Raw genomic sequence first — 144,179 nt, 5'->3', positions numbered from 1 at the left:
CTCAAATCCCCAAGAACATATTCCTCCTCTCTCCAAACAAAACAAACAAACAAAGAAGAAGTTCAGAAAAAAAAAAAAAAAGATAGTGAAAATAGAAATTAAAGCTGGTGGGGAGGAAAGAGTAACTTTGAGAATTCGTCTTTAAATCTGGGCTAGTTCCTTTAGATTTCAGGGCCTCGGGGCAATGACCATTTCTTATTCCTAATTTAGTTTAAGCACACAGCTCCCTCACAGGTGTCTGTCTCACCAACTTTAAAACTGTGCCCTTAGAATGAACTTCTCCAGGGCTGGAGTAAATAAACATCCCTCTTCCATGAGATCATGTCTCCTTTTCATAAAGTATCTTTGTTCCATGCTCCTGGAATTTCAAAATGTGTGCTTTCTGGGTTTTGCAAATGGGAAGACCCTGGAGAAAGGAAAGAAGTGAGGGGAAAAGGGAGCAGGTGGGCCTGAAGGTAAGAATGCAGCAGAACACAACCCTCAGCCCAGTCCTGTCGCCAGGGCCTTGGCTCAAGAGAAGCACAAACTTCAAGACACAAAGCTGCAATCCCACCCGAGAGGAAGGGCAGTCGGTTAAATTCTCCTCCATCTAAGAAGGCGGTGGTGGCGGTGATGGTGGCAGTTCAGTTGCTAAGTCATGTCTGACTCTTTTACGACCCCATGGCCTGTAGCCCACCAGGCTCCTCTGTCCATGGGGTTCTCCAGGCAAAAATACCACAGTGGGTTGCCATTTCCGTCTCCAGGGGATCTTCCCAGACCCAGGGATTGAACTTGCCTTTTCTGCATCTCCTACGTTGGTGGGTGGATTCTTTACTACTGAGCCACCTGGGAAGCACCCTAAGGAGGTTGAAGAGACAGCAAATCCTGCCTCGGTGGACCTGTTTGTTCCCTTCAGTAAACCTCTTCACTAATCCTCTCCTTCTCAGGTTATCGAAATAAACCCACAGGAGAGACCTCAACACGTATGTCGTCCAGCCACCTACTTTGTTTCTGACTATGCTTTTTTGAACTGTGGTGCTGGAGAAGACTCTTGAGAGTCCCTGGGACTGCAAGGAGATCCAACCAGTCCATCCTAAAGGAGATCAGTCCTGGGTGTTCATCGTAAGGACTGATGCTGAAACTGAAACTCCAGTACTTTGGCCACCTCATGCGAAGAGCTGACTCATTGGAAAAGACCCTGATGCTAGGAACGATTGAGGGCAGGAGGAGAAGGGGATGACAGAGGATGAGATGGTTGGATCACTCTATGGACATGAGTTTGAGCAAGCTCCAGGAGTTGGTGATGGACAGGGAAGTCTGGTGTGCTGCAGTCCGTGGGGTCACAAGGAGTTGGACACAAATGAGCTGAACTGAACTGATGCTGCTCCCAATCCCCTCACTGCCGATCACACTCTGTCCTTGGCTCCTTGCTTTTGTGTCCAGGAACACTCCTCGTGCCGTATCTGGCTCTGTTCCTCCACGTGTGTTTTCAAGACTCAGAAATGCCCATGTTCAAGTCTATTCCACAGACACATCACAGAGGACAGTTATTGACCAGTGGTGCTTCTAGAAATGGACAGCGTGCTGATCGGCAGGTGAACTGAGAAGAACAGAAAAGACACCAATGCTCCCATACAACAAGGGAGTGTCTCTTTTCCCACAGGAATATGAGCTGCTGGAATTACAGCATCCTCATGGATGGCCCATAGGATATGCGAGGCATGTTCAGGGTCAACTCTTTCTCCCCCATCTAGTTTCTAAGCTTCTATGCTTCTTTACAAGCCAGTCCTTCCATTCAACCTGGAGGGTAAAGAGCAACCCACTGTAGTATCCTTGCCTGGAAAATACCATGGACAGAGGAGCCTGGTGGACTACAGCCCATGGGGTCACAAGGAGTTGGACATGACTGAGCACCGCACAACCTTCCATTCAAACTCCCCTCCTAGCCCAAAGGAGAAGTGCTTATGCCAAGTCAGGACACTAAGTACTTTTATCACCGTATCACTACCAGTTAGCAATACAGGAAGCAAGCCCCCTTTCCTCTGGGCCTCAGTGTCTTTACCTAGAAAACGAGGACAGTGGACCAGCTCATCCCTGCGCTCCCTCCAAGCTAATACATGGGTCTCAGACACACATTCTTCTCTTACAACATCAGGGCTAGAGCACCCCACCTCTCCCTCTGAATAAAGTTTAATTTGGTTTCATTTTGCAGGTACCCCAGTGGCCTCCCTGTGTGGGTTTAGTCAGTTCAGTTGCTCAGTCGTGTCCAACTATTTGCGACCCCATGGACTGCATCACACCAGGCTTCCCTGTCGATCACCACCTCCCAGAGTTTATTCAAACTCATGTCATTGAGTCGGTGATGCCATCCAACCATCTCGTCCTCTGTCATTCCCTTCTCTTCCCGCCTTCAATCTTGCCCAGGATCAGGGTCTTTTCAAATGAATCAGCTCTTTGAATGAGGTGGCCAAAGTATTGGAGTTTCAGCTTCAGCCTTAGTCCTTCCAATGAATATTCAGGACTGATTTCCTTTAGGATGGACAGGTTGGATCTCCTTGCAGTGCAAGGGACTCTCAAGAGTCTTCTCCAACACCACAGTTCAAAAGCATTGATTCTTTGGCGCTCAGCTTTCTTTATAGTCCAACTCTCACATCCATACATGACTACTGGAAAAACCATAGCCTTGACTAGACAGACTTTTGATGGCAAAGGTCAACTGTGTGGGTTAGTAATCAGTCAATGTGGAAATCAAGACAGCAGTAAGGAAAAGAGATCATACTTTTCAGGTAACAGATAGTCGGTGGGCATTCCAGAGAAGAGGAGGAGGTTTGCCCTGCTCATCACATGCACGAGTGCTAAGTCGCTTCAGTCATGTCCGACCCTTTGTGACCACATGGACTGTAGCCCACCAAGTTCCTCTGTCCATGGGATTCTCCAGGCAAGAATGCCAGAGTGGGTTGCCATGCCCTTCTCTAGGTGATCTTCCCAACCCAGGGTTGAACTCACTTCTCTTAAGTCTCCTGCATTGGCAGATGGGATTTTTACCACTAGCACCACCTGGGAAGCTGCTCATCACATGTCCAACAGCAATAACCTCCCTTGAACTGTTCACTCCTCTTTACGTATAGGTCATCATCTGAATCAAACCCAGCAAAGTTGGGTGTAGGCTCTCCACTTCCAAGAGAGTGTAGGAAGTAGAAGAGCTGGAGGTAGAAGAGTGGGAATCTGACTTTAAATTTCATGTTCTTTCGACTTTACCATGCCTGTCTGTCTCAGAGCACCAAGGGAAGGGTCATTCCAGAGTGGTTAAGGACATCATAACTTGCAATTACTTTTTTATCCATACTAGTTTAATGTTTTATTGTTTTGGCATCGTATCCTCTTCCTGTTAATGAAACAAAATCAATCTGCTATTATTTTTGGTATAAAACTTTTGTTTCACCAGTTTTCATTGACACATTCCCCCACTCCGTGATGAACACTTAATAAGCAGAATAAAATTCCATTACAAAGTCAATGAAAAAATTAACACCTATGAGTGTTTCCAGACTTTACTAGGTGTTATGCTTCAAGGGGAAAATTGAGTCATGGCATATTTAAGTACATGCAATGATGAATGGGTCTGAGTGTTCTTCTGAAAGCTCTGTGATTCTCCCAGTGCTCTGAAAGGGACTCCCAGTACCCAGACGCTGTCCCCTTTTTCCTGGACCACCCAAGAGTGGCTGTGTGCCATGCCAGCCCACCATCCTGTGGCTTACCATGACAGATCCATTCTGGCTAGCCACTCCTATCAACCTGTCCTTGAGCTTCTTAGACAGCCCATAAATGACACTCACATGATTGCTATTCAGTTGATTTAAAGCAGATATTCTCAGCCTATCCTTCTCACCTTTCTCTCTACAAAGTTTTTGAAAATTAAAAAAAGAATACAGACAAGTACAAAGAAAGTACAAAGAAAGAAAAGTACAAAGAAAAATCTAACAGTGGTCCAATCTCTACCCACCTGGAGATAACCACTGTTAATGGATCATATTAATTCCCTCTCTTTTCTCTGGTTTTTAAGTAAAAATCTACTCTTTTTGATAAAGATGGTACATACGTACTAGAAGAAGTGTAAAGAATGTAAAATAATCACAAAGCCAAAGGTTAATAAAAAAATCCATATCCCACAGGTAGGAATAACTGTTAATATTAATAGCTAAAATGACCATATATGTCTTTCTAAGCATAAGTACAGAAAAAAGGAAAGATAAATAGCAAAAGAGAAACAGGGGAAATGCGTTTATTAAAATGAGCTTATTCTTATATATGTATGCTTTTCATTTAGAAATGTTACTTTCAAATTTACTCTGGTTTTACAAAAAAAGAAACTGCAATGAAACAGAAGGAACTGTTGAACATCAAACAAATGCTTTCTTCTAAAAAAATTTTTTTAAGGTCTCTCAGGTTAAGAAATGAGTTTATTAAAAACATCAGAGAATTGCAGTCTTTTTTAAGGCTGAATATTTCAGTAGAGTTTTCTTCACTCTATTTCCATATTTCTTCCTCTTCTACCCTCCCCTTTCTTGATATTTGCTAGTTATGTTATTTTTACTTTGTCCATGTTTATAACATTTACATTTTGTTCTTTACCTATATTTCCTGTAGTTGTTTAATAAAACACTCTTATATTCTGTATTCTGATTCACATATTAAGTGGCTAACTTTATTTGCATGTATTGACAGTTTTTTTTTCCCAAGAAGTTCCTACAGGTGCTGTTCTTTTTTATTTCAAAATCCCTTTGCACCTGAACGTCATCTTAGGTAAAAGAATCTAAACATTTCCCTATCAGGATTTTAGAGCTCAGGTTCCACTGTCCTCTGCCGTGAAATATTGCTGTGAGGGAACCTGAGACCAACTTGGTGTTCCTTCATCCTTGCAGAGGACTTTCTTTTTCTCTCTAGATTCCTAAAGAATTGCTGATCGCCGAATTTCAGTTTCTTAACTAAAATATGTCTTAGTGTCGAGTTTTATGCTTCTAATTTCCCTAGAACACAGTATAAAGTGTCAGTCACACTCAGCCTTGTCTGACTCTTTCTGGTTCTATGGACTGTAGACTGCCAGGCTCCTCTGTCCGTGGAATTCTCCAGGCAGGAATCCTGGAGTGGGTTGCCATTCCCTTCTCCAGAGGATCCTTCTGACCCAGGGATGTAACTCAGCTCTCCCACATTGCAAGCAGATTCTTTACCGTCTGAGCAGCCAGGGGAGCCCCAGAACCTAGTATATACCCTTTGGATTTGCAGAATCAGTTTTGTCTTCAGTTCAGAAAACAGTGTCTTCATTATTTTCTTATTTCTTTAGGTTTTTGTGGGGGAGATGCAGCTTGAGTATGCCACATTAAACCCAAGCCCTCAAATTTTTCTAGATGTGAAGTCGTAAACAGCACGCCCATGGACACTTGGGGTTGGGGGAAATCTCTGGCGCACTAGCTGTGCTTCCCTCCTTTCCTACTCAAGCATGTAAGAAAAGCAAGGGAGGAAACACCAGCTGGGCAACTACTCTCCAGCAGGGGACTTTCCCAACCCAGGGACGGAACCCGGGTCTCCTGCATTGCAGGCAGCTTCTTTACCGGCTGAGCCGCCAGGGAAGCCCTGTATACGCTATAACCACCACCAAAACATCAGCGAGGACAGTGGAGCACACTGAGAGCCCTTGTGGAGCTTGGAGCCTAGTGGCGCACACAGACATCAATCAAAGAACCACACAAATAACCTGCAACGATTTCAACTTTGTAAAACGGGTGGAATTCTGAGGATGGATTGGTGGCGATGGTGGCATGGTGATATGAATGTACTTAACGCCCCGGAGCTGTACACATAAAAATGGTTAAGATGGAAGATTTTGTTATGTGTACTTTGCCATAATTTTTTTTTAATGAGAGTAAGTATTATGGGAGGGAGAAAAATTGTGCAACGACAGCATAGATGAGGGTAGGTCAGAAGACCCTTCCCTGAGGAAGAAATGACTGAGCTGAAGTCCAGAGGAACAATAGGATGGAAGTTATTATAGGATAACCTTGAAACCACTCCAATTTATAAAAAAGATAAATCATTCACAAATGTGGGTGCTTTATTATTGGCGTGGCAGGATAATGGATTTGAAATATCAACCGATACCTTCCCCCCGTGTTTCCTTTCACCTTTCTACCCTTCGCCTCATGCCTCAGCAGCAACTTTGGCCCATGCTTACTCTGCAGGAAGAAGGAAGGCAGAGAGACGCAGCAAGGGCAAAAGTGAGCAGCCTTTTCGGATTCATTCTAGGGACTTCCCTGGTGGTCCAGTGGTTAAGAATCCACCTGCCATTGCAGGGGACATGGGTTCGATCCCTGGTCCAAGAGCAAAGATCCCACGTGCCCAGAGTAACTAAGCCCATGCCCGCCACTACTGCTGAAACCTGCACACCCTGGAGCCCACGTCCCCAGCAAGAGACACCGCCGGCACGGAAGGCTGTGCCCACAGCTAGACAGAGTCTGCGTGCTGCAGCAAAGACACAGCACAGACTGCAGACGTGAGAAAGAAGAGAAAGAAAACAAGCCTATTAAAAATAAAATAAGAGATTCCTTCTAGATTGGGGTTTTCCACAAGACTAGGGCTTCCCAGGTGGTGTGAGTGGTAAAGAACCCATCTGCCAATGCAGGAGACAAAAGAGACACAAGTTCGATCCCTGGGTTGGGAAGATCCCCTGGAGGAGGGCATGGCAACCCACTCCAGTATTCTTGCCTGGAGAATCCCATGGACAGAGGAGCCTGGTGGGTTACAGTCCATAGCATTGCAAAGAGTCAGACGCAACTGAAGCAACTTAGCATATAGGAATTTAGGTGAACTCCTTGCAGTGAGGTGAACTTCTCACTGCAAGGAGATCAAACCAGTCCATCCTAAAGGAAATCAGTCCTGAATATTCATTGGAAGGACTGATGCTGAAGCTGAAACTCCAATACTTTGGCCACCTGATGCGAAAAGCTGACTCATTTGAAAAGACCCTGATGCTGGGAAAGATTGAAGGCAGGAGGAGAAGGGGACGACAGAGGATGAAATGGTTGGATGGCATCACCAACTCGATGCACCGGGAGTCGGTGATGGACAGGGAAGCCTGGCGTGCTGCAGTCCACAGGGTTGCGAAGAGTCAGACACGACGGAGCAACTGGGCAACGACACAGCTGTGTGCCGTGGCACAAAGGTTTGTAGGCACGGATACAGATGCTCCCTGCTCGGCAACACACTGGCAAAGTCCGGCCTCTGCCGTGGGCACACGCCAGCACCGGGCCGCTCCACCAAGGACACGGACAGCCGTCCCAGTCCCAGGGTGGAGAGCGGGCCGCCCTGCCCTGCGGTTTCAGCACTCTGTGCTTCGTGTCACTGGTTACCCTCATTCAGGAACTTGGTAAGTCTCCTATGTTGCTGACTGACAGTGATGATGTGTTTCTTTTAACCTCCTGCTGAATATTTAACACCTAGATCAGCATCTAGTACATAGTAGGTCCTCAATAAATATCTGTTGAAGAAAAGACTGTCTTACACAGAGTAAAGAACTTGCTTTTTAACACGACTGCCAGGAGGCCTGGGATGAAGAGCAGGACCAGCTTTCCATAAAGCTCTGGATATACCCACAGACTGCCTGATGCTTTTAGATAAACTTGGCCTAATTTTTAAGACTCAAAAAGCCAGCTCTAGCTGAGTCTTAATGGCAAAAATATTCTCAACATCTGGGACATGGAATACTTAATTGATCATTCCTATCGATACCCGGTTGAACAGAAGCCTGGAGGTTAGAACCTGCCACGTTTAAAACACTGTAGGAAGCTGCTTAGGCCTTTAAATGTTGCTTTAAACTCACAATACGAGGATAACACTCTGTCCAACGCTGAGCCATCTGTGTGGGAAGAAAGGCGAGTTCCAAACACTGTGGTTATGCTGCCCTCTCGTGGTGAAAGGCCACACTATCCGAAACGCCTCTGCGGAGAAACTTCCCACGCTGACCACATTCTGTGACTCTCTAAACTCAACAGATGCTCTTTACTTCATCTAATCCTCCTAACAACCCTACTTTCAAGGATGCTACTAAAATTCCCACATTACAGATGAGAAAACTGATTCTGCTGCTGCTGCTAAGTCGCTTCAGTCGTGTCCGACTCTGTGCGACCCCATAGACGGCAGCCCTGGGATTCTCCAGGCAAGAACACTGGAGGGGGTTGCCATTCCCTTCTCCATGCATGAAAGTGAAAAGTGAAGGTGAAGTCGCTCAGCCGCTCCCGACTCTTATCGACCCCATGGTCTGCAGCCCACCGGGCTCCTCCGTGCATGGGATTTTCGAGTCAAGAGTAGTGGGGTGCCAGTGCCTTCTCTGAGAAAACTGAGGCTCAGAGAAGTCAGCACGCCCAAGTTCACATAGGAGAGAGGAAAGGAGACAGCTGGGATTCAGACCCAGGTGTATCTGATTTCAAAATCCATACAGCTCTCTGCTGTATCATACAAATGTCACCGTTCATAGCTGCAACTCCAACTGTGCACAAAGCGGATACAAAATATGTGCTGGGTGGATGAGGAACGCCAGTAGCAGTGTCGCTTTGCAACAACAGCATTATACACACACACACACATATAATGAGCATATACATCATGTGTTGAGTTACCTGTCATGCACACATGTCATTTGAGTATGGTGGCATCAGTGGTCAAGAACCTGCCTGCCAATGCAGGAGACATAAGAGATTCGGGCTTGATCCCCTCCAAGATTCCCTGGAGGAGGGCATGGCAACCCACTCCAGTATTCTTGCCTGGAGAACCCCTTGGACAGAGGAGTCTGGCGGGTTACAATCCATACGGTTGCAAAGAATCAGACACAACTGAAGCTACTTAACGCACACCCAAGCAGAGCAAAAAGTGACTTGCTCTGATTTATTTTTTTACCTCATTATTTAAAGGCATTTAAGCACCCTCTCTTTCAGAGACACACGCATTCATCATTCAGCAAGTGTTCATGAGGAACCTACTATGTGTGGAACACAGTTCAAGCCGCGGTGAAGCTCGGGTGACGTTCCTCAAGCCTCAAGACAGTCTGCTGCCTTCATGCTCCATCTACCAAGCTGGAGCCAAACCACAGTCCTGAGTCTCTTTGCTGTATCTTGTTTCGGAGCACGGACCTTTGTTATTAACATCCTAGATTATCTAAATTACTTAAGAGGCTATAGCATGTAATAGCACTTTAAAAGGAGAAGGGGGGCCTTGTGTGGTGTTTTTTAATTGCATTCATCACAACAGCTCTGGCAAAACTCATGTTTGTAAATCTGAACCTTGGGCAGTTTTTTGTTCACTGTCAAGGGTCTGGCCTCAGAAGTCAGGAGCCCATGGCAAGACTCAGGTTTAAAGCATAAAGACCCAAAACCACCACCTGTTTCCTAACTTAATGAGCCACTCAACAGCCAGACATTCAGGAAGCCTGAGCAAGGAATTGAAAATCTGAGGGAAGGGCTGTTTGGGTATCCATCCAACAGATATTCAACTCAAAAACGAAAATATTTGAGTATATGTTATTGAACCAAGGTTCAGACAGCAAGAAACATAAGTCATTAAATAACTATTTGTAAAACAGCAAGGAGACCGAATAATCACTAAGATCCCTTTCATCTTCAAAATATTCCGATTGAAATTAGAGGAAAATTGCCTTTCTGTTTTCTTTACTCTGAGATCAGAGAATCAATGTTAAACATACTCCACTGTGTTCTGAAATATTAATCTTCTTTTTTTTACCCGAAAATTTACTTTCAATCAATGAAGATCTGTTGAATAACACTATGGTCACTACTGAGCCCAGCTCTGGGCATGGGTTTGACAGGGAAGGAAACTGACATCACTGCTTCACACTCTCCCTTCAGCATCACTCCTATGACCTCCCTGGCTGCGTCCTTCTCTCCTATTTAGGGGGAGGGGGCGCACAGTAGGTAAGCAGCTTTCCAAAGGCTGAAAGGCCTCCAAAGCGTGGCAGAGAGGGAGTGAGGCTGTGGCTTTGGTAGTGAGTTAAAACCTGAAGAGGCTGCTCCCGCCTGAGCAGTGGTCATGAGAAGCGGACAGGCGAGTCCGTCAGTCTCCAGGACTCCGCTGAGCAATTGCAGGACGCGCTGACCTGGAAGGCGTGAGTCACTCAGTCGTGTCCGGCTCTGCGACCGCATGGACCATAGCCTGCCAGGCTCCTCCATCCATGCGATTCTCCAGGCCAGAACACTGGAGCGGGTAGCCCTTCCCTCCTCCAGAGGATCTTTCCAACCCAGGGATCGAACCCAGGTCTCCCACACTGCAGGTAGATTCTTCACCATCTGAGCCACCAGGGAAGCCCTGACCCTCCTCCTCCTCAAATCCAAGATCCCAACACAACCCTTCCTTCCCCCGGTGTCACATGCAAAGGATGCTTCCTGAGAGATGGCTAGGGAAAGAAAATAGCACCAATGTCTGTGTTCTCCTAGCTAGCTGGCCACAGCAGGCAGCCAGAGGCCAGGCTGCAGGGCAGTGAGTGTGCGCTCGGGATTCACTCATCCTCCCAGGGGCCCTCAGGAGTGTGCCTGGGGGTCAGGCGAGGAGGAGACTCCCCCAAGACAAGAGGGTGGGGGGAGTTGAGGGCACCTTCGGAGACCCTGCTGCCCAGCTGGGGCTAGTGGTAAAGAACTCGCCTGCCAACATAGGAGACATAAGAGATGAGGGTTCAGGCCCTGGGTCGGGAAGATCCCCTGGAGGAGGACACGGCAACCCACTCAGGATTGTTGCCTGGAGAATCCCATGGACCCAGGAGCCCTAGCGGGCTCCAGTCCTTAGGGTCACAAAGGGATGAGTTTTTTTTCATTCCCTTTCCTGAGAACAAAGATGATAAAGAGAATAGTGAGCAGGTCTGAACTTTCCTAGTTTTTTTTCACTTTATGTGAGTCAGTCAGTCAGGTCCGACCCTTTGCGACCCCATGGACTGCAGCCCACTAGGCTCCTCTGTCCATGGGATTCTCCAGGCAAGAACACTGGAGTGGGTTGCCGTTTCCTTACTCTGCTCCTAATTCTGTCTGTCTCTAACGAAGTTTGCTTTTCCGCGCCCTAATTCTGCAGGCGCTACACTTCACACCTATTCCCCTTTGACTCTACGTTAAATACATCCTGTATCTGGTGTTCACCCTGACAACACCCTTCCCTTTGTAGTTACATATCAGAAAGAAGGCCACAGGGTCGGCGAACTGCCAGTCTCAATTACTGAGTCAGTGATGCCACCGATGACTGTCTTTGAAACAACGCAAGAGGAAAAAACCAAGATCCTATCATCGGTGTTCCTTATCACCGACTCCTGACTGTGAGCCCTCATCTTATATAAGCCCTAGACGCCTCATGGAAGGGGGCACAGTTCTTGAGGCTTGAGGCTACAGTGTTCCCCTCTCTGCCGGCACAGAATTAAAGCCACCTTTCCATTTCCTGCGGTCTGTCTCCGTATTTTTTCATTCAGCTTCAGTGGGCAGAGAAGGCCAGGACTTTGGCCAGCAACATTACCTGTCTCCCTGCAAAGCTGCACAAGACACCTACTGTTTGCTAGGCTACTACTTGCATTTTTGAAGGCCACATTGTCTCTGCGGTTGGATTTTCGATCTCCTATGGCAGCCCGAGTAAAAATGGAATCCAACATAAAGCTGGATGAATAAATAAGGACTGTGTACAGACTGGCTTACATAAAAAGCCACACCCTGAGCCTTATTTAGGTCATTTTGGTTTGGGTTGCAGAGATGTCCTCCTTTAAGTAAACCCTACTGAGCATTCTCCCACGTGGCTCAGACGGTAAAGCATCTGCCTGCAATGCGGGAGAACCGGGTTCAATCCCTGGGTCGGAAAATCTCCTGGAGAAGGAAATGACAACCCACTCCAGTCTTCTTGCCTGGAAAATCCCATGGACGGAGGAGCTTGGTGGGCTACAGTCCATGTGGTTGCAAAAAGTCGGACATGACTGAGAGACTTTACTTTCACTTTCACTGAGCATTCACTTAAAACTCCACATGACCTTGTATTTGCAGCAGGGTTCCTTCAGTCTCTGCAGGAAGGCAGTTTGGCCTCCAGGCCTAACTGACAAGTTTCTCCACCTTGCTTTAGCAATGCCTTTGTATTCAGCTCCCCTTGGAGCACAAGCTGCTCTGTTTTTGCCACCGGCAGGGACCCTTCATGTGAGTTGCAGGCTTCTGACCATCCTCAATTTCATTAGAGGTAACACTGTTTTTACTGGAGGGATGGAGGTTTATTTGGGAATATCTGGATGCCAGGTGAGACCCTCCTGTCTTCCTACACCCCCTCACTTAATTTACCTTCCACAACTAGGCTCACCTCCTCCCGGTCCCCTCTAGGGCCCAGTCAGGACTGATCCTTACCTGTCCACAGCCTCACTCAAGCATCAATCTGACTGGGCTCACCCACGCTCTGAGAACACATATAGATTCTACTCGGTCTGAATATTCATCCCAAGCTACCCCCCATTTCATTCTGTTCACCTCCTTCTTGTCTCCCAGTTCAAGGCCCCTGGTGACCTCAGACGACCTCACAAAGTGGCTAATACTCTCAAGCCATCTTTTCCAAAGGAGTGAAAACTGGCATCTCTCTCATTTAAGCCAGAGATCCCAGATGTCTGCAGGCTCAGAACTCTGGAATCTGGGTGATTCTCTCACCCCTGGGGCACCCCCTCATTCGATCTAAATATCCACCTCCCTCGTCCCTAGCTCAGCATGCTAGAAGGAAGATCCCAGCTGTTACAGGAGGTCATTAGCGGACGTGACCACTGGGTGGGCCCACCAGCCGGACCGGGATCATCGGGCACTGTCACCCCACCCCTGTATCTTCCGCCCTCCCGTCGCGGTTTTCAAGGATGCAGCCTCAGAGAGAGAAACGGTTTAGAGGCCACCCGGACAGACTGCAGTGCACACCTGTACCTTGTGAAGGCCGCGATATGAACTTTGAAGATTCTGGCAGTCGGGAGCGGAATCTTCCAGTCTGGGGGTCACCCAGCTCAGACCTCGGACGTACGTCTCCATGCGTATTAAACCTGCCACCTACCGGCCTGATGCTGGGAAAGACTGAGGCGAGAGGAGAAGGGGACGACAGAGGATGAGATGGTTGGATGGCATCACTGACTCAATGGATATGAGTTTGGGTAGACTCTGGAGTTGGTGATGGACAGGGAGGCCTGGCGTGCTGCAGTCCATGGGGTCGCAAAGAGTCGAACACGACTGAGCGATTGAACTGAACTGAACTGAACCGATCTAAAGTGTCTGCTTCCGTCTTCCGGCTCTCCTTGTCATTCAGGTACCCAGGCCGGTTATAGATTTCACCCGGAGAACTCGCCAGGTTGCTGAACTAACACCGGGTAACGCGCTTAAAAGAGCCAGTAGTGACCCCGTGCGCGTCTGCGCAGAGCGCTACACACCGCACGTGCCTCCGCTCCGACCCAGTTCAGATGGTGGTGCAGTGACGCTGAAGTCTTCCCGCTTGTGATTCTACTCCCAGCAGACAGCATGGCCTCTTTATCCCCCCATTAAAAGATACTGCGATTAATTATTTTAACCTCTGGAAATGCTTACAGCATCTCCTGGAAAAAGTGGGGAATGGGGCATTGTGAGTACGACTTATACCCTCCCAGGACCCAGGTGAACTTACGAAAACTCAAGCATCTCTCTTTGAACCAGTCATAAACGTCAGCAAAAGTGGAATCGTCGCGACAGTGTCGTCAGTAGCAACGCTGATGTTTTTAGTCATGTCTAACTTAAGTGTTTTATTTCTTAAATGATTCCGAACTCAGAGAAGAAAGCAGGTAGGATTTATTACCTCTCTCAAACCCCCAAAAGGAAAACAAATGGTAAACAGATAATATAAAAATTAAAAATTAATTACACATTGGGATAAGTGACATGGAAAATAACATTGTGTATAACAAATACCCCAGTCTGTCTTCTGTCTCCTTTTTTATGTATGTTGCTGCTAAGTCGATTCAGTCGTGTCCAACTCTTTGTGACTCCATGGACTGTAGCCCACCAGGCTCTTCTGTCCAGGAGGTTTATAATTTTATATTTTTGGCTGTGCTAGATTTTCCTGTAGGTGCAGCAAGCAGGGGCTTCTTATTTCGGTGGCTTCTTTTCTTGCAGAGCACCAGTGTTCGGGCTTGAGTGGGTGCGTTTGCAGGCTCTGGAACACCGGCTCAGTACTTTGAGCACTTGGGCTTAGCAGTTTCAGTTCCTGGGCTTAGAGCTGGGCTTATAGTTGCTCCACATATGTGGGGTCTGCCCAGTTCAGGGATCGAACCCACATCTCCTGCACTGGCAGGCAGATTCTTTACCACTGCGCCCACGAAGCCCTGTGTTTCTCCTTTACTCTCACACTCACAACACTTCTGACAACACACATGCGGAGTTTTGCCCCACACCACACTGTCCTCTGACGTTATCTGACGTCATCTGGGCATTCTACTACTGACCTCAGTCCAGACACAGTCTCCCGGGAGGCGGCACCAGATCCGCAGGGGAAGGGCCCCATCCCCAGATCCGCAGGGGAAGGGCCCCATCCCCCGAGACTGCTTCGCCCTCAACTGCAGGGGCCAGCCAGGTCCCCGCTCCACCCACTCCTCAGGTGTGATTAATTCACTAGTGCAGCCCACAGAACTCAGGAAAGCTGTTTACTTACTGTCTACCAGCTTATTGGGCTCCCCTGGGGGCTCAGCTGGTAAAGAATCCGCCTGCAATGCGGGAGATCTGGGTTCAATCCCTGGGTTGGGAAGGTCCCCTGGAGAAGGGAAAGGCTGCCCACTCCAGTGTTCTGGCCTGGAGAATTCCATGGACTGTATAACTCATGGGGTCGCAAAGAGTCATACACGGCTGAGCGACTTTCACTCACCAGTTTATTATAAAAGGACGTGATAAAAGACACAAGAGGAGGGGGCACGGGGTCGGGTCTTCCCTGCGCTCTCCACGCTCCGCTCCCGCAGCACGGCCCCTGCCTTAGGAGGACAGGGCAGAAAGGCATTTGCCTGCAAGAAAGCTCCCACCAGAACCCAGCCATGCTGCACCCTGGTCTCGGACTTCTAAGCCTCTGCAACTGTGAACAGTAAACTTTTGCTGTTTATAAGTCACTCAATTCATGGTATTTTGCTAAAGCAGTCTGAGGGGGGACTAAGACGGATTCTTTCGACATAAACTATTGTTTCCCAGTAATGACAAGCATCTATTTTTTCCTGATGCACTTCCTATTCTGAGTCACAGTTTGGAAGAGTCTCACAAATTTCAAGATATTCACAGCAGTTGCAAACAGCAATCACAGACATTTTGCAATATTCAATGGTTGATATTACCCTTAAATTTGTGGGAAATAGGTTTATCTATAACATGTATAAAGCTTGATATTGATTCTTTACATTGGCAGCTATATGGACATTGAATGCTGGAAAGGCATCTCATTTTATTTTTATGAAATATTGAATGTGATATAATTGAATTTTAAGAAATATTATATTAAAATGTTATCATTTTTGTTAAAAGTTTATATTCATTCATTATAATTTATACATCACCTTTCATGTAACATAATTTTGAGTCCTTCAAAAGAAAAAATGTTTAATATACATAAATATTAGCTTTTTATCTTCAAATTTATTTGTATGCATATTTTAGATGAAAATGTGGCTAAATTATACATACTTTTGAGTTCTGTTGCCTAATGCTGTAGATCATTGAGATCATGAAAGAAATGAAATATATGAAAATGGAACTCAGCATGTTGCTTAAATATTTTTAAGCTAGGAACCAAAAAAAATGAGCAAATTTCTGTCAAGTATGACTCACATAAAATTCCTGAACAATTTACTATGTATTCTCTAATGAAAATGTAATTGGTATTTTAAAAATGCAAAGTAGCAAATTTTTCTCATCAATTTACAACATGAATAGGTCAGATGAAGTTGCTACAACCTCATGCATGTATGTGTGCTAAGTCACTTCAGTCCTGTCTGGCTCTGTGCGACCCTATGGATTGTAACCCACCAGGCTCCTCTGTCCATGGGATTCTCCAGGCAAGAATACTCCTCCAGGGCCTACAACCTCACATTCTTTACCAAATAAAGATACAACTACACATCACAAAATACAATTCTCACAGAGAAAAAATACAAATGCAATTATAGCACTGAAAAAAGGGATGAATAAAGTACAGTCAATAATATTCAGTAAACATACGTGATTCCAATTGAGCCCCTTACTGTGATGTTCTTTAAAAAAATGACACTCTATCTCTAAAATTGCCAAGCATAATGATGCTTTTTGGCTCAATAAAAGTGAAGTATTTACAGAAAACAATGGAAATGTTCAGGTTTAATACAAATGGTTTCCATTTGGGGTGCTAAAATAAATAAAAATATAATGCAGATAAACATAATGAAGTGAATGAACATTCTCAAGGACTGAAAATTCAAGATGAGCCCATGAATCTCATAAGTAATAAAGTGAGGAAAGAAAACATACAACTTTTAAAAGTTATTATTACTCAGTTCACTCATGCTGCAGAAGCATCAAAATTCATATCAAAGAAATGTGTATTCATTACATGTATCACTGAACTACAAGGAAAGGAAAACAAGTCAACATTTATGTATTTCACTGGGTTTTACTGCGGCTGTGAAAATAAGTTTAGACTTTACTGAAAAACTGAGAAAATAGCTTCCAGTTTTAGGGACTGACTTAAGAGACTGATGAAAAAAAACAAGTGGAAAGACTTGCCCAATCTCACCTACATAGCTGGCAAACAAGAAGATGAGTCAGCCAAAATGTTTACCAAAAGTCCAGAAGCGTCTCTGCTGTGTGGAACACAGTTGGAACTTACTGCTGGGAGAAGTGGGCTTGTCTGAACCAACAGGAATGCTGCTCTTTGGGACAGCTCCAGAGATGGAAGGTAGTGTTTTCTGGACCTGCCCAAAGACGGACTACCATGATGGAACATGAAATTTGACCCTAAACCAAAATTTAACACGTAGTGAGGTGTGGAATATATTCTCTTTAAAGTAACTAGATGCCACTTAGACAAGACTAAGATATACTAGGAGATTTCAGTAAAACAATATTCCCAAATTAAAAGTGAATAATCATCAAAATTAAAATTAATTTTGAATGTGTGCTATCTTTATTCATTTGAAGGAATACAAATGATCCATTGCTTATTTTTAAAAAAGAAACAAAACAGATCTACTATAATATTCCACTTCCAAAGCTATTAAACTATGTATTTTTAATTTCAGAGATTTTTTTTCCCCAAATTGAAAGAAACTGATGTAAAATACACAATGAAGTGAGATTCTAATAAACTATAAAGAATTTAGAAAAAGAAGATGAAAATATTTTCATGACTATATATAAACATTTTCAAAACAAATGTTAGAAAGCCTATCTTCTGAAAAATCATAGATCAGGGTATTTTGTTAATTGAACAGAGATTTTTTTAACTAATTGAATATCTAACCACTACTTTTAAGTACTATTTATAATACCTCCGCATTGAGAAATTTGAAAGAAGATCCATGAATGGACCTAGTTGTTACTCTAAGGAAAAATTTAAATTATGAAATAAAATAACAATTTTGTCATGAATTAAAATATGTAATATTTTCTATAATAGATGCAATTTACCACATGCAACCCTATCACAATATTTGAACATTTCTATAATATTTGTGGTATATTTCTGAATTTAAGTAGTGCTTTAAGAACTTTATTGGCAATTCAAATTGCTATAGCCCCAGCAAACTGGTTTCCCCAATTTGGAATAAAAAACTATCTAAAACCTTCAATGCCTTAAGAAGATTACCTAATTTGGCACTCCTTCTTAACAAAGCAGAAATTTTGTGAAAAATCTTAATTAAACAACCCAGGTGGAGATATTGCTGAATCCAAGGCAGGAAAAATTAAAATTTTGGAATAAATGTGTAACTTGTAAATTACCTATGTCTTTATGACTCACCTAAACATGACCATCAACAGAACACCGGGGTATGTGTGATAATAATTCAATTCAGCTGCCTTTGATATTCACCAACTTGCAGTTATTGACGTCTCTAGCTTTGCACACGTTTTTGTGAAGGAGTATTTCTTTTGGCAGGAGGATAGAATATAATCCAACAGCTGGTTTGCTTAATTTATAATTTTTACTTCATTGGAAACACAGTCTGCAAGCCTCCACTTCGACTCACCCCGATCCCTGAAATGCCTGGACAGGCCTGGCAGGCTTGTCCACTGGTGCCTGTCAAACGAGGATCACGAGTGTGACATGGGCTTAGCATTACCAGTGAAGGCTTCCTTCCTCCTTACACCCAGCCCAAGGCAAACGCACCATCTTCTGTTTGCAAGAAAAGAGCCTTCAGGAGCCTGGGTAGCTCTGTCGGTAAAGCGTCAGACTTTTAATCTGAGGGTCCAGGGTTCATGTCCCTGTCCAGGCGGGAGGTTTAAGCATCCTCTTGTGCTTAGAGGATACCAAGCTTTTGGGCTTCCGTTGTGGCTCAGCTGCTAAAGAAGTCCACCTGCAATGCGGCGGTGGGGTGGGGGCCCTAGGTTTGATCCCAGGGTTGGGAAGATCCCCTGGAGAAGGGAACAGCTACCCACTCCAGTATTCTGGCCTGGAGAATTCCATGGACTGTAGAGTCAGACACGACTGAGCAACTTTCACTTTCCCTAGTCATCCATGAGAATGGGTCCAAATATTGTTTTGTAATGTTCCAAACCAGTCCATCCTAAAGGAAATCACCCTGAATATTCATTGGAAGGACTGATGCTGAAGATGAAGCTCCTATACTTAGGCGCCTGACGCGAAGAGCCAACTCATCAGATGTTGAAGGCAGGAGGAGAAGGGGACGACAGAGGATGAGATGGCTGGATGGCATCACCGACTCAATGGACATGAGTTTGAACAAACTCCAGGGAATAGTGAAGGGCAGGGAAGCCTGGTGTACTGCAGTCTATGGGGTCGCAAAGAGTGGGACAGAACTGAGCAACTGAACAACAGTGTTCCTTGCACCAGAAATAATAAATTGCTTATGGAAAACCCTGTTAAACAATCACTGCTGGAGACTCAGGCTCTTTTCTTTGAGACTCAAAAGTGACAGAAAGGCTCCTTCCTCAGAGTACAGTATAGAAGGGAAAAAATGAGCAAACTTTCAGTGGAGCGACTGGACAAACACGACCTCAGTCAGATGATCAAGGTCAAGCTGAATCACAGTGATAAGTCATATCGATTGAGCTGATGTGAGTGCCCTTCACCTCTGTGATCTTTCTCACAAAGCCCAATCTAATCATAAGAAAAACATTAGACGAGTCCTAATTTAGGGAGATTCTACAAAATACCCTGCCTGTATCTCTCAAAAAAATAAAATAATATCTCAAAAAATCTCAATATCAAATTATCGAGACATTACCTCAATAATATCTCCATCTCAAAAAATAAAATAAGTAACAAACAAACAAAAACAAAAAAAAGCAAGGAAGATGTAAGAAATTCTCACAGGGAAGAGGAGCCAAGTAAGATAAGGTTAAATTCAATATGGTGTCCTGGGGCTCCTGGACCAGAAGGGCATTAGGTAATAACTATGGAAAACTGAAAGAAGTGTGTGCTGTGCTAAGTTGCTTCAGTCGTGTCCAACTCTTTGTGACCCCCCTGGACTGTAGCCTGCCAGGCTCCTCTGTCCCTGGGATTTTCCAGGCAAGAATACTGGAGTGGGTGGCCATTTCCTTCTCCAGGGGATCTTCCCAACCCAGGGATTGGACCCACATCTCTCACACCTCCTGCATTGACAGACAGTTCTTTGCCACTAACACCACCTGAGAAGCCTTATGAATTTCAGCTGATAATAATGTATCCATGCTGGTTCTTTCACTGTGACAAGGGTACCTGCTTAAGGTAAGAACACATTCACATTAGGGGAAACCAGGTGTGCAAAAATGGGAACTCTGTATTACCTTTGCAAGTTTTCTATAAATCTGAAACTATTCTAAGATTAAAAGTTAAGTTTTAAAAAATGTAACAAAATGTGTCTGAAGGACAAAATGACCTCAAATGAAGCCTCCTACCCTGCAAGGGATGGGCTTCCCTGCTAGCTTAGATGGTAAAGAACCTGTCTGAAATGCAGAAGATGTTTCGATCCCTGGGTCGGGAAGATCCCCTGGAGAAGGAAATGGCAACTCATTCCAGTGTTCTTACCTGGAGAATCCCACGGACCGAGGAGCTTGGCAGGCTACAGTCCATGGGGTCACAGAGTCAGACACGACTGAGCACACAACAGCCCACAAAGAGAACACAAGAAGACACCCCTGAGAGGGAGAAGGATGGGCTTGGGACAGAGTTATCTGGGGCTCAGATAGGCCTAGAAGATGCCTAGTCTGGGCAGAGCAGGCCATCGATTGTGAAACCATCCTGCTCGGACATCCTGATGCCATGGACATGCTGTCTAAGAAACAGTCATGTGTATGTCACCAAGATCAGCAGCCCCTCGGAACCTGAGATCATTTTCCCTCTGAGCAGCCTCTGACCTTACAGCCACTGAGGGAAGGAACATTCTCTCTCCTACACTGTCAGTCAGTTCAATCGCTCAGTCGTGTCCGACTCTTTTCAACTCCACGGGCTGCAGCACGCCAGGCTTCCCTGTCCATCACCAACTCCCAGAACTTGCTCAAAGTCATGTCCATCGAGTCAGTGATGTCATCCAACCATCTCATCCTCTGTTGCCCCCTACTCCTCCCACCTTCAATCTTTCCCAGCATCAGGGTCTTTTCCAATGAGTCAGCTCTTTCGCATCAGGTGGTCAAAGTATTGGAGTTTCAGCTTCAGCATTAATCCTTCCAGTGAATATTCAAGACTGATTTCCTTTAGGATGGACAGGTTGGATCTCCTTGCAGTTCAAGGAGAGTGTTCTCCAACACCACCGTGCAAAAGCATCAATTCTTCAGCGCTCAACTTTCTTTATAGTCCAACTCTAACATTCATACATGACTACTGGAAAAGCCATACTTTGACTATGTTTGACAACCAGACCTTTGTTGGCAAAGTAATGTCTCTGCTTTTTAATATGCTGTCTTGGTTGGTTATAGCTTTTCTTCCAAGGAGTAAGCATCTTTTAATTTCATGGCTGCAGTCACCATCTGCAGTGATGATGGAGCCCCCGAAAATAAAGTCTATCACTGTTTCCATTGTTTCCCCATCTATTTGCCATGAAGTGATGGGATCGATGCCATGATCTTAGTTTTTGAATGTTGAGTTTTAAGCCAAATTTTCACTCTCCTCTTTCACCTTCTCCAAGAGGCTCTTTAGTTCTTCTTGGCTTTCTGCCATAAGGGTAGTGTCATCTGCATATCTGGTAATACACGACAGCCTGAAAAATGAGGGGAATATAACCACTCTACTATATATGTTTTTTGAGCGTCTTTGGAGAAAAGAACTGTGGGTGCAAAAGGGCACCCAGGTAGCAAAGTCAGCCTCAACGGAGAATGTGGGTGAGGAAGACGATCTACAAATTGGGAGTTAAGTGGGCATTAATAGTAGGTAATGTTCTGTCCAATTCGGGTGGTTTTGAGAATAGACACTGAGGGTGATTTTAATTGTTTTAATAATTTGAAAAAAGGAGCCAGCATATCAGCAGTGATTTGTATGTAGGGTCAAGCCCAATTAAGATGACCCAAAAATTGCTGCAGTTGTACACAAGAAAATCTGGCAGGCAAAGTGAGTCGAGGAATAACAGGAGTGGCAGCATCTTCAAGGACTTTCTGTCCCGAGTATAAATCTGGATAATTTCTTTGACTTTTCTCTATTCTCTGTGGCTATGTGAAGGCCATAAGAAAGTGACATTTTTTGTAATGCTATAAGGTGAACTTCAGAGAGAGATCTGCCTGCCAACAAAATATCATCCATATAATGACAAACTACAAGATCAGGAAATCAGGAATGAAAAGGATATAAAGCTTGAGCAACAAAATGTGGACATAAGGTGGAACTGCTAAGCATGCCCTGAGGGAGAACTTTCCAGTGATAGTAGGACTTTTAGTAGGTCTTTAGTAGGTTGAATATTTAGTAGGTTGAGACTTTTAGCAGGTTGAATATTATGTAATATTGGTAAAGTAAATGCAAATGTTTTCGATCCTTCTCTGACAAAGGGCTGGTAAAGAAACAATCTTTTAAGTCTATTCTCATAAATTGACAATCTAAAAGAATCAAGTTAGGCTTAGGTAATCCACATTGAAGGGGCCCCATAGGTTATATTACTTTATTAATGTCTCTTAAGTTTTACAATAGCCTCTATTCACCAGATTTCTTCTTTATAACAAAAATGGGAGTGTTCCAGGCAGAAGTAGTCTCTTCCATATGTCCTAATTGTAATTTCATTAATAAGGACCTCTGCAGGTTGTAATTGCTCTAATGTTAATGGCCATTGATCAGTCCATATGGGCATTTCCATCAGCCATTTTAAAGGTACTGCTGTCCTTTCTCCTGCAGCGGCCCCTATGAAAAAGGCATAATAATCTTTGTATTTAATTGCTGTAATAAACCTCTCCCCAGTACCACAAAAGGAATGTTTAAAATATAACATTGTAAAAAAATAAAATAAAATAAATTATAAGGTTATATACAGGTGATTACTTCAGAGGGTTTATTCCTGGCTGCACATGAGAGCCATAAGTCATTCCATCAAGATAGGGTGTTGCCCCCAACACCCCAGAGGGGCTCTGCATGTTCCCAAGGCCAGGCATCAGGCCACCAAGAAGGAGGGAAAACTGTGACATCAGCGCCCATATCCAATAGACCATTGATTAGTTGCCCATTAATTGATTGACAAGTTAAGTACTTGCTTATCTGATTTTACAGGTATGCTAGCAGCAACAACAGTAGAACCAAAACCAGGATCACCCCGATAATTATCCAGTTTGTTTATAGAAACATAACAGAGTAAAACCAGTTGGGATATAGATAATCCTGAAATTTATTTTGGGGGGTAAATATGTCCATACTTGAATCTTTATAATATCAGTAAAACCCAAATCTATAACCCCCAGGATAACAAAAGTGCCCTTTTTTTTCCTGCATGAGAACAAGGTAATAAAAGTCCCACCATATCTTTTGGTAGAGGTCCCCTTAACTGGGTAGGAATCAAATATACTCCCCCAGGCAATTGAGTGTTGACTTCCTCACCATTTATAAGATCTATTCCTGTACTTCCATGGGTAGCATGATGGATTGAGAGACGGAGAATTGACCGGGGCAGAGCTGTTTATCAGATAAGTCTGAATTCTTTGATTATTCTTGTGTGGGAGCCTCCTTTGGTCCGGGGCTGGAGATGTGCCCTTCTTGTTGATTCCCTGATTCTGACTTGGCGATCGGCATTGATTAGCCCAATGATCTCCTTTCCCACATGTGGGACATTTTGTCTTGGGCCTATCAGCTCTCTTATTCCAACATTCCCAGAGTAAATGTCCAATTTTCCCACAGTTAAAACAAGTTTTGCCAGGAGGTTTTAAAGCGGTTGTCAATTATATAGCCCAATGAGTTTCAGAACCTACTGTCTGGCACGCTTGGATCATAGTGGCCAGAGTAGTATCAGGATTAGTGTAGATACCCTTTGAAACCCCCCGGTAGTCTTTATTAGTGTTCTCAAAGGCCAATCATTTAAGCAAGATCTCAGCAGCCTCAGGATTTTCTATTTGTCTTTGAATTGCAATTTGCGAGCGATTTACAAAAGCATAAGAAGATTCATTATTCTCCTGTCTAACACCAGAAAAGGATAGAGTAGCACTCCTTCCATCCGGCATCCTTCTCCAAGCTTTAACAGCTATTTCAGCAGCCTGTTGGATGGCCACCTGTGGATGGGCCAGTTCTTGTTGAAGGTTGGCCAATGGCCCAATCCCCATTAACATATTATGGTCCACATTAATGCCAGCAATCAGATTGTTCATGGCGGCAGTGGCGGCTAAATCAGATTATTCTTGTTGCCATACCGTATCTTGCAAAGGTGTCACCACCATTTGTATCAACTGTTTCCAATCCCAAGGTGTCATCTCATATCTTCCTGCAACTTCCTCCAAAACGCCAGTAGTCAAAGAGCTACTCAACCCATTATCATTTATACTCCTTTTTAACTCTTTTAAAACTGTATAAGGAAGATGTTCAAAAATGGGCTTCTGACCTGGGCCGTGTAGTATTGGACAAACTGCTAATGGAGATAGATCCCCCTGATTGAGAGCTTCTTGCATCATCCAATCATGGGGTTGTCCTGGGAGGCATCTCCATTAGCTCGGGAGAGGGATCATTAGAGACAATGGGAGCAACAGAAAGAGGGGGTTGATACTCTGGAGGAGGGATACTAGGGACACCAAAGTGAGAAATGGCGTCCCGACAGAGATACCATGCATGAAGAACTGCAACTGGTGCATGAGTCTCCTCATGTAACTTTTGCCCAATTTGTTCCCAATCCTTGATACTCAAGGAACCCATTTCAGGGTACCAAGGACAATGGGAATCGATCTCCTTCAATAGCTGGGCAAGAATCTTGTGACTTACTTCATGCCCTGCCTTGCATAATAAAAATTGCAACTCAAGCCTATGTGCATCTTGTTTTTCAGAAAGGGCATTTCCCATAATGTAGACTCACCGGGATCCTACCATAGTGGATGGGTGATGCCTCGGGAGCCTGTTCCAGGTGGATGAGCCGATCAGGTCCCCATTCAGGCACCAGTTGTCAGGGATGAGGAGTGGTGTCGCAGCAAAGAAAAACACCAAGATGATGTAGCAAAGTGGCCACCTATTCACCAGGCAGAATAGGCGTGCTGGTGGAGGCTTGCCATGTCCTTTTATTGATCACTGCGCATGCGTACAATGCTTATTGCTCATGCAGTAAAATGCCACACATACAGAGTATCTGTGTTGCATCTGTCTAAAATCCCTCTGCGGTTACATTAGTACAGACTATTCTTGCCAAGTTTTATCTAATAGCCTAATGTTCTTGATTATAACATCCCCTTGTCATTTCTTAGGAGACAGACAATGAGTCAGCTCTGGAAGAGTGCCTCAACAGACTGCTTCAGGATGTGTCCTGATGTGACTCTGTGCCTGAGTCCTTTATATCCAAACTAATATTTTTCCATCAGCAGAGGCAAATAGCCCCTACCACTTTCTCGAACCTTCCTTAATGCCCCTAAACATCAGGGTCTTTTCCAATGATTCAGCTCTTCACACCAGGTGGCCTAAGTATTCCAGTGAATATTCAGGGTTGATTTCCTTTTAGGATTGACTGGTTTGATCTCCTTGCAGTCCAAGGGACTCTCAAGGGTCTTCTCCAGCACCACAATTCAAAAGCACCAATTCTTCAGTGCTCAGCCTTCTTCCCTTGTAGCTCAGTTGGTAAAGAATCTGCCTACAGTGCAGGAGACCTGGGTTCGATTCCTGGGTCAGGAAGATCCCCTGGGAGAAGGAAATGGCAATGCACTCCAATATTCTTGCCTGGAGAAACCCCATGGACAGAGGAGCCTGGCAGATTACAGTCCATGGCATCGCAAGAGTCAGACATGACTTAGCAACTAAACCACCACCACCACAGCCTTCTTTATGGTCCAACTCTCACATCCATACATGACTACTGGAAAAACCACAGCTTTGACTATACAGACCTTTGTTGGCAAAGTGATATCTCTGCTTTTTAACATGCTATCTAGGTTTGTCATAGCTTTCCATCCAAGGAGCAAGTGTCTTAAATTTCATGGCTGCAGTCAACATCTACAGTGATTTTGGAGCCCAAGAAAATAAAACCTGTCACTGCTTTCACATTTTTCCCCTTCTATTTGCCATAAAGTGATGGGACCAGATGCCATGATCTTACTTTTTTGAATGTTGAGTTTTAAGCCAGCTTTTTCACTCTCCTCTTTCACCTTCATCAAAAGACTGTAATTCCTCTTGCTTTCTGCCATTAGAGTGGTGTCATCTGCATATCTGAAGTTGTTGATATTCACCCAGCAACCTTGATTCCAGCTTGTAATTCATCCAGCCCAGCATTTCTCCATGATGTACTCTGCATAGAAGTTAAATAAGCAGAGTGACAACATACAGCCTTGTCATACTTCTTTCCCAGTTTGGAACCAGTCCGTTGTTCCATGTCCAGTTCTAACTGTTGCTTCTTGACCTGCATACAGGTTTCTCAGGAGACAGGTAAGGAGGTCTGGTATTCTCATCTCTTTAAGAATTTTCCACAGTTTGTTGTAATTCATGCGGTCAAAAGCTTTAGCATAGTCAAACGAAGCAAGAGATGTGTCTCTGAAATTCTGTTGCTTTATCTAGCTCCAGTGTATAGTTGGCAATCTGATCCCTGGTTCCTCTGCCTTTTCTAAATCCAGCTTGTATACCTGGAATATCTCGGTTCTTGTCTTGCTAAAGCCTAGCTTGAAGGATTTTGAACATAACCTTGCTAACACATGAAATGAATGAAATTGTATAGTTTGAACTTTCTTTGGCTTTGCCCTTCTTTGAGATTGGAATGAAAACTGACCCTTTCCAGTCCTGTGGCCACTGTGGAATTTTCTAAATTTGCTGACATATTGAGTACAGCACTTTAACAGCATCATCTTTTAGGATTTTAAATAGCTCAACTGGAATTCCATCACCTCCACTAACTTTGTTTCTGCTCCCTAAGGCCCACTTGACTTCACACTCCAGGATGTCTAGCTCTAGGTAAGTGACCACATCATCATATATTATGGGTTATTAAGACTTTTTTTGTGTGTAGTTCTGTGTATTCTTGCTACCTCTTAATCTCTTCTGCTTGTATTAGGTCCTTGCCATTTCTTTCCTTTATTGTGCCCATCCTCACATGAAATGTTCCTTGATAGCTCCAATTTTCAAGAGATCTCTAGTCTTTCCCATTCTATTGTTTTCCTCTGTTTCTGTGCATTATTCACTTAAGAAGGCTTTTTTTTTTATTTTAATAACATTTTATTTAGCCAATATATTTCAAATAATCATTCAACATGTAATTAATATTTTAAAATATTGAAATATCTTTCATTCTTCTTGTCATATGAAGTCTTTGAAATCTGTTGTATATTTTACGTTTACATTTTTACAGCACATCTCAATGCAGACACTAAATTTTCATCACAAATCCTTGATTTGTAGTTAGGTTTCATAAAATTTACAATTGAGAAGCTACGTTTATACACCCAAATTGTTTGGGACATATTTTAAAGTTTTCTACTAACCAAATTAAGTGCAAAAATATCATATCCCTTTCAAATATTCACATTTTAAAAACTTGCTCATCCAAAAAAGGCTTTCTTATCTCTCCTTGCTATTCTCTAGGACTCTGCATTGTTGAGTATATCGTTCCCTTTCTCCCTTGTCTTTCATATCTCTTCTTTTCTCAGCTGTTTGTAAATCCTCCTCAGACAACAGCATAATAATTCAGTATGTTTACAGATTATATTCCATTAAAAGTTATTATGAGATAATGGCTATAACTCTCTATGCTTTACAATGCATCTTTGTTGCTTATCCATTTTATACATAGTAGTTTGTATCTCTTAATCCCACATCCCTTCCTGTCCCTCCTTGTTCTCTCCCCTCTGGTATATTCTAGTTTGTTTTCTACATCTGTGTGTCTGTTTCTGCTTTGCATATACATTTATTTCACATATACATTTATTTGCATATACATTTATTGATGAAAGTGAAAGAGGAGAGTGAAAAGTTGGCTTAAAGCTCAACATTCAGAAAACAAAGATCATGGCATCCGGCCCCATCACTTCATGGCAAATAGAAGAAGAAACAGTACAAACAGTGGCAGGCTTTATTTTCATGGGGTCCAAAATCACTGCAGATGGTGACTGCAGCCACGAAATAAAAAGACGCTTACTCCTTGGAAGAAAAGTTATGACAACCTAGACAGCATGTTAAAAAGCAGAGACATTACTTTGGCAACAAAGGTCCTTCTAGTCAAGGCTATGGTTTTTCCAGTGGTCATGTATGGATGTGAGAGTTGGACTATAAAGAAAGCTGAGCACCAAAGAATTGATGCTTTTGAACTGTGGTGTTGGAGAAGACTCTTGAGAGTCCCTTGGACTGCAAGGAGATCCAACGAGTCCATCCTGAAGGAGATAAGTCCTGGGTGTTCATTGGAAGGACTGATGCTGAAGCTGAAGCTCCAATACTTTGGCCACCTGATGCAAACAGCTGACTCATCTGAAAACACCCTGATGCTGAGAAAGATTGAAGGCAGGAAGAGAAGGCGATGACAGAGGATGAGATGGTTGGATGGCATCACCGATTCAATGAATATGAGTTTGAGTAAACTCCAGGAGTTGGTGATGGACAGGGAGGCCTGGCGTGCTGCAGTCCAGGGGATTACAAAGAGTCGGACAGGACTGAGTGACTGAACTGAACTGATACATTTATTTGTATTATTTTTTGGATTTTACCCCACACATAAGTGATATCCTACAGTGTTTGTCTTTCTCTGTCCAACTTATCTCACAAAGCATGTTATTTTCTACCTCTGTCCATGTTGGCAGAATTTCATTCTTGTTTATGGGTGACCATAAATTATATATATATACATATATCTCACATCCAGGGAAGACTTTCTGCAGGCAGGGAGTGGACAGAGCTTCATGTGGGAAGGCAATCTTCATGAGAGGTCCAAGCACCCACCACCTGCAGAGTGTACTTTCTCCAGGTATTCCATGGCCTTGTGTGCAGCTGCATCCCACATAGCAAGACCTGTGTTGCTCAATGTGCCAAAATCTACAACCAGTGAGGAAAACAAGTTGGTGTTAAAGCAATATGCAGAGGGAGGCAGGAGGGGGGATCGGGATGGGGAACACATGTAAATCCATGGCTGATTCATGTCAATGTATGGCAAAAACCACTACAATAGTGTAATTAGCCTCCAACTAATAAAAATAAATGGAAAAAAATAAATAAATAAAGCAATATGCATCCTATGGCCCAGTGCAGTGGCCATGGAGGTGAGAGGTGCACTATGCCGAACCCCCTTCAAAAGGACCTGTGACAAGGGCACCCTTGGTCCGCTGTGAATTCATACAGAGACTGTGCTTTTCCCGGGGCTGCCCTGATGGCTCAGTGGTGAAAGAACCCCTCTGCTAATGTGGGATATGCAGGTTCAATCCCTGGTTTGGGAAGATCCCGTGGAGAAGGCATCGGCCACCCACTCTAGTATTCTTGCCTGGGAAATCCCATGGACAGAGGGGCCTAGCAGGCTACTGTCAATGGGATCACAAGGAGGTGGACATGACTGAGCAACTAAAGAACAACAACAACATGTCTTTCCCAGCTTGGCTTCAGCCAATGGCTGAACATGCAGGAGACTTGAGTCAGACACTCTGCCCAACGAGGAACCTATTAGCCTTTGCTCTGGGCACCCCATCAGCTGATACTTTCTCAGACCGCAGCTCAAGGAAGGGTTTTTAAAGGCAACATTTTGGGTAAGGGTTGCATCTTATGGACTATCTTCTGATTGGGTGGTGGTAGTGTTTTGGGAGGCTGCAGTCTGGGGTCTACATGCTTGTGGTCCACGTGTCATCAACATCCTCCACCTGAATCAGTTCAGTTCAGTCACTCAGCTGTGTCCAGCTCTTTGCGACCCCATGGACTGCAGCACACCATGTGCATGAATGGCAGCATGAATGGGGGCCTCTTCGTTTCTGCAGAACAACTCAAGAATACGGGTCAGACTGTTGTGTGTCTTCCTTGAGGAGGAAGTAGGGCTCAGTTCTGTCGCTGAGCTACTGTTTAAGAATTCACTACTTTTCTTGCTTAATTGCTTTTCCTTTGTTTCTGCATCTCGTCACTTCCCTAATTAGTTACTGCTTGAGTCTGATCTTTAGAACTCAGAGAAGACGCAGGAGGCTAAAGCCTTTTTCTACAAACAAGAAACAGAGGACACAGAGGGGCTTTTGTACTTGGGAGGGCCTTGAACGTTCCCACTCGACTTTGTTTACGTATATTGGACGTGTTGGTTACAGAGATTTGACCTGTTGTGAGAACTGATTAAATAGTCTCCATCTTTGCAGCTGATGTTAGAACTTGAAGCCCACAGGGCAGGAGGGGAAGGTGATATAAGCTGGAATAGAAGGACCCTGTGGAGACCATATAAATGAACTACAGCCCATAGGACAGACCAAACTCGAGTCAGTTCTTGTGGCCTTTGACCGTGATTGTTATGTGCTGAACTGTTGTCTCCCCAAACTCATGTGTTGAACTCCTAACTCCCAGGTGGTGATTACTTTTATGTACTGACTGGACCACCAGGTGCCCAGACTAACCTTTATTTCTGGGTGTCTTAGTAAGAGTGTTTCTGCACAGGATTAGCATTCGGGTGGATGGAGTCAGCAAAGCAGGTGGCTCTCCTCAACCTGCGTGAGCATCACCCAGTGTGCTGGGGCCAAAATAAAGCAAAAAGAAGAGGAAAGGAGGATTTATTCCCTTCCCCTCCTGCATGGGGTGCGACATCAGTCTTCTTCCTTGCACTGAGATTCACACCCTCAGCTCCCCAAGTTCTCAGACCTTCAGATTCCAACTGGGACCATACCACTGACTCTCTGGGTCTCCAGCTCGCAGATGGAAGATATTGAAACATCTTAGCCTTTATAAAAGACGCTTACTCCTTGGAAGGAAAGTTATGACCAACCTAGATAGCATATTAAAAAGCAGAGACATTACTCTGTCAACAAAGGTCCGTCTAGTCAAGGCTATCTATGGTTTCTCCAATAGTCATGTATGGATGTGAGAGTTGGACTATAAAGAAAGCTGAGCGCAGAAGAATTGATGCTTTTGAACTGTGGTGTTGGAGAAGACTCTTGAGAGTCCCTTGGACTGCCAGGAGATCCAAGCAGTCCATCCTAAAGGAACTCAGTCCTGGCTATTCATTGGAAGGACTGTTGTTGATTGGAAGGATTGAAGCTCCAATACTTTGGTCACCTTATGCGAAGAGCTGACTCATTTGAAAAGACCCTGGTGTTGGGAAAGATTGAAGGCAGGAGGAGAAGGGGACGACAGAGGATGAGATGGTTGGATGGCATCACCATCATGTTAGATGGACATGAGTTTGGGTAAACTCCGGGAGCTGGTGATGGACAGGAAGGCCTGGCATGCTGTGGTTCTTGGGGTTGCAAAGAGTCAGACATGACCGAGTGACTGAACTGACTGACTGAGCCTTTATAATTGCAGGAGTCAATTTGTTGTGATAGATAAACAGATCAACACATTTTGTTCTTGTCGTTGTTGCTGCTGCTCAATCTCTAAGTCATGTCCAACTGTTTGTAACCCCATAAACCATAGCATGCCAGGCTTCCCTGTCCTTCACCATCTCCTAGAGTTTGCTCAAATTCGTATCTGTTGAGTCGGTGATGCTATCTAACCATCTCAACCTCTGTTCCCCTCTTCTACCCTCAGTCTTTCACAGCATCAGGGTCTTTTCCAATGAGTTGACTCTTTGTATCAGGTGGCCAAAGCACTGGAGCTTCAGCTTTATCATCAGTCCTTCCAATAAATATTTAGGGTTGATTTCCTTTAAGATGGACTGGTTTGATCTCCTTGCTGTCCAGGAGACTCCTCTCATACCACAAGACAGATCACATAAATATGTATCATAAATATAAATAGGATAATAGATAAGTAGATAGGTGAGTAGGTAAGTAGGTAGAGCAGATAAGTATGTATTATAAATATAAATAGGATGATAGGTAGGTAGAGAGATAATAAATAGCCTATCAGCTCTGTTTTTCAATAGAACCCTAACAAACACCAGTATCACAGAATGTGACTCTACTTAGAGATAGGATCTTTAAAGAGTTAAATAAGTTAATACTTAACTTAGGTGAGCCCTAATCCAATACACCTGGTGTCCTCATAAGAAGAAGAAATTAGAACACAAGCGCACCCAGAGGGATGAGAAGGTGAACACGTGGAGAGAAGATGCCATTTACAGGCCTCAGAAGAAACCAACCCTGCTAACACCTCGATCTCAGACCTCTGACCGCTGGAACTGGGAGAAATTATATCTGTTGTTTGAGACACCCAGCCTGTGGTACTTCATTATGGCAGCCCTGGGTTTCTGCGTACTAAGTCGTTTCAGTGGTGCCCAACTCTGTGCGACCCTATGGACCGCAGCCTGCCAGGCTCCTCAGTCCATGGGATGCTCCAGGCAAGAACACTGGAGTGGGTTGCCATGCCCTCCTCCAGGGGATCTTTCCCAACCCAGGGCTGGAGTCTCTTAACGGCTCCTTCACTGGCAGGTGGGTTCTTTGCCCCTAGCGCCACCTGGGTAGCCCCATGGCGGCCCCTAGCAGACTAATACAAATGACTCTGGAATCCTTCAGAAGCCAGAACCCTTCTCCAGGGGGCTTCACGCCCCCAGAGGTGAAGATGCTGAAGGTGGATTCAAGGCAGTAGACCAGCAGCAGGTCCAGCCGCTGGTTCACACCGACAGGGTGAGTCAGCTGATCTGTGTGTGGACTGCAAAGCCAGTGAGAGCTGCTGTTTCCCTTCTGCCCCCCACGTCTCCCACATAAATTCTTGGACCCACGCTAACCAGAAACCCACAGGAAAAGGAATTCTGGGGCAGGCGGTTCTGCCTAGGCAAGCTGGCGTGCTACCAAGCCGACATAATCACCCAACACAAAACTTACCCCTTCTACCATTTCCACTGGGCTTTCCAGGTCGCTAGTGGTAAAGAACCTGCCTGCCAATATAGGAGACAGAAAAGACGCAGGTTTGATCCCTGGGTCTGGAAGATCCCACGGAGGAGGGCATGGCAACCCACCCCAGTGTTCTTGCCTGGAGAATCCCATGGACAGAGGAGCCTGGCGGGCTGTAGCCCATGGGGTCTCAGAGTCGGACACGGCTGAAGCAACTTAGCACACACACGCGGATATATACTTGGCTGTCATAGCTGGAGGGTGGGGCCATTATTAGCATCTAGTGGTTAGAGGTCAGCGATGCTCCTAAACGTTCTTCGATACCTGGAGCCCCTGCGACAAAGAAGTATCCAGCCCCCAAATGCCAGTCAAACCAAGGTTGAGAAACCCTGCATTACAGCAAGTCCTGAGCACCGAGAAGCCGAAACCTCAGGAGACGCCATGATGACTGAGCTGAGGAGACGGGCGCGGGGGTCGCGCCCGGCAGCCATCATCGCGTCTGCTTCTCGCTTTTCGAAACTCCCTCTGTTCCTCGCCCCCTCCTCCCACAGTCCCGGGAACTCCGGATTCCTCCCCTCCCACCTGAGAGCAGCTGTGAACTTGATATCACTGAACATCCGGGAACTCAGGATTTCACCTTACCCCTCAAGGAACTATCAAAACCTTTTTCCTGACCTAATGGCGGAAGTCCCGCCCAGGCCGGGTGAAACTTCCGGCTCCAACGGCTTGGGGCTTGTGCTGACCGAGCGGAGCCAGCAGCGCCAGGATGGTGCTGCTGGAGAGTGAACAGTTCCTGACGGAGCTGACTAGGCTCTTCCAGAAGTGCCGGTTGTCGGGCAGCGTGTTCATCACCCTGAAGAAGTATGATGGCCGAACTAAACCCATTCCAAGGAAGGGTACTGTGGAGGGCTTTGAGCCCTCAGACAACAAATGTCTGTTAAGAGCTACTGATGGGAAAAAGAAGATCAGCACTGTGGTGAGCTCCAAAGAAGTGAATAAGTTTCAGATGGCTTATTCAAACCTATTGCGAGCTAACATGGATGGGCTGAAGAAGAGGGACAAAAAGAGCAAGAGTAAGAAGAGCAAAGCAGCACAGTGAAGGGCACCAGCTTTCCCGCTTTCACCAACTAACCACTGAATTGCTATTTTTCCTTTGGTTTTTATTTTTGGCCACAAAGCTGAGTTTCTGACTCCCTTTAATGACTGTTTTCATGTGAGATTAGGGTCATTTTTGGATGAAGGGCTGCAGTGTTTACAGGGTAGTTACAAGAAGCCAGTTTATCTTAGATCTGGCTAAGTGGTTTGTGTTGGACAGTTGTATATTCCTGGATAATAGTTTACAGACTCTCTAGCCATCTGTGAAGAGCAGTGTATTATTTAACCTGTATTTATCAGCACTGACCAACTTTGATCCTTTTTCCTGCCCCATAAAAAGTTTCTGGCCACAGCTCCTCGTTCTGGAATGATGTGATATGAATAGGCTTGAGGCCCTGTCTTGTGGTTTACTGGAACTGAAATCTGACAATTTTATTAAAAGTTGCGTTATTTCAAAAAAAAAAAAAAAAAAAACCTTTTTCCTGAGCAATGTGACTTCTAAATCTGGCAATTTCAGTTGATTTGCTTTTTCTTTTTTGCTTATCTATATTTTCCAACCCCTGCCACCACTGGAAAGACATTCTTAATGAAAGAAAACAGTAGGTCGGAGGGGGGCAGGGGTGTTGGTGTGGAATAGATAACATTTTCGAATTCTTATAAAATAAAACCAAATGAATGAAGTGTCAAATTTAGTTGTATATACTTTATGACTCTATATTTAGTTGTATATACTATATGACTCTATGTTTATAGAGCTTCCCTGGCGGCTTGGACGGTAAAGAATCTACCTGCAATGCCGTGGAGACCCAGATTCGATCCCTGGGTCAGGAAGATCCCCTGGAGAAGGGAATGGCAATGCACGCCAGTATTTTTGCCTGGAAAATCCCACGGACGGAGGAGCCTAGCAGGCTACGGTCCATAGGGTTGCGAAGAGTCGGACATGACTGAGCGACTAACACTTTCCACTTTCCACATTCCACACACTATATGACTCTATGTTTAAATTGAAAAATAAAACCCTAGTGGGCACAAGTGACAGCAGTAAGTACAAATGACTAGAAAGAAGCGCATCAGTAAGGTGTTTGGTTTAGGAACTCAAACAGGAAGTGACTTTGTTTTTCTCTGTGGCCGCTTTACCTTGTTTTTAAAAACTAACACTGTGTACCTACCCTGGCCTGGAGTGTGGAAGCAAGACCTTTGGTAAGGATGGATGTCAGTGCCATAGTTAGGTTACATGATATAGCAAAAGGGAAGGGGTTTTTACCAATATGAGATAAAAACTAACACTGTGTACCTACCCTGGCCTGGAGTGTGGAAGCAAGACCTTTGGTAAGGATGGATGTCAGTGCCATAGTTAGGTTACATGATATAGCAAAAGGGAAGGGGTTTTTACCAATATGAGACCTCTAACCTGTTGACGCTGAGTTCATCAAAAGGCAGGTTACCCTGTGAGGGCCTGACCTAGTCCAGTGAGCCCTTTGAGACTCTTCTGCCAGCTTTGAAAAAGCAGTGAGTTTGTTGCCTTACTCATCTTCTCATTCATCTTCGAAGATATGAATTCTACCAACACCCATGTGCACTCAGAGAAGGAAACCAGGTCTGAGACCCCCGAGACCCCTCAGCTGCAACCTTGCAAGACCCTAACCAAAAGACTCATCTAAACTGTTCCAGAACTCCTCCTGATCCATGGAAACAATGAGATGATAAATGTGTTTTAAGCTGCTAAATTTGTTATAATTTCTTTACCAGCAATAGAAAAGTGATACACCAGTCAATGAAAAAAATTTTTAATAAATAAACTTTAAACTGGAAATCAAGAGATCAAGGTTTACATCACCATCATTAACTTGCTATATGATCTTAAAGTCACTTCTTAAGGCATGAGGTTTTAAAAATGCATAATATGAGGGATAAAGCTTGAAAATTCTATGATTGTAAATCTTGCCACAACAGACTCCCAGTTACTGTACTTTCTTCCCTATCTTGCTTATAATGGAGTCTTGTAGTCCTAAAGATAAGTAGTCCATTAGCTAGGTTGTCAAAATCTTTTCATAATGAAGAGATTCTCTTTATAACAGTATTTATTCTGCAAGAAATGGCACTTGCCTCATTACAACCCAATTATAATTTTAGAATAAAATATGTAGCAAAATGCTTAAGATCAGATACATGCAAACTAAAATAGCACAAAGGAATATTTTATGAAAAGGGAGAAGTCCAACACGAGATGGATTAAACTGGATGTATGCTTCTTAGACTTTAGAATTTGTCTTTACAAAGGAAGATTATCAGAAAATAAGGGCAAGTAATGCAGCTAGATGAGAGATACAGGAAGTACAGGAGAGTCCAAGCAGTATTATTGCATCTGAGGCAGCATGTAATGCTATGGACTGAGTTGTGTGCACCCGCCATCCAAATTCATGTGTCGAAGCCCTAAACCTCCAACGTGATGGTGTTTGGAGATGGAGACTTCTGGAGGTGATTAGGGTTAGATGAGAACATGAGGGTGGGGTCCTGTGGTATGATTAGTGCCCTTCTAAAAAGAGACATCAGAATTGGAAGGCATGCTCACTCACTTTCCATGCCTTATGAGGACACAACAAAAAGGCATCTGTCTGCAAGAAAGCTCTCACCAGAACCCAGCAACACTGGCACCCTAATCTCGGACTTCCAGCGTTCAGAACTGTGAGAAGTAAATTCTGTTCTTTAAGCCACCCATGTGTGCATGCTAAGTCATATCAGTCATGTCCAACTCTTAGCCCACCAGGCTCCTCTGTCCATAGGATTCTCCAGGCAACAATACTGAAGTGGGTTGCCATACCCTCCTCCAGAGGATCTTCCCGACCCAACAGTTGAACCCTAGGCCCTTATGTCTCCTGCATTGGCAGGTGGATTCTTTACCACTAGTGCCCCCAGGGAAGTCTCTTAAATCACACAGTCTATATTATTTTGTTACAGCAGCCCAAGCTGCCCTAATCCAAATATATTAGGGGAAAAAATATAAGATCAGAGATGTAGAGGGCAGGAGAGATAAAAGATGTTTGGTGGTCACACAGGGGAATTTGAGCTCATTGCCCATGATTACAGGAAACCCTCATAGCTTCTTATTTTTTAAATTATTTATTTATTTCTGGCCATGCTGTGTCTTCGTTGCTGTGTGGACTTCTCTCTAGTTGCAGTGCACAGGCTTCTCAGTGTGGTAGCTTCTCTTGTTGCAGAGTACAGGCTCTAGGGCATGTGGGCTTCAGTACTTGGAGCCCATGGGCTCAGTAGTTTCCACTCCCGGGTTCTAGAACACAGACTCAGTAATTGTGGCACATGGGCTTAGTTGCTCTGTGGCATGTAGGATCTTCCCGGATAAGGGATTGAATCCATGTGTCCTGCATTGTCAGGAAGATTCTTTACTGAACCATCAGGGAAGTCCCCCCTTATAACTTCTCAAGCAAGAGAGTTTGAGGAAAATGCGTCTGATGAGTGATGGTCCTGTCAGCTAGTTTATGTAGCATGAAGTAATGAGGGTTATGACTAGGACAGTGGCCATGGAAATAGAAAAGGGAGCAAAATTTTCAAGAAACATTAGGGGACAAGACTTGCCAGAACTTGGAGATGAATTTAATTGCTATTAAGCAATGAACTCATCTCTTAAGCCTGACAAGTGAGAGAGTCTGATAAGGAAAATGGTGGAGGCGCAGCCAGTTAGCATGCAGGAGTGGACATAGGAATCTGGCCCTCTTTCCTGGAGGCCCCTTTCCTGCCTGCTCCCCAACTAAACTCCCAAGGTGTTCTGGAGAATCCATGAATAACTGAAAATTGTGTCAGGTACCTTTAGTGAGACTAAAAAGCAGAGACATTACTTTGCCAACAAATGGCCATCTAATCAAGGCTATGATTTTTCCAGTGGTCATGTATGGATGTGAGAGTTGAACTATAAAGAAAGCTAAGCACTGAATAATTGATGCCTTTGAGCTGTGGTGTTGGAGAAGACTCTTAAGAGTCCCTTGGACTGCAAGGAGATCCAACCAGTCCATCCTAAAGGAGATCAGTCCTGGGTGTTCACTGGAAGGATTGATGTTGAAGCTGAAGCTCCAATACTTTGGCCACCTAACGTGAAGAACTGACTCATTGGAAAAGACCCTGATGCTGGAAAAGATTGAAGGTGGGAGGAGAAGGCGACGACAGAGGATGAGATGATTCGACAGCATCACCAACTCAATGGACATAAGTTTGAGTAAACTCCGGGAGTTAGTGATGGACAGGGAGGCCTGGCATGCTGCAGTCCATGGGGTTGCAAAGAGTTGGACACGACTGAGTGACTGGACTGAGCTGAGTTGAGACTGCTCTAGGACAAAACACTCAGGTCACGCTCTTTCTTAGTTGTCAACTAATCAGTGCCTCTGTTTTTATTTATTTTTGAAGATTTTTTGATGCAGGCCATTTTTAAAGTCTTTACTGAATTTATTACCATATTGCTTCTGTTTTATTTTTTAGCCCCAAGGGCATGTGGGATCTTGGCTCCCTGGCCAGAGTTTGAATCCCCACCCCATGCATTGCAAGGTGAAATCTTAACCACTGGACCGCCAGGGAAGTCCCAAGGGCTTTTAAAAAATTGCTAAAGTTGCTTACTGTTTCCAGATGGTCTCCAATTTTCTCCTCCCCTCTTTTTATTATTCCTTGACTTGGCACAAACATCCATCCCTCATATATGTGTGTGTACTCCTTTTGTGCCTCTCATTGTTTAGTTGTTAAGTTGTGCCAGCTCTTTGCGACCCTATGGACTGTAGCCCGCCAGGCTCCTCTGCCCATGGGATTTTCCAGGCAAGAATACTGGAGTGGGTCGCCACTTCCTTCTTCAGGGGATCTTCCTGATCCAGGAACTGAACCCACATTTCCTGCATTGGAAAGCAGATTCTTTACCACTGAGCTACGAGGGAAGCCCCCTTGCATGTATATTTGTGTACAAAATTTAGAAAGTCTCTAAGTGATTCTGTGATATGGGGAGGATGCCTTCTTCCTGTTTGTGCTTGGTCTCTCAAGTCAGGAGCCAGGCTGAAATCCTGGTGCCCACACTCAGCTTGGGGAAGTTACTAACGGTTTCTATGCCTCAGTTTCTCTATCTAGAAAATAGGGAAAACTGAAGTACCTCCCTCACGTTACCATTAGCATCAAGTGTAAATGACAACCAAGTATCTAAAGTGCTACCACAGTGGGAGTTCACCGCAAACCTTAGTTACTTTTGTAACTTAGTTACTCCAATATGATTGGACACTCAGCAAATCTAGGATCCCTCCAGATGGCCAGTAAGAGTGGAATAAGTAGACGTAATAAGCACCCTTTGAAAATGAATAGATAACCTATTTTGCAATGTCTTTTGAGTCTAAAAGTATTTCAAAATAAAAAGTTTTTTTAAAAAACATGAACAAGAACAGCCTGATAAGTCTTCCACGTGACCTTTGCCCCTCTACTCTAATTATCTTTCGTACCAAAGCGAAAATTCAAACTGCCCAATCACCATTGGTCAGTCATGAATTTGTGATGGATGACAAGTCCAGCAATAATGGAGTTTTCCTTTTTGGTCTTCTCTGGACAGAATCTTTTTTTAATTGCTTTTAGTATTCGTGACAGGTCTGAGAAGCAAGGCAATAATGATTTAATGATTCTGAGTTCGTAGATTAAGGAACTGAGCTTCAGAGGTGTTGCGTAACTTGACAAAGGTTCCCTGGCTGAGCTAGCAGGTGACCCAATCCAGAATAGAATCCAGGTCTGTTCTACAACATGGCTATTTTTTTTTTTTTTTTTTTTGGTAGCACGTGAGACTGCTCTTTAAGAGCTATATTTTTAAATAAATTTTAAAATGAGGATTATATTAGTCTCTTATTGTGGCTATGGACTTTCTGGTAGCTCAGCTGGTAAGGAATCCACCTGCCATGCAAGGAGACCCCAGTTCCATTTCTGGGTCAGGAAGATCTGCTGGAGAAAGGGAATGGCTGCCCACTCCAGTATTCATGGGCTTCCCTGGTGGCTCAGATGGTAAAGAATCTGCCCACAATGCGAGAGACGGGGTTAAATCCCTAGGTTGGAAAGATCCCCTGGAGAAGGGAATGACAGCCCACTCCAGTACTCTTGCCTGGAGAAGTCCATGGACATAGGAGGCTGGTGAGCTATAGTCCATGAGGTTGCAAAGAGCTGGACATGACTGGGTGACTTTCACTTTCACTTTTTAACAAACTACCAAAAATTTAGTGGTTTGGGACACAGATTTATACTCAGAGTTCTGGATGTCAGAAGTCCAAAACTAGACCTCCTAAGGCTGAAATCAAGAAACTAGCATGGCTGTGTTCCTTCTGGAGGTTCTAAGGGCAAACCCATGCCTTGCCTTTTCCAGCTTTTAGAGGCTGTCTGCCTCCCTTGATGCACGACTCCCTTTCAGCAGTGGCATCACTCCAACCCCTGCCTCCATCATCACATCTTCTCCTTCTGACATGGAGCCTCCTGCCTCCCTCCGGTAAGAATGATTGTGATTTAAGACCATCTGGATAATCCAGGAGAATCTTCCCATCTCCAGACCCTTAACTTAGTCACATCAGCAAAGTCCTACACCTTATAAGGTGACATAGTCATAGGTTTGGGGATTAGGACATGAACACCTTCTGGGAGAGTTCCTTATTTTGTCTGCCCCAATGTATCATTTGCATACAGTAAAATGCATGGATCTGTGAATTCCAACAAATCTATCTACTCATGTGAACTACGCACTAATTAGACTATTGAAGGTGCCATTATCCAAAATTTCCATCTTGCCTCTTGCCAGTGGCCCTACCCACCCTCACACCAAGCAGCTGCTATTCTGAGTGTCCTCACTCTAATTAGTTCCACCTGTTCTTGAGCGCCACATGAATAAAATCATGAAAGATGTACTCTCTTTTCTGTCTGGTTTCTTTTACTCAGCATAAGGTTCTTGTGATTTATCCATGATGTATACAAACCAGTTAGTCGTTTCCCCTTTTTTTTTTTTTTTTGATAAGTAGTATTCCATTGACTAAATATACTACTGCTTGTTTATCCATTCACCAGAAGGTGGATATTTTGAAAGTGTACATTTTGATGTATAAGAACTACTATCAAACAATTTTCTTCAGCAGTTGAAAGCCTTTGCAGTCCCACCAGTTGTATCCACTTTAAAACCTATCTACAACACTTCCACTACATATGAACATTCGAGTTGCAAACTTTCAAAGATATGAACACATGTTCTCATGTCCAATCATGTTAAGTTAGTTCACGTGTCTGGCGTTCATTGACATATTCATGCATCCTCTATGAGCACTTATGCTTTTGTGTACTTTACTGTATAATACTGTATAGTGTACAATAGTATAGTATCTTTCTTTCAAGCCCAGGATGTCTAGAAGCACAAAAGCAGTGGTGATGTAGCTGGTCCTGCTAAGGATCACCAATCAATAACAATGGAAACAAAGGTGAAAATCATTGAGAGAGTGCGGCAAGGTGCACAAAAACTCCTCGCAGCATGAGGAGCTTACTAATGAAGACCTGGTGTGATTAGAGGGCCAGAGAAAGAACAAAGAGAGACAAGAGAAAGGAGAAGCAACTGAAGAACTGCAGAGATTCACGATGCAGGAAACGGCAGGCAGGTGTCTTTATTTGAAGAGGCACCGGGAGTTTTTGAACCACAGGACCTGAGTATAGGTCAGTGCATGAAGTTTGCAGCAGCTCTTCAGAATGCAGTCCACTACTATGTGTCATCTATGTCGAGAAAAGAAGAGTTAGTTCCCTGGTATCACTGGATCATTCTTTTCAAGAGTACAGTACTACAAATACTTTCTTCTATTTTCTCTATGGCTCAGTTCTGGATGTCAGACGGTCATTTCCTCAGAAGTTTTAATATATAGAAAGATAAATACAGAAATGGGTACAGATGTGTGTGGCTATGCATATGTGTATTATGGGTGTGTGTGTGCATTCACATGCTTATATACATACACAGACACACAGACACTCACTTCCCAACTTGGTCCACTCAGAGATTTTAGAAGCATTAAAACCACAGTAGCCATGGGTATTTCTGGAAAGAAAACACCATTCTCCACTGAAAGAAAGCAGGCTTCTTTGGAGAAATGTGTGATTCCAGTGCTGGGTTAGGAAAAGCAAAAAAAAAAAAAATGATGGGAACATGTCAAAAAGATGCAGGAGTCAGTTTGAAGGAGTACACACTGGTCAAATCTGAGGCGATCTGAACATCAAAATAATAATGATAATGAAGATTATAAGCTATTGAATAAAGAGATGGGAATACCAGACCACCTGACCTGCCTCTTGAGAAACCTATATGCAGGTCAGGAAGCAACAGTTAGAACTGGACATGAATCAACAGACTGGTTCCAAATCGGGAAAGGAGTACATCAAGGCTGTATATTGTCACCCTGCTTATTTAACTTATATGCAGACTACATCATGAGAAACACTGGGCTGGAGGAAGTACAAGCTGGAATCAAGATTGCCAGGAGAAATATCAATAACCTCAGATATGCAGATAACACCCAACCTTATGGCAGAAAGTGAAGAAGAACTAAAGAGCCTCTTGATGAAAGTGAAAGAGGAGAATGAAAAAGTTGGCTTAAAGCTTAACATTCAGAAAACTAAGATCATGGCATCCGGTCCTATCACTTCATGGCAAATAGACAGGGAAACAGTGGAAACAGTGGCTGACTTTATTTTGGGGGGCTCCAAAATCACTTCAGATGGTGACTGCAGCCATGAAATTAAAAGACACTTACTCCTTGGAAGGAAAGTTATGACCAACCTAGATACCATATTAAAAAGCAGAGACATTACTTTGCCAACAGAGGTCCGTCTAGTCAAGGCTATGATTTTTCCAGTGGTCATGTATGGATGTGAGAGCTGAACTGTGAAGAAAGCTGAGCACTGAAAAATTGATGCTTTTGAACTGTGGTGTTGGAGAAAACTCTTGAGAGTCCCTTGGACTGCAAGGAGATCCAACCAGTCCATCCTAAAGGAGATCAGTCCTGTGTGTTCATTGGAAGGACTGATTCTGAACCTGAAGCTCTAATACTTTAGCCACCTGATGTGAAGAACTGGCTCATTGGAAAAGACCCTGATGCTGGGAAGGATTGAAGGCAGGAGGAGAAGGGGACAACAGAGGTTGAGATGGTTGGATGGCATCACCGACTCAATGGACATGAGTTTGGGTAAACTCTAGGAATTGGTAATGGACAGGGAGCCTGGCGTGCTGTAGTCCATGAGGTAGCAAAGAGTTGGACATGACTGAGTGACTGAACTGAACTGAACTGAAAGAATACATGGGTCTGCACCAACGTAAATTAATTAAGTGAATAAATAAATTAAAAGATAATGCTCTACCGACGCTAGAAAGCTAATAATAAATTCAGCAAGAATGATGGACTTAGAAAATAACCATTTGTCAATCACCATAGTAATTATTGGTTCAGGCAAGAAACATGAATACACCTGGTAAAGCTAGTAGGTGAATGTTTGAGGACTACTGAGATAATTACACAGTCTCAAAGTACCTTCTACAAGATACATACTAATTACAAATGAAAAATATACTGGATGCATCTCTCCTTAACCAGTTAATCAAAATTATTATTGCCAGGATTTGGACTAACCAACAGCATTTGGCTCCTGACATGAGGCACTGAGAAGAATTCAGCATCACCTCTGAGGTGTTCTTACCAAATGTGTGTAACCTGAGTCTAATCATGGCACAAATTGAAATTAGGGCACATTCTAGGAAATAACTTATTTAAGCACTTTAAAAATGTCAATATAGTGAGGTTCAGGAAAACACAGACACAGACAAACCGGGACAATCTGAATAACGTTGGAAGATTAGACGACAGTATTTGAATCAGTGGTAAATTCCTAACTTTGATAACAGTTCTGTGATTATTTGCTATTGTTGTTTAGTAATTATGTGGTGTTCAACACTTTTGTGACCCCCATGGATTGTAGCCCGCCACGGTCATCTTTCCATGGGATTTCCAAGTCTTTGTTTTCAGAAAATACACACTAATACATGTAGGGATAAAGAGGCATCGTGTCTGCAATTTATTCTCAGTTGTTTTAATTATATACATGTGTGCTTGTGTATATACATGTTTACTCTGAATATATGAATATATATTTGATTTCTTAACATATATTTAATTCACTAATTTGTATTTAATTTATTGATATTTATTTAGTTAATTGTTTTATTACTGTTAAATTTATTGATATTAATATTTGGTGATTATTATTTTAACATATGTAACACATCTATTTAGTATTTTGTCAATGCACCCCTTTGAGTTAGATTTATACGAAGTCACCCCAGCATAGGTGGGGGCCTATTCAAGTATAGGAGATGATCAAAATTCCTAATTTACTTCAAAAGGGCTTGCATTTACAGTATTACTTCAATATTTTGAAAATACTTATTTGACTATTCTTCTCTTGATAATGGCTATTTTACTCTTATCCATCTCAATTCCTAACCAGTGTAAGAACTCCGTCTGAATCAAACTTTTGAATATAATTGTTTTAATTGGTTACTTGAGCATATGCGTGGTGCGTGCTTATTCACTCAGTCATGTCTGACTCTTACGACCCCATAGACTGTAGCCCGCCAGGCTCCTCTGTCCATGGGATTCTCCAGGCAAGAATACTGGAGTGGGTGGCCATTTCCTTCTCCAGCGGATCTTCCTGATCCAGGAATCGAACCCATGTCTCCTGCATTGCAGGCAGACGCTTCACCGACTGAGCTACAAGGGAAACCGCCACTTTAGCATATGGCCAAATGATGAACAAAGAGGTTTGTGTAATCAGTTTGGTCAATGCAGCGCAGCATAGGGAAAAGCATGATGCCATTATTCAAACCACACTTCAAGACAGTCAGCCTCTGAGTATTAAAAAGTAGTGTTCTGATTACCCCTTAATATTGACGGCGAATCCCTAAGCCATCCGGCCCCACCTCTTCTCTGACCTCCCGTTCACTTGCAAGTCCCTCTGCACCACTGGCCTCCTTGCTGTTCTTAGGGCACAACAGGTGGGTTTTCCCCTGGAACCTTTGTTTCTTCTTATTCCTGAAGGTTCTTTACTCACATCTTTATGGCTTAATACGCTCATCTTTGTTCAAATATGTCTATTACAGGGAAACCTCCTGACCTCCCTTCTTTAAATTTAAGTGGTCCCAACCCTCCCCTCAGAATCCTAATTCCTTCTGTTGCTCTATGTTTTTTCTCTAGAGCACTTATCATCTTCTAATATAGTATAATTTATTCTTTTTTTCTCCTCCTACTAGACTATAAACTCCGTGACTTTTGTGTGTTGTGTGGATTGCTGAATCCCAAGCATCAAGGGCCTCCCAGGAGGGGCTGAGAAGGATAAACAAAGAGCAGCCCCCGACATTCAGAAGCCACCCTTGGCAGGCACACCTATTGTTCTCCTATGGACATAAACAGTGTCACGGAATACCACCTGCAGACAGGTTACTCTGACACCAAGATACAGTGGTTTCATAATTTTACCCAAGCACAGACAAAAACAAGTTCCCTGTGCCACTCACAAAACACTAAATACGTCCTCTCTTGGCCCAAATGAGTAACTGCTGCTTCTTCACCGATGACAGCTTTATCCTCCTTCTAGTCTCCTCTCCCTTAAGATGAGGCTTATCAATTGATTTCTGCCAAATTATACCAAATTTCTACCAAATTATAGAAGTCAGGGGTACTTCTAATAGCATCCAGTAAGCATCGAGAGTAAACCTGGCTTCCCTGGATTCTCCCACAAATCACCCAGCTAAAGCCCAAATCCTGTAATAGTTTTCATTTAAATCCCCCATCCTGAGATACCCTATGGTGTGTGTGTTCTTCCTCATTGCAGTAAGTACTAAACCTAGTATGTTCAATGACTGGTGTCTTCCTTTGATTGATCTTTGTCCGCAGGGCATTGACTGCCACCCAAATATTTGTTGAACCGATGAAGGAAGAAAGGAAAGATTATCCTATGAACATAATGTTCCTAACCCAACATTCACAAATGAAACACACTGCCGTCTACAGAGAAGCTAAGTATTCTGAATCTAATAGGAGCTCCCATTGGTTTATCTCCATTTTCTAAGATTCACTTAATCAAATTCTTGTTGAAATTTAATTATAATCCAGCCTTTCTCCAGAAAGAAGTGAAAAGAAAGTGAAGTCACTCAGTTGTGTCTGACTCTTTGCAGCCCCATGGACTGTAGCCTACCAGGCTCCTCCGTCCGTGGGATTTTCCAGGCAAGAGTACTGGAGTGGGTTGCCATTTCCTTCTCCAGGGGATCTTCCCATCCCAGGGTTGGAAACGGGGTTTCCTTCATTGTATGCAGATGCTTTACCGTCTGAGCTACCAGGGAAGTTAAAGTTATGAAAAAGCCAGGTCAAATGATGCCTGTCTGTTTATTCAAGGTATAAAGGTATCCTGACTTTTCCTTTATCTGTTGTAAGTCAATACTGCTCAGAAAGAATACACACCTCCAAAGTAAATGTCAGTTCTGGATGAAGCTTGGTAAACAGCCTTACACTCACACACCCAACCCCATTCATTCTGTTGCTACACACTTAGGCAGTATACACTTCTTAGGTAGTTTGGTAGTATACACACTTAGAAGCATACACTTCTCTGCAATCTGGGATCTACACTTGACTTCTACGATACAGTTATAATCACAGAAAGTGACTGAAACATTTCAAGCTTGTTTGTTTTGATTACTAATTATTGACTTGCCATATACAATCTGGAATTCCAGGTGATACAATGGGATATAAAACCATTATCCACTTACTCAAGGAGCTCAGAATGTACAGAAAGAGATGCCAGGTTCTACCTTACAATACGATGCAAGGACCTATATTTTCATTTATCGATGAAAAACAAATACAAAAATAATGATTTTGATTCCCCTCATCTACCTGAAAGAAAGTACCTTCTTCTCCAAGCCCTGAAGGGAAAACCTACAATTCCTCATCTCTCCCTAATTCTGCACTGGTGGATCCGATAATTCAAGCACTGGCAGCCTTCACACATTTTTGCCAACTCAAATAGATCTCTAAAAATAACATGGGCAAGGATACTTGACTAGAGAGGCTGATCACCACTCTGTTCTCAAGAAAAGGCTCTGAGGGCTATCTCGCCATCCTTAAGCGAAGAGCAAGCTGAATTCACGTGCTCAACACATTCCGGAGGTTCTGAATAGTTGTGGATTGTTTGATTCATTTCAATAGAATAAGGTCACATCAATTACAATGGAATAACAAGCCACTTATTGTCTACCTCCTCTGGGTCCTATGCTGTGTCGTAATGCAGAGCAAAAAGGTGTTCTGTAACTTGGAAATCTGTAACAATGACCTAGAACACTGACATGAGCAAGTAGAACAGGGTACAGACAGCTGAGCAAATAGTAAAGCAGTCTATGAATTAATAAATAATGCTAACATTTGTGCAAATTGACTGAGTACACAACTTAACTGGGAATGTTGGCAGGAAACCTTGAGGAGTGTATGCTCAATCTGGATAAAGCCATGGAAAATTTACAACCTTTTCACTAATTAATCATCATGCAAGGTAGCAGGCTGACAAAATAAACCTGGCTTTCCCACACCATAATTTAGACCTGCTCAGGAGGCTTGGAATTTCCCCAGGGAGTTAAGGTCTCAGAACATGTCAGTAACTCATTGCTGACCTAAGACAATAGCTTTAGCAGCTCTAAACCCTTTTCAAATTAAGGTAATAAAGCTAACTTTATCAGTCTTAATAAAAACTAATTTTAACTTGTTTTGCTCCTTTGCCTCAAAGAATCAGTAAGAAATAACGTGTGTAGGCAATTCTATAATGAAGAAATCACTCCTCCTCACCCCATATCTCTTTTGAACTTCACAATAGACCTAGTGACCTGGTGAAGAGGGAATGATCAACGTATCTGTTTTTCAGATGAGGCGAATAGGAGTGAAGTAAATTTCCTGTGTAATAGGGGCACAAGGGCTCCTTAATATTTCCTGTAAGATAAAATTATGGTAGATATTTTAAGATTAATCTATGGTACACAACATGTGCTTTGAAAATATTGTTAGAACACTTTATTGGTAAGGTGTATCTATTAATCAGGGCTCCCCAGGAGGCACTCGCGGTAAAGAATCCACTTGCCAATGCAGGAGACTTGGGTTCAATCCCTGGGTCTGGAAGTTCCCCTGGAGTAGGAGGAAATGGCACCCCATTCCAATATTCTTGCCTGGAAAATTCCACGGGCAGAGGAGCCTGGCAGGCTATAGTCCATGGGGTCACAAAGAGCTGAACACAATGCAAAACTGAGCACACACATCATTAATCAACGAATAATCATCTAAGGCCAGTAGATGACAAGTTCAACGCTATATACCTATATACTTAATTGTATAATTGTCTTTGTTCTCAGCAAACTGCCACCAATTTAAAAGGCAAGTTTGTGACTGTTCTGCAGACACTTAGAGAAATAAGGATTAATGAAGACTGGCCTGAAAGGAGAAGGCTCAGCTAAGATGAAATGCCAGTGAAACTGGGAAGATGCCAGGGTTGTGGCTAAGAAGCAGCAGCAGAGCAGTGGGCAGATGGCAAAGGAGCCCAAGAGAAAACAAGAGAGTGTTAATGCAGAAATCAAGAAAATAGTAAAAGAGAAGTTGGCAATTTGTCGTTGCAGTGCCTAGCACAGGGCCTTCAATGTAAGAAGCACTCAGTAAAGAAAAAAAGATGAAAAAAGATGCAGTTAGATCTTAACCAAGCAGTGAGCTTTCCTCAATCTTATCAATCAGATAATCACTGCTTCTCTTGTGGAAGGCAGAAGTTTCTTTCCCAATAATCCCCCCAAGAAAGTAGAACTGTCTGTGCAAGTTCCTATTTTGGCAGTAGAAGTTTTAATTTTTTTTTTATTCTATGACAAAGCCAGCCATTGGAAAATTTTGAAAAAACAGATGAAAGCAGTGTTTAAGGAAAATTAATCTGGCCGTGGTATGTAGTTTAGGTTAGAGGAAAGAGAATGGTGTTGGTGAACATGGCTAGAACTCAGGTGCATCAGGCAAGTAGAGAAAATGAGGGCCAGCAGGGACGTTTTCAGTGAGAAAGGGGGAAATGGCCACGTAATATACTAGATTTTACTCTATAATTTAAAATCAGAGGAACCCTAAGGAAGCACTGTTAGTGACAAAAATAGAGATGAATGGTGGTAAGGCAGTATTAGAAAAGAGAACTCTTTTTCATGGGACAGTATTTGTCCTTCATCCTCTCCAGTGTGAATGTTGAACAACATTTTTTTTATCCTTTTCCTGGAAAAGAGAAGATGGAACACAAATGGTATCAAGATTCATGTCCAGTGTGAACTCTTCCAAAATCCTGAACTCAGAATGTCTAAGTTCCAGACCTAAAAGCTGACTGCGGGTGAATGCTAAGGAAAACAGAATGACACAATTTGATGAAGGAGCAGGAACATTAAGCCTCTGCCCTGCTACCTTGTGAGAGCATACTGGAGTTGGTACTTAACACACAAGACTATTTCCACTTCTGCAATGTAATCACTGTCACCTTTATCTCCAAATATGTCAACCTAGACACCTGAACCTAGTCAACCTAAGACCTAGGTAGTCAATGAAGAGAACAATGTAACTGACAAAAGGAGAGGGATGAGCACAAATGTGTGAAAGGGTTTTTCAAAGACTGTTGACCCCCTTTTCCAGATTATTATTATCTGGTGACCCTTGTAAAAATAAGTAGCATTGACATGATCTGTTAGTTGGTTCAGTTGCTCAGTTGTGTCTGACTCTTTGCGACTGCATGGACTGCAGCACGCCAGGCTTCCCTGTCCATCAATAACTCCTGGAGCTTGCTCAAACTCATGTCCATCGACTCGGTGATATCATCCAACCATCTCATCCTTGGCCATCCCCTTCTCCTCCTGCCCTCAATCTTTCCCAGCATCAGGGTCTTTTCCAATAAGTCTATTCTTCCCATCAGGTGGCCAAAGGATTGGAGTTTCAGCTTCAGCATCAGTCCTTCCAATGAATATTCAGGGTTGATTTTCTCTAGGATTGACTGGTTTGATCTCCTTGCAGTCCAAGGGACTCTCAAGAGTCTTCTCCAACACCACAGTTCAAAAGCATCAATTCTTTGGTGCTCAGCTGCCTTTACAGTCCAACTCTCACATCCATACATGACTACTGGAAAAGCCATAGCTTTGACTAGATCAACCTTTGTCAGCAAAGTAGTGTCTCTGCTTTTTAATATGCTTTCTAGGTTGGTCATAGCTTTTCTTCCAAGGATCAAACATCTTTTAATTTCATGGCTGCAGTCACCATCTGCAGTGATTTTGAAGCCCAAGAAAATAGTCTGTCACTGTTTCTTTCCATTGTTTCTCCATCTGTTTGCCATGAAGTGATGGGACCAGATGCCATGATCTTTGTTTTCTGAACGCTGAGTTTTAAGCCAGTTTTTTCACTCTCCTCTTTCACTTTCATCAAGAGGCTCTTCAGTTCTTCTTCGCTTTCTGCCATAAGAGTGGTGTCATCTGCATATCTGAGGTTATTGATATTTCTCCTGGCAATCTTGATTCCAGCTTGTGCTTCATCCAGCCCAGCGTTTTACATGATGTACGCTGCATGTAAGTTAAATAAGCAGGGTGACAACATACAGCTTTGATGTACTCCTTTCCCAATTTGGAACCAGTCTGTTGTTCCATGTCCAGTTCCAACTGTTGCTTCTATACCTACATACAGATTTCTCAGGATGCAGGTAAGGTAGTCTGGTATTCCCATCTCTTGAAGAATTTTCCAGTTTGTTGTGATCTACAGAGTCAAAGGGTTTGGCATGATCAATAAAGCAGAAGTTGATGTTTTTTCTGGTACCTGGTAGGATTTATTTCCTTTCGTTTTTTTAGGGGCGAGGAGGCCGGTTAGTGAGTGCCAATCCGGTATCCCTATACCAGGTACTGTTTCATTTAAGTTAAAAAGAAACACCTCGCTCAGTCTAGCCCTTGTATTTTTTCCTCAGTGCTGTTATCACTATGCTCAATCCAAACTCTAAATAAAACTAAGAGTAAAAAGAGCTTAACACACTACAAACTCTTAACCTTATAATGTGTGTGCACTCGGTCGCTCAGTCCCGGGGACTCTTTGAGAGCCCCTCAAACTGTTGCCTGCCAGGCACCTCTGTCCATGGAATTTTCCAGGTAAGAATACTGAAGTGGGGTGCCATTTCCTCCTCTAGGGGTGCTTCTGCGACCCAGGGATCGAACCCAGGTCTCCTGCATTGGCAGGAGGATTCTTTACCACTAGCACCACCTGAGAGGCCCCTTCTTGATATTTACTAGGCGCCAAAAACAAAAAACAAAAAATCCCTCCGGGTTCATGGCCTTGAAAGGGCGTCTGGTTCAGGTATTAGCTAAATTCTCTTAACTTCTACAGAACCGGCGCTTTTAGATATTGCCCCGCGACGGACTACGTTTCCCAGGAGCCCATACCAGAGCGAGAGGCCCATGAAGTGCGTTGTGGGAATTGTAGTCTCTTAGGTGACTACCCTCGTCCAATTCCGGACTCTCGCTCCGATTCCGGGATGGTTAAACCAAGGAGCTCACCAATTAGTTGGGGCCATGTCGCTGAGGCCGTGGTCCAACCGAGAAAGCCGGTGTGAGAACTGCGCGTGGCGATTGGTCGAATCCTTGACCTCAGGGGCGGGGCAATGAGGTGGGCGGGGAGGGCCGCGACGATTGGGCGAGGCGTACGCGGCGGCGGACGCGTATTGGCTGCCCGCTGGGGCAGGGAGGTCTGGGAAGGGGTGGAGGAAGAAGACCAGAGCAGGAAGCGCAGCGGCGAGGCGGAGGTGGCGGCGCGGCGGCAGAGGAGGCTGAGCTGGTGGTGGCCAGGCGGAAGAGACAGCTCCGGGGGGTGGCAGCGGCCCTTGGGAGCAGGATGCGGGTCCGGGTCGGGCTGACGCTACTGCTCTGGGCAGTGCTGCTGGGCTCGGCCTTGGCGTCCTCGGGTCAGTATCCGCCCCCCTCGGACTGGAGGCCGGGAGCCACCGCCCCCCGTTCCGGCCTCCTTCCCGGGGCAGGGCCGTGGGGGCTCCAGCCTCGCCCTGGCTTGTCACTCACGGTCTTCTCTTGGGTTTGGGATGCCCGGGGCCAGCCAGAGTGGCTGTTGAGGAGAGCTTGCGAGGGGAGGGAGAGAGGGTGCCCCCCGACCCACTGCCCACGCCTCTCCTCACTTGACAAACTTGCACGACTCCTTAGGAAGGAGAACTGATTCGATGGGCATGAACCCCGACGGCTTAGAGACCCACGACTGCCACGGAGATACTGTGCTCCGTCGTTTTGGAAACTTCGCACAGCCTGAGCTTGTCCCCTGGGCAGAGCCGGGTCCATCAAAAAAGCAGGATGTTGACAGTGGTTGGTTGGGTTTGCATGGCACCTCAGGTGATCCTGTCTCTTTGTTTATTTTTAAAAAAAGCGAACGAAGGCTTTTGATGTGATCATGCCTATTCTGGTACCCCTTTTAGAGAAATAATTCCTGAGAAAGTGGTATTTTTGTGTTGGTTTTTTTTTTTTTTTAACTGTGTCACAGGGTTTCTGAGCTGTCCCATGTTTGTTGACGGTCATTTTTTAAGAAAAGAAAAAACTTGGTGTTTTTTTTTTCATTAGTGTAAAATGGATAGTCTCTAGATTTTTTTTTTTTACATAAATAGATTCATGTGCCTTTGAATTGTTTTCCCAATTAGCTGATTTATACCCTGGCTGTGGAAATTATCATTTCCCTTCTTTAATAGCTTAATCTGCCAACATCTGAAAATGTCAGTTTTGAGAGTGTTGGTAAAGAAGCACTTAGTGTTTCTAAGTGTTGGTAAAGAAAGAATTAGTACAGTAAAGCCTTTGAATTTTAATTGGTTTCAGTTAACAAAACAGCTGTTCTGTGGCTTTAAATTTTTTTGGAACAAGGCAGGGTATAAATGTCAACGCTTTTTTTTTTTCCCCGACAGAAAATTTCCCAGATGGTTATTTGAATCCTCAAATTATCTGTCCTAGTTGTAAGTCAGTGCTGTAACGTCATTCTGCTTCTAAAATAAGAGATCTAAACCTAAAATTCGATCCATAATGTGGTGTAAGACACCATTTCAAAAGCAACAAGCATATGCCAGTTACTTTACTGCCAACATCATGCTTTAAAGTCTGCTCCTGCCTCCCCTCTTCTTGTTGATTTGTGTTCATGACCAAATCTTTAAAACTGTGCAACTCCTGAAGCACTGCTAGTAGTTATCAGACCAAAGGAAGTTTGTAATCAGTGCTATAGAGTCCCTGTGGTCCAGGAACCACCTGCATCATAATTCATCTTACGTGTTTGTTAAAAATGCAGTTTTAGGTCTTGAACGGGTTAGGGCATCTGTTGTTTAACAAGCTCCACAACTGATTCTTCACACTAAAGTGTAAGAACTACTAAAGAACACAATTGATATCACTCCAAATTCAGTTTGCAGAATTTAAAGAAAAAGCATATAAACATTTTCCTGCATTTTCTTTTGACCAGATTTCACATATCCAAAGTGTCATGTCAGTGGAGATGATGATTGAAGAAGTCTTTTCATCAATGTTGGGATTCCCAGTAGATTATAATAGAAGACTATTGTTAATAAATTGTTACATCTTTGGGTTGTGTTGATATAAGCAAAAGACTAGGTTCACAAAACGTCTGCTCTGATTTCCATCATGGTTAAACTGCCGAAACATTTCTATGGTAGAGGCTAAAGCCTTGCTTAACCCATACTAGAACAATGTAGATGTGCATGCTGACATGAAGAGCAGATGATAGCACACTTAAGAGATAGTTTTATAAATGGAGTACATGGACTTTCAGTTGGCCTTTTTAGTCATTAAATTGCTTGTTTATGAAGTGTCGGCCTCATTTTTAGCTTAAAAGGTTTTGCTCCTATTTAAAAATCAGGTTTTGGTTCACAATTTAGTGTTGACTTAAAATGTTTGACTGTTAGTAGCTACCCGGGGCGAGTCACATTTTTTGCCAGGTAGAATTTGATCAGCCAGCTAAAGGAATCTTGGTTCTGTCGTTGTTAGTAGCCATTATCTAATAACTTACCTTGAAGCCATGTAAAAATTTTGTACTTTTTTAAGAAACATTTTCTTTTCCTTCGGAATAAATAAATTTAAAGGAGGAGATTTAAAAGATATTTCTCCTTCGCTTTCTCCCGGTTATAATGAAACATGCTTTAACTTCTCACATGTTTTCGTGTTTTTGACAGGAAGTGGCTTACTAGTTAAAATGATTTACTGTTCATTTCTGTTTTTTGTTTGTTTGTTTTTTTAATGCCAAATAATATTATGGAGTCTTGTGAATTTGGTCCACCGCTAGGTATTTCAGGTAATAGTTACGCCATATATTTCAGATTGCAAAATATGTTTCCTTTCACTCTTCTTTTGTTCCTTAAAACTTTATTGAGAGTCAGCAGGGCAGGTGATATTCTTCCCTTTGACACTTGAGGATAAGAAGGCTGAGCAAGCTTGCCATATTGAACCACGTGTGTAACATTGACATGCCATGACGCCAGGTTTTGAGCCTAGTTGTCCAGGCCTTGGATTTGGAGTAGTTAAGAATCAGCAGTATCCTAGGATCTGCACAGATTTCAGTGGCAAATCCAAAAACAGGATGTCTGGTCTCTTTTCACTGAACTTTCCAGACTTTCTGTGTTTAAAAGTGTATCCGTCTCTGTTTAATCTACTTGACAAGTTAGAAGATGAATTTGTAGTGACCACTTTCCCTTGAAAGATGATCCTTGATATTTTGCAGTTTTGTTAACTAATATAAAACTGAAAATTGGTCTTTTTCAAAGCAAGGGGTATGATTATCAGAGTAATGTAAACCATGATATTTGGATACAGTACTGTTTAGTGAGAAGTCCTTAACTCTTCACTGTATCCTTTTTTGCATTTTTCTTCTTGCTTGATATATGTAATCTGATAGAAGCACTACTGTATTCTTTTTATTTATACATAACTTCAGTACTTTTCATCCTTACCTGACTGCCTATCATAAGTTTCTAGGTTATGAGAAACTTATTTATAAAGTATTATGTGAATGGACATATCAGTTTGAAAAAGAAAATAGCTGATGCTTTCAGATTACCATCTGGAGTAGGCTTTCCCAGTTTAGTAAGTGAGAATTTTTTTAATTTGCCAGTAACCTGAATATATATTCCTGGTTTGTTAAAAGAGAAAAGAAGGAGAAGCATGATGCAATTCGTATGAAATAACCCTGATGTCACAAGTTCCCATGTCTCTGGCAGCTCAAAAACATATCCTGCTACTTTGATGCCTAACAGCTTGTAGTGTCTCAAATGTACATTTTTTATAATTTATTTATAGGCATCTATATTATTTACCTATTAGCTACATATGTGACCTGTTGTGGCAGGGTACTCAGCTGGGTGGTTAATGATTTAAGAGTTCTGACTAATAGCAAGTTTCAGAATTTGGGTGTATACCCTATACATTTCACATTTAATGTCTGCCCTTGATATATTAACTAGTTAATGTTTATGACTAATTAGATACATTCACATATACAATGTAGTTGTGTAGTAGAGGTGAATTTTTTTCCTTTATGCAAAGATTTGCTGAGAATGGACTTTGGACCATATGTTAGAACTTGGGCTTTGGGTAATACTTGTGAAGAAGTGAGCCTGAAGAGTGACTGTTTATTAATTGACATCACTGCCTATAAACCTAAATGTTACAGGCCCTCTGGAACTGATATATGTTGTACTCTTCTTTTCCCCGCCCACCAGAAAAAAATATTTGGAAGGTAATCTAAAAGTAGTGAATGTGAAAATAATGTGAAAAATGTGAATAATGTAAAAATGAAAAAAATGTGAAAATATCATTTAAGTTTTCTTTGAATTCATAGCACTTTTATATGTGGCAGAACCTCACCAGTAGACCGATTTCTGAAATATTCAAAGGAAACAAAACCTGAAATAGAGTTGAGTATTTGGTACATAATGAGTTGGTTATACTTCTTAAAGTTTAGTTCAGTGCTTTGCTAACACAAAACATGTTTTTGCTGTACTTTGAAGAGTTACAAGTTACCAATAATATTTAGGTTATAATCATGTGAAGTAAAGGTAAATGGCAACCATAACACCACATTTTCTAGTAAAAATCACATAGTTTATAGCATTTTTGCCTATGGTTAATTTCTCACATAACTTAAGGAGCTGGCAATACTGAAGCGAGTAAGAAGGAAATTTAAAGATCATCTGACACTTGTTTTTTTAACTGGAATACAAAGATCAAATATTTGCAAATGGCCAGTTGGGTTGCTGAATGTGTTTATATAAAGCAGTAAAAAGAATAACAAGCAGCTAGAATAGAAGTAACAACAGAGAAATCCAGAGAGAATAACAGAAGTAATCTTAATGTAATCTGACAAAGCCAAAACAGCTAATATAAATTTGGAAGAAAGATACAAGTAGTGATTGGATTTATTGGTAATGTAATACAGGCTATTGATTTCCTAATAAGTAGATCTCATGTGAATGGATACATGGTAGTGTGATGTTCTGAGTCCACCTATCTGGGTATATCTTCAGTGAAGTCAAACACAGATCCTAACTATCTTTGGCAACTCTGCTAATCCTTCTTAATGTCCATCTTTAGTAGCCTTACTATAAGCTACAGTAACTCCAGATTCTGAGCAGAGGAAAAGAAGGAGTGGAATCCCAAACCACACAATGAGGACTCTATTTTCTACATTTAGTAACTCATTCTCAGTACTGGACTAACTGTATACAGAAGAACTGGATGGTATCTGAAGAAATATCTGCTTTTGTTAGTGATGTTCTTGGTCTTCCTGTCTAACAGATGAAGCTGCTGTCCTTCTTGGATAAAGAGGAAGAAATACCCCCAACACCCCTTTTTCCTTTCACTTAGTTTTTTCTGAACAGTTGCTGCATACAACAAATTTTTAGATAATTCTAGATTATCTAGTATCTGATTATTATTTATTATACTTATCAACTGCTTTCACTTAATAATACCTGTGATTGCCAAACAAGAAAGACAACTAAATTGTCTTAAAATTTCTTTACAGATGAAGAAGGCAACCAGGATGAATCCATAGATTCCAAGGTGTGTACTCAGATTTGCACTGTTTGATGCCCAATTTAAAAGCATGAATTATGTATCTTAGAAAGGATATGAAATCTGCATCTTTTGAGCAACAGGATTGGATTTCAAAAAGAAAAAGATAGCTAGCATCAGTACTGATTCTTCTGGGGGCCGGAGGGCGGTGGAACAGAAATCACTGACCTGTTGGAATGTTCAGTCACTCAGTCACATTCGACTCTTTGTGACCCCATGAATGGTAGTTTGCCAGGCTCATCTGTCCATGGAATATTCTGGCCAGAATACTGGAGGGGGTTGTCATTTCCTCCTACAGAGGATCTTCCCGACCCTGGGATCAAACCCGCATCTCCTGCGGCTTCTGCATCGGCAGGTGGATTCTTTACCACTGAGCCACATGGGGAGCCCCTAGAGAATATTAAATATTTCTATTAAGAGTGTTGGTTACCAGGTTCATTTCAACTTAAATGTGTGTGCGTCTGTACGTTGAAGAGCCTTAAGGCAGTTACATTTTACTGCCTAATGAGAGATTGATTTTATTCTTTTTTTTAGTTTTTTAACCTCTGTCATTGTTTCCACTTACATAAGTTCTTTAAAAACAAAATCTATTAATGCACTTAAATTGATTGGTTGAATGAATGAAGTTGATTATTGCCTATTCAAAGAGACCAATCACTTGTGATCCCTGATCTCTAGTCGTAGTAGAGGGCTGTCATACAGGGAAGTATGAGATATACTGGGAGCAAGGAGAGGAAGACCATAACCAAGACTTGGGGGATTTAAGGAAGGCTTCTTGGGGGGAAGTAACATCCAAGTTGAAATCCGTACAGTCAGGTTTAGGCAGGTGATGAGGGCCCGTGATAGGCAGATAGCAGAGTCTGTAGAGGCAAACAAGCAGGACACGTTCAAGGAGCTGTGTCTGAATTAGTGACAGTAATGGTCAGATTAGATTGCAGGGAGTCTTACTACTATTGGTAACTAAAGATACTTCGTATTCTCAGGCTTCTGTGCCGTCAGATGAGTCGGTAGAGAACCACAGCCCAGCAGGCAGAGTAATCGCTGGTCAGATATTCCTTGATTCAGAAGAATCTGAATTGGAATCATCTCCTCAAGAAGAGGAAGACAACCTCAGAAGCCAAGAAGGGGAAAGCATCGCAGAAGAAATCAGCTTTCTAGAATCTCCAAACCCAGAAAACAAGGACTATGAAGAGCCGACGAAAGTACGGACACCAGGTAGTCTGGAGGTTTTGTTTGCTTTCCTCTGATGTAGCAAGGAGGCAGCTGAAATTTTAAAGCCAGCGTAGAGGGTACAGAAGTCCTGTTGTACTGATTGTTCATCACATATAATGTGTAGAGTATAATTTTACAGAGTGTGTTGCATGAGCTGAATTCGATCGTCAGTATTGCTGTTGTGTTATGCTGATGTTCAGGAGTCCGGTATGTGATAATGCATCAGAGTGGCGCACAGAATAGGAGCTCAGGCAGGGAGGGCTGTCTCAAGTGCGGCTTTGGTTACTTTCAGAACTGTTAGGATTTTCACTGCAGTAATCTTTTCAGTCATCCTGGGTAATTTGATTTAGGTGTTTATCCCTCTCCAGTTGAAGCCTACATAAAGACTTTAATCCAATTCTAATTTTCACTTTCTTGACACTGTAATTTTTAAATTTACGACTTCCTTTTTCTCACAATACAGTGTGCTAAATACCTATTCTTCTAAAAATTAGTTATTAATGTGTCTTTGCTGCCCTGTCCCACCACCCTTCTGTCATTTATCATTTTAAAGATCACCACCATTCCCACTTACTATTAGTAGGCAGTCTCCAGAACTGATCCAGATTTGACCTTTTAAAAACATAATTTATTGCAAATATTCAAAAAGAGAAACCGCTGTTTAAAAATTAAAAGTACCTTAATCCCGTCAATTAGAAGTAACAGCTGTTAACATAATGGAGACTCTTTCAGGCTTTTTTCCAGATGTTTGGTTTTAAAAAGACTAAATTAGTTCAGAATGTATATACTGTTTTACAGCCTGCATTTGCACATAACAGTTAATCTTGAACATTTCCCCTTATTATTTAATATTCTTTTACAATTTGATGGTTAATGCCTATAAATATTTTTTCATGTAAATGTACAATAACAGTATTTTTTTAATGTATCTTTGGATGTTGCCTTAGAGTTAGTTGTTAAAAGTAAACCTTGAAAGTAAAATATAAAATTTTAAGACATTTTTGTCATATTGCTAAGTTGTTCTGCAGAAAAATAAGTCTCTTTATTTCCTTTGAAACCAATCCTTTTCCTGTCCCTCAGTCAGATGTGTATTACCATTTTTAAGTTTTTGCCAAATATTCATTTTCATGCCTTTCTTTTTTATCCGGGAGACTTCCAAACAAGTACAGAAGTAGAGAGCGTAATGACCCCGGTGTGCCCACCGTCGCCCGGCTTCAGCAGCCACCGGTGCTCTTGTACTTGCTTCATCTTTGCTACTCCATACGCACTTACTCTTTTTTCCTCCTGGAGTATTAAGCAAATTCCACGTTGTTTTACCTGTGTACACATCTCTAAAAGTAAGATTTTTTTTTTTTTTCAATGAAACAAAAAATGCAGGTATTAAAACACTCACAAGATTAGCTATTGTTCCTATTCCTATCACCCAATACCCAGATTCTGTTCTGTTTTCCCAGTTGTTTCCAGTGTCTTCTTGGAATTGGTTTCTTTCAGTCAGTATCCACACTGAGATCTTAGGTTTCTCTTATTCTGTAACAATTCTCCCTCCCTGTTTTCAAGTGCTATTTTATTTGTTAAAGAAAGAATGTCCTTTGCGCTACAGGATTTCCCACATTCTAGATCTAGTGGGTCATATTCTTGTAATGTAATTGAACTTGTTCCACTATCTGCTGTCTAGTCTGTGAACTAGAAGTTCAGTCCAAAGGCTTGGGTAGATTTTGTCTTTTTTTGGTTTGATTTAATGTATGTTTATATTATGAAATGACTACCACAAATTTAGTTAACATCCATTACCACACAGTTACAATTCTTTTTCTTGTGAAGAAAACTTCCAAGATCTACTCTCAGCAACTTACAGATATACAATATTGTTAACTATACTCAATGTGTTGTATATTATGTCCTTGAAATCAGTTTTTTATTATTTTTTATCTAGAATCTTTTTTATTTTTTAAATTATTAAAGTATGTTTACATATTTACAGGAGACTTAGAAAATACAGAACAAAGTTACATATAGTTCCATGATTTTTTCAGTGGATAAATTGAGATTTTTTTAGTTGAAATTTTGATATAAAACTCAAAAAATGCCAATAAATATACAGAAAAGCAGAAGGATATTGTAGACCTGAAAAGCGCCATGAACCAATTCAACATAATTAAGATTTTTATAATTTCACACAACAGTAGGATACAAATTCTATTCAAGTTCCTGTATACTATAAAGTAGGAGATGCTGGAACATATCCAGGGACATAAAACACAGTGCAAAAATTTCATGGTCTAAAGGTATTGCAATCATATAGAGTCTGTTCTCTTGTCACTGTGAAACTTTTTTAATTGATAATATTCATAGACAGTGTTGTATACTTCCCATTGCATTACCTAGGAGGTATGTAGTATTTGTCTCACTTCTAGGGATTGGTCAGTAGGGTTGCATGTTGTCAGCCTGATCCAACCATTGGAAAGTTCCTCACTGACCTTTCGACCAGAAGTTTTAAGAACCATTTCATTCTTTGTATGGATCCATCTTTTCCAGTGGGAGTTGCTAAATACGACTTTCTAACTTATTCCTTCTGCATTTGTTATCTGGGATTCTTTCATAAAGAAGAACTCTTCTCATCAACTATTTGGTTACCCAGAAATACAGTCCATATAGTAGGATAAAATGCTTGATTCTTTCCCCTGAAATATTTTCAAATAATGATTTGGTACCCTAGCAACCTGCAAAAGAGACCTGTGAATATGTTTTCATTTCTGTTTGTTTTGCTTTGCTTTTGAGCATCATTAGAAATCCATGGATTTTATATATCTGTGCGTTACTCTTTTGTAATCATTCTTTTTTATTGTTTACATTTTTCCATTTTTGGCTATTGAGAGTCCCTTTAAGTTTATTCCTTTGTGCTTTTTGACTAATTGTAGGTAACTTTTAAACTTTTTTTTTTTCTTTTTAGGCGGGACAAGATGTCCCAAATTCATCTTATATGTTTCCTGACCTAAAAATGAATCTCAGCCCTCCTTTTAATGGGAAATTGTATTTATTTTGGAGAGCATAATCTAGACACCAAGGATATGCATTGCAGCTGCGTTATCATTACTAATAGACTTTTTTTGGTCAATGAGTTAGGAAATAAAACATTCATATTTATTTTTTTCCAGTTCAGATTGAATATTACAGGTGAGATAACAAAGGGTCAGACTGACAAATTGATTTCACAAGAATCCAAGATCCTACCTAAAGTCCAACTTGACTAATGTGTTCAAAGATCTAACTGTCACAAGACACAGGTCACAGGTCTGAGGCCGCCAGAGCCGCTCCCGGGTCCTGTCTTGCCGCATTTAAGATGTGCCCTGGCTGACTTTAACACACGATTTTAACTTACGACAGCTTTGACCGATGCATGTGGAGTGTCAGCACCACAATAGGGAGCTATTTCAGTTATCAAAAGTCTTCAGGGTATTCCCTGATAACTGCATGACTTGCGTGGTGTTTTCTCGGAAGTCATGCCTGGGAAATACTGACATCCTGGGCCTCTGCACAGTGAGCAGCCTGCATAAACCAGCTCCAGCCAGCTAAAGCAGTGTACAGGTAGGGACTCCCCTGGTGCTAACCGGAAGGCCTCTTGGCGTGTTTCTTAGATGGTTTGATCCCACCCCTCTGTCTCTCTGTTTCTCGGACAGTGAAAGGAGAGAATGGATTTCAGGGCTGCCGCTAGTCCTTTCTACCCGTCAGGATCTTTGCTTCTTTGTTTTTATGTTGGGGTCTCTTTGCCCTGGTGCTGGTACCTAACAACATGGATGTTACCTTACTTCAGTCAGACAAACAAACAAAGGATATATCATTTCAAAATAACAATGGCAACCATACCACTAACAGTAAGGTCGCTGAATGTAGCTTTAAGATTTCGTTGAGGTTCTTTTTGTTCTTAGTGTATATTTTACTAGTGATTTGTAGCATGATGTGTTTTAAAAATCACTTCAGCAATGCTGTGTGTGGTCATAGCAGGAACTTTTTAAACATTTAGATTGTTCAGTTTTTCAGTAATTGTTTTTTTCTTTTCATTCGTTTTCATGTGTTCTCAGTACGTGAGAGGACCTACGTATGTACGTGAAACATGCGTTGTGTCTGCATGACTTGGTGTGTGCGGTCACAGTTTCTTTAGAACTGGATTATATGACAGCTAACTTCTAGACTTGCTTCCTCTGTCAGCCTCTCGTCCATGTCTCTGCCATACTGATCTTCCTAAAACCCAAATGTGATCCTGTCACTTCCCTGTCTACAACTCCCATTAGCTCCCACTCATCTGTGAAATGAAGTCCTTGCTCCCCAGGGTGACTGACATAGCCTCTCTGTGCGCATGGCTGCCACCTTCTCTGGCTTCATCTCCAGAACCTTCCCCTCCATGTGCCTTTTTCCAAGGAGACTAAGCCCATAATCCTTCTTCAGAGGCTTGTGCCTCTGGGCCTTTGTACAGGCTCGCCCCACTGCTTGGGATACCTTGCTCACCTCCTCACCCAGATCCACGTGTCACATTTCTGCTCATCTTGAAAGCCAAACTTGGGCTTCTCTTTTCCGAAGCAGTTCCTGATGTAGCTAAGAGTCTCTTGTGTGAAAGGACTTCCCATCCAGTGCCCCCGTTTGCACCCTTTCCCCCGGAGGCCAGTTATCTAACAGCAGCCAGACTGGCCCTCCTTCCTGTCCACAAGCCACCAGTGGCTTCCCGCCACGTTGAGAATGAAATCCAAACAAGGCTTTAAATGATCGAGCCCCTCCTGTCTGACCTCATCTCTGTCACTCATGTGATTCCGTCACACTCACCTTCTGCTGCGTGTTGAACCTTTCATACTTAATTCTCAGCTGTCAGGAATCCCTAAGACTACACCCCTGGGCTCTATTATTCTCTGGAGAGACTCAACAGGGCTCAGCATCTAGTCATATCTTCAGCTGTGATTTATTACAGAAAAAGAATACAGAGCAAAATCAGCAAAGGGAACGGTGCACAGAGTGAGTCTGGGGAAGCCAGACACAAGTTGCAGGGGTCCTCCCCCAGGGGAGTCCCACGGGACCTGGTTAATTTCCCTAGCAAGAAGTTGTGACCACATGGAAGCCCGTTAGAGGCCCAGGACCCAGAGTTTCCATAGGGTCTGGTCACATAAGTGCTCCGTGCCTTGCACACAGCCAGAAGGAAAGCAGGTGTTCAGCATAAGCCATGCTGTTTATTCAGCTGGGGTGAGTCACTGGTAACTGTTAGGGTGGTGGGAACCCTTCCATGATCTTAAGTTCTCAGACACGAGCCAAGGGCCAGCCTGTTAAACAGGCCTTTTCAAGGACAGAACTTCAGGCCTGCTGCACTCATTCTTCTCTGTGTCCCCGCAGACCCCCTTGGTCACTGGCCAGGTTGTCTGTACAGCAAAATTATTATCAGTATGACCCAGACAGCACGGATGAGGAGACCCCCCCCTGCAGTATTGATTTCAGCTGTGTTCTTTAACATGTCTTAGCCAACTGAGAAATCCCATTCGTCATAAAGGTCTGCCTTGGAAAGGCAGGTTAGCATCCTCCTCAAGTTTCTATATCAGCCTTTTTTACCTGACTCTAGGCATCAGTTTCCTGGTGGCCCAGTGGTTAAGAATCCACCTGCCAATGTAGGAGACACGAGTTTGATCCCTGGGAAAGATTCTGTCGAGAAGGAAATGGCAACCAGGAATTGCCAGTATTCTTGCCTGGAAAATCCCATGGACAGAGAAGCCTGGCAGGCCACAGTCCATGGGATCGCAAAAGAGTTAGACATAACTGGGCAACTCAGCACCACCCCCAGCATGAATTCAGGCCCAGTACAAGTCTGGCCAGTAAGTTGAAGCTGGCTCGAAAGCCTTCTAGGGCTGAGGCAGTGTCGTGATAGGGTGCACATACAGAAGTCCAGTACCAGAAGGAATTGCCAGGCAGTCCCAGGCATTCCCAAAAATCAGTTTATGATCGCTGGGCACCCAGAGCAAGACGTTAATTAGCAGTATGATGGACAGGGAGGCTTGGCGTGCTGCGGTCCAAGGGTTGGGAACAGTCGGATACGACTGAGCAACTGAACTAACTAATGATGCAGCTGCCCACCACAGGTATCTTGTCCTAGGGTTCCTGATCCAACCCAAGTCATTCAAGGTCAGTGCTTGGTTTCCGAGGGACTGCCAGTCAGTCCCCTAGAGTTTTGTTGTCTGTGAAGACAGTTGGTCCACCTCACGAGTGTGGTCGACATCTGGAGGTCTTCTGCGTGGAAAGTACAGCGCCTGGGTCAGCCCCTCTGCCGCTCAGCAGCGCTGCCAGGTGTAATCGTAGGCTCTGAGTCTGAATTCACAGTGCTCTCAACAAGCTTGCAGAGGGCCCAGGGGGTGTTCCTTCACGAAGAGGAAGACACTTCCAAAACAGCTTCGAAAAACAAGGATCATAACCACCCCCCACCTTGTGCCTCTCCAGGTGCAGGGACTCTGCTCACTTTCCTTGGTGGTTACAAAATCTGTGCTTCCATTCAGCAGTCATCATTTTATGTTTTCCGGTCATCCCCTGCTATCATCCTGACCTTCCCTCTGGAGGGGCTGAGGGAAAGAGGTGGCACAACATCTTCATAGGAAAACCCCTTTAAGGACTTCCCTGGGGGTCCAGTGGTTAAGACACCACCCTTCCATCACAGGGGACTTGGGTTCGATCCCTGGTCCGGGAAGATCCTACATGCCACACGGCATTACCAAAAAAAAACAAAAACAAAAAAATTCCTTTATACAGCCAAACCAGAAAATACCATATGCACGGATTGGTCAGGACCAAACTCCTGAATTTCCGAAAAAAATAAAAAAATAATGGTTTTATATGACCCCCCACCCCTTTCACCCTGTGAACATCACTTCCCCAGTGACCAGCCTAGAAAAGACTGGTCCCTTTCTGAGGACAGCTGCATTGGCTGATCAGATTGCACTAAGGCGTGTGCCGCAGCCGGAAAGAGTGAGGGAGGCAAAGTCAGGCATGAGTCTGTCATCTCGAACGGCCCAGGGAGTTGACCTCTGCTAGACATGCTCCGGAGGGGGTCGGAGTTGACTCAGCCAGTCCGAGTGATCAGAGGTCACCGTTGGTGTAATGTCCCTTTTCCCCAGTTGCAGCTTGCAGCTCTAGCCACAAGTTAAGAATGTAAGTCAGGCTCTGTATCGGAACCATACAAGCTCTATCTGCATTTTGATTTTGGACGGTCCCATCAAAGATCAAGTCCTTTCCTGTGGGCTTTTGTAGCGGACCCAGACAGTCCAGCCGAGCAGCCGTGATGCGCCACAGAGAGGCGGCCTGATGCTCAGAGGTCAGAGGGCCTGAGCTCTTTACAAGCCAGCCACGCCAGCTTTCAATTCAGCTCCTGGCTCCCACTGAGGCTGGAAGCTTATACCAGATGTGTGGGGCCTTAGCTTAGAATCAAGTCCAGGCAGTTAGGATCTGTGAATTCAGGAGTTTTAAAAAAAGGCAGAGGCTTTTCTTCGGCAGCAAAACCTAGATGCTGTAGACCACAGAGGTTTTGGTTTTGTCCCTCTTAAGTCCAAATCGACCCCACTCACAGATACAGACATCAGCCTTCAAGGGACAGACCTCCACTCTCACCAGCTCCCATCAGCCAACTGAAACCTGCTTTTCAGAACTCCTAAAGCACATCTCCATCTGTAGAGCACCTTTCTTTCCTTTTTGTCTCCCTTTTCCCAGAGGCTCCAATAAGCAAAAACCCTTGTCTCCCATAGCAGAACTCATCAGTTACGGAAGCTGTTTCAGTTTCCAACATGCAGAGTTTCAATTCCAACCTGCCAACTGGCGGCAGAAAGCAAGGAAGTTGTGTCCCACTAACACATTTCTTCTTTGCAGCTTGCCTTGATCAGGATGACTCCTCTGGCATGTATGCAGTTACAAGCATTTAACATTTTATATCCATTTTTACCATACATCCAGATGTCATGGCCGCAAATCTAAAGTTACCAAAAAAGTTTCTGTTCCCCCTCCCCCATTGCAAATTTATGTAAACTCCTAGCAGTAAATTCAGCGTCTGCAGTGTGACATCACCTGAGAAACCGCCATCCCTGGGGTCCCTGGGGCCACCTCCCTCCGCTCGCTCCCACCCCCCACGCCCACCCCCACCTTTTCGCCCTAGTTTGTCTGAAGTGCAGTTCTAGCCCTGGGATCTGATTTCAACCCTGCCCCTCTCCTCTCCTCTTGGAGAAGAGAGCAATGCAAACTTTTAACATTTTGGCCTCCATTTTAACATATGCACCTCTGGGATTTAGGGGGGTCCTTTCTCCTCCCTTGGAGGAGAGAGCAGACCCCAAAGACATGACTTTAGCTGGCCTGGCTGGAAGCAGGTGGTGGGACCCAGCGAACCCGCTCTCCCAGAGTTGGATCTCTCGTTTCCAAATTGCACAGGTAGCTTTTTCCTCTCAGAACAGATGACAGATCAGCTTTTGCTGCATACCACGGAGAATTCCATCATTACCTGGGTGCCAGAGATACCGTCATACCCGGCCCCTTACCCTTCTTTTCCCAAAATTTCACCCTCGTTCAGTGAGTCAGGTTTGATTTAGGGAACCACAGTTCTTTTTTTTTTTTTTTTTTTTACTTTTTTTTAATTGGAGCATAGCCAGTTAACAACATTGCCATAGTTTCAGGTGCATAGCAAAGCGATTCAGCTGTCCAGATACGTGTATCCATTCTCCTCTAAACTAAAGAACCCCGTCTGATGCCAGCCGATACTGGGGTCCCCAGGACCATCCCTGGCTCCCATGATTTGCTGGGAAGACTCAGCATGTAGTTATACTCACAGCTATGATTTATTGTAGCAGAAGGGTGCAAGGAAAATCAGCGTGGGGCAAGGTGGGGCGAGGTCCAGAGGAAACAAAGGTCCTCTCCCAGCAGAGTCACATGACGTGAAGTGAAAGTTGCTCAGTCGTGTCCGACTCTTTGTGACCCCATGGACTATACAGTCCGTGGAATTCTCTAGGCCAGGATACTGGAGTGGGTAGCCTTTCCCTCCTCCAGGAGATCTTCCCAACCCAGTGATCATACCCAGGTCTCCCGCATTGCAGGCGGATTCTTTACCAGCTGAGCCACCGAGGAAGGTCGCACTGATTCCCCTCGCACAGGTGACACTTGTGTGCAGTGTCATCTGCCAGGGAAACTCAGTAGCGACCAGTGCCTGGAGTTTTTAGTGGAGACTAATCATGTAATCACCCTCTGCCTGGCATCCACCGAAATTACAGATTCCCAGAAGGAACACAGATGTTGCGCATCAACCACATTGTTTGTACAAGCAGTTTAGGCCCAGTGAGTCACTGGGTTGGCAGGGAACCCCCCCTCCCCATCTTAAGTTCCCAGATGCCATCCAAGGGCCAGCCTCTCAAAGGATAACAGCCATTGTTGTGTTATCTGTTTTCTGCGTATCATCTCAGTAATAAACATTTGCTGAAAATGAATGAATAAGAGGCCACTAAGAGGGAAAATGATTTACACTGTGGTATTCCCATTACCAAAGACTCACAGTCATTTTAAAAGGGACGTGTTTTATTCACAAATAACAGAAAATCCAACAAGCCCTGCAGGAGCAGAAGTTTGTTTGACTCACATGATCAGAACTACATAGAGGAGGTGGTTCAGGACTCATGCCATCAAGGACTCCAGCTCCTTTCTCTCCAGTTCAGTAAATTGGCTTCATTGTCATCTCTGTCCCAAGTGATCACATGGTAGTGGTTGGACCTCCAGGTCCCAGGTCCTTAGGAAGACGTGGTGCCTGCGTCAGAGGAGCGGGAGCCCCTTCAGAAGTCGCTAGAGGAAGTGTCAGAACTTATCACTTGACCTGTCCATCCATCCCTCTACAGAAGTGAGTTGTTTAGTCACTAAGTTGCATCTGACTCTTTGCAACCCCAAGGACTGGCACGCCAGGCCTCCCTGTCCATCACCAACTCCTGGAACTTGTTCAAACTCATGTCCATTGAGTTGGTGATGCCATCCAACCATCTCATCCTCTGTGGCCCGTTTCTCCTCTTGCCCTCAGTCTTTCTCAGCATCAAGATCTTTTCCAATGAGTCAGCTCTTCGAACAGGTGGCCAGAGTATTAGAACTTCAGCTGCAGCATCAGTCTTTCCAATGAATATTCAGGGTTGATTTCCTTTAGGATGGACTGGTTGGATCTCCTTGCTGTCCAAGGGACTCTCAAGAGTCTTGTCCAACACCACAGTTCAAAAGCATCAGTTCTTCAGCACTCAGCCTTCTTTATGGTCTACACATCCGTACATGATTATTGGAAAAACCATAGTGGTGAGGAAGGGGTTAAGAATTATTAGCCAGTTTGCACTGGCTGCCACTGGAGGGAGTGTCAGTGGTAAGTGAAGATGCCACATTGTAAATAATTCACCTAGTATGATCCTGTGTTGATCAGGGTTCTTCAGAGAAGTAGAACTGAAGGCCATCTGCTGGCAGAATTCCTTCTTGCTCTTCTTCTGTTAGGTCTTTAACTGATTGAACAAGGCCCACCCACATTGTGGAGGGTAATCTGCTTTACTCAGATAAATCCACTGATTTACGTGCCAGACTCATCCAAAAACACCATTGTAGAAACCCAGCATGGAGTTTGACCAAACATCTGAAACTCTGTGGCCCAGCCAAGTTTATACACAGAATTAACGCATTGGAGGCAGATTGTTTAACCATCTGTGCCACCAGGGCAGCACCATTAACTATCACAGTCCCTTGTGTGAAAGAAAGCCATTTCCCTCCAACATGTTCACACTTGAGAAATGAACCTCTTTTCTAGTAACAGTTATTACCTTTGGAGAAAAAGATAGTTTTCAGTGGTATCTGAAGTGTGATTTTTCTTTTACGTTTATATACTTTCTCATTGCTTGGATCATCTTTTTTTGCAATAAACACGCTATCCTAATAGTCAAAAAAAAGAAGAAAAAATAAATAGCCAGCATCTTTCTTTGTTTTGAACGGCACAGAGTCTGAACTTAACTAAATATACTTAAAATTGGGTTCTGGAATAAGAAAGTTGATTGAGTAATAGGATCTCATTTTTGCTTCATTGTCACATGCAAGAGGGTGGCAAGGAGTAAACAAACCTTAACTTAGTACTCAGACTAAACAGACTATGTATAGATGGTTAAGGAAACAGGTTGTGACCCTCAACAGGTCTGACTTTAAAGATTTCTTTTGTCATCGTTTCTTTGTTCGATTGTCCAGCAAATTATTTGTGGAAGGAAACTCCTCTGTGAGACCATGCTGTGAAATAGCACCCCACCAGCACGTTTGAAACTCGGAGAACCTTTACAGTCATTATTTAGTGAAACTCACTGTTCTTTTCTTTCTTTTTTTTTGGCCGCGTCACATCTAAGTTGCCCCACGGCTTAGTTCCCCGACCAGGGATTGAACCCACGTACCCTGCACTGGACGGTGGATTCGTAACCCTTGGACCACCAGGGAAGCCCCTCGCTGTTCTTCAGTAGCAGTTTTCCTGAGCAGGTTTCACTCTGCATGCTTTTTGACAGTTCCTGTCACCTCAGTGTCTTGAAGTTTGTCCCTTTCTTCCGGGCACATGGAGCAGTGCTTACTTGCTTTTTCTTTTTTTAAATGATTATTTTCACAGAGAGAATTGAGCTTGAATGAACTCTGACTTAATGTTCTGTTCATTCTCCATTTGACTACATTTCATTTTTCTTCTGAAAAATCATCTTAATCCTTAAAGCAATGCCTTCCTTAGTATAGCGTGTGTATCTGTCTGTCCTCCCTTCATTAACATGTAATTTCTCAACTGTAGTTAGCAATTCTCAACCTTGGATTAAAGCAGTCTTCTTGTAGAAACTAACATAAAGTTCTTTTCCTTAGAAGATTAAGATACCATATTTCTCAGTCAGCAGTAAATATGCAGCCTGGACCATTTGCTTTATCTCAAGTGGGCTTGCTTTAAATCATCTGGACTTGTGTTTTGTTTGTACTACTTTTAATAGCGTGAAAGTGAAAGTCGCTCAGTCATGTCCGACTCTTTGCGACCCCTGGCCTGTACAGTCCATGGGATTCTCTAGGCCAGAATACTGGAGTGGGTAGCCTTTCCCTTCTCCAGGGGATCTTCCCAACCCAGGGGTCAAACCCAGGTCTCCCACATTGCAGGCAGATTCTTTACCAGCTGAGCCACAAGGCAAGCCCAAAAATACTGGAGTGGGTAGCCTATCCCTTCTCCAGTGGCTCTTCCCGACCCAGAATTGAACCAGGTCTCCTACATTGCAGGCAGATTCTTTACCAACTGAGCTATCAGGGAAGCCCACTTTAATAGCGTAAATGCTCTAAAAATGAGGAAATTTGCAGAGCCAGAACAGTTGCCTTTATTTGTGTGAATCAAGAAGTGATGTTTTTGTTTTGAATTTTAAAATAAAAATGAAAAGATATAAGTATTCCAGGGTATTTCACTCAAGACCAATAGCAACATTCTAGCCACATTTGTTGTTTTCTCTTGTCAACCAAGGAAAAACATGCAACCTACAAATTGCAAATAATACTTTATTCAGGGGCCTTGCTGAGGGCTACAGCATGGGAGAATCCTCTCAGGTGGCTCTGAGAAAGTGCTCCAAAGGGGGAAGGACAGAGCCAAGATATTTAGGAGTTTTTGTTGTTGGGGGGGGTGGGCGGGGAATGCAGGTATCAGTCATCAAAAAATTACTGCTAATCACAAAAGTTGGACATCTCAAGCTAAATAATGATTTTAGTGCTTTTCTGTGTTTGATAAGATGCAGGAGTTTGGGCTCCTTGAGATTATCCCTGAGATGCGCGGTATCTGATAGGCCCAGTGTCCTGTTTTTCTCCACCCTGAATTCCCTCGGGGTGTACTGTTGGGGGTGGGACAGCTGCAGTGGCCAGGGATCTCTGGGCAGACAGAGGTCTTTGTTCACTGAATGGCAGTCAGAGTCTCTGTCCACACGCTTGAATTCTTTGCACCAACATTCAAACACACTGCAATATCTGAACGTTAGAGAATCCGAAACCTGACCCCCATTGCTGCTCCAGCAGCCGCCTCACTTCTCCCCTCCACTTCATAGCAGTCTTGCTTGGAAAAGGGGTCTCTGTTCACTGACTTCAGTTCGTCTCTTTCCATTCTGCAGTCTAGTAGAGTGAGGCCCTGGTCCCCCTCCAGACCATTAAATCCACGCCCCTCCAGGCACATCCTGATGGCTGCAGACCTGGGCGGTCTTTGGTCCTTATCTTCCTGGCCGCTCAAGTGTTTTTTTTTTTTTTTCCTTTCTCTGAGGACGCTTTCTTCACTTGGCTGCGGTTCCTTGGAAGCTGTTGAAATAGAAGGTTGCCCCAGGGACTCAGCTTTCATCCTGTGCTCTGTCTCCACTAGTCTCTGGTGACCTTTGAATCCATCCGTGTGGATGCCATGTGTCTCTGTAACAGCTGCACTGTAGTTGATTTAACCAACCCTCTCTTCCTTCCCTCTGAGTTCTTCTGGGGTTTATGTTTTTGAAATAATGATGATGTGCATACACTCCTTGGACATACCTCTCTGTATCCTTGTGAGAACGTTTCTATAAGTAAATATTCCACAATTGAAAAAATCTGATCTAAAGGTGTATGGAACTTTTCACTCCTAGCAGATGTCACTAAACGTCCCTCTACACCCCTGCCAGCAGTATGAAATTTACGTTCCTGCCATTCCCTGTATTCTGGCCAGCACTGAATGGGTACATGTTCAGGCAGGGTGGGTTTTTTTAGGGGGAAAAAACCTTTCTAGCTTTTCTACATGATTTTAATTGACTTTGCGAGAGCAAATTTCTACCAGTTTAAATATAAAGTGTTCTGTTCCTCATTGTAAGTTCTCAAATACCGTAAGCTTGATATCTTACTCCCACAGTCTAAATAAATTGTGATGCTATGTCATTTTTGCATGAAGATTCAGAATTGACTCAATGGCACATTTTTCCCTTTTGAGTGTCAGATTTGATTGCTAGCTATCATTAACTCAGATTGCGTAATCAGTCAGCCTCCATATGCCAGAACAGTGATTGCCATTGTTTTTAAAACTGGTACTGTTTTCATGGCTGTTATTAAAATAATAGCTTCGAAATTCTTACAGAATTTCTCCGTGGAAAGAAAATTAACTGAAATTAACCCCATTGTGAGGAATATCAACCTGAGATAATTGACTTGAAACTAGCAAGCTCCAGTCAGTAAGTTTTGGAAAACTTTAAAACAAATTTTAAAGGTAATAGCAGTTTCCCTGTGGTGACTTTGCTTGGAGAAGATAACTGAGAAATACGAATTTTCTTTCTATTAACTTATAGTCACATTACATGACCAGTGTATAATTTGACCGAGATATTTCGGTTTAACTAAACCGATGAAGCAGGTGTTCCTGGGTGTTCTTCCAGCTTAAGTTAATGCTGATTCAGTAGTGGATTAAAATCTTGTATTGCCAAAAACCTTTGGATTCTCTTTAGTTTCTTTTCTGGTGTATCATTCCATCACATGGAAGAGAATTCTTTCATATATTTGAGCCTCTTAAAAAGTACAGGTTTTGGCAAGCTAGAATGCTTATGACAAGCTATTTGCCTTTAAAACATAAATTTCAGTTTTCATAGGAAAAAATCAAATATTCGTTAAACCACTGGGTGTTATTTAGTTTGAAATTCAAGTTTGCAAACTGCAATTACAAATAGCGTCTTTCTAAAGCAGATTTGACCCCACTGGCAGTGCACGGGAGAACCTTTTCAGATTCTATAGTCATAGTGACCCCTCTGAGGCTGTTGATAAAGGATGCTTTGCTTATAGGTTGCATTAAAGATCATTTCTTAAAAAGTGGACAGATCAAAGAAGAAGTTACTGCTCCTGGTCAGTAACTACCAGGATGGTGAGTGATTTTTATCTGGTATAAACGATTAGAAATTCATTTGCCTTTCATAACTTACTGAAACTGATTTTCAGATTAGCCTGAGGATGTATTCTTCTTTACACTGGAAAGAAGGAGCATACATTTTCTAGCCTTTCAGAGCAGACATGCCAGTAAAAATAATAGACGCGCCATTTCTTAGACTCGTCACCTTAAGTGGCAGTCACCACGAGGAGTCCCTTACTTATACGGTGTCAGTTCGTCTTTGTGAGTAACTCTGTGTGGCAAGGACTGCTATCCCTGTTTGAAGATTAGGAAGTTGTCTGCAAATACTTTTATGAATAAGGAGAGAGATTAAATGACTTACTCAAAGTGCACAGCTAATAATCAGTAGGGTTTGAATCGGGTGTTCTGACTCCAGAACCTATACTGTCACTTACTAAGCTCCGCTGCTAAAATAAATTCTCCATGTAAAAGCAACCAGTGGATGCTAACATGTATGTACCCATACTTATCAAGTGTGGTTGGAGCCCAGGCTCCGGCCTAGCCCTTTGGTATGCTCTTAGACTTCTCACTTGTCATTCTTATGCACACTCTCACATTCAAATATATCTGTGAACTGGAGGCCTTTTTTTTTGCAGGGCTGCAGCCGAGAAGATGTCTGAGATACCTTCGCTTGTTTTGTTCAGCTGCCTTGAATGTAGCGGGAGCAGAGCTTACTTAGCCTCTCTCCTGATCATTTCATCCCTGCCCAGTCCCCTGCTCCTCCTCTAGTGTGCTCTCCTGGCAGGGACAGCCCTGTGCTCTTGCTGCAGCCTTGGAGCCTGGCCGTACCCTGGGCCTCTCTCCGCTCTCATCTGTGCATCCAGTCAGTAAGAAGGACCATCTCTGTTTCCTTAGCATCGCTCGAGTGCATCCGCTGTTTCCATTCCATTGTCCTCTTGAGGCTGTCATCACCCCTCAACTAGACCATTGTCACAGCCTTTAAACTGGTCGCTTGGCCTCCAGCCTGGCTTTCCATTTTCCACTCTCGAAAGCGTAAGGACGAGCATGTCACTCCTTCGTTAAACTCTTGAGTTTCCGTTGTCCTCAGGATGAAATCTGAATTCCTTAGTAAGGTTTGTCAGGACCTCACTAGTCTGGCTTCTTGGTGCTCCTCTGGCTTTTTCTCTTGTCCCCTGTGACACTCACTCTGCATGTTCTGAGACGATGAACTTGATTTTCTCTCATGCACCGTGCTCTCTCTCGTTTGAGTCTTACCACACGCTTTCCCCCTGGCCTGCACTACTTCTCCCCACCCCATCCTGGAGCATTTCGTCCACCACCTCCTCCTGGACATCCTCAAGGTTCAGTGTAAACTTCAGTTCCTGACGGGGAGGCTTTCCCCTCCGAAACATTGGTCGTACGTTCATTTAATGTCTCCTTCTTGGTAAGACTGCAGGTTCTCCGTAGTGGAGACCTCTGCTCCACTGAGTTTCCAGCCCCTGGCATAATTCCCAGTGCCTGGGAGACACATGGAAAGAACTTAGAGAACAAATTAGAGATACAGTTTCTCCCTTAACAAGCTCAGAGTCTAGTGGGAGCCAGGGTCTAGTGAAGAAAGAAGCTTGGAGCCGATGATCAGTCCTCTAATCAAACGCTGTGGGATCACAGAGGAGCATGTGAGTGATTAACTTCGCCTGGGGGAGCAGTTTCGCTGTGAAACTTTACATTATAGAAGAAATGACCGACAGCATTCAGATAGGGGAAAAGACGAGGAGAGTTGTGCCGAGCAGTGGAATTGATTCAGTTGCATTTGCTTTATTTTTTGCTCACTAGTTGAGCAGCTGCTCTCAGTAGACTTTTGACCTTCTAAGGTTATCTCAAGACTGTCAGAATTCTAACCTAGATGTAGAGCAAGGTAGCTAGCTAGCCACGCTCACTAAGTTGACTGACCTTCTCGTCGTCCCCGAGCAGAATCAGCGCTGGCTCTTTTATGTTCCCCATTACAGATCACGCGTCTGTGTCTCTGGGTTCTCGTAGCCGAAATCGACAGTGTTAAGTCCCCAAATAGCAGAGGTGCTGCCCGTGTTCCCATCTTTTCCTTGCCTTTCCAGCTCTGACCGCCATTGAAGGCACAGCGCACGGGGAGCCTTGCCACTTCCCTTTCCTCTTCCTGGATAAGGAATACGACGCGTGCACCTCGGACGGGAGGGAAGACGGCAGACTGTGGTGTGCCACCACCTACGACTACAAGGCGGACGAAAAGTGGGGCTTCTGTGAGAGTGAGTGTCGTTCGGCAGGAGGCAGGTCCGCATTGGGTGACGCCTCGGCCAGCAGTTCGGAGGCCTTTTTGCTGCCGTCTGTTTTCTCCCTCGCCGAGAAGCAGTCAGCACTGATGCTCTGACTGTCCCTCAAAGCCTGGACGTCAGCGCACGACGCGGGCGTGCCCCCACTTCCAGGCTGTCACCCGGGCCTATCACACTCGTGCCTTATGTCGGGGTGGTTTTCCAGGGTGTGCATGGGTGGTTCTGAAGACTCCCAGGCAGACTACTAAATTAATTAACATGAAACATGTTTTTGGCAACAAAGGAAACAGAACATTACAGTAAAGGTTAACTAATAGTGGTTAAAAGAAAAATAGAGAATACTTTTTCTAAATACTTGAGTGAAATACCCTGTGCTGTGTTAACATTTGACAAGTACAGTGTATTTAACTGTCCTAAGTGTTCATGTCAGTCAGTACAAAGGGGCTGACTTCTAAAGGCAAGCTGTATTTTCAGGAAAAACTTGCTGAAAATAAAGAGCAATGGAAAACCTTAAATATATCTTGGTTGATACCAAATGACATTTTCAGAATAGTGGCTCTGGTAGAATATTTAGGCTCTCCTAGAATATGAAGTCTTATATGTGGTCCATCTTTGGAGGACCAACTGATTAAATGCTCCAGTTTAATACATCAGATTTTTATTATATTGTAAAAACAGCTCACTTCTGTTTCTATAAATATTTGTCCTAATGAAATATTCATATGTCTGTCATTTGATGAGTTACAGATTTCTGTTAAAATGCTATATTACAGTAGCAAAATAACTTTTGCAAAATTTACGATAATTCTGTTATTTTCAGGGTTGTATTAATGTTTATGTATAGGAAAAAATAGACAACTTGAACATTGAATTGGGATCTATAGTTAATAAAAATCAAATTTTTTTATTAAGTTTTTAGCATAATTTGTCAAATACTTTTTCCTTGTAAAAATATACAGCATTTCAGGTGAGGCTGAAGTGTTCTTTGACAATAATAATATTTTTCTGTTTTTCCTGTCCTGGTTTTAGCTGACCTTGGCATATATAATCATAAACTCCTAGTGAAATTTTAGTTAAATTTACTAAAAAGTTAGAATTACTAGCAGAAAAGCAGACTTGAGAGTGCCTTCTCTGAAAGAAAGTGATTTCAACGAGTTTTGTTTCCCTGTCTTTTGTCAGATAAAGGCCATACTTAAAACCATGTATCTTTAGAGTCAGATTTTGAAATGGTGAAGAATCATGAATTGTGCTTCCATGCCTTCTCAGGAAAAAGAATACGTTCTGATGTCTGACAAGTAATTGGTGCAGAATTATCCTTGTAAATGCAACTGACATTTTGTTTTCAGCTGAAGAAGAGGCTGCAAAAAGACGGCAAATGCAGGAAGCAGAAGTGATGTACCAGACCGGGATGAAAATCCTCAACGGCAGCAACAGGAAAAGCCAGAGGAGAGAGTAGGTTGCATGGCCCACTCCATCCTTGCTCTGAGCCCGCCCTTGCCAAGATGGTGGCTGAGTGCTTTTTAAGTGGAACGTACTGCCAGAGATAAAAAGATTTCCTAAGTTGTATTACAGGAAAACTTAATCTGGACATTAATATAATGTCCATATTAATAACTTAATATTAATATTAAGTTATTAATATGGACATTAGGAACATTACTTTTATCAGATTTTAGCTTGTTGGGATAAACATGTTATAAGTACCAGTCCTAAGAATGAACAGTGAACAAATGGCAGTATGTGATTAAGTTGTAGTCATTTCTCAGTGCCAGGAACACATACTATTCAGAATTCAAAGTGACATAAAACAGACAAAAGGAATTGTTGTCAGGTGTTTTCTGGGTTTTTTTGTTTTTGCTTTGTAATTTTCTTACAGACAAAGTCTAGAATTTAGAAATGAAGGAACATAAAACAAGTGATTGTCCTCTAACATTTTATGTCCCCTTAATTTCAGCTGACTTTTGCTATAGTCTGTGCAAAGATTTTAAAGACAGTTGTAGTGGTCATCATTGGATTTTTTTTTACTGGAGACCATATTATTAGTGTTCTGACATTACAAATCAAGTTAACTTTCTTAATAGAACTTTTTAGGATTACTGTTAGTGTAATTAGAATTCCAAGACACTCTAACAACAGAACTGGTATTCTACGTAAAAACGAAAGTAGCCAGAATGTTTTATAAGTAACCCTGCTTTAGTAAAAATATCAAAAGGGTTCTGTACAGTAAGGAAATTAAGTTACATTTTAGTAGATCTTGAAAACAAATTTTAATGGTAATTCCAAACGTCGCTAATTTGTTTTTTCTTTACTTGCATTTAAAGAGCTTATCGGTATCTTCAGAAGGCAGCAAGCATGAACCACACCAAGGCCCTGGAGAGAGTGTCCTATGCTCTTTTGTTCGGTGATTACCTGACACAGAATATCCAGGCAGCGAAAGAGATGTTTGAGAAGCTGACCGAGGAAGGTTCCCCCAAGGGACAGACTGTGAGTGTCCTTCCTGCGGAGCGCTCTCTGCGCCCAGTGCTGCTGCTTTCCTTTAACAGCCTGGTGCTCTTGTTGCTCTGACTTCCTTTAACAAGTAAGACTGTAAATATTAATTTCGTGGCAGATTATTGTACTGGTCTTCTTGGACAGTCTTTTTTCTTCATTTGAGATCATTTAGTCATTTAGGCATTTTTGCATTTGCATCTTGCCAAAATTATATTTGCACCAGCTCTGTGGAGACAGACGCGCCTGTGGTCAGGAACCTTACGGGCCTTGCCCTGAGTACCTCTGCACCCAGCTGTTTATCTGTATGCTTTATACTGTCTTCATTTTGTTTATGTGTTTTCGTGTAAAAATAAGCAGTTTTATTCATCTTGTTTTTGGTTTCTGAATCTTTTGTCCTACTTATAAAGGTATTTTGCACACTTTAAAAAAAATGCCTTCAGTAATAAAGATTTAGCAATGGCGTGGGAATTGCTTAAAGATAAAATTTCTGGTCACAGAGGAAGTCTGTTTTCAGGTTATATAAATAACAGGCATCATGACCATTGTTTTCTACAGGACTGGTAACCAGTCTGCAACTCTTAGATATCTGTCTTGGTTTTGGTTTATAAACAGGTTATGTCTTAATTGCTCCCCTTTGTTTTCAAGGCGTTTTCCCCCTTCTAATGAGTTTAGGTAAAATTTATGCATACATTCTTTTTTTTTTTCCATTTATTTTAATGGGAGACTAATTACTTTACAATGTTGTGGTGGTTTTTGCCATACACTGACATGAATCAGCCATGGGTGTACATGTGTCCCCCATCCTGAAGCCCCTTCCCACCTCCCTCCCCATCCATCCCTCAGGATCATCCCAGTGCACTGGCCCTGAGCGCCCTGTCTCATGCGTCGAACCTGGACTGGCGGTCTGTTTCACGTATGATAATACACACACACATACCTTCTTTATCTTCAGGCACATTCCATTCCGAGAAATGACTTTGCTTTTAAGGCCTCCTTCCTCTTTAATATTAGAACCTTACAATGCCACAGTGCTGTTTGACACTGCACAGCACTCCCTCCACTGTCATTACCGCTCGCTGGTGAAGCGAAGCGCCGGAATCACAGTGGCTTCACGCAACAAGGGGTATTTCTTGCTTGTGCCAGGTCCCGTCAGTGCTCCTGCCCGAGCCACTCTTCAGATGGTGGCTCGGGATCTGGGCTGCTTCCATCACGGATCTGTCCACCATCCAGAATACGGGACTTCCAAGCCGTCGTGTAGGGAGAAGCGGGGACTGGAGGAGTCCGGGATGTTTTTAGGGGCCAGGCCTTAAACTGGCCTGCGTCCTTTCTGGTCACATCCGAGGCAGTGGCCCTCCCTAACTTCAAGGGAGACTGGGCAACACAGAAAAGCTTATGGATTTGGATGAGAATAGCACCAGCCTTTACAATTTTAGCTTACGCTTTCACGTCATCAAGGGTGGTCCTCAGAGAGCAGAGGGTAGAACCTTATCAGTGCATTGTTTGCTTGATTGGTTTTTTTGTTTTGTTTTCTTTTTAAGAAGTTGTATATGCACTAGCAAGGGGAGGTGACCTTTTTCCCTTCGCCCCTTCAGTTTAGCCCCTTGCTGCCTCTTTTTGTTCCTAGGATAGTTGTTTAGTAATCCTTTACCCATTATGGGGCTTCCCTTGTGGCTCAGCTGGTAAAGAACCCACCTGCAGTGCGGGAGACCTGGGTTTGATCCCTGGGTTGGGAAGATCCCCTGGAGAAGGGAACGGCTTCCCACTCCAGTATTCTGGCCTGAATCCCATGGACTGTACAGTCCATGGCGTCACAAAGAGTCAGACATGACTGAACAACTTTCACTCACCCATTATCATTGTGTACCAGCCTCTACATAGCTAATATATTGAAAGAAAATGTTGTTTCTTAAATTTAGGATGGCGCTGGGTCTTCATTGCCACACGCAGGCTTTCTCTAGTTCCATCGAGCTCGGGCTTCTCATTGCAGTGGCCCCTCTTGTTTGGAGCACAGGCTCTAAGCTCTTGGACTTAGTTGCTCTATGGCATGTGGAATCTTCCCAGACCAGGGACGGAACCCATGTTTCCTGCTTTGGCAGGCGGGCTCTTATCCACTGTATCACCAGGGAAGTTCAATAGATACTATTTTGATGTAATGATATAGGAGGCATTTTGTTTTCATAGTAACTGTTCCCCAAGAATCAAGTAAAAGTCATATTTAAGTGTGTTCAGCTTTTGGTTTTCTTAAAGTGTCTTTTGATCTTCAAGCTAAATTTTTTTACTTGTTTAAACTTATATTTCACTGTGTAATTTGTAAAACCTTGAATGCATTTCTGAGGCTTTTTAATTCCACGATTGTGCATATTTGCAGGTTTCACATTTTTTAGCATTTCAGGACCCTTACATCTTCTCATGGTTCATAGAACTGTGTCTGCCTTAGGTAAACTTACACTCATGACTTTTATCATTTTGTTTCAGGCTCTTGGCTTTCTCTATGCTTCTGGACTTGGTGTTAATTCAAGTCAGGCAAAGGTAACACTGTTAAAACTTTATTGTGTAATGCAGGGTGGACTGGGTGACTCTGTGACTGTGTTCAGTTAAGCATCTTTCCTTCTTTCACAGGCCCTTGTTTATTACACTTTCGGAGCTCTTGGGGGCAACCTAATAGCCCACATGGTTTTGGTAAGTAAGATTTAAATGGAAGGTAATAAAATTGCTAACAATTGTAATAATATTCATAATTGCAAGTGGCCACCACTTCTCTTGCTTTCATGATTACAGTCTACTTATATTTATTAAGACCCAATAGTCAATTGAATGTCCTTCAAATTTTTGTTAGTGGATACAGCAGTTGAATCTGCATGTGGAAAATTGGTAGAGTCCACGATTTTTCATTAAAATTATTAGTTTGGCTGATTGCCCTTAAAATAAGAATCTGATAAATGACTCTTTTCCCAATTTTCTCTTAAGTTGGAATTATTTGTCAGAATTATTTTTAGATTGGATTATGACAGATTTTATGTTTAAATTGATGATTGACTAACTATATAAAGAGCCAGTATCCTATAAAGTTTACTACATAGTATCTCTTACGTGTTACCTGACAGCATTGATCATTTAAATGGCTTAGTGGTAAAATATAGCATCTTACCTCCATGTTCTTTTCTGCTGAGGTGTTTAATCTGCCTTTTACTTTATAAATTGACTTTAAGAGAATCGTGTGACCTCTGGCCCATATTGGTGGTGGTGGTGGTATAGTCACTAACTCGTGTCCAACTCTTGCAACCCCATGGACAGTAGGCTGCCAGGCTCCTCTGCCCATGGGAGTCTCCGGGCAAGAATACGGGATTGGGTTGCCATTTCCTTCTCCAGGGGACCTTCCCAACCAAGGAATCGAACCCAGGTCTGCTGCCTTGTGGGCAGGTTTTTTGCCAGCTGAGCTATGAGGGAAGCCCCTGGCCCATATTGCTGTGTTCCACATGAAGGCATTAAATTCTTGCAGAAATAAAGAGAGTAGACTGAGCGGAGGTAAGACCAAAAGTGGAGAAACCTCCGAAGTCTGGAGGGGCCACAGGCCTGGTCTCTGATAGGACTGTGAGACTTCAAAGAAGGGAGATCTGGAGGGGCCACAGGCCTGGTCTCTGACAGGACTGTGAGACTTCAAAGAAGGGAGATCTGGAGGGGCCACAGGCCTGCTCGCTGACAGGACTGTGAGACTTCACAAAGAAGGGAGATCTGGAGGGGCCACAGGCCTGCTCGCTGACAGGACTGTGAGACTTCAAAGAAGGTAGATCTAGTTTTCTGGCCAGTGAGCAGATCCTGGATGATTTTCCTTCTGTGTATTCTAAAACACTGAATACTTGGCGTTGGGCTTCTCATACAGTAAGATCTAATGCCAGCCCACAACAAGCATTTACTCTCAAGAGGGAGGCGTGAGTAGGGAGACCATTACAGTACAGCACGAGCACATGAAGGCATCACTGACAGGCTCCCAGCCCACACTGGCAGGGGAAGGAGAGGGAGTTAAGGAGATCCTTCTGAAGAAAGAAGCAGCTGTTGGTGGAGAAGGGAATGCCAGGTAGGTCATCACCAGGACAGGGAGACAGGGATCGTGTAAAGGGCCGGACGTCACGCCAGGGAGCTTGGACTTGGTCCTGTTACAGAGGTAAACCATTTTCCAGTACGTGAAAAATGAGAGTGTCACTCTAACTTTCTGAAACATTCCTCACTAACTTTGAAGTTTTTTCATTTGTTCGTCTCATGTCCAAGAAAGTTTATTGCTCCCACAGTCATTGAAACATTGTTTTTAGATGAGTTTTCAGAAAACATGAAGTATTTTTGACAGAAATATCATTTTAAAGCTGTTTACCAATCTTCTTAAATAGGGGCTACAGACTAAGAACATTAAGTATTATTACACTTGTTATTGTACACTTCTGCCCTGAGGACTGTTAAAGTTGGTGAAGTTATGTGAGTCTGACTCCAGAGAGCTCTGTTCTCTTCTCTTCTTCATAATTAGCAGTCTTCCCCCTTATTCTGAAGTCATTTATTCCTGGTACTGCTCTGCCCGTCTCTAGTAGTTTCTTGTCTTCCCTAGATTGCTAGTTGGTTGCTTCTTTAAAAGTTAATAGTTTTCGGATCCGCCATCTGTGGTGGAGCCGCCACCAAGGTGCAGATTTTTGTGAAGACCCTGATGGAGAAGGCCATCACTCTCGAGGTCGAGCCCTCGGATACAATAGAAAATGTAAAGGCCAAGATCCAGGATAAGGAGAGAATTCCTCCTGGCCAACAAAGACTGATCTTTGCTGGCAGGCAACTGGAAGATGGACATACTTTGTCTGAGTACAACATTCAGAAGGAGTCCATTCTTCATCTAGTGTTGAGACTTCGTGGTGGTGCTAAGAAAAGAAGAAGTCTTACACCACTCCCAAGAAGAACAAGCATAAAGAGAAAGAAGGTTAAATTGGCTGTTCTGAAATACTATAAGGTGGATGAGAATGGCAAAATCAGTTGCCTTCGCCAGGAGTGTCCCTCAGATGAATGTGGTGCTGGAGTTTTTATGGCCAGTCACTTTGACAGACATTATTGTGGCAAATGTTATTTGACCTATTGTTTCAACAAACCAGAAGACAAGTAATTGTATATTGGTTAATAAAGATATGAGCTAACAAAAAAAAACAAAGTTACTAATGCTTTGGAAGATTAATCGATTTTTGTTAAAATTGTGTCTAAGATTGAAATCTCGTCTAAAAGCAAGAGCCTCGGTAATTTTCTCGTGTAGGTAAACGGGCACACACTGCATACAGAAAGTTGATGGCATCTATTTTGATTGCTCTCAGAACTTTAGTGTCTATTTCCCAGGTCTAAGCTGTAGTCTGATTGTTAAAAGTTGCTGAATAAGTTACCTCAGAATGTGACACTCAGGATAAATGAGGTGGCCGTGTGTTTGTATCAGATGACAGTACAGTTTCCCTTTGCATAGGGTTAGCTTTATCTGTTCCTGCTAGAATGCCACTGAAGCATGTGGAAGTTCCCTCTTCTCACTGAGGTTGCATTTATTACAGGGTTACCGATACTGGGCTGGCATCGGAGTCCTCCAGAGCTGTGAATCCGCACTGACTCATTATCGTCTTGTGGCCAATCATGGTACCTGCTTTTTTTGCCTTTGACGTTACCCCCAAAAAAAAAAAAATTAATTTTAAATTTATTGTACTGCTTGAAATACTGTGACTGGCTCTCAAGTGGAATCATCTTTACACTAGTTGTTTAGGAAGTACTTTTTAAAAATTTGCTTTGGATTGCACTTCTTAGTATTGTGTGGGAAAGAAACTGAATTTAGCTTAGATGACTTTCACACTGCGTAGACCACAACAGAAAAACTTCCTTTAACGCAGCGTCTGTTGGTATCTGGCAGCTGGAATGGTACTTCTCACTGTGGGACCACCCCTCTGACTTTCCGCCCCGTGTTGCTTCGTCCCTGTTTCAGTTGCTAGTGATATCTCGCTGACGGGAGGCTCAGTGGTGCAGAGAATAAGGCTGCCTGATGAGGTTGAAAATCCCGGAATGAACAGCGGAATGCTTGAGGAAGATTTGATTCAGTATTACCAGTTCTTAGCTGAAAAAGGGGATGTCCAAGCCCAGGTATGTGTTTAAAGGTCTCCTGCAAGGCACACTGCCTTGTGTAGTACAGCCTCTGGGGGCAGGCAGTTGGAGCTATAACATGTTCACTGAGCTATTATTAGCTATAAATTAGTCCCATTTACTCTCCAAACCTTCCATTTGGATTCTTCTGGGTTGTGACCCAGGCATCGATGGTGCCTTAAAAGCTGGCCAGGTGGCTCCAGTGTGCGCCACAGTTGGATTGGAGCAACATTACAGTGATGACGAAGGCTCTTATTGGAGTCACCGAGATAAGAACTGTTGCTTCCTCTAAACAGAAAGTCTCAGGAACACTTTTCATTTCAGATGCTCTTCAGAGCTATTTACCATTCGTTTCCTTTGCTTATCTTAGACTATAATTTTCTCAAGGTCAGGGAGCGAAGTAGGCCTGTTTAATGTAAACTGTATGACATACATCAAAGTATCATGTGTAATTTGTTGTTTCATGGGTTGTTTTGATGATATTAAAAAAGAGAACTTCACCATCCATCTTTTTTAAGTTGACAGTTCCTTCTGATTTATAAACATGTAGGGATGAGCAGTAGATACTTTTCCAATTAATTTTAAGACTAATAGAAGCTAACACTGTAGATTAGTTTGGTTTGTTTTTGAAACTTAAGTAAAAAAGAAATAGTCATATGGCATATTTTTGTTATCAACTTCTTTTGTTCAGTATTGTTTCTGAAATCAATCCTTGTGTTTTCACATAGCTGTAGTTCATTGATTTGCATTGCTGTGTAGTATTTTGTTGTATGAAACTATCACAATTTATCCATTTTATTCTTCCCAGATTTGGGCTATTAAAATAATGCTATGTGCGTTTTCTTGTACATTTCTAATGCAAATATTGTCTCAAATTTTCATAGCTTTATAGAACTTAGTATCTGATAGAAATACATTCTCCCACTATCATATTTTCATTATATTTAGCTCTGATTTTCATCATTTTTTTGACTCTTGTGTAATTTAGAAATGAATTGCTTAATTTCCATGTCCAGTCAGCCCTCTGTATACTGCAGGTTTTGCATCCACAGATTCAATTAACCATGGATCAAAAATATTCAAAAAAACTTTTTTTCCCCAGAAAGTTCCAAAAAGCAAACTTGAATTTGTTACACATCGGCAACTATTTACATAGTATTCACAACTATTTACATAGCGTTTACATTAAATTTTATAAGTAATCTGGAAATGATTTAACATGTACAGGAGGTTGTGTGTAGGCTGTACACATTTTATACAAGGGGCTTGAGCATCTGAGAATGTTGGTATCTGTGTCGGGGAGGGGTCCTGGAACCAATTCCCTATGGATACCCAGGGATGACTGTACATGGGAATTTTCTACTTACCTTTTTTATTGTTGGAGTCTCTCTTAATCCACTGTAGTCAGAATATGCTCTTTGCTGTTAGTTGCTTGCGATTTCTCGAGACTTGCTTTATGCCCCCATCCCTTGGTCAGTTTGGGCAAATATTCCGTATGCTAAAGAGAATGAATTTCTGCAGTCATTGGGTGTAGTGTTCTGTATGTGTCAGTTGAATCAGGTTTCTTCATTCTTTATTCAAATCTTTTGAATCCCTACTGGATTTGTCTGCTTTTTCTGTCGAGTGCTGAGATGACATGATTGAAATTTTTCACTCTGGATTTCTTTCTTTTAGTTCTATTTCACTTTATATTTTAAGCCATGATGAGTTGCATACAGACTTAATACTTATCTTTCTTTTGAACTAACTTTTGTATCATGAAATGTCCTCTTTTAATCTCCAGAAATATTTTTTGCTTTCAATTCCCTGGAGAAGGGAAAGGCTCCCCACTCCAGTATTCTGGCCTGGAGAATTCCATGGACTGTATAGTCCATGGGGTCGCAAAGAGTCAGACATGACTGAGCGACTTTTAACTCACTAACTTGCTTAATACTGGCGTAGCTGCCCTACTTTCTTTTGGTTAGTATTTACATAGCTGCCCTGCTTTCTTTTGGTTAGTATTTACATGGAATATCTTTTCTGTCTTGTATTTTCAATCTTCTAATGTTTAAGGTATGTTTATTACAAGTATCATATGACTAGTTTTGTTCATTTTTAAAAGTCTATTCTGACAGTCTTTTAATTAGAGTAATTAATGACATATTTGGATTTTAATTTTCTATCTTTCTTGCTTTTATTTTGCTTTTCTCTGTTCCCTTTTCTCTCCTTTCTTACCTTCTTTTGGTTGGAGGTTGTCTGTATTTTAACCCTATGTATTTTTGAACTCCATAAGATAATTGTTCTTTTATACAGTCCATCCAGTATAGCATTCCTCACAGATTTACCTTTCTGTTGTTCTTTATTTCTTATCTCATCTCCAAGCTTCCTAGGATAATCTTCCCACTTCCGGAAGAACACCCTGTAATTAAAAGGATTTGAACTTTTCTTTAGTTTGTGTGGAAATGCCTTTTCTCACCTCTTTCAGAAGGATGTTTTGCAACTAAAAGCAGATGTTTTTAATTTTTTTAAAAATGCAGTTAGAGTAGTATCCCATAAGAAAAATGTTTACTTTTCTGCGTTATGGACAGAACCCTTTTTGTGACCAAATGTTTCTTGTTGGGCTAATTTAATTACAGGCCAGATGCAGGTGCTGCCATTTACAAAACCTTGCCTCCATTTTGTTCATTTTCAGGTTGGCCTGGGACAGCTGCACCTGCACGGAGGCCGTGGAGTAGAACAAAACCACCAGGTACCCTTCCTGATCTTCAGGCTTCGCTTTCATACTGTGGCGAGCTGTGCCACTCCAAGTGTGTTTCTTGCAAAGTCAGTGACAAGAGCAAGCTTTGTAATTGAGTCACCATCACAAATGAGCTTTCAAGGTCTAACCCCTGAGGAACCTGAAGAACAAAAATGTGGTCATACTTTGCAGTGATGGGAAAGGTTTTATTAATTCCAAAACTAGTTGTCAGTGCTGCCAAAAATGCATAAGACAGTGTCTTGGTTTTCTATAGGTATGTGATAGACATATGTCTGAAAACTCCTATTGGAAAGTGTTTCCTAGAACTGAGGAGACCTCAGTGTTGAGTTTTTGAGAAATTAGGTGTGTGCAGCTGTAGCAGTCACATCCATTTCCAGTCCCTAGTGTTTATCTGTTTTTTATCTGCTTTTTGTCCTGTGTATTGCTCATCTCTTCCCTTCTTTCCTCAGTACACCTGTCATTTGTGTGAATAATCTCCTGCCTGCATTTCCTAAACAGTAACTTGTATGGGTTACTGCAGATGTAAACTGTGCATCTGATGGTGCAGTTCCCTTGCTTTAATTTCTTTTGAGTGGTCTGTGATTTCCAGTAGCTTGAAAGCCACAACCTTCAGCGTGACCTCCAAGGCCTTGGACCACGCTGTTTCCCTTGCCAGCCCCTTGCTTTCTGAGTCATAGGCACAGGGACCTTTACTCAGGTCTTTGAAAATACTAAGAAGCTCCTATCTCGGAACTTCTGGAAGGCCAGTCCCTCTGTCTAGAGTGAATATTACTATCCCACCTGACAGTTCATACTCATCCTCCAGAAGTCAGGTCCAGTGTCTCTTCCCCTAACACGTGTCCCCTGATCCCTACCCCGCTGCAGGAATAGGTTGTGTACCACAGTTAGGAGTTCTGAAAATCTGTATTCCCTGTGGCCTTTGTCATTGTAAATTAGTCAAGTATGTAATATAATTGTTTCTCCTGCTAGAATGAGAGGTTCAAAACAGCATGGGCTGTGTCTGCCTTCTTTGCCACCTCATTGCCTGCGCCTGGCAATGCTTAGCATGTAGTAAGTTCTCAGTAAGTGTCTGACTAATGAAACTCTGTTTTTCTGCCATACCAGTTAAATGTTCTAATTAAGGTTATTTTATACATCATATTGCATCAACTCTTAAGAATTAGATCATAACAAATGCGTTTATCACTGAAACAATACCAGATATTGATGCTTTTTAAAAATTACTATGCAGACAGCATTTTGACAACTCTAGGTGCCTCTTGGATGTTAAAATTTCATGTCATTGTGCCCATGAACCCAGCAAATGAACTGGTTAGTAAAAATGTCAGGTGAGAGAACAGAAATCTGGTTAAGAGTTTTCTGCTTACTTTTATACAAGTTTCGGGATGTTCCTGGTGGTGTATGCTACCTACCTGGGAAGCAGTTACACAGGGATAAGTTTTCATAGAAGAGAAGGCATTCTCAATACATAATTGCGTGAACTCAGCCAGCATTGAGTAGTACCACTGTCCCATTCACCACAAGGCATTCAGGATACAGCGCTGGACCTTGCCTTTAGTTCTTACATTTTCAGAGCCTCAAATTTAACATTAGTTATTTTTTTAAACGGTCACACCAACAAACAGCAGAAGCATTAGTTATTTTTTTAAACGGTCCCACCAACAAACGTGTAGTAAATTGTGATTATTGTTACAAAGGAGACTTAGAGTGTCCAATGATAGGTTCCTTACTGGAAAGTAGCACTTGTCTCTGAAGAAATGTGGTTGACATTTAAGTTAAACCTTGGAGGTAAGGTCATCCCAGGCCAAAAAGAACAGATGTGTCTAGGTCCTCAGGCAGGAAGGAACATGGCTGGTGTACCCGGAGTGCAGTGAGCAAAAGGTGAAACAGTGCTGAGATAAAGGGTCTGATCTGTTGCTTACAGCGCTTCAAGGAACTGGAAGGTCCAGCCTGTTGAAACTTAAGAGCAGTTGCTTTGGGTGACCCCAACAATGAAAGCAGAAAGATCAGGGAGGGGCGCTTTGCAGAAGTTCTGCCAAGAAAGAATGCCACTTTGATGGAGCCGTGGGGAGGGAGGGGGTCGGTGCGCTCCAGGCCTGCTCGGCGGTGCAGGAACCAGGACCCAGGGCTGGATTGACTGCTAGACTGCTGGGCGCCTGCGCAACCAGCAGATGTTGCGTTGCCATTTACTTCAACTTCTATGCTTCACTGTAACAAGATTTTTTTAATGTTTCTGAAGTAATTATTTTGGTTAAAAGCCAAGGGCAGATTCTGTTAATAACTAATAATTTTCATAAATACCTTCCCACAGAGAGCATTTGACTACTTCAATTTAGCAGCGAATGCTGGCAATTCCCATGCCATGGCCTTCTTGGGAAAGGTACTGTACATCCAGTAAACATTTTCTTTGCTAGCAAGAGGTGTTCACCTATTAAGCACATACGGTATTTGTCTACAATTTAACAAAAATAAGCTGGAAATAAGATTTCCAGTACAAGCATATTATATCTTAAGTGCTGCTCTGAGACATTTTCTTAGGTAACTTAGAGGGAACATAGCATTTGCTCATCAGTATGTTAATTCTCCACTGAAGCTAATTGTCACTGTCTGCGGACCTACTTTTGGTGTATGATATGCAATAATAAGGGATTTATTCTTTATGTTGTGCAGTTTTTTGCTAAGTCTGTCATAATTGCCTGTTTACTTCCATGTTGATTTGAGACAATTAGGGTGTGTTGAAATTTATCTGCAGACCTTATTTAATGTCTTAAATATGATAGCCATCACCCACTTCTCAGTGCAGTTCTTTTCTCAACCAAGGAAACATTTAAGTCTAGAGACTAATGAACAGATTCCGTACGTCACGGAATGTTCTCACCACTTCCTTTTTCATTATTTTGAAAACCAACACAGTGTAAACCAATGAGTATTTTCACCCTTAGCCAAGTCCTGGGGTTAGGAGGCTCAGGTAGAATATATCTCAAAGGTTTTTACAAAGAGAAAGATCTCATCAGTATTTGCCACACGATCACAACTGGTCATTTGGGGCCTGAGAACTTTACATTTACACTTTTCTAACTGCTGCAGTGTAGAAATTGGTATCGCCCATCTATTTTTGTTAGCATTTAAGAACTGTTTCTTTTCGGCCCTCTCGATTCTTGCTCTGAATTTCTGATTTTCCCTATCTCAAAGAAAGGTTTCCTTTCCTTATCTCCCTGATACACACATGGATAAAAACAGTACTACCGGTCATTCAGTCTTCTTTCTCTTGGCCCTTTTATCAGTTCCCATACCCGGTACTCTATAATAATTCAGTGCTTGAAACCTTTTAAAATAACTTTTGAGTTACCTCTTTTCCTGAACTTAAGACTCTCCTTGCATCTTATCATGGGGAAAGCAGTGGACATTGTCCTCAGCTCTCCTTTTCCTCGTGTAATCACTTATTCCAAGCCACTGATTGACCATTTGACTGCCCTCAGTCAGCGCAAGAGGAAAGATTTGTCTTGGGCTTTAAGATCACTTCTCCTGAGATTGATCAGTGAACTGATTTTATATAGTCATGTTTATAGATAAGTCGTAAATTTGGTGTGACCAAGAATATATTAAAAATACCTACATTTAAGATTTTGCTTTTAATTCTAAAATACCCTGTGGGAAACTATAACACTTTGTTGAAAGAGTTCATGAAATCATGAGATGAGATAGGGGAAAAATGTAATTGCTAAGAAGGTTACAGCTCATATTGAAACTGGAGTCTGTTTTCCAGATGTATTCAGAGGGAAGCGATATTGTACCTCAGAGTAACGAGACAGCTCTTCACTACTTTAAAAAGGCTGCTGACATGGTAAGAATTCTCGACTCAGTGTATTGAAATGTGAGCCATATTTCTATTATTTTAAGAGATAAGTTTTTAAAGGAATTAATCATAATCAACTTATTCCATAAATTATTCGAAGTGCTTATGTTAATATGATTCATTTGGATGAACGGATTAGGAAGAAACCTCAATAAAAAGCTATATACATAGATATGTGTGTGTGTGTGTGCGCGTGTATTAGGGACTAGATCATTGAACATTAAGTCTGTTTCAATTTCACTGAGAAGTTTCCTGGCCAGGGAAATAATGATTTTAGTAGTAGAATTGGGAGTTATATAATTTACCCTGTTTGTATTGCAACTTGAGGTTTAAAGCTTCACTGACTAGTTTTGATCATTGTAACACACAAGTTAGGCTTTCTTTGGCCCCGAGAAAGCTGCCTCTTGAGTATTTAAGACACTCTGACGCCAGTGTGTGCACTTACCTCTGTCAGCTAGCACATGCTACTGACCGGGGCCGTTCTTACTAGTTGGACTAGTACAACTAGTACGTGTTGTCCCAGACAACAGTTGAGCTTTTCCTGAAGCGGCACTGTGACACTTTTTTTAAAGATGCTTCTGTCCTTCTGATTTTAGGTGGATACTAGATTTTTCTCTGTAAGGTCTCAAATCAGTGATTGTCTTTGTTCCACAACAGTCCAGCAACCTTAAGCACACCCTCACCACTGATCTCAATGTGTTGATTCTGCCCTGTGGCAGCATCTTCTTTGTCGGGGTTGGAGGTTACCAGTGGAAAACCACCCCCCAAAAAACAAAAGTGACCTACTTTTAATTTTGGAAAGATTAAATATATCAGTCATGTTTCATATCACAGATTTGTGAGCCAGATATTCATAGGTAAGTCACCAAAATTTAATTCTAAGTGAATTTACTCTTTACTGTTTTTCAGCAAATATTGAATGTTAGGTCTCCAAAACTCAGTATCCTGTTTAGTCTGATGGGAAGGAGGAAATTCTGTTTTGAATTGAAAAACATACTAAGACATGTTTTGAATATGCTTATAAATTATTTCTTTTGCAGTCACTTTTTCTTGCCTATTTTTTTTTAATGAATCCTTTAATTTTGGTCTGGTTGGCAGGGCAACCCTGTTGGACAGAGTGGGCTTGGAATGGCTTACCTCTACGGGAGAGGAGTTCAAGTTGTAAGTTTTCAGTCCTAACGTTCTGACTTCAACAAGCAAGCAGCTAGTGACATAGGGAAGTGTTCCTTAACTATCCCCCAGTCAGCCCAGGTGAGGCCATTTGGTTTGTAACCAGAGCTCAACCTGGAACATTCTCTCTCAGTTGGGTTCCCCACCACCCCTCAACCTGTCCTACCACAGCAGCTATCTTCTAGGTGTGGCTGTGTCTCTGACACCTTCTCAGAGCGTGAAACTGTTTCTCACGTTTTCATCTCTGCTCTTCACCTCTCTTACTCGCCCATCTGTCTCAAGCTCCAGTATCTCCGGGCCGCTTCGTCACTCAGGCCTAAGAAAATTCTCAGGTCCTGTCGTGTGGAGTGAGGAGAGCTCTCTGTGCCACCCCTTTCCCGTCTAGCTGCCACCTCTCTCCTTTCCAGCCCTTTCCTGCAGCCCAGGTTTCTCCAGAGAAGGAAGTCTGTGAGCGGCTGCGTCCATTCCTCAGCTCTCAGCAGTCAGGCTTCCACCTCCTGTCGCTGCTCTGCACAGCCCAGCAGTGACCTCCGCGTCAGCCCGCACGGCGCTGGTTCTGCCTCCCCCAGACTCTCTCCTCCTCGGGGCCGTCCGGGTTTTCCAGGGCCACTGCGCCTTGTTCCTCTGTGCTTCTTGCTCACGCTGGAGGCCCCTGGATCCTCACCACTGTCCCCACCTCTGTCCGATCTCCCCAAGCCGTGTATTCTTTTAATTTGGGCCCAAACTAAGAGCTCGGTAGAGAATTCTAGCCTGTAGGCATTCCCTAGCACGAAAGACAGGGATGTGGTCTCATTTTGAGTCCATCTAGTCATGTTAGGATAGTAAAATCCTGTAGTGACCTTTGTTTTCAGTTTTCTCTGGGGATATGTGTGATATTTGACATCTGATAATGATGTTTGATAAGCTGTTCAGGGATGGAACTAATAAGAGAATGCTTTTTCTTATTTAATGTTTAAAAATTGAGGTTTAAAAGGATTTGTTGATTAATAGAAAAGCTGTGACTGTTTCTTAGTTTTTGGTCTGCTGTTTTAGTAGTGTTGTTCATGCTTCCTGAGTGCAGACATACAAGTTGTTTCACAAAATAATGTTTTTGTTTTTCTTCACGGTCTTAAATGTTAATCCACCATGACTTAAAAAATATTACCATCTGTGTATTATTAAAAAGAAGGTCTCTTAACGACTTCAGGAATACTGTGTGCTTTGTGAATTCTTTTTATGAATGAATCTCCTGACTTCGGAATATGTCAGTCTTTCAAGCCTTCTCATCATGTGATGATGTGAATTCTTTTTCTCCAGAATTATGATTTGGCACTGAAGTATTTCCAGAAAGCTGCTGAACAAGGCTGGGTGGACGGGCAACTGCAGCTTGGCTCCATGTACTATAGTAAGGAACGATGGGTGCTCCAAGTCTAAGCTTCCTGTTTTCCTCTAGGTGTCACTGTGATATGGAAATGAGAGCTGTTGAGTTTCTATCTGATTAATGTCCTCCCAGGTCAATAATCTGTGCACATCTTGTATTGCCCTGGAGAATATATTAATCTGTGTTAATGTGCAAATCTGTATTAATAAGAGTCACATCTTTCTGAAGTAAGAATTCTGAGCTCCATTTAGTTTCATTCCTGGATGAGGCCTCTCTGATGCGTCAGCTGAATCACACTTCCACTGTCCCTGCCCCGTACAGACGGCATCGGAGTCAAGAGGGATTACAAGCAAGCCTTGAAGTATTTCAACCTGGCGTCCCAGGGAGGCCACATCTTGGCCTTCTACAACCTGGCTCAGATGCACGCCAGCGGCACCGGCGTGATGCGCTCATGTCACACTGCCGTGGAGGTGAGGGTTCTTCTGCGCTTGCCTGGGAGGAGAGGCTGCTGTTTTCTTTCTGGCTCTCTTGGTGTGGCGTCTTCTAGAGGAGAAACAGACTCAGCTGACTAGCCCTGAGACACTGAGGGAAGGCTCTGAGGATCTCTGTGTCACTGTCGCACTCACTGATTCGGTCTGTCTGTCCCTCCTGGCGTCAGCCTTTACAAGAGCGGATGTTATTGTGTGCAGTCTCTCTGGCGCCTAGGACAGTATCTGAGACGTAGCATCAAAAAGTGTATGTTAAATGAATATTGCAGGGGGAATGCTCATATCTCCTAGCTGGGACCTTTCCTCTTCAGCTTTCTCATGATTGGCACTTCAGAGGGATGGTGTTAAACGCTTAGCACAGTTTTAAGGGCTTCCCAGGTGGCACAGTGGTAAAGAATCCACCTGCCAGTGCAAGAGACGTGGGTCCAATCCCTGGGTTGGGAAGATCTCCTGGAGAAGGAAATGGCAACCCACTCCAGTGTTCTTGGCCTGGGAAATCCCATGGACAGAGGAGCCTGGCAGGTTACAGTCCACAGGGTCGCAAAGAGGTGGACAGGACTGAGCATGAATACACACAGTTTATAAACCTCTGTGCTTCAGTTTCCTTCCTTGTAATATGGAGCTGTTCCTGGGACTTAACCTAGTGAGAGAGTGGCCCCTCACAGGAGGAGTGAGTGAGTTACTGTTCTGAAGCCTAAGTGAAAGCTTCAAATTAGTATCCCAGTTTTATATATATATATATATATTTTTTTTTTTAATAAAGCTGCCAGAGATTGAGAGAACAAGCTTAACAATGGCTTGTAGCCAACGTGCAAAAAATGATTTTCTGACACACCTCTGTTTTGTCCTGTCCACACAGTTGTTTAAGAATGTGTGTGAACGGGGCCGGTGGTCTGAGCGGCTCATGACCGCTTACAACAGCTACAAAGACGGAGACTACAACGCTGCTGTGATCCAGTACCTCCTGCTGGCCGAGCAGGGCTATGAAGTGGCGCAGAGTAACGCAGCCTTCATCCTCGACCAGAGTAAGGCCCACTCCCATCCTGCCTGGGGGTTGGAACACAAGGTGCACGTCAGGTTCAGTTCAGTGCACTTCAGTTGCTCAGTCGTGTCCAACTCTTTGCAACCCCACGAACTGCAGCACACCAGGCCTCCCTGTCCATCACCAACCCCTGGAGTTTACTCAAACCCACGTCCATTGAGTCGGCAATACCATCCAACCATCTCATCCTCTGTCGTTCCCTTCTCCTCCCGCCTTCAATCTTTCCCAGCATCAGGGGCTTTTCAAATGAGTCAATTCTTTTCATCAGGTGGCCAAAGTATTGGAGTTTCAGTTTCAGCATCAATCATTCCAATGAATATTCAGGACTGATTTCCTTTAGGATGGACTGGTTGGATCTCCTTGCAGTCCAAGGGACTCTCAAGAGTCTTCTTTAGCACCACAGTTCAGAGGCATCAATTTAAGACATCAGGTTAACTTGTTTAAAAAGAAAAGCCACAAATGTATTTTTTTATTGAAGTGAACAGCCCACATGCTCAAGTTATTTTACCTCAGATCTCTAAGCCATCAAAGTGAGTTTTATGGAGTTGACACTAGAAATAGATCCGACATTGATCATAAAATTAACTGCTTTCAGTTAAATACATTTTTCAAACTACAGCAAATACAAAAACATTGTTTTTCCAGTTGCATATAGATTCCTAGTGGTTCAGTGCGAAATGTCAGACTGCATAAAGCACAAGCTGGAATCAAGATTGCAGGGAGAGATATCAGTAACCTCAGATACACAGAAGACACCACCCTTGTGGCAGAAAGCGAAGAAGAACTAAAGAGCCTCCTGATGAAAGTGAAAGAGGAGAGTGAAAAAACTGGCCCAACATTCAGAAAACTTTAAGATCGTGGCATCTGGTCCCATCACTTCATGGCAAATAGATGGGGAAACAATGGAAACCATGACAGACTTTATTTTGGGGGGCTCTAAAATCACTGCAGATGGTGACTACAGTCATGAAATTAAAAGAAGCTTGTTCTTTGAGAGAAAAGCTATGACCAACCTAGATTAAAAAGCAGAGAAAGTACTTTGCTGACAAAGGTCCATCTAATCAAAGCTATGGTTTTTCCAGTAGTCATGTTGGATGTGAGAGTTGGACTATAAAAAAAACTGAGCGCCAAAGAATTTATGCTTTTGAACTGTGGTGTTGGAGAAGACTCTCGAGAGTCCCTTGGACTGCAAGGAGATCCAACCAGTCCATCCTAAAGGAGGTCAGTCCTGAGTGTTCACTGGAAGGACTGATGTTGAAGCTGAAACTCCAGTACTTTGGCCACCTGATTGAATGAGCAGAGTCATTAGAAAAGACCCTGATGCTGGGAAGGGTTGAAGGGAGGAGGAGAAGGGGACGACAGAGGATGAGATGGTTGGATGGCATCACCGAGTCAATGGGCATGAGTTTGAGTAAACTCCGGGAATTGGTGATGGACAGAGAGGCCTGGCGTTTTGCAGTCCATGGGGGTCACAGAGTCACACACAACTGAGTGACTGAACTGAGTGGTTCAGTAATTAGTCTCATTATCAGCTCTGTGGTTAAAACATGCCTCGGGAAGCAGTGTTGTCCTGAATGCAGTGATTCCTTTGAACTCAGTATTTTATTCCCATACTTGTTATTTCAACAGTTTTTTCATTTAATATTTTATATCCCGTTTCTCATTTAAATTATGCTGCATGTATCCACCCTGGTTTGCAGATGCAGCCTAAAACTCTAGTGCCTTTCCTTAAATGCCTGGTTTGTGTTTCATTTTCCTTCTAGGAGAAGCGACCATCGTAGGTGAGAATGAAACGTATCCCAGAGCGTTGCTTCACTGGAACCGGGCGGCCTCACAAGGTGAGCGGTTGGTTAGTTCTAGGATGAGAGTTTAACCTTGGGGCCTTTCTTTCTTGTATCTTTGTTTTTATCTTCCATAAGGATTAGATCATATCATTCATGACTTTTAACAGAGATACTGTTGCTTACCTTGTTTGCCTGATTTGTATTCATTCTTAGAATGAGTTCTAATCCAGGCTTTTTTAATTGAACTGCAGGGTCTTTGTAATGGACATTTATATCATTCTATGCTTTACTCTGATTTTTAGTTTGAGGCTAGTGTGTTGTGTAAAATGACAATTGAATAAAATGTGTAATAGAATATAGGTGTAAAATGTGAGATTTCAGCCTTTCCCCACTCTTTTTTGTTTGACTATTTCTTTCTCATGCATGCTACTCCCAACGTTATCTGCCCATCTATTCTTCTATACAGCGCTCCAGTTAAACTATTTAAAATGTTAAATGATACTATAGAATACAGTGATCATTTGAAAAGTATTGTTAGTGAAATATAAATTACACCCACTTTGTTTTGCCTCTCCCTGACTGTTGCAAAAGCCTTCTTCAGAAGTGCAACATTTCTGATTTAAATTTTTTACTGAATTTGTAGCTTGGCTGAAGAAATTGCTATAAAGTTCGTGTGTTTATAAGATGGACTTCCCAGGTGGCACTAGTGATAAAGAACCCACCTGCCAATGCAGCAGACTCGAGTTCTATCCTTGAGTTGGAAAGATCCCCTGGAGTAGGAAATGGCAACCTACTAATATTGGCAACCAATAACTCCAGTGTTCTTGGCTGGAAAACCCCATGGACAGAGGAGGCTGGCGGCTTATAGTCCATGGGGCCACAAAGAGTCAGACATGACTGAGCACGCACATGCACACTGTGTGTTACAAATTAACATTCTATTTTATGGAAGCATGTTAGCAGGAGGAGAAATAAGAATTTCATCTGTTTTAAACACAGCTTCTGATTGCCAGTTTTACGTTTAACCGCTGTTTCAGGCTATACTGTGGCTAGAATCAAGCTTGGAGACTACCACTTCTACGGCTTCGGCACGGACGTGGATTACGAGACGGCGTTTATTCACTACCGTCTAGCGTCTGAGCAGCAGCACAGTGCGCAGGCCATGTTTAACCTGGGCTACATGCATGAGAGGGGACTGGGCATTAAACAGGTGGGCGTGACTGCAGATGCGTGCGTGCTGGCGTTTTGATTTGGGGGACAGCGTTTTCATTTTTACAGGAAATAGGCTTGCTCTGGAGTGTGCTCACACTTTAGGTGCTAAGTTAGAAGCCAGTCTTGGAGTATTTCCAAAGACTGCCCTCACCTCTCTCATCCTCAGGCATACATACGTAATGGTAGCTACACTGTTGTATTTGGGATATGAAGCCAAAGACAGATTCATGCAAGTGGAAAACAGTGCTGCCTCTGTTGCTAACTCCTGTTGGAGAAAGTATCCATCAATAGCCAGACTCTGTCATTTCTGAATTATTTTGAAATGAATTAAAATGTTTGCTACTGATGAACTTATTCTCACCTTCCTACTGAGGTCTAACATTCTTTAGACCTGTGGTCATTCAAGTTTCTTCCTGTGTTAAAATAACTGAAAAACATATCCTCTTACACATTTTTAATTTGACATTTAAAGTTTCTCCTAAGTTTCAAGGAGTCTAAGTTCTAGCTATTTTAAACACTAACATTTTTATAAATGGAATGACTAAACTACTTTAAATCCCCAAATAATTTGATACATTCATTATTAGCTTTTTTTAAAAAAGCACAGCAGTTATTAATAAAAATTGTATCTTTTGCTTTTCTCCCTGACTTTATATTTTAGTCCATTATTCCTAAAAATTATATACCATATACTGATCACTCTGTCATGCTTACCTGAAACAAAAAGTATGTAAATTTGAATTTGAATTTTATTTCCTGTGATTCTAGGCTGTGTTAAGAAAAATTATTGAGATATTATTAGTCATAGTTAGTCAATTATGAATACACTGTTGATCTCATCAAACTCATTATTTTATTAAATTTTACTTTCTCTAATATTTAGAATGCATATTTGAGATGAAAAGAGCATTTGAAAAAATAATTCTAAGTATTATGGGATAAATTTAACATTTTGTTTTTCATTTTATAAATACATGAGTGGAACCTCATTCACATAAGTAAGTGTATGGGAATGCGAAGAATTCTACAGCAAGGTCATTGGTTCTTTAAATGGCTTTAGAGTTCTGTGCTGTCGTGGTCAGTGTGGGCTCCGTAACAATACCGCAGAGCAGTGGCTTAAGCAGCAGACGTTTATTTCCCCCATTTCTGGAGGCCAGGAAGTTGAAGATCAGGGTGTCTGCAGGTTTGGTGTCTGGTGCAGGCGCTCTCCTCTCTGTGGCCTCTCATGAGGAAAGAGTGAGAGAGAAGCAGCAAGCTCGTTGAGGATTCTGATGAGGACATTTATTCCCTTCATGAGTCCCCCCTCATCCAGTCCCAGTAACCTCTCAAGCCCTCGCCTCTTCATACCAGGGCATGGGGCTTCACAGACAAGCATTTAGTCTGTGACATATGCCACAAATCAGATTAATCTGTCATCGAAGTTATTTCTAATGATCTGTCACTGGATAAGTCGGTTAGGTCCCCCCTTCATTCTGTTGAAAAACAAATTGGAAACTAGAGACTTCCAGAAGGAAGTGTTCCCTGGTCACTGGACTCTTCCTTCCTCAGTTTCTGGGAGTCACTTCTGAAAGGCTTTCCCCGGGCTGATCAAGGAGCTGATGATACTCCTTACTCACTCAGTCTCCTGGAGACCTTTTGTGCTTAAAAGAAGGTGGTTCATTTCATTTTGTTAATGCACTGCTTTTTTGTCAAAGTGCTTATTTTATTGATTGAGTATTTTATGTTAATTCCAATGTGTAATTTTTGATACATTTGTGTGAACATTAGATGTTGAATATAGTTTTATCAAGAATCTGGAGCTTCAGGCTGTGCACTCAGTTCATGGACAGTCTGCTGAGTAGCACAGCTGTTGAAGCTTCCTTGCCTTGTCAAACCAGTTGGCCTAATCCAACTATTTCTATCAGAAGGCCTGACTTTGTTAACTTAAATAAAATTAATGGGTTGGATGCCTGAAAAGATCACACGTAAGTTGTGGTTTTTATACATTGAGTAATAATTTGCAAAGACAATCAGAATTAAAGTGGTAAAACTTTTAATTTTAAAAAAATCCTGTTTGTATAATAGGCTATACAATAAGAAAATTAATCAGTGCTTTTTGCATAATAATTTAATTTGTAATGTTATACAAATTTAACCTGTAATGTTTTACAGAGCTTATACAAATTCTTACGAGTAAAGACTGATGAAATGCATGGTATTCCTTTGATTGGGTGGGGGGAACTGCTGGGATCCATTTTTTTTTAATTAATTTATTTTTTATGGAAGGATACTTGCTTTACAGAATTTTGTTGTTTTCCGTCAAACCTCAACATGAATCAGCCATAGGTGCACATATGTCCCCTCCCTCTTGAACCTCCCTCCCATCTCCCTTCCCATCCCCACCCTGGGTTGGTACAGAGCCCCTGTTTGAGCTTCCTGAGGCATACAACAGCTTCCTACTGGCTGTCTGTTTTACACATGGTAATATAAGTTTCTGTGTTACTCTTTCCATACATCTCACCCTCTCCTCCCCTCTCCCCATAAGCCCATAAGTCTGTTCTCTATGTCTCTTTCTCCATTGCTGCCCTGCAAATAAATTTTTCAGTATCATCTTTCTAGATTCTGTATATATGCATTAGTATACAATATTTATTTTTCTCTTTCTGACATACTTGACTCTGTATAATAGGCTGTAGGCACATCCACCTCATTAGAACTGACTCAAATGCATTCCTTTTTATGGCTGAGTAATATTCCATTGTGTATATGTACCACAACCTCTTTATCCATTCATCTGTCGATGGACATCTAGGTTGCTTTCATGTTCTAGCTATTGTAAATAGTGCTGCAGTGAACATTGGGGTACATGTGTCTTTTTCAGTTTTGGTTTCCTCAGCCTAGGAGTGGGTTTGCTGAGTCATGTGGTGGTTTTATTCCTAACTTTTTTAAGGAATTTCATTAGTGTTTTTTTTTTTTCCATTTATTTTTATTAGTTGGAGGCTAATTACTTTACATCATTACAGTAGTTTTTGTCATACATTGAAATGAATTAGCCATGGATTTACATGTATTCCCCATCCCGGTCCCCCCTCCCACCTCCCTCTTCACCCGATCCCTCTGGGTCTTCCCAGTGCACCAGGCCCGAGCACTTGTCTCAGGCACCCAACCTGGGCTGGTGATCTGTTTCACCCTAGATAATATACATGTTTCAATGCTGTTCTCTTGAAACATCCCACCCTCGCCTTCTCCCAGAGTTCACAAGTCTGTTCTATACATCTGAGTCTCTTTTTCTGTTTTGCATATAGGGTTAGTTTTAATAAGACATTATGATCACCTTTTCCTGTTTGTTTTCTGTTCTTTAAATAAACCACATATTCATACTCTAAAAACTAATCAATCTAGCATCTAATATAGATAGAAAAATTTAAGTATTAAACAAGATGAGGATTGGTTATAATTGGAATAAATAATTCAGGAGTTGATTGATAAGATTTAATTTCTCTTATCAACTATCATCTGCACAGAGTCCGTGGATCACATAAAGTTTGATATATGATCTTGAAAGATATGACAGTGCAGATAAAATGTGTTACTTTTTTAAAAATCAAAGCCACTCACCATACTGTCAGTTTTGTTTGAAGGTTCTCTTCTGTTTAACTGATGACCCACCTAGGGACAAGTACACAGAAGAGCTGGAAGTAGCCACTTCTATTTAAATGTGCAGGAAAAGTCAGTCTCAGTGTTTAGCCTTTCTTTACCATGTCTCATGGAATTCTTACCTACGAATTTAGTATTCTCTGACAATACTCAGGGCATGAGAGAAGTGAGGTTGTTAAATGAGATTTTTGCAGCTTACAGCATTCCATTCTACCATTTATCTGAAGGCAGAGCACCCTCATCTGGGCCAAAGTTAGTAATAATTTGTTTCCCCCTTTACAGAAATAATCTAAGACTGGGAAACAGAGGATTGAGAAACCCCTAATACCCCTTAGAAAACTTTTGGGTATGTCTACCCCAGTATAAAGATCTCTGCTCCAGACAGAAACCAGAAATTCCTAATGCTGACTGGTTTGTAAGTAGGAAAAAATTAGCTTGAGACCTACAGGTCACCCTGGAAGTCTCCGGGTTAACAGTGTTATGCACAGACATTATATATAACTGTGTCCAAGGTCAGGGACATACAGGTTACCTTTTGAATTTTTTCCATTAAATTCTTCAAAAGTAAGTGGTTAGATAATTAAAAGAAATTTTACCTAATTAAAGCTTGAGTTCTTACTTTCAGTAAGGGAAATTTTAAAATGAAACTTGAAAGGTAAAATAAACTCTCCGAACATGTAAATAGTAATTATTTTTACTTTAACAAGAACTGAAGCTTGGCTTATCACCTCTGTTGTAGGACATTCACCTTGCAAAGCGTTTTTACGACATGGCGGCCGAAGCCAGCCCAGATGCACAAGTGCCGGTCTTCCTCGCACTCTGCAAGTTGGGCGTGGTCTATTTCTTGCAGTACATACGGGAGACAAATGTAAGTGGTCCACGGCTCTTCTCAGTAAAGTACGCGTGATGTAACCTCAACCCGCAGGTTTGGTTTTGCCCAGATGGGGGAGAGGAGAAAGGACGTGTAAGTGACTGGTCTTTTCCCCTCTTCCTGGATAAAGGGTCCTCACCAGGTGAGGGACGAGGGTGCCGCAGAGCGCCTACAGTTCCCAGGTGGCGTCTGACAGTGAGCGGGAAAGGGCTAAAGGGCGTCCCAGGTGGTGCAGCGGAGAAGAACCCGCCTGCCAATGCAGGAGACGCAAGAGACACGGGTTCGAACCCTGGGACGGGAAGATCCCTTGGAATAGGAAGTGGCAACCCGCACCGGTATTCTTGCCTGGGACATTCCAGGGACAGAGGAGCCTGGTGGGCTACAGTCCACGGGGTCGCAAAGAGTCGGACACGACTGAACGACAGTGCATGCATGTATGCCCATTGCTAGCACATTTGTCACTGGTGCAGATGTTTTCTGGTTAGGGTAAGCTGAGACTAACCCATGACAACTTGAAATAGTAATTAGCTAAATTCAGTAAATATTTTAATCAGATGACTGCCTTGCAGTGACTCAGACCAACCACTTAAAGAGAGACTCTAAGACATGGGAAGAAGTGGAACCTGAGAGCCTGCCCAGACTGCTGTGCTTCAGATGCTTCTGCTAGTGAAACATGTTAAAAACACCACCGAAAGTGTTTTCTAAAAATACCTAGAATTCTTTCAGTGTGCTCAGTGGTGGAACCTTGCTAGGAGGTGGATGAGTTACCCATTCTCTTCACAGCTCCCAGCTCGGTTTCCAGCACAGTGCTCTTGGGTTCCCCAGTTGTCTGTTTTGTTTACAGTACCTGTCATTCCTCATAACAGATTCACTGGTGCAGCATTTAACTCTGAGTCTTAAAAGGTATGCAGAAAGAAGGTCTATTTCACTTTAATTCACTCCAGGCCAGAAAGGGATGATGTCAACCTTTTGTTAGCATCTTTCAGGACAAATTGACACACCCTTTCACTGTTAGATTCCAAAAGGGGTTTACTCGGTGTTAACATATGTAGATTGAGTCCTTGCTGCTTCAGCATCCAGAAGACGAAATTGGACAACTTCTCCGTTTTCCAACCTTAGTCGACACACCAAGGTTCTCCACCTATAGGGCTCCTGAGGGCTGAAGGTGCTGGCATCTGTCCTCTCCGCTGCTTAGACACTCGTAATGTCAATTTATGACCGTTTGGTAGCATGAGCCAGGGTATGCTGTACGCTCTGCCATCAGTAACTCAGAGGATCTTCGTTCCTTTCACTGAAAAGCTAGCAGTGTGGCCACTGGCTCTTACTTTCTCAGGACTATTTCAACTAAACTATTGATTACATGTGTATTACATTATTATCCATATTTGCCTAATTATCAGTATTGAGCACAGTCTAGGATTTGGTCATGTAGTATGCCGTAATAAGTTCTGTTTTACCCGGGGGTATAGGAGAACAATAAGATGCCCCATAATCTTACCACCTGGATATTCTCCCACCTCCCCTGCGAAAGGAGTAAAAAGTACTGATGGTGAGAAAGTTAAACAGTACAGAAAACCAAAGTCTCCTATTGTAGGTCCTACCCCAGGAAACTATTAGTTTCTATACCTACAAATGTATATTACGGGGACCTTTTAAATGTAGTTTTATTCAAACAAAGGATTATGCCCCATATTTCCTTTCTTGTTGGTCCAGGGTAAGTAGTAGTCAGAAAATACCAGGAATAACTTAAGTGACATTAAAATATGATAGCATAATTTTAAAGTTCAATTTCAGCAGCCAATTATAGTTAAATCCTAACTAAAAAGCATTATTTGTGCAGGTATTAAACATACGAATCCCTAACACCTTCAGTTACAATACATGAGAGACCGTAGTAAAATAGCCCTGCCGTCATTAGAAGAAAGCTTTTTATTAGCAAGTGAGTCATTGCTGGAAACAGGCTATAGTTGTGCCCAGACACTGCTTCCCCAGCACCGTCCTCCATTGTCCCCAGTGTGTGTTTCAGATATTTCCTGTGAAAAATGATTGGAAATTAGCTCATTAAGTTACTGATGGGAAGAAGTCCTGTAAGATACTTTGTTGTTGTTTAGTCACTCAATCCTGTCTGACTTTCTGCAGTTCCATACACTGTAGCCCGCCAGGCTCCTCTGTCCATGGAATTCTCCAGGCAGGAATGCTGGAGTGGGTTGCCATTTTCTTCTCCAGGGGATCTTGCTGCCCCAGAGATCAAACCCAAGTACTTTTCATTTTTTCAGTTGAACTGATTGTTTTGTTTTGTCTAGTTCTTAATTTTATTAGATTGGTTACTTTGTTAAAGTCTGGTGGGCTTTAATTTTTAGTTTTTTTCTTACTGAAGTGCAGTTAATGTACAATACTATAGAGTTACAGGTATACAAAATAGTGATTCATAATTTTTATAGATTGCACTCCATGTATGGTTATTATAAATTACCGGCTGTATTCTCCATGTTGTAGCTTATGTTACACGTAACAATTTGTGTCTCTTAATCCCGTGCCTTTATATGGCCCCTCCCACTTCCCTCTCCTCTTTGGTAACCACTAGTTTGTTCTCTGATCTGTGAGTCCGCTTCTTTTTTGTTATATTCACTAGTTTGTAAATTTTTTAGACACCACGTATCAGTGATATCATACAGTATTTGTCTTTGTGTCTGACTTGTTTCACTTAGCATAAAGCCCTCCAAGCCCATCCATGTTGCTACAGATGGCAAAATTTCATTCTTTTTATGGCTAAGTAATAATATTCCATTGTGTATATGCACCATATCTTCATTCACCAACTGATGGACACTTAGGTTGCTTCCATATCTTGGCAATAATGAATTATGCTACTGTGAACATTGGAGTGCATATATCTTTCAGAATTAAGTGTTTTTGTTTTTTTCAGATAAATAACCAAGAGTGGAACTGCCGGGTCATATGGTAGTTTTTTTAGTAAAATCTTTTTTCTAAAAAAGACATTGCAAAATATTACTGAAACCAGTTGTTTCAATAAATTCTGTATTTATCTCTTAATTTGTGAGTTAACTTTCCTGGCTTTATGTTTAAGTGATCATAATGATTTTTATATTATTCTCACTAAGATTCGAGACATATTCACCCAACTTGATATGGACCAGCTCTTGGGACCTGAGTGGGACCTTTACCTCATGACCATCATCGCGTTGCTCTTGGGAACAGTAATCGCTTACAGGCAGCGGCAGCACCAGGACATGCCTGTCCCCAGGCCTCCGGGGCCACGGCCGGCCCCGCCACAGCAGGAGGGGCCCCCAGAGCAACCGCCGCCGCAGTAACCCGCCGCGTCCCCCCAACGGGTGACGGACAAGGAAAGGGTTTGCTGAGAGCGCTTTCATTCGATGTAGGACTTTGGATCAGCGGTCGCCACCTCCTGGAAGAGGCACAAGGAAGCGTTGAATTCCTTAAGCTGCTTGGAATCTGATGCCTTTATTTTCAGGGATAAGTAACTCTTACCTAAACTAAGCTGAATGTCCGTTTCAGTGCTGTACGGAATAACAACTCTCAGTGGCTTCCCCCGCCCCCTTTTCTTACCCCGGAAACATTTGCGAGACACTCACAGTGGTCATGTCCACTGTGTCCAGCTGTCTTTTTTGGGTCCCTTCGGTCACTCTTACAATGTGCATAAGTTCTGTCGACCGTCCTGAAGGTCTTATGCGTTGACACTAAAACTGATCAATGTAAAAAGGAAAACACAGTTGCAAATCTAACCTTAACATGTTTGAAAGTCTGAAAATAGAACTTGCCTTTTAAGTTAAAAAAAAAAAAGTCCTCAAAGTGTTTCAGAACTCTGATAACCAAGGAACTTTTATCAGTCCACATGCAAATATACATATTCAACATATTTGTTCCTTTAAAAGGGAAGGTTGAGCGGTTTATGATGATCAGTAATTGATTGTCATACGTTATCCCGTACTTCTCTGCTTCAAAGACTGAAAGGCGTTGTTAAAGAGTTGTATGTGAACTTCATTTCCTTGGAGTGGAGTATATAGAAAACTTTGTGAACTGACTCCTTGAGCTAACACCTGGACTTGCCCCACCTACTCAGTGTGACCTGCTTGTTTGTTACAAGTAGGCAGAGCCTTTACCTGGAGCCAGAGGCTGGACTGAATGGGAGAATTAGAAAGCAGTATTGAAGGAGTCTGGGCGGGGGTACCAGGATCACAGACACACTTTCCCAAAAGTTAACGCATTTGTTCCCAGGATTCAATTTATTAATACTTTGCATTTCTTACTGCAAAAGAACAGACCACCCTCCTGAATTCTTTAAATGTGAAATAACCTTGCCAGGCTATGGCAGACATAAACTACCATTACAATACTAAAACTCTATAGAGAGTCGGAGATGCATTAAAATCAGTGGTTGAAGAAAGCTACTAAAGCCTCTTTGTTCAGATAGATTTTTTTTCCTGCAGCTTGACGTAACAGGAGAAAATCAACCACTTGCGTAGCTCCCGTGGTTACCACCCTCCACGGTTAACATTAGGGAAAGCAAGGCTGTTACCCTTCAGAACTGTCTGCTTCAGGAGTATGGAGAACAGCCGCCACAGAGCCAACAGCAAACACCGGAACATCGCATGTCACACAAATGAGAAGCTTCAGCCACACCCATGCTCCTTTTCATGGTGGGATGGCAGCATTCGCCATCCTGTGTCCAGTCTGAGACCCGCTTTAGCGCCTGAGCAGGCTTTCTGCACTTGCTGGCCTCCATCTGTTTCTGTTCATCTTTCCGTAACCCCTCATCTGCCAGGAAACTTGAAGAGTTCCTTACCTGTAGAGTTGTAAAACTTTGGTTTTTGAAGTGGGGGTTGTATTTAGAACTAGGTCTAACCAGTCCGTAAGGAAGCTGAGGGCTCTAAATGTGAAATTGTGTGCTTTTGTGTGTGTGGTGTGTGTAGAGTATTACGAGAAACCTGGTGAGCGAACTTTCCTCCTGGATAGTTGCTTCTAAACCTGAAGAAGTGGTCACAGCAAGACCCACATGTGTAAATGCAGATCTGAAAGGTAGGACATTTTACCCTCAGAAGTGTAATGTCGCTTTGCGCAGCTCATGTAAATACTAAGACTTCTGTTCGCTCTCTTTCGTGAGAGATCTGTGTGCATTTGGTACAGGATATTCATGTCTTCACCCCTGCCTCTTCTCCCCACCCTTCAAAATAAGTAGGATCCGTGGTAGCAGCCACTCTTCGTTTCAAAGGAACTGTTTTATTTAAACGTTTAACAACTAAACTTCCATGTTTTTCTGTCATCCACCTAATTTCTCCTTTAGCAGTATTCTTATCTATCTTTTCTTCCCTCTGTTAGTACTTCGAAAAAGACTGTTCTTCAGCAGTGGTCTCTACCCCAGAGGCAGACAGGAAAGGATGGTCTTGTTCTCCAGAGACTGTTCTTCAACAGTGGTCTCTACCCCAGAGGCAGACAGGAAAGGATGGTCTTGTTCTCCAGGCGACAACAGCCTTCCTCTTGGCATTCCTCTTGCTCCTGTCCTTTCTATTCATCTTCCAAATCCATCTTTTTCTGCTGGCCTTTGTCCACCTCCTGTTTCACCCTGGCTCATTTGCTACTGGCAGTTTGAATGGTAAACCTAAAATAGCTTAGTTCCTGTGACTTCATTCAAAGACCTGTCTCTAAATCCTTGGCTCCCTTCCTCGGTCTGTACAAGGGACCTGATACCTAAACAAATAGGAACTGGGTTTCTCCTAAAATAATGCTCAATACTTAACCTAATCAAATGGCATCCATTTGAATACAATGACAGTAACTCAAGCTAGTTAATGTCAGTGACATTAAACTAACTCCAGGATTCAGGAGTTTTAATGATAGAATTTAGAGTTAGCAGGTAGAGTGTGGCCTCATCTCTCCACAGTAGCCCAGCTCTCCCCGTCCCTGAGAGAGGCTGTCTCCCTGCCTTCTGAGGCAGTGACAGAAGGACTTTACTCAGCTTCCGTTCTCTTGTGCGTTTGGTCTGTTGGTTATTTAGTCTGGAGACTCTTTAGCTTTTTGTTTTCTGCTACATTGGTGTTTGGGATTTACTGTTGGGTTTTTTTTTTTTTTTTCTTCTTTCTTTTTGTTCTTGGAGCTTTTGTTTCTGTTTTCTGGGTAAGGCCTACCTTGTTTTTAGTTCCTGTTCAATGGCACAGAAAAATAGAAGGTTTCTTTTTCTTCCATAATGATTTAGCACTTAAAGGAGATTAACTTGTGGATCATTAATCCTAATACTCTTGAGGATGTGTTCCCCTTCTGCATATGCAGTTAATTTGTGAGAGTTTTACTGCTAAGCTATTACATCTCTGTATCACTGGGAAGTTTTAGAAACTTCTGCCCATGACCTGCCCATGATCTGTTGCTTTATTTAATTAAGGAGCTGCCATTGCCTCCAGGAAACTCAAGAATTTTGTATGAGCTTTTTTTTTCTTTCTGCTCCTTTCTTTGCTCCTCATGTTCTTCAAACCAGTGTTTTGGAAGTATGCATGCAAGCCTATAAATGAAGACCACAGGCCTTCATGTATGTAGCATGTGTATTATAGTGTCTAGCTACATCTGCAAACACCTTATTCAGAGGTTTGGACTAACATTTCACATGCACATTTCAAAACAAAAGTGCTTCAACTGTTAAACAGCTCCCTTACTTAACAAGAAGAGCAGCATGGGCTACATTTGCCCTGATAACAGCTACTGTTTGGTTTAAAAGTGAATTTAATTATATGTTACACAATATTATGACTACCACTGTGCAAGAAATAAAGCAAAAAGAACTTCTGTTTTCATGAAGTGTATTTTCATCAGTCATTGGTCTCAGATATAAGTGAAAATACAAACTTTCTGAATACCGTACTGTCTGAGGCACTACCTGACTTTTAAATGTGTAGTAAAAAGAAGCTAAATTTCTCCTTCCACTTGGTATTTCAAGAAGATTGAAAATATTCCACGGAAAAATGATTTGCACAAGTAAAAATCCGATGTGTGCATGAGAAGGATGTCTTGGTTATGTGTAGAGTCATCTCACAGCACCAGTTTTCCTGTTTGGAATGATAAGATGACACTATTCTCTTTGATTTAAAAAAGAAAAATTATAACATTTGATACGATCAAGGTGTAACCACTATTGATATTTAGGAGATGCTTTAAAAGACCATAAACTGTCATTGGAAAGAACACCATGGTAGACTTTTTGTAAATTTATTTTGTATTTAATTAAATTCAGTATAAAGGCTGGTGAAGTGTAATATAATTGTGTAAACAAATCCTGTTAATAGAGAGATGTACAGATTCGTTTTGTACTGTATCTTGAAACTTGTGAAATAAAGATTCCACCTCTGGTTATCCTGTATGCTAATCATGTTCCATGGCCAGGCACCACTCCACACAGACCTTTTTAAAAATCTGTATGATTCAGTTTTTTTAATGAACCTTTTGGATTTTCAGAAGCTTCTGGAAAAGCATTCATTAGGGGCACTTTGAAGCCATCTTAAATTTACTTTTAACTATTGAAATTCAGATTTCTGTTGAGTATTATCCTCCAGAGTACAGAGAATATGAACTTGCTAAGAAGTGTTGCCATGTTTAAATCTCTGAGATCTTGGACCTGAGTTGGCCTGTGATGTATAGTATGCATGATTCACTTTAATCATGATTTTAGTAAAACTTAGCTAAAGTGTGTTTAGTGAAAATGAAGTCTGTCAGTCGTGTCCGACCCTTTGCAACCCCGTGGACTGTAGCCCACCAGGCTCCTCCATCCATGGGATTCTCCAGGCAAGAGTACTGGAGTGGGTTGCCATTTCCTTCTCCAAGGGATCTTCCCGACCCAGGAATCAAACCCAGGTCTCCCGCATTGCAGGCAGACGCTTTAACCTCTGAGCCACCGGGGAAGCCAGAGTGTGTTCAGGCGTTGCCTTTTCTCCGAAGATTTTTACAGAGCTGCAGCCATACAACGATGAAATGTACATAGGATAAGGACGATCTCAGTAGAGGGGAAACAGAGGAGAAAACGGTATTAAATCAGGAGTGAACGTGTACAGAGATGCACGTTAGAGCTGACTACAGATACAGCCCTAACGTCCTAGCAGCCAACTCAGACTGAGCTCAAGTGTTCCGCTTAGAAGCAGCAGATCCTTTTAAAAAGTCTGGATGATGCAGATTGTGGCAAGTGAGAAGTTGCACCTCAGATTTTACTTCTGGGAAGACAGCTAGCCACCCAAGAAGACCTTGACTAACCTTGACTGAAATTCAGGTTGTAAGGAAGTTATACATCAGCTGTAATGTCAGTGGTGTGTTCATTCAGCCTGACGGGTGTGATGCCTGTTTACCAGTTAACCCCTTTCTGACAAGTTGTTAAATCAGTCCTGGGGCTTCACTGGATGCAACTTGGTGAGAAACAGCCTCTCCCTTTTATTTGTATGACACTAATTTTGATTGGCCACACTATCCCTGAAATTTGCTTATACTCTGTCATGACATATACATTAATATATGCAAGTAAGAAATTAGAAATACTTTCTATAGTAGAAACTATAACTATATGGGGGGGAAGGGATTTTTTCACTTTTTGAATGTTTTGCAAATCACTTACAGAGTCAAGTAAAAAATAAAATGAGCTTTAGATTTTACCAGTTCAAAAAGAGAGGTGCTTCTATGTCACGGGTCTTGTATATTTCTTTCAACGTCATTTCCACCACTGCCTAGAAAGCCATCAGGCTGAACAGCCTTATGGGATCCTGAAAATTCTGCCAACTTTCTAATTGATTGTTAGGATTACATTTTGAGCGAAACTCTGGTTTTTCTAGTGGCCAAATGTTTTCCATCTGGATTAATTTCTTTTAAATAGGACCTAATGCTAATGCTGAATTATGTGTTAAATCCCACTTATAAAAGACCCACATGATTTTTTTTCTCATGTAAGTTGAGTAGTATGTGGTCAGTTAATTGACCCAAGAACATTCATCTAGATATTTTCAGGTTTTGCTCAATCCAGTTTCCTTTTGCCTTCTCTCTACCACCTAATACAACTCTCTTATTTAGCCTCTCAGCATTGAAAAGAATTTCTCCTAAGCCTTACACATATCAGATATGAGATTTAAGTATCCTAAACAAGGATTCTGACTTTGAAAAATAAAGTGGTCATTGAGTTTTACGTGAATCAGGATTTAAATGGGAACAACAGAAACCTCCATTCCCGGAAACAGATTTATTTCAAGATGTGAAAGCACACCTGTTGGTTTCAGAGCTTGTGCATCTGGGTTTCCCCATTCTTCACCCATGCCTTCCTTGCCTATATGTCTTTTTTCTCCCTTAAGAAAATTTGATTAGTTGAAATTTTTGTTGTTGTTGTTCTAAATGCAATTTTTTTGAAACAAATAGAAACTAATGCTGATCCTGCAAGGGAGGGGGAGGTAGCAAAGGGAGCCCATCCAGTTGGTCTTCTCTCTCTTGGGTCCTAGTACAGAATTTACTTGAATGTTTCTCAGCCTCCGTATTTGTTGTTTTCTTTTGCACACCATTTAGACAGTATTCTTTGGTAGCATCATGCACGCTGCGTGGAAGTTTACTGCCAGGACAGGTGAGAAGAGCACACTGTGTTCCCTACAGTCCCTAATTTGACTCCAGATGAAGTAAATGCTGTAAATTGAGGTGTCCACACCCGAGCTGTGAACAACAGCCTCTTCTTATTTCAAGGGCAAGGAAAAAGGTACTTCAAGAAGACTTAAGTATGCTCATTGGTATTTATATTTCATCACTCATTTATAAGACTTAAAAGTAATCAAAACCGCATAAGTAATTTTTTTTTTTTGTCCTCAAGTTCACTAAGCCAAAGAAGGAATCTCGTAGGTCTCGCCCAGCACAGTAGAGTAATTTTAGGAACAGGTTAATACTGCTTAATCTGAGAGCAGTGAAATAGAAGAAAGGCCTACAAACTGGGATGAAAGTCTACCGTTAGCCACAGAAAATCTGCACTGCACCTGTTAGACCTGTGTCACCAGTGAAAGGGGCGTTTTAATCACGAGTCACTATCCAGTGGCTGAATCACGATGATACATGGGACAGACACTTAGGGAGGGACCCCCATTCAACCTTCGTGGCCTGTGGCTGGGTTCTCCCATTGACCCTCCTGAGTTGCCTGAGCCTTCCGTAGAAGATTGGTGGTCAGTGCAGCCCCCACTAAATGGCCCTGATAGGCAAGGGAGAAAGGAAGGACCCCACAGCAAGGGAGAGGAGAGACCCGCCCTGGGCTGTGGCCCTCACCGGGAGTGGGTGGCCTTGGGCGGACCACTCACTATATGGTGAGGCTGGTGGCCCTGGGTGTTCATTCAGGTCTTGCCAGCCCTTGGAGGTCTTCAATGCCAAAAGCAATTGAAGAGAAATGTTTCAAGAACCAACCAGCCTGAGAAAAACCTCACAGCTGGCATTCAGTTTGGGGTTCTGGAGAACAGGTCACCATGAAGTCCATCTAGATCTAGGTGTGCACCTTGTTCTAATATCAGATGCCGTAAATTATCAAACCTGGGTTTGCACAAACTGCCATTTTCTCTGTGGAACCTTATGTCCCTTTGAGACTGAAAGCTTCAGCAAGTGAATGCTGTCTTCCCATGAAGAGACTCTAGAAGGAGAGCAGAGCGTTCCAAGGGTCAGGAGGGCGGATTATGCTGCCTTGAGTCTTTCAGTCTTCTGTTATGGGCTTTATGCCTTGAGGGGCTTCTTTCTTTATATAAGATCTCAATTAATTCTGGAACAATGTTTTGCAGGATCTGTTTTACTCTTGATGGAATGGGCAAATTTTGCTCGTATCAGTTGGAGATTTTGCCCACAAGGAATGGGGTAGCTGATTTAATGGGCACAAATGATCGGCGTTTTGAGACTCAGTCTAGTAAGGTCAAAGACGGAGCAAATGAACAATGTCGAAGGGTCATTTAATTCCCTGGTTGGCTGATTATTTTTGTATATAATTGTATGTATTTATTTATTTATGTTTATGGCTATGTTGGGTCTTCATTGCTGCACAGGCTTTTCCCTGGATGTAGCATGCATGCTTACTAAGTCATTTCAGTTGTGTCTGACTTTTTGTGACCCATGGACTGTAGCCCACCAGGCTCCTCTGTCCATGGGATTCTCCAGACAAGAATACTGGGGTGGGTTGCCACACCCTCCTCCAGGGGATCTTCCCCACCCAGGAATCAAACTCGCGTCTCCTGCACTGCGGGAGCCATCGGGAAAGCCCAACATATACATTACCACGTGTGAAACAGAGAAAAATAGATAGCCAAGGGGAGTTTGATGTATGACACAGGGAGCCTGTCAGAAGCTGGTGCTCTGTGACCACCTAGCCAGGTAGGATGAGGAGGGAGGCCGGAGGGGGTTCAAGATGGAAGGGACACATGTACACCTATGGCCAAGTCATGTTGAGGTATGGCAAAGACCGTCACAACATTGTCCAGTTCAGTTCAGTTCATTCGCTCAGTCGTGTCCGACTCCTTGGGACCCCATGGAGTCCCAGCACGTCAGGCCTCCCTGTCCATCACCAACTCCCGGAGTTTACTCAAACTCATGTCCATTGAGTCAGTGATGCCATCCAACCATCTCATCCTCTGTTGTCCCCTTCTCCTCCTGCCTTCAATCTTTCCCAGCATCAAGGTCTTTTCCAATGAGTTGGTTCTTCACATCAGGTGGCCAAAGTATTGGAGTTTCAGCTTCGGCATCAGTCCATCCAATGAATATTCTGGACTGATTTCCTTTAGGTTGGGCTGGTTGGATCTCCTTGCAGTCCAGGGGACTCTCAGTATTGTGAAGTAGTTATCCTCTAACTAAAAAAGAAAATAAAAAATTAAAAATGGCCTCCAGGAGCCTTTGAAGACAAAAGCAGCTTCCATGAGTTCCGTGCTTGTAAGTTAACCCTGTCACCACCCCAACCTGTGTATAAATTTAGAACAAGACCTCCCACGTCCATTTACCTGAAATAGCTGAGCTAGTCAGAGTTGTGAGAGCTAGTGGAGGTGCATGTGACGTGCTGTGTTCATCACGGTAGGGCTGTTTAGGTCGCACGCTGCCTGCCTGCCTCCCTCTGCCCCTTGTCCCAGCCCACCTTCCTCTCGTCTCTGCATTAAATCAGGTGCACCTGTTAGGCAACCCCTGGTGTCTTTCCTTTATAGCACTTCTTATTGATCATTCACACTGTTTAATCTTGGTCTCGCTGTTGGTAAATCCCTAGAGAACAGGCACCATCTCTGTCTTATTCTCCAGTGGGCGCCCAGAGCTTGGCATGATGCCTGACATAGCAGTCAATTTGGTATATGTTCGAGTTGGCTTAAAACTCAACATTCAGAAAACTAAGATCATGGCATCCAGTCCCATCACTCCACAGCAAATAAATGGGGAAACAATGGAAACAGAGACAGACTTTATTTTGGGGGGCTCCAAAATCACTTCAGATGGTGACTGAAGCCATGAAATTAAAAGACGCTTGCTCCTTGGAAGGAAAGTTATGACTAACCTAGACAGCATGTTAAAAAGCAGAGACATTACTTTGCCAACAAAGGTCTGTCTAGTCAGGGCTATGGTTTTTCCAGTAGTCATGTATGGATGTGAGAGTTGGGCTATAAAGAAAGCTGAGCACCAAAGAATTGATGCTTTTAAACTGTGGTGTTGGAGGAGACTCTTGAGAGTCCCTTGGACTGAAAGGAGATCCAACCAGTCCATCCTAAAGGAGATCAGTCCTGAATATTGATTGGAAGGACTGATGTTGAAGCTGAAAGTCCAATACTTCGGCCACCTAATGTGAAGAACTGACTCATTTGAAAAGGCCCTGATGCTGGGAAAGATTGGAGGCAGGAGGAGAAGGGGATGACAGAGGATGAGATGGCTGGATGGCATCGCTGACTCAGCGGACATGTGTTTGAGTAAAGTCTGGGAGTTGGTGATAGACAGGGAGGTCTGGCGTGCTGCAGTCCATGGGGTCACAGAGTCGGACACGACTGAGTGGCTGCAATGAACTGAGTGTGGAAGGACTTAAAGCAACATTATGAAAAGATTTAAGATCCAGAGTCAGCTCTTGAGAACACCAGCCTCGATGCAGACGTACATGAAGGGTTTATCAGCGTGTGGCTCACCCGCGTGGTGCAAGTTTTCCCTGTTCTCCTTCATGGTTCTTCCCATCTGCAGACAGGGAGGGGAAATCCCTGCTGGGACAGAGCTCTGAGTGAGCAAGAGGAAAATGAGTCTGTCTGGAACTGGGTTCTGTGGCCCATGGAAGGTTCCCAAACTCCTGTCCCGCAGAGGGGGAAACTGTGCCCCAGAAACAGAGGCCGGAGGGCTCTACGCTGGGGGCAGCTCACAGGAAGTGATGAAGCAGGAAATGTTAGTAGGTGAAAGTGTTAATCGCTCAGTGATGTCCGACTCTTTGTGACCTCATCAGCTGTGGCCCACCATGCTCCTCTGTCCGTGGGGATTCTCCAGGCAAGAATACTGGAGTGGGTAGCCATGCCCTCCTCCAGGGGGTCGTCCCAACCCAGAGATTGAATCTGGATCTCCCACATTGCAGGCAGATTCTTTACCATCTGAGCCACCAGGGAAGCCCTGAGTTCGTAAGCCACCACTGAAAAGAAACCAGAGTGTCCTCCGAGGGGCAGGTCCACTCAGTACTTCCTGGATGCTTAGTGAGACCCTGGGCCCGGAAGGAGCAGCACGCTGGTGTGGGGGCGGGTAACTGGGCCGCTGGCGCCCCCTGGAGGTGCTGCGGCCTCATGTCCACCGGCATACAGTTGCCTGGGAAATGGGCCTTTCCCCACGAATCTTCCTTCATCCAGTAGATAGCGTCTTGAGAACATGATGATAAAAACCTGGCAAAGAAAACAGGTAGGGAGTTCACTTGGGGTTTTCTCAGAAGTCTTTCCAAGTAATATTGCTATGAAAACCTGATGACTAAATGGACTTTCCTGGCAGTCCAGTGGTGAAGACTCCTTGCTCCCAGTGTAGGGGTTCAGGTTCCATCCCTAGTCAGGGACTTAGATTCCATGTGCTGGAACTAAGACCCAGCACAGCCAAATAAATAAATAGAATAAAAACAAATATTAAAAGGAAATGAACAACAAAAACAAAAAATCACTGACAACTAAAAAGTTTGCAAATATCTCTTTATGACTGAAAGCACCTCACTCCTCTCGGGGATACTGGGCGGTTATCCAGCCATGTTCATCCTATTTCCCTCCCGCAGGTAACCTCCCTTGACTGGTTTTCCTTGTGTAAAGTTGGGGGGGGGGGGGGGGGGGCGCAAGATCCAGGAGAACCCGAATTCACATGCAGGCATCTGCTCCCACTGTGCCTGGTATCACTTCTGTCCAGAGTGGATGGTAAATTGCACCAGGTTATAATGTAGACGCTCCAAGTCATGTTTTTTTGTGTTGTTTCATTTCTATCCTATGTCCTGCCTAGCTTAGCATTTCAAATCTATCAAAAATTTCCTCTGAAAGTTAACTTTGCAGTTCCCATAAGTTCTCCTAGAGGACGCCAATGGGCTACATCGGATGGAAGATGAAGGCAGAAAAAGTCCTTTCTGGGACAGGTAAGATCCTAGGGAGGTCTGCTCCCACTTTCCACAGTGACACCACTGTAACTGCTAGAAGCATCACAGGACTTTAACAAGTGCCCTGCACCAGCAGTGTGGGTTGTGAAATGCACACCAAGCTTTCTTGCTGTGTCACTGGCACAAATGATGTCCCCAGCTGCCCCCAAATATTTTAGTCCTTGTAGGGGGCCCAGTCATGGCTCCCCAAGGACATTTTCATGCCAGCCCTAGCACCTGTAAATGTGACCTTGTTTGGAAAAGTTTCAGGGCCTCGAGATGATGTTTCCTGGATAATTGGAGCTGACCCTGAATCCAATGGCGGCAGTCATTATAAGAGAAAGGCTGAAGGAAAATTCGGCTCAGACAGAAGAGGGGATACAGGGAGGAGAGTCCACGTGAGGATGGAAGCAGAGACTGGAGGATCCGGCCACAAGCCCATGAACACCTGGAGCCACGGAAGCTGGAAGAGGCGAGGAGGGAGTCTCCCCTGGACCCTCCCTGGACAGAGCACCCCTCAATCTTTGGACTGTTGGGCCCCAGAACTGTGAGCAAATAAATTTCTACTATTTCAAGCCATCAACTTGTAGTAATAAGTTACAACAATCCTAGAAGACAAATATAGTCAGTAATACCGCACATTCTCAAGGGGGGTGAAATGGCCCCCAAGGGGGAGGAAATTGTTTCTTGGAAGGGGGCGAGGAATGCATGTAGAAATCTGAGATACTGCAATGATTTGTCACCCTCCAAAGGACCACAGTATATAAGCAGATATGCAGTCTATCTGTGGGTGGTTTATTTGCTAAGTCGTGTCCGACTCTTGCAACGCCATGGACTGTAGCCCAGCTGGCGCCTCTGTCTATGAGATTTTCCAGGCAAGAATACTGGAGTGGGTTGCCATTTCCTTTTCCAGGAGATCTTTCTGACCCAGGCATCAAACCCAGTTCTCTGTAATGCAGACAGATTCTTTTCTAACTGAGCCACCATTATCCATGGCACTAAAAATGTATTCATGGGGAAACAAGAGGGACTAGACGCCTAGGGAAAAAAACAAAATCTAAACAAGGCTCCTTATGGAAATGATCATTTTTTCCCCACGTTAAAAATCACTTCCCTACACTTCTGCTGCACACACATAAGTGCTACTTTTAAGATTACATTGTAATCGAAAGCGGGATCCAGCCACTCGCCACTCAAAAGCCGTTAAAGAGGACGGGTTGGTGGAAAGTATGCTTTGTTTTGAATGCCGGCAAAGGCAGGGAGATGCCCCCCAGTCCAGAAAATCATGGGGCTAGCACTTTTTTAGGCTGAGGAAGCGGCCTACGTGTAGAAACAGCACAGTCAGCTTTGACAGGCATCTTGGAATTGGTCACCAGTGGTCTGACCAGCACCATCTTAAGTGTGTAAATCTTCAGTTCCATGGAAGGTTTGGTCCATTCCCTTGAGGCCAGTTCTCAGAACTGGGGCAGCTTCTGTCATGGCTACAGTCTGGTCCTCGTGTGATAATAGTTGACTTCTCCACCTGGGGGACGTTTCAGTGTCTATAAGACACCTCCCAGGGTATGACTCAGAATGTTATCTCTAGCCCTTGAGAAGGAACTTCAGGTCCTCAACTATGCTTGATAACTACATTATTATTATTATTATTATTATTATTATTATTATTAGGGCTCCTTTGACTATTTCCCTTTGTTTCTGCGTTTTCTTTCTTCTCTGATGAAAATTCTTCTTTGGCTAAAGTTTCAGGACTTCCCTGGTGGCTCAGAGGGTAAAGCATCTTCCCACAATGCGGGAGACCCAGGTTCAACCCCTGGGTTGGGAAGATCCCCTGGAGAAGGGAAAGGCAACCCACTCCAGTGTTCTTGCCTGGAGAATTACATGGACAGAGGAGCCTGGTGGGCTATCATCCACAAGATAGCAAAGCGTCAGACATGACTGACTGACTGGCCAACACTCCTACAGGCAAAAGGCAGGCTGAGGACCTGGGGGGCGGGTGGAGGGTGATGGCAAGGACCACCTGGTTATTCTCCACTTCAACATGAGGAAACATTAAGATGTTACAAAAGAGAGAGAAAAGCAAAATACAGCTGGAACCTAAATTTTCTTTCCTCAGGGAAAGGCATTTTAGGCTCCTCCTTCTTTTCTAGAAGAGCCTCTTGATGAAAATGAAAGAGGAGAGTGAAAAAGTTGGCTTAAAGCTCAACATTCAGAAAACTAAGATCATGGCATCTGGTCCCATCACTTAATGGCAAATAGATCGGGAAACAGTGACAGACTTTCTTTTGGGGGCTCCAAAATCACTGCAGATAGTGCCTGCAGCCATGAAATAGAGAGACGCTTACTCCCTGGAAGAAAAGTTGATGCCATCCAACCATCTCATCCTCTGTCATCCCCTTCTCCTCCCCCCTTCAGTCTTTCCCAGCATCAGGGTCTTTTCAGATGAGTCAGTTCTTCACATCAGGTGGCCAAAGTATTGGACTTTCAGCTTCAGCATCAGTCCTTCCAATGAACACCCAGGACTCATCTCCTTTAGAATGGACTGGTTGGATCTCCTTGCAGTCCAAGGGACTCTCAACAGTCTCCTCCAACACCACAGTTCAAAAGCATCAATTCTTCGGTGCTCAGCTTTCTTTACAGTCCAACTCTCACAACCATACATGACTACTGGATAAACCATAGCCTTGACTAGACGGACCTTTGTTGGCAAAGTAATGTGTTAGGTCTAAGCCAGTCATTGCATCCTGTATCCCATTGACTTGGGGATTAAACTTAAACAGTGTTCAGGTTTTTTCATTGCTGGCTTCCTAAGGAATCATTTTAGATATTTTTTCCCTAATCACATCCTTCTGCCCTCATGGAATTTTAATACCCCTGGTACAGTCATCCCTTGGCATTCATGGAACATTGGTTCTGGGATCTGCTACTGATTCCAAAATGAGTGAATGGATGTTCAAATCCCATGGCCCGCATCCAAGTCTAGACTGAATATGAGTTTATGTATTGCATGCATGGCTGTGCTTTATAAATAAATCACAGCCCCTGTCAAGAATCCACTTTTACCGCTTTGGGGGGGCAATATCATCCCATTAAGAATGTACAGTGGAAGGGATTGCAACACTTTTGATAATACTAGAAGGCTGGAAATCACCTAAATGTGTATCAGTGAGGACTACTTGAATGCACTGTGATACACCCAAGGAATACAGTACTATGTAGACACACAGACACACACAGGAGTCCTTCTATGTACTAGTAGAAGATCTCCAAAATACATTAAGTAAAAAAGTGCAAGGAGCAGAACATTTACAAAATGGTGTCATTCTTATAAGAGCAGAGAGGAAGAATGTGTATCTGTATGTGAAAGTCGCTCAATCGTGTCCAACTTTTGTGACCCCACTGACTATACAGTCCATGGAATTCTCCAGGCCAGAGTACTGGAGTGGGAGGTAGCCTTTCCCTTCTCCAGGAGATCTTCCCAACCCAGGGATCGAACCCAGGTCTCCTGCAATGCAGGTGGATTCCTTACCAGCTGAGCCACTAAAGTATCACAGAAAAGATTATTGCACTAGTGACACCGGTGTGCTTAAAGGGAAGGAAACAGAGTGGCCCAGATGAGGGACCAACTTTTGACTGTGTGCCCTGAACCATGTCACTGCGCTGCCTGTTCAAATGTTAAATTAAAAGTTAAAAAAAAATCTGAACGTTAAGTTAGCATTTATACTTTTTGGCGTATCTTCTTAAAATATTGGTGCTAGTAGAATCAGTCGTGTTTCACTTTCACGTCACCAGCTGAAAGATGCTCTCATGAGCAGGATTTAAAGACACGATAGACGAGCAAGTGGCTTTTGCCTCCGTTTTCTGCTTCTACAACACTGGACTGGGTTTTTTTACCACCGCGGGGTTTTCCATAATACCTCCACGACTGGAAGCAAACTCTGCATGGCACTGAAAACAGAACACCCCGGACTCCCCGTTTTCCTCTCTCCTCAAGCCCTCGGTAACTCCCGCGTAGCCGCATGTGGGCTACCTCCACTGTGGTTTCTACACTGCCTTTTCACACCTGCCACACTTAACGTCTTCTTCAGGCAAAGTATCCTTGCCCAGTTTGGTGGATTTCCTGTGGCTAAAATTTCCCCCGAACGTTCCTGCCTTCGGTGACTCATTTTCTAAGCATGGAGAAGCGTAAGGCAGTCAGGAGCCCTTTACGTGTTCCGTTTCCTGGGTGTCTCCCCTTTCTGTCATTAAGGCTTCACCCACTTGGACGATGCCTCATTAAACTCTTTAAATGTTGTCATCAGTTTGCACCAACAAGGAGTGAGTGAGTGCTGGCTGTGCGCTCACGACTCCGCACTGTTCCCACTGCTGAGAGAGCCTCTGGCTGTAATCCAGAAGCAGCTGCCAGGGGCATTCTGCTGATGATTAACTTGCACAGAATCGTGGACACGCACACAGACCATGGCGAATCACTGACACCCTTTCCACAGGGTGTGGGCGCACTGTGAATATGGCAGCAGGTCTGCAGCGGTTAAGTCAACAGTGGTGATGTCCTTGCACTAGCATGGTCACCTTCCAATTCGGTTCAGTTCCGTTCAGTCGCTCAGTCGTGTCCGACTCTTCGCAACCCCATGGACTGCAGCACACCAGGCTTCCCTGTCCATCACCAAGTCCTAGAGCTTGCTCAAACTCACATCCATCGAATCGGTGATGCCATCCAACCATCTCATCCTCTGTTGTCCCCTTCTCCTCCTGCCTTCAATCTTTCCCAGCATCAGGGTCTTTTCCAGTGAGTCAGATCTTCACATCAGGTGGCCAAAGTATTGGAGTTTCAGCTTCATCATCAGTCCTTCCAATGAACACTCGGGGCTGATTTCCTTTAGGATTGACTGGCCGGATCTCCTTGTAGTCCAAGGGACTCTCAAGAGCCTTCTCCAACACCGCAGTTCAAAAGCATCAATTCTTTGGCCCTCAGTTTTCTTTATAGTCCAACTCTCACATCCATACAGGCTACTGGAAAAACTATAACCTTGACTAGATGGACCTTTGTTGGCAAAGTAATGTCTCTGCTTTTTAATATGCTGTCTAGGTTGGTCATAACTTTCCTTCCATTAATTCGTCAGTATTCAATTTTTGAATGCTTGCAAGTAAGATCTTCAGAGATAACTCACACCTTAGGTTTGGTGGAAGGAGCCAGACTTCCCTCTGGTCAGTGTGGACTGGCCAAGAGTGGGGATGAGAGCTGAAGACCTGTGGGTGGAAGATGGGAGGTGGCCCTTCCTACTGAGGTGCTGGGCTGTGTGGGGGTTTCCAGGAGCTGATAAGAAGGGAGGGATCAAAGGGGTGTGCAGGGGCTGCAGTTAGAGGGGCAGCTGACCTCTGGGGGTCTCTCTTTCCAAAGACATTTTTTTCATTTTTCAGCCACCTCAAGTAGTATGCAGGACCTCAGTTCCCCAACCAGGAATCAAGCCTGTGCCCCTTGCATGAGGCCCATGGAGTCTTAATTACTGGACTGCCATGGAGGTCTTCCAAAGACAATTTTGGTCCAGTTCGTCATTGGTCATCATTTTGCCCTCCAGATAAAAGAGCTAGTTGTACATTTAGCAAGTGAAAGTCTTCCATTCCTTGGATGCTTATGAGAGCTTGTTCAGATTTCCAAACCAAAGCATAATTCAATTAAAATGTGAATGTTTATCTTTGAGATTCATGCTGGAAGTAATAAAAGAGACATTTATTATGAGGGTCTGGGGTAGGTCTCAGAATCAATACAAAAGCTGAAAATACAGGCAGCTCCCATGGTCTGGCTCAGGGTCCCCAGGCTCTGGGACTTGTTGATCTGAGATGGGACTGATGTAATAATAACAGAAGTAAAGTGCACAATAAATGTGATGTGCTTGAATCATCCTGAAACCATCCCTGCTCCCCCACGTCCATGGAAAAAGTGTCTTTCACGAAAGCGGTCCCTGGTACCAAAAAGGTTGGGGTCTTCTGGGATTGAAAGTGTGAGCCCCACTGTTGGAGATGATTCAAATCTCTAGGCTGACCCCTCAACCAGGGCGGGCAGGGCACTGGATTGAGAGCCTCACTAAAGACCCTGATGCTGGGAGGGATTGAGGGCAGGAGGAGAAGGGGCGACAGAGGATGAGATGGTTGGATGGCGTCACTGACTCAATGGACATGAGTTTGAGCAAGCTCTGGGAGTTGGTAATAGACAGGGAGGCCTGGCGTGCTGCAGTCCATGGGGTCACAGAGAGTCGGACACGACTGAGCGACTGAACAACAATGACAAGCTTGTGTAGGTTGGGGGAGAAAGAGAAAAGGATGAATATATATGGTGATGGGTGTTAACTAGACATATGGTGGTGACATTTCACAATATATACAAATATTGAATCATTATTTTGTACACCTGAAGCTTGCATAATATTATATGTCAACTATACTTCAATTGTTTTCTAAAGGCATCTGAAGCAGAACCTCCACCTAGGATCTATTTCTGACTGTCCCTCTGACCTGATACAAAGAGCCAACTCATTGGAAAAGACCCTGATGCTGGGGAGGATTAAATTCAGGAGAAGAAGTGGGTGACAGAGGATTAGATGATTAGATGAGATGAGATGATCACTGACTTGATGGACATGAGTTTGAGCAAACTTTGGGAAATGGTGAAGAACAGGGAAGCCTGGTATGCTACAGTCAATGGGGTCACAAACAGTCAGACACGATAGAACAACTGAACAACTCTGACAGTCTGAGACCGAAGAATCTTCTGCAATGATTCCAGACTTTTCTCTGTATGATTTTTTTTTTTAAATTTCAAGGACCTCCATGTAATTGTTGTCATCAGTCAGTTCAGTTCAGTCACTCAGTCGTGTCCAACTCTTTGAGACCCCATGAACCGCTGCATGCCAGGCCTCCATGTCCATTGCCAACTCCCGCAGTTTACCCAAACTCATGTCCATCGAGTCGGTGACGCCATCCAACCATCTCATCCTCTGTCGTCCCCATCTCCTCCTGCCCCCAATCCCTCCCAGCATCAGGGTCCTTTCCAATGAGTCAACTCTTCGCATGAGGTGGCCAAAGTATTGGAGTTTCAGCTTCAGAATCAGTCCTTCCAATGAACACCCAGGACTGATCTCCTTTAGGATGGACTGGTTGGATCTCCTTGCAGTCCAAGGGACTCTCAGGAGTCTTCTCCAACACCACAGTTAAAAAGCATCAATTCTTCAGCTATCAGCTTTCTTCACAGTCCAACTCTCACATCCATACATGACCACTGGAAAAACCATATCCTTGACTAGACGGACCTTTGCTGGCAAAGTAATGTCTCTGCTTTTCAACATAAATACAGTTAAGAATAAAGAAGGCCCACAAATGCATTTACCAGCAGCTTGCAATAACTCTCACTTCCACCAGGGTGCATCAGCGCCCAAGTTTTCAACAAGTCTACAAAAGCACAAACCCTTTAGGTGAGAAATTAGATGCACCCTGTGACTTCTAGTGATTCACCTAATGTGTTGACAGCTCTCCCGGCACCGCTAATGTAAGGATGGGCTTTGAATAACTATCTTGGAGACCTGTGGGATCAAAGAAAAGACATGATTCTAGTTCTGCCTTTGTGTCTGTTGCTGTGTGATCTTGGCAAATTATTAACCTCAAATTAAAATACATGTTCCTTGTCCTCCTCATAGAGTTGTTCCAAAGAGAAAATGTCTTTAACCTAATATATTATTCAGCTTAACCCTCTGCAAAACTCTCCCCTCTCTCTCCATTACACTTCTCTGTGAGCAGTTAGCAATAATGGATGTTAAGGGCTCCTTTAAAAGCAAATAAATTGTATCTATTCCACAGTTGTTCTCTCCTTGTGTTCTATGACTATCTCCCAAGTAACTGCTCTAAAAAAAAAAGAAAGAAAAGTTCTAGATCTGCACTGTCCAATATAATAACCCTTTGGCCCATGTGACTACTGAACATTTGAAATGTGGTTAGTCTGAGGTGTGCTGCAAAGTATAAAACCTACACCAGTTGTCACAGATTTAACACCAACAAAAAAGGTGCAAAATATTTCATTTATAATTCTTGACTATATGTTGAGATAATATTTTGATATATCAGCCTAAATAAAAAATATTACTAAAATGATTCTGGCTACTGGAAAATTTAAATGATGTATCTGACTCATTATATTTCCATGGGGCAGTACGGGTCCTGATTATGTAGGTTTTCAGTTTCTGTCCTACTATGAGTTTCTGTGTTTTAACCATGAGCATTCTGAGAAGGAAAAGAAGTTCTAGGTAAGCCTAAGACTTAGCTCTTCCACAAATTTATCCTACAGAAACACACACATATAGATACCTATACAATGGGCATATGTTTGTAATACTGTCTATAGCATGAAGAAAAGAGCTGAAAACAACCTAAATGTTCAGTAGCTGAGGTCCAGCTTCTTCTGTGAGACATGTGCAACTATTAAAAAGGCAAGACATTTTCCATAAAACCCACTAGAGATATCGTATACCTAAAATGAATACCATGTTACATATGAATTATAATCTCAGTTTTTCAAGCATTTAAAATTAAAAAAAAAAAAGAGCCATTTGAGACACTTGCTCTGATTCAGTCTGTCTGGGATGAGACCTCTCAATCTCTATGTTTAAAAATGCCCTCAAGAGATTCTGATTTTCAGATGTTTGACATATGCTAAAATAATTTATGAGTACATGTAACTACAGGGGAAAGATATCCATGACAGTGTTTAGAATAATATTGTGTGCTGTGTGCTTAGTCACTCAGTCATGTACAACTCTGCGACCCGTTGTCCTATAGCCCACCAGGCTCCTCTGTCCATAGGATTCTCCAGGCAAGAATACTGGAGTGGGTTACCATGCCCTCCTCCAGGGGATCTTCCCCACCCAGGGGTCAAACCTGCGTCTCCTGGGTCTCCTGCATTGCAGGCAGATTCTTTACCCACTGAGCATTCAGGGAATATATAATAATATTACATGATGATTTTTGTTTATAAAATAGCATTACATGTGTGTGTGTGTGTGTGTGTGTGTGTGTGTACAAGGGTTTCCCTGGTAGTAAAGAATCTGCCTGCAATGCAGGAGACACAGGTTCCATCCCTGGGTGGGGAAGATCCCCTGGAGAAGGAAATAGCAACCCACTCCAGTACTCTTGCCTGGAGAATTCCATGGACGGAGGAACCTGGTGGGCTATAGTCCCTGGGGTCTCAAAAGAATGGGACCCGACTTAACCACTAAACAACAGTGTGTGTACAAAGACATATTTAGGCATAGAAAAAACATATGGAAGGTAAGATCCCTGACTGTTAGCTGTGGTTGCCTGGGGGAAGTGGAAGAGGAAGAAAAGATGGATTTTTCCATTTTTACTTACAGACTTTGGTATTTGTTTGTTTGAAAGTGAAGGTCTCTCATTGGAGTCTGCCTCTGCGACCCCATGAACTATATACAGCCCATGGAATTCTCCAGGCCAGAATACTGGAGTGGGTAGCCTTTCCCTCCTCCAGGGAGGAACTTCCCAACCCAGGGATGGAACCCAGGTCTCCCGCAATGCCGGCAGATTCTTTGCCAGCTCAGCCACCAGGGAAAAGTGAAAGTGAAGTCGCTCAGTCTTGTCCGACTCTTGCGATCCCATGGACCTCCATCCATGGAATTTTCCAGGCAAGAATACTGGAGTGGGCTGCCATTTCCTTCTCCAGGGAATCTTCCCAACCCAGGGATCGAACCAGGGTCTCCCAGCATTGCAAGCAGGAGATTTTACAGTCTGAGCCACCAGGAAGCGCATTTGTTTGTTTACACATCACTTAAAGGGGGGAGGAGGAGGACTTGTGATTTCACCATCCCCCAGTGTTGGAGAGGAAAGCTGCCTAAGGCTGTCACTGGCGCTCACAGCGCAGCCCCGGGGTGTGTGTATGTGCGGCGGGGGGCCGGGGTTTCCCGGGTGGGTGGGGGGCGCGCCCTTCCCCGGAGTCCCCCCGCCCGGCGCCACAGCTGCCCCGCGCGGGGGAGCTCCTGCCAGACGCCGCCGGGGGAGCCCGGAGCCGCCTTGAATCTGGGACCTGGGGAGAGAGCTTTCCCGATCGCCCCCTGGCCGGTGGCAGAAGCCAGAGGCGGTGAGGTCACCCCGCACAGCTGCGACCTATTTCAAGGAGACAGGTGGCGGCTCTGGCCTCCTCCCCGCTGGAAGCCGGCTGCCAGAGGCCTCCTCAAGGCCTGGCACGACCCCAGCCCTGGACGCCTCTGCGGGGACCAAAAGGGGCGCCCGGGGTGACCCGGTGTCCTCGGGAGCCCACAGACACTTCCTCCCTCCAGAGTGGCGGGCTCGCCCCGGTGACACACACTCCGGCTCGGGGGAATCCTCGCGCCGGCTGCGTCCCAGACCTGCAGGATCGGAATCTCTCGGGTGAGGTCGCCATCAGCCTTTTGCAGGTGATTCGAGAGGCAGCCAAGGTCCAGACCACTGGTCTAACTCAAGTGTCCTGATCCGCAGCAGCCCTGGGAAATGTGCTAGAAATGCAATCTCAGGCCCCACCCGCGACCCTAGTGAATCAGAACCTGCATTTCCGCCCGGTCCCAGGAGATTTGGGTGCGCTTGAAGGTTTGGACTCCCTGGTGGTTCAGATGGTAAAGCATCTGCCTGCAATGTGGGAGACCCAGCTTTGATCCCTGCGTCAGGAAGATCTCCTGGAGAAGGAAATGGCAACCCATTCCAGTATTTTTGCCTGGATAATTCCATGGATGGAGGAGCCTGGTAGGATACAGTCCATGGGGTCGCAAAGAGTCGGACACGACTGAGCGATTTCACTTTCTTTCCTTCTTGAGGGTTTGGAGGGCTTCCCAGGTGGCGCTAGTGGTAAAGAACCCTCCTGCCAACGCAGGATGCCCTAAGAGAAGAGGGGTTTGATCCATGAGTCAGCAAGATCCCCTGGAGGGGGCATGGCAACCCACTCCAGTCTTCTTGCCTGGAGAATCCCATGGACAGAGGAGCCTGGCGGGTTACAGTCCACGGGGTCACAAAGAATCAGACAGGACTTAGCGCTCCCGGGGGTTTGGAAGTGTTGCTGTAGGCAGGGGCTGGGAGAGAAGCAGGCTCTGAGGGCTTGCAGAAAGGAGTGAAACGCTCACAAAGTCCCTGACTCCTGTGTGGCCCCCAGAGACCCCCTTAACCTCTCTGAGCCTCATTCGCCTCACTGATCTAATGAAGATAAAAATGCTCCTCTGGGGCAGCTGTGAGATGATTAAGCTTGACGACGCCTGCAAAGCGCTGATCCGTTGCCCCAGTGAATATTACGAGCTCCGCGTTTGCTGGGATTGTGCTGTTTCTCGCCCTGAAATGCAGCCTGCTCTGTGGCCCGCCTGCGGCGAGCATGAGCTGCTTGTCCAACTCACCCCCCATCCCATCAGCATCGTGCATCTTTCCAGGGGCTCAGACACGGGGACCAGTCCAGACAGTGTCCAATTCCAGAGTTGTTTTTCCTGTTGCAATCATGTGCTTGCTCCCTTGTTCGGAGAAGAAAAACAATACAAGGGAGTAGGTTCTCGTAATCGCCGTGGAGGCTGCAAATGTGGAGCGTTTCTGTGCCAGCTGGAGAAGAGAAGGGTCTGGGGAAGGGGGGGAATGCCAAGTCTCCACCCGTCTGGGCTTCTCAGTTGCAGATCAACCTCAGCTGGAGGGTAGGAGGAGCTGTGTGAAGGCCTCCGGGACAATTTGGGGACTGGTCTGTGATCACCGGAAGGGCTGGGCGATGTGAAGCCTTACTGGGCTTTTGGGCTTTACATATGTCCATCCAACAACAGTACTGGTTTTTCATAGCCCTTTCCAGTCGCTTAACAAACATGAAGCATTTTCTAAGTGCCAGGCATTGCATTAGTATCTCATTTCATCATCAGGATTACCCCTGGAGGCTGGTATTACCCTCATTTTATAGGTGAGAGAATAGGTTCAGGGATGTATGGTTCAAAGGTCACACAGCTATTAAATGACAGAACTGGGACTGAAACAGAGGCTGTGCAGGGTCCAAACCTTACTTGCGCTCACTCAACGGTACATCTCCTCCTCCTCAGGATGCTGTCTTGGGGCCTGGAGCTCTTTCCCATGAAAGATCAGATTGTTATTCTGGGTGTTTTTTTCCTCCTGGTGTTGAGAAGCCCCGTCTGCCCAAGTCTTCTGATAATCCCTTCATCTTTGGAGAGGGAGGCACGAATTCCAGTGTGAACTATGGCTCTGTATTTGTCCGCAAACTGCCAAGAGTTTAAAACATCCCCCTTTCCGTCACCTTTCCACGGAAAAAACATTTGTTACAGATGTCGGGAAATTTACAACTGGGCAGTGAAAGGAGAGATGAATCCAATTTGAGGGACAGAAGCGTAAGAGAGCAAGCCCTGGCCTTGGGGAGTGGAGAATATGTGGTGGTTTTATGGGCCAGAAAAAGGGAGGGTGGATTTTAGGCAAAGGGGCCAGGACAGGTAAGCCACAAAGACATCAGATGTATCTCTGTGCTCTTTTATCCACCCGCCCCCGACCCAGTCATCTTGAAATAAAAGCCAACTGGGATTTTCAAGAACAAACTTTATTTTGAATTTTAAATTAACTCAGAAACTTAATATGAATGATATGTAGTAATTCCTAACACCATGTGCCAGCCACCACCCTAAACACATGATGTGCCTTAACTCATGCACTCCTCGCAAGAGCCCATTTCAGATGTGAAGAAACTGAGGCACAGACAGACTAAATAACTTGTCAATAACCATTAAGTGACTGAGCCAGGACTCACAGCCAAGCCACCTGGCTCCCAACACTCCGCTCTTGCCCACCTGCTGTTTTGCCTCTCAAATGCCAGATACTCTCACATATCACTGCAGCCTCAGGCGAGCTTCCTTTCAAAATGTTTTCTCATAACTCCTTTTTCGTGCAGAGCAGGGCTGATCCAGGAGATCTGTAGCTACAGACATCCATGTAGTAAAATTGTAATAATATTAAATATTTGTCAAGCACCTACTATGTGCCAGTATGTGTGTGTGTTCAGTTACTCAGTCATGTCTGACTCTTTGTGATGCTGTGGACTGTAGCCTGCCATCCTCTATATGTGAGGTTATCCCAGCAAAAATACTGGAGTGGGCTGCCATTTCCTTCTCTAGGTGATCTTCCTGACCCAAGGATCAAACCTGCATCTCCCGAATTGCAGGTAGATTCTTAACCGCTGCACCGCCTGGGAAGGCCACCATTTGCTAGGCACAGTGCTAAATTCTTTATAGGCATCGTCGCATTTAATACTCCCCCAAGTCCTCTGGGGATGTAGGTATATTATTATCCCTACATATAAATAAGGGACTGGGGCTCTGGAATCAGCCCAGGATACCAGGAGGTGGCTGAGCTGGGTGTCAATTCTAGGCTGTCTGAAATGAGCTCTCCCTTTCAACAAAAGTCCTATAGTGTCTCTTTATTCTGTGTGTGTGTGTGTGTGTGTGTGTGTGTGTGTGTGTGTGTGTTAGGGGGCAGGGGACGGAGTCATTTAATTTTCCCCTAAAAAGCTAAAAAGATTTCCTGTCAAATGAGACAAGTAAAAATAACACATATCTCCACACAATCAATGTACATTATGAAGGACTCCCAGGTGTATAATCTCATTTGAATCTCAGCAACCTTATTAAGATAGAATTACACATCTTCCAACCAGGTCTTGGAAGTTCCAAGGTATGATGCTTGGTGACAGCAAAAGCAACTAGGTTCTTTCTTTCTGCTCTTTCATCCTTGACTTTTGGCTTTATTTTAGGCTTGCTGCCTTGTGAGCACAAAATGATTGCCGCAGCTCCATGTATCTCATCTTCAGTAAAGCACACTCAAAGAAGGGAAAAAAGTAGACTGGGCAGGGAAAGAGGCTTTCATTTAAATCATGGAGGAGAATTTTTCTCAAACACCCTCTCCTTCGCATCTGGTAAACTGCCTCTTACATCTCATTCGCTAGAACTAAGCAACATGGCCTTCCCTAGGTGCAAAGGAGGCTGGACAAATTAGTCCAGTATATGAATTTTTAAGCCTCAACAGTGAAAAGTAGGTATATGACTGACAGTACTGTCCTTACACCAGGCAGATGGGGTATTGACCCAGACTCCAGGCCTCAGGGTCCTGTTTTGGAATGCCTTCCTCACGATTTTCCACTTTGGTGCCTGAGACTGGTGGGGCTGAAAGTGCTATCTGGGTGGGGTACCTTGAGCCTGGGTCAGGCCCTGTCTGTCCCCTTTTCTCCCCTTGTAAGTGCTCTTGGGGGCTTCCCAGGTGGTGCTAGTGGGGAAGAACCTGCCCACCAATGCAGGAGATACAAGAAACTCAGGTTTGATCCCTGGGTAAGGAAGATCCCCTGGGGAAGAGAATGGCAACCCACTTCAGCATTCTTGCCTGGAGAATCCCATGGACAGAGGAGCCTGGCAGTCATAGGGTCACAGAGTTGGACACGATTGACTCTTGGACTCTATAGGTGCACATGCAATTGACCAGAGCTGCAAAGAGCTGTCAGATTCGTCCTGCTAGGGTCTTTTTGGAACCCTGTAGCCATCTTCTCTACCCAGGAGGCTGGCCTGGAGCATGGATCGCTTCACTGGCCTGTGCACTGTTTCTTTCGTAGGATCGCATGAGACAGACGGCCAGAATGGTCCTGGTATGCAGATTTTGGATGACTCACTCAAATCACACACAGGGTAAGTTTAGAGCTCGGGGCTGCGGACAGTTCACTTCCGGAATTTTGGGTTGAGCTGCACAGGTGAACCCAGGCATTAGTCTCGGCTGGCAATATTGCAACTAGGTGCTGCCTCTGGTCTACCTGAGGCATTTTTTCAACTCCGAGCTGGCGCCTGGGGCAGTGACCACTCCTGTCTGTGAGCTCCCCATCAGGCCCCCAGGGTGGCGATGCCTGCTTTCTCCTGGGGCTTTCCAGCCCATTTTCCACAATGCCTACAGGCTTTTCTGGTTGATGTCCTCTGCCTCTGATCAACATGGTGACATTGTGCTCTCCCTGGTCAGATCTTAAGCTGTTTGGATAAGGGATGGACATTCCTCGTGTGAATGAGCTTGTTCTCATTCACCCTGTCCTCCCCTCTGGGCGGTATGAGGCAGGCAGGGGTGTGGGTGACCCTGAGAGAGACTACCTTCTAGGAATGTACTGATTAGAACCTGGAGTTCAAGAGAAGACCTGGTAGTACAGAGTCATTGAAGGATTTTGGAGAAGAGAGAGAAATGATAACATTTATAGGTTAGATCATTGTAATAGCTCTGGGCCAGATGGATCAGGACAGTGTTTATGTAGTACCTGTGATGAGCTGATTTTACTTGATGCAGAAGCAGATTTTAAGTAGTATGCAAAAGGGGCAATAAATTTCATTGGTTCATATAGTGTGAGAATTATTCTTTTTCCAATTATCTTTCAGTCTGTTTGCTTGATTTAGTCAAGGAGAAATTATCAGAGTGGTGCCAGTGTGTCTTTCAGTTCAGTTCAGTCGCTCTGTCGTGTCTGACTCTTTGCGACTCCATGAATTGCAGCTTGCCAGGCCTCCCTGTCCATCACCAACTGCCGGAGTTTACTCAAACTCATGCCCATCAAGTTGGTGATGCCATCCAGCCATCTCATCCTCTGTTGTCCCCTTCTCCTCCTGCCCCCAATCCCTTCCAGCTTCAGGGTCTTTTCCAATGAGTCAACTCTTCGCATGAGGTAGCCAAAGTATTGGAGTTTCAGCTTCAGCATCAGTCCTTCCAATGAACACCCAGGACTGATCTCCTTTAGGGTGGAATGATTGGATCTCCTTGCAGTCCAAGGGACTCTCAAGAGTTTTCTCCAACACCACAGTTCAAAAGCATCAATTTTTCAGTGCTCAGCTTTCTTCACAGTCCAACTCTCACATCCATACATGACCACTGGAAAAACCATAGCCTTGACCAGATGGACCTTTGTTGGCAAAGTAATGTCTCTGCTTTTTAATATTCTATCTAATTTGGTCATAACTTTCCTTCCAAGGAGTAAGCGTCTTTTAATTTCATGGCTGCAGTCACCATCCGCAGTGATTTTGGAGCCCAAAAAAAATAAAGTCTGACACTGTTTCTACTGTCTCCCCATCTATTTGCCATGAGGTGATGGGACCAGATGCCATGATCTTAGTTTTCTGAATGTTAAGCTTTAAGTCAACTTTTTCACTCTCCTCTTTCACTTTCATCAAGAGGCTTTTCAGTTCCTCTTCACTTTCTGCCATAAGGATGGTGTCATCTGCATATCTGAGGTTATTGATATTTCTCCCGGCAATCTTGATTCCAGTTTATGCTTCTTCCAGTCCAGCATTTCTCATGATGTACTCTGCATATAAGTTAAATAAGCAGGGTGACAATATACAGCCTTGACATACTCCTTTTCCTATTTGGAACCAGTCTGTTGTTCCATGTCCAGTTCTAACTGTTGCTTCCTGACCTGCATACAGGTTTCTCAATAGGCAGGTCAGGTGGTCTGGTATGCCCATCTCTTTCAGAATTTTCCACAGTTTATTGTGATCCACACAGTCGAAGGCTTTGGCATAGTCAATAAAGCAGAAATAGATGTTTTTCTGGAATTCTCTTGCTTTTTCAATGATCCATCGGATATTGGCAATTTGATCTCTGGTTCCTCTGCCTTTTCTAAAACCAGCTTGAACATCTGGCAGTTCTTGGTTCACGTATTGCTGAAGCCTGGCTTGGAGAATTTTGAGCATTACTTTACTAGCGTGTGAGATGAGTGCAATTGTGCATTAGTTTGAGCATTCTATGGAATTGCCTTTCTTAGGGATTGGAATGAAAACAGACCTTTTCCAGTCCTGTGGCCACTGCTGAGTTTTCCAAATTTGCTGGCATATTGAGTGCAGCACTTTCACAGCATCATCTTCTAGGATTTGAAATAGCTCAACTGGAATTCCATCACCTCCACCAGCTTTGTTCGTAGTGATGCTTCCTAAGGTGTGTCTTTAATACCCCTCTAAATCTTGATGTACTGTGTTTAGTCGCTCAGTCTTGTCTGACTCTTTGTGACCCCATGGACTGTAGCCCACCAAGCTCCTTTGTCCATGGAATTTTCCAGGCAAGAATACTGCAGTGGGTTGCCATGCCCACCTCCAGGGATCTTCCCAACTCAGGGATCAAAGCCTGGTCTCCCACATTGTAGGCGGACTCTTCACCATCTCAGCCATCAGGGAAGCCCTAAATCTTGGTACTCTTCCTTTTGAGCGAAGAAAAAGCAGGACCCTAAACTCAGAACTTTCAGAAGCCAACAATACCCAGCTAAGATTAGATAACATGGCTTTATTTTCATTCTACTAATTTTTGTGTGGTTAATATTCTATTTATGGCAAGTGATACTGGTTTTTCATTGATGATAATGATATAAAACTCCTTTTCAATAAAGTTGAGCAAAATGAGATGAATTTAAAAAAACAGGTAAGGGTATACTAGTACAGCTGATAGGGGCTTCCCGGGTGGCTCAGAGGGAAAGAATCTGCCTGCAATGCAGGAGACACGGATTTGATCCCTGGGTTGGGAAGATCCCCTGGAGAAGGAAATGGCAAACTTCAGCCCACCAGGCTTCTCTGCCCACGGGGTCACAGAAGAATCAGACACGACTTAGCGACTAAACATCAATAACAACAAGTACAGCTGATACATGCAGAATTTTGTACATCTGCAAGAATGTACAGTTGAACACAGATGACTGGAATTTAGGATCCACTGGAATAGAAGAAAGTAAGATTAAACACAAGAGACTAGTAAGAAGAATATTGCAATAGTACAGGTGATACATTTTCAACTCCCTCCGATCAGAGAGTCTCATATGTATTCTGTTTTGCTCTCAGGATTAAGCCTTGAGGGCAGCCAGAGTGAATGTCCAGTTAACACCATTGTTAGCAATGAAAACCATGGCCATAGACTCTGAGCTGGACTTTGATGCTAAAGCATTCTTTCAAACATTGGTCCCCAAAGCTTTTCCTGACATGCTGCCTCAAATCCAACTTTGGGAGGTAAATTTATACATAAATGAATTAAAAATTTTTTTAAGTTATAAAGAAAAAAATCACATCTTACATTTTAAGAATTGACCATCATTTCACAATATATACAAACATTGGTTCATTATATTGTTGTTATTGTTTTTCAGTTGCTAACCTGTGACTAATATAATGTTAACTATTTTGAACTGTGGTTTTGGAGAAGACTCTTGAGAGTCCCTTGGACTGCAAGGAGATCCAACCAGTCCATCCTAAAGGAAATCAGTCCTGAATATTCATTGGAAGGACTGATGCTGAAGCTGAAACTCCAATACTTTGGCCACCTGATGCGGAGAGCTGACTCATTTGAAAAGCCCCTGATGCTGGGAAAGATTGAAGGTAGGAGGAGAAGGGGATGACAGAGGATGAGATGGTTGGATGGCATCACCGACTCAATAGACATAGTTTGAGTAAACTCTGGGAGTTGGTGAAGGACAGGGAGGCCTGGCCTGCTGCAGTCCATGGGGTTGCAAAGAGTTGAACACAACTGAGCGACTGAACTGAACTGATACCTCCCTTAAAAAATAAAAAAGCATCTTACTTTAAAAAAAAAATGTTTCAAAAATTTGTATTCATCTTTCAAATTCCTTCAGTTCAAATGTCACCCCTCTGAGAAGCTTTCCCTGATTTCTCTATGTCTACTCATTTGTTCCTTGCCCCATGTGTTCAGTGAACCTTCCAACACATGTAAACCAAACTTGGAAATTACCTGGTTGTCCAGTGGTTAGGACTCCGTGCTTTCAATGCTGGGGCCTGTAGTTCAATCCCTGGTAGGGGAACTACGATCCTACAAGGCGTATGGTGTGGCAATAAATAAATAAATATTAAGCCAAGCTCTGTGGACCAGTGTCTGTGTGCCTTCTCACTAGGCTCTCAGCTGCCCAGTGACCCTGTCTGTCTTTTTATCCACGACCATAATAGCCCCCCGCGACTATTCCGGCACAAAAATAAGCAGGAGTTCAATAAGCATTTCTGTAACAAATAAATCTTGCAGTGGGGACCCCACAAAACAGAAGAACACTTAGAAAGTCATTACGTTCTATTAATTTCAAAGTCAATGAAAGTTCGCAGAAGGGAAAGAGCTATGTGAATTGGAAGGTGTGCTGAAGGAATTAAGGACATTAAAAGGCTTGAGTGGGAAACTGGAAATCTAAATAAGGATTCTTCAGCTTCTCTTCAGCATCTTAATAGCAAGATTTCCCGCTTGGAAGAGTATTGTGTGTGTGAGAAGGAGATGTTGGAGGAAAAGAAGGGAAGCAATCAGATCCCGGGAGAGGATTTCTCTTCTCTTTTCTTTTTCTCAGCCTTTTTGAGGCCAGTCCTCAGAATGTGGCTGACGCTGTCTGCAGACCTTGCTCTCCCCAGAATTCTTCATGGCGTTTGGTCCATTAATATTTGCAGAATGGAAGCACCTTGCATAAAGACAAAACTAAGGACTGTATTATTGATAGAAGTTCATCAAGAGTTCACAGAAGGGAGGAGATGGGGAGGAGTGAGACTGTATTGAAGGATGTCTCCTGGATACAGGGCTGAGCTAGGCTTTGGGACAGAAGGACAGACTCTCCCATTCCCACGCCCTGAAGTAGCTTCCCAAACTGCTAGTGAAGCTGGCTTTAAGTCCTCTAAACCAGCAAAAGCTACCCTGCCAGGGAAGTAGCCACTAACCACACGTAGCTATTTAAATACAATTGAAAATTCAGTTCTTCAGTTGCACTAACCACATTGCAAGTATCCAATAGCCACATATGCCTAGTGGCTTTCATAATAAATAGCTCAGGTCCGTTACCATAGAATGTTCAGTTGGACAATGCAGATCTTAAAAGATCTGTTGTTTAAAGCTGCAACAGGAGGGGAAGACAATCTGACTTTTAACTTTTACATAGGCTTTTCTGTTTCTCTACACTTTTATACTTTTAGCTACTACACTTTAGGATTTAACTGATGTTTCCTTCGTTGACAGTTTCTACACTCTTGGAATGCGTGGTGTAGACTTTTTGAAAAAAAAAAAAAAAAAAAAGATTCAGTGATTTTTAATACATTCACAAAGTTGTGCAGCCATAAGCATTATCTAATTCTAGAACACTTTTGTCACCACAAAAGGAAACCCCAGATCAATTAAGCAGCCACTCACCATTTCTCTTTCCCTAAGACACTTGGCCACCACTAATCTGCTTTGGGTCTCCATAAATCTTCCCAATCTAGAAATGTCATCTAAATGGTATCATACAATATAATGCCCTTTGGGTCTCTGGTTTCTTTCACTTAGCACAGTGTTTTCAGGGTTCATCCATATTGTAGCATGTATCACTATCCACTCCTTTCTACAGCTGTATAGTATTCTATCATATGTATGCATCTCATTTTGTTTATCCATTCATCAGTTGATAAATGTTGAGATGCTTGCCTTTTTCAGCTGTTATGAATAATGCCTCTCTGAACATCTTAAAAAGCAGAGACATTACTTTGGCAACAAAGTTCTGTCTAGTCAAAGCTGTGGTTTTTCCAGTAGTCATGTATGGATGTGAGAATTGAACTGTAAAGACAGCTGAGTGCTGAAGAATTGATGCTTTTGAACTGTGGTGTTAGAGAAGACTCTTGAGAGTCCCTTGGACTGCAAGGAGATCCAACCAGTCCATCCTGAAGGAGATAAGTCCTGGGTGTTCATTGGAAGGACTGATGCTGAAGCTGAAACTCCAAAGCTTTGGCCACCTGATGCGAAGAGCTGACTCATTTGAAAAGACCCTGATGCTGGGAAAGATTGAAGGCAGGAGGAGAAGGGGACGACAGAGGATGAGATGGCTGGATGGCATCACCAACTCAATGGACATGAGTTTGGGTGGACTCCAGGAGTTGGTGATGGACAGGCAAGCCCAGTGTGCTGCAGTGCATGGAGTCGCAAAGAGTTGGACATGACTGAGCAACTGAACTAAACTGAACATCTGTGTACACACTTTTGCATGCACATATATTTTAAATTCTCTTGAATATACTTTAGAAGCAAAATTACTGGATAATAACATAAATCTATGTTTAATTCTTTCAGGAACCTCCAAACTCTTTTCTAAATCAGCTGCACCATTTTATTTTGCATATATTTAAGAGAGAAGTATTGTTTTCTTTACTTGATACTGCTTCATATATGGAAACAACTTGCTCACTATTGGGTTAGGTTGGTGATCACTTTGACCCACACCAGTTTGGACCTGGAGGATGCCCTGTTGACCAGGATAAGGATGTGGCCCCAGTCTCCTTAATGCCACCCTGTTAACCTGTTAAGGACTTTAGTCAATCAGATCATGTTTACTGAATACGTATTACCTCCCACTGGGTGACAGTCAGGTAAACTAGAATGCTGTCATGAAGATATAACACAGGTGAGGGGATCCTATCTTTGCTTGGGGGAGTTAAAGACGGCCTCATGGAGGAAGAGCTATTTTAGTTGTCTTGAGTGCTAAGTAGCCAGGGAAGAAATGCCACACAGGAAGCAGAACCAAGCAAAACATTTTGCTAGAGGAGACAGGGATGAGAGATGGATACACAAAGAGTTCCCACCAAAGGAAGATTTCAGAGTGAATGTGATGGAATCCAGATTCTTTTTGAAAAAAAAAAAAAAAAAATTTATTTATAAACTCTTAGTTGCAGCATGTTGGATCTAGTCCCTGATCAGGGGTTGAACTCAGGCCCTCTGCATTGGGAGCCAGGAGTCTTAGTCACTGGACCACCAGGGAAGTCCCAGGAAACCAGAGTCTTCCATGTATCCTTCCAAGGGGGCTGAGTTCAGTGTGATGGGACCAAGAGTGATCAATTTAAGAAATCACCTGGGGTCAGCCTAGTTCTTTGGCTGAAGGAGCCTCTTTTCTTCGGAGTGACTGCATGATCAATCCAAATGGAAATTCTGCTTTACCAAAAGCCACAGCCATGGAAAGGGAGCTCCTGGTGCTTGGGAGGAATGCTGGTGAAAGAAACTTCCTCATACAGCCCATTGTGCCCTCATTTTTACCAGGTAAGGCTTCACTAAACCAATACATCTTTTCAGTATGAAGTTAACTGAGTGCTTATCCATTAATGCAAACTGGAGAAAACTGAGCTCATTTTCTCCAAGGGTCTTGGGCTCTTCAAAGTAACTGTGTTTCAGCTTACTCCCCGATGGCTCAGATGCTAAAGAATCCACCTGCAGTGCAGGAGATCCGGGTTTGATCCCTGGAACAGGAAGACCCCCTGGAGAAAGAAATGGCAACCCACTCCAGTATTCTTGCCTGGAGAATCCCATGAACAGAGGAGCCTGGCAGGCTACATACAGCTCATGGGGTAACAAAGTGTCAGACACAACTGAGCGAGTAATACTTAATCCTTAGGGCAAAAATCAGGCTCTTTAGAATGGGTCAAGTTGGCTTTCACCAGGGTCTTTTAACTTCTCTACTAAACTAAATTTCTCTCTCAAGGGTTCTGCCAACACAGGAGAAAAGAACTAGGGGAAATGCCTGTAGGGAAATGGTTATATACTTGCTGTCAAGCAGACATTCCTGCAACCAAAGTCAAGGGTAAAATAGAAACTGTGCTATTTGTTTATACTCAACATCTAGCTGGGTGTTTTGGGATGGGGTGGGGTCCTTTGGTGAGTGGTAGAACAAAGTTCTGGGAGCACCCTGATTTAGAGTGGTTGATTTTATTCTTTAGAAAAATTCATTGCAGGTGTGAGAGAATGTTGGGTGGACTAAAGACCATGAAATGGGAGAAGAAATGAAGATGTGGACAGTTTTAATTCCTGACAGTTGCTCTCCATTCTCATTTGTGCCTCTCCATTACAACACAGGGTGACTGTCTTCTAGATGAAAATCTCTAGTACTCAGAGCTGATGTCTCTTGTCCGCAAGGGACCTGTGTGCACCCTTATGACAGCTGTTATATGTATTTCTGAATTAATATATGCAAAGTACTTGGAAACCTGACTGGTGAATACGATGCATCATGGAAACATTTGGGTTGTTGTTATTATTGTTCAGACTCATCTCCATAGCTAGGTAAAGATTCCTTGTTGAGGAAGGCCTCACTGTCCTCATCCTTAGTAATCACTTAACGTGATGAGGACCTTGGACAAATCACTTACCCTTTGCAAGCTTGGACAAGTCGCTTACCCTTTGCAAGCTCCACAAAGACTGTATGTCAAGTACGACCTGAGTATAGAAACACAATTTGTTGCCCACTGTTTATGAGCTACTGCCCTGCGTCCTATGCCTGTGTGTGTGTGTGTGTGTGTGTGTATTAGTTCAGTCAGTTCAGTCACTCAGTCGTGTCCGACTCTCTGCGACCCCATGGACTGCAGCATGCCAGGCCTCATTGTCTATTGGCAACTCCCAGAGTTTACCCAAACTCATGTCCTTAGAGTTGGTGATGCTGTCCAACCATCTTATCCTCTGTCGTCCCTTTCTCCTCCCACCTTCAATATTTCCCAGCATCAGGGTCTTTTCCAATGAGTCAGTTCTTCGAATCAGGTGGTCAATAAGATTAACAGCTATAATCCTATAGCTTATATATATATATATATATATATATATATATAGAGAGAGAGAGAGAGAGAGAGAGAGAGTATGCCTATATATATATATATGTATATAAAGTAAAACCAACCAAGACAGCATATTAAAAAGCAGAGACATTACTTTGCCAACAAAGGTCTGTCTAGTCAAAGCTATGGTTTTTCCAGTAGTCATGTATGGATGTGAGAGTTGGACTATAAAGAAAGCTGAGCTCCGAAGAACTGATGCTTTTGAAATGTGGTGTTGGAGAAGTTTCTTGAGAGTCCCTTGGACTGCAAGGAGATCCAACCAGTCCATCCTAAAGGAGATTAGTCCTGAATATTCATTGGAAGGACTGATGCTGAAGCTGAAATTCCAATACTTTGGCCACCTGACGCAAAGAACTGACTCATTTGAAAAGACCCTGATGCTGGGAAATACTGAGGATGGGAAGAGAAGGGGACGACAGAGGATGAGGTGGTTGGATGGCATCACCAACTCAGTTGGGAGTTGGTGATGGACAGGGAGGCCTGGCGTGCTGCAGTCCATGGGGTCGCAGAGAGTCGGACACGACTGAGCGACTGAACTGAACTGATAGTAAAAGCGTTAAATGAACGCGGAGTGAAAAGCTCATATAAGAGTGAGACCGGGGGAGCAGCGATTCGCACCGTGCAGCCTCGACACGGGCTGTGGGACAGCCTCCTGGGTCGTCCCCAGCCCCTGCACCCCAAGGCCGCGCGCCTGGGCCGGGGTTGCAGCTTCTGGCTCCGAGCTCCAGGTTCCGTGCGCAGCGAGGACGCCACGGGCTGCGGCGCGGGGGGTCGGGGTGGGGGCGGGTCCGCGCCGCGTCGGGCCCGCCCACCGCCCGGCCGGCCAGTCAGCGCCCGGCTCGGGCTCGCGCCACGGCCAATCCGAAGCGGCGGGAGCGGCGCCCAGCGCGGCGGGGCGCAGAACGAGCTCGGACTCGGAGCCGGCGGCCGGGCCGCCCCGGAGCGAGCGCGGCGGGGAGGATCGCGCGGCGAGACGGGGGCGCCCCCGGGCCGGCGCCGCCCGCTGAGCCGCAGCCACCTTCCGGCGGACCCTCGGGACTCTGCGCGCCGCGCCGCAGGTAGCTGCTCCCCGCGCGGGGAGGCCGACCGCGCTAGGGGCCCCCGCGGGTGGAGCGGGCGGGGGGCGGGCCGGCCGCGAGGTCATAGCGCCGCGGGAGCTGCCCGAGTCCCCCCGGGGCCCCCGAGGCTGCCTCGGCCGGAGCGCCCCGGGGAGACGCGCTTCCCCTAGCCGCGGGCGTCCAGCGGTGAGGGCGAGCGAGAGGAGTCCGCTAAGGCGGGCAAGGGTGCAGGGTCGGGGGGCAAGACGTGACCCCTGGACACCCTGCCCCGCACACAGGCACTGTCTGCCCGTGCATGTCCGCCCTGAGATCTGGGTCCCCGGGACGTCTTCTTGGGGCCCGAGGGAGGCGACAACAGGTGTCCTTGCAGACGGTGCTTTTCTTCACCGTCCACCCCTCACCCCAACCCTCCCCAAAGCCTGAAATCCAGGCTTTGGCGTTCTGCGCCTCACTTTCGGGGTGTCCGGATACAGGGACCCCAGCCTGGCCTCTCAGGCGCGATGCCCGCTGGACAGCGCCCAGAGGCGGCCTGGACCCGGCCTTTGGATGGAGTTTCCTCCTCGCGTTGCCAAGCGATTTGCCTGACACCCGCCCCTCTCGCTGAGATGAAGAGTTGTTGTGGTTGGTGTGTGTGCGCCTGTGTGTGTGTGTGTGTGTGTGCGTTGCAGCCTGCACTAAAAGGAGCTGCCCCAGGGCTGTGAGTGAATCATTAACTGGTTTCTGTACAGCTAGTGGCCTCCGTCTCTTTCTCCGAGGCAGGTCTTTTGTGGTCTCCTGCGCTTCACTCTTCTAGACTGTAAAGTCAAAACACTGCCTTTACCTGCCCGATGGCGTGGCTTTGCGGAGTAAATGAGCCAAGCTGGAAAACGCTGAGGCCAGCGTTGACGTATTCCATAAACGCTGGCTTAGTGTTCATTATACGGAGCGGATGGCCTTTTTAAAGAGTATATCAGACGTGTCCAAACTGGCCCAGTGACTCCTTGGAGTTCTGAACAGCTTTTTACACTTGAAAGGGAAAAATACTCTTACTAATATTACTGATAGTATCATTTAAAGGTACTGTATCCTTTGAAGGATTTAAAAAAAGAAAAAACAAGCCTGCTTCATTGCAATGGTGAAAGAGATAAATAGATTCCAACTAGTTACTGAGAAAACTTTGTAACCCTTGGAAAAAAAGTGTATGAATGTTATGTGAAAAGAATATCATGGTACTGTGTTGCCTCATTACTATGGCTGATTTAGGGGGAAACTTTGAACATTCTTATACTTCCGACTCCTCCCTTAAAACAAGTGAATTTTAAAAGAGAGAGAGAAGAGAAAAGCAAACAAAAGCCCAACCACACAACAAAATGCCAACAGCTCACAGAACCTAAAATTACCGTTCCTACTTGAGGCAGTTTTTTTTTTTTTTTCTTGTTTCTGACCTGGGTGGTCTGCTTCGGTTCCTTGCCACTGTGTCACTTTCCTTATTTAATTTGAAGAGTCAAATGTTTCACTCCCTGAATTTGTCTTTTTAAAAGCTAAAATATCAATGTATATCAGACTCGCTTGGATTTCTGAGCCCTCTGCTACATTTTTCCTACCCCCTGACAAACCTCAAAGGACCTTCCCCAAGATTCTCTAGGGCAGGGGTCCCCAGCCTCTGGGATCTAATGCCTGGTGATCTGAGGAGCTGATGAAATAATAATAGAAACGAAGTGCATAGTAAATGCTCTTGAGTCATCCCAAAACCCCACCCCTAACTTTGGTCTGTGGAATAATTGTCTTCCATGAAACCCATCACTGGTGCCAAAAAGGTTGGGGAGGGCAGCTCTAGAGTAATGTTAGTGGGAACCTGCTTATCTTTCTCAGCACATAACCTCCACAACCTGAGAGCTGGGGAGAGGGCGCCGCTAAAGTGCCCCAGTGCTCCTAGGGCCTCCGGCACGTTTACCAGGAGCCTGAGAATAAATACATCCACTCAGAGAACGTGACTGTCATCTCAGAGGGTAAGGAGCCCGCTTCCAGATGTAAGTCCTCCAAAGTGAGTGAAGTCGCTCAGTCATGTCTGACTCCTTGCAACCCCATGGACTGTAGCCCACCAGGCTCCTCTGTCCATGGGATTTTCCAGGCAAGAGTACTGGAGTCGGTTGCCATTTCCTTCTCCAGGGGATCTTCCTGACCCAGGGATTGAACCTGGGTCTCCTGCATTGTAGGCAGATGCTTTACCATCTGAGCCCCCAGGGAAGTCAGGTGTTTCAAATGTCAGATTAATTCACCAGCCCTTTCAGTTGTTGATGAGAAGACCCACCCTCTGCACCTGAGTGGGGGGATTTGGAAGCTGTGCTGGAGGAGACTCAGAGAGGCATGTGGGGCAGGGGGCGGGTTGCCGAGTTCAGAGCCACACCCGCGCTGACAGCTGGAAAACTTGGACAAGTTGCTTTGTTTTTTCTGAGCCAAAGTCTCTCACACCGTAAAATGAGGGCTTAGAAAAACGGTTTTGTTTTTTGTTTTTTTTTAAAGCAGAATTGTTCTAAGGATGGTGCTAATGAATAGAAAACCCCTCGTGCCATTTCAGGGACTGGTTATAGATCAGTAGCAGGCAGAAGTGAAATTAAGTCGCTCAGTGGTGTCCGACTCTCTGCAGCCCCCATGGACTGCAGCCCGCCAGGCTCCTCCGTCCAGGGA

At 43.5% G+C, this 144,179-nt stretch overlaps 3 protein-coding genes, 1 long non-coding RNA gene, 1 other non-coding gene and 1 pseudogene across 9 annotated transcripts in view; all 6 read left to right on the top strand.

Moving 5' to 3' along the window:
* The first annotated feature begins 18,414 nt into the window (after nucleotides 1-18,414).
* On the top strand, nucleotides 18,415-18,487 carry TRNAK-UUU (transfer RNA lysine (anticodon UUU)). The gene has a single exon. It is a non-coding gene; the product is annotated as a tRNA-Lys (tRNA).
* Nucleotides 18,488-33,418: 14,931 nt separating this feature from the next.
* LOC139035525 (signal recognition particle 14 kDa protein) lies at nucleotides 33,419-34,075 on the top strand. The gene has a single exon (XM_070468537.1). The coding sequence runs from the start codon at nucleotides 33,493-33,495 to the stop codon at nucleotides 33,823-33,825; it is 333 nt and encodes a 110-aa protein (XP_070324638.1). The 5' UTR covers nucleotides 33,419-33,492; the 3' UTR covers nucleotides 33,826-34,075.
* Nucleotides 34,076-51,692: 17,617 nt separating this feature from the next.
* Nucleotides 51,693-109,596, top strand: SEL1L (SEL1L adaptor subunit of SYVN1 ubiquitin ligase). 2 transcript variants are annotated; one of them, XM_020885103.2, is made up of 21 exons: nucleotides 51,694-51,893; nucleotides 57,005-57,042; nucleotides 58,038-58,269; nucleotides 75,244-75,411; nucleotides 76,782-76,887; nucleotides 77,757-77,919; nucleotides 80,401-80,454; nucleotides 80,545-80,604; nucleotides 83,487-83,568; nucleotides 83,909-84,063; nucleotides 86,735-86,791; nucleotides 89,112-89,180; nucleotides 90,567-90,644; nucleotides 91,755-91,817; nucleotides 93,123-93,210; nucleotides 93,508-93,656; nucleotides 94,534-94,699; nucleotides 96,480-96,554; nucleotides 97,538-97,710; nucleotides 102,088-102,216; nucleotides 105,342-109,596. In XM_020885103.2, exons 1-21 carry the CDS (start codon nucleotides 51,824-51,826, stop codon nucleotides 105,549-105,551), a joined length of 2,385 nt encoding a protein of 794 aa, XP_020740762.1. In that variant the 5' UTR covers nucleotides 51,694-51,823; the 3' UTR covers nucleotides 105,552-109,596. The 2 variants fall into 2 exon arrangements, with proteins under 2 accessions (XP_020740763.1, XP_020740762.1); XM_020885104.2 differs by lacking the exon at nucleotides 75,244-75,411 and having other exon boundaries at nucleotides 51,693-51,893.
* On the top strand, nucleotides 82,544-83,480 carry LOC110132021 (ubiquitin-ribosomal protein eS31 fusion protein-like; annotated as a pseudogene).
* Nucleotides 109,597-115,129: 5,533 nt separating the features above from the next.
* On the top strand, nucleotides 115,130-117,400 carry LOC110132028 (uncharacterized). The gene is made up of 3 exons (XR_002312328.2): nucleotides 115,130-116,115; nucleotides 116,730-116,821; nucleotides 117,086-117,400. It is a non-coding gene; the product is annotated as an uncharacterized lncRNA (long non-coding RNA).
* Nucleotides 117,401-141,345: 23,945 nt separating this feature from the next.
* STON2 (stonin 2) overlaps nucleotides 141,346-144,179 on the top strand; it is a 159,409-nt gene continuing 156,575 nt past the window's right edge. For 3 of the 4 annotated variants that reach the window (XM_070469734.1, XM_070469730.1, XM_070469731.1), the window contains exon 1: nucleotides 141,348-141,512. The gene's annotated coding sequence lies outside the window, so the exon portion shown is untranslated. Of the gene's footprint in view, nucleotides 141,513-144,179 lie in introns of all 4 variants that reach the window. The other variant, XM_070469735.1, reaches the window with a different exon arrangement.

The sequence above is a fragment of the Odocoileus virginianus genome, chromosome 6, assembly GCF_023699985.2.
Source record: "Odocoileus virginianus isolate 20LAN1187 ecotype Illinois chromosome 6, Ovbor_1.2, whole genome shotgun sequence".
Taxonomy (NCBI): Eukaryota; Metazoa; Chordata; class Mammalia; order Artiodactyla; family Cervidae; genus Odocoileus; species Odocoileus virginianus.
The sequence above is the reverse complement of the archived record's forward strand: the minus strand, read 5'-3'. Positions and strand labels throughout refer to the sequence as shown.

What these genes read in the sequence shown, in the direction of transcription:
- LOC139035525 (XM_070468537.1), top strand. Translation starts at nt 33,493, where the DNA reads ATGGTGCTGCTGGAGAGTGAACAGTTCCTGACGGAGCTGACTAGGCTC.
- SEL1L (XM_020885103.2), top strand. Translation starts at nt 51,824, where the DNA reads ATGCGGGTCCGGGTCGGGCTGACGCTACTGCTCTGGGCAGTGCTGCTG. An exon ending in GACGAAAGTACGGACACCAG is followed by an intron (nt 58,270 to 75,243) that starts GTAGTCTGGAGG and finishes TTGCCTTTCCAG; the next exon opens with CTCTGACCGCCATTGAAGGC. An exon ending in AGGAAAAGCCAGAGGAGAGA is followed by an intron (nt 76,888 to 77,756) that starts GTAGGTTGCATG and finishes TTGCATTTAAAG; the next exon opens with AGCTTATCGGTATCTTCAGA.